The sequence below is a fragment of the Podarcis vaucheri genome, assembly GCF_965113315.1.
Source record: "Podarcis vaucheri genome assembly, chromosome: 2".
NCBI lineage: Eukaryota > Metazoa > Chordata > Lepidosauria > Squamata > Lacertidae > Podarcis > Podarcis vaucheri.
In genome coordinates, this window is record NC_138760.1 from 14,333,248 (window position 1) to 14,473,807 (window position 140,560).

General features: G+C 45.9%; 6 protein-coding genes and 1 long non-coding RNA gene across 14 annotated transcripts in view; 4 read left to right on the top strand and 3 right to left on the bottom strand.

Annotated features, from left to right (window-relative positions):
• The first annotated feature begins 11,149 nt into the window (after positions 1 to 11,149).
• PFKM (phosphofructokinase, muscle) lies at positions 11,150 to 58,709 on the top strand. Its single transcript, XM_082212453.1, has 22 exons — positions 11,150 to 11,369; positions 21,906 to 21,979; positions 23,928 to 24,005; positions 29,664 to 29,853; positions 34,480 to 34,645; positions 36,903 to 36,947; positions 37,462 to 37,570; positions 39,430 to 39,525; positions 40,404 to 40,496; positions 41,888 to 42,013; positions 43,121 to 43,185; positions 43,445 to 43,508; positions 44,688 to 44,834; positions 44,957 to 45,027; positions 46,779 to 46,866; positions 47,636 to 47,788; positions 48,860 to 49,024; positions 50,207 to 50,268; positions 52,037 to 52,148; positions 53,703 to 53,802; positions 57,001 to 57,106; positions 57,977 to 58,709. The coding sequence occupies exons 1-22, from the start codon at positions 11,279 to 11,281 to the stop codon at positions 58,122 to 58,124; spliced, it is 2,349 nt and encodes a 782-aa protein (XP_082068579.1). The 5' UTR covers positions 11,150 to 11,278; the 3' UTR covers positions 58,125 to 58,709.
• LOC309526579 (uncharacterized protein) lies at positions 36,404 to 82,890 on the top strand. Of its 3 annotated transcripts, XM_082212852.1 has the most exons (3): positions 36,404 to 36,578; positions 79,584 to 79,936; positions 81,486 to 82,890. In XM_082212852.1, exons 2-3 carry the CDS (start codon positions 79,894 to 79,896, stop codon positions 82,169 to 82,171), a joined length of 729 nt encoding a protein of 242 aa, XP_082068978.1. In that variant the 5' UTR covers positions 36,404 to 36,578; positions 79,584 to 79,893; the 3' UTR covers positions 82,172 to 82,890. The 3 variants fall into 3 exon arrangements, with proteins under 3 accessions (XP_082068978.1, XP_082068979.1, XP_082068977.1); XM_082212853.1 differs by lacking the exons at positions 36,404 to 36,578; positions 79,584 to 79,936 and adding an exon at positions 77,590 to 77,784; XM_082212851.1 differs by lacking the exons at positions 36,404 to 36,578; positions 79,584 to 79,936 and adding an exon at positions 78,312 to 79,390.
• ASB8 (ankyrin repeat and SOCS box containing 8) lies at positions 59,251 to 77,438 on the bottom strand. Of its 5 annotated transcripts, XM_082212845.1 has the most exons (5): positions 77,363 to 77,438; positions 74,006 to 74,091; positions 71,806 to 71,968; positions 64,601 to 64,705; positions 59,251 to 62,204 (listed from the first exon to the last, which is right to left on the bottom strand). In XM_082212845.1, exons 3-5 carry the CDS (start codon positions 71,920 to 71,922, stop codon positions 61,575 to 61,577), a joined length of 852 nt encoding a protein of 283 aa, XP_082068971.1. In that variant the 5' UTR covers positions 71,923 to 71,968; positions 74,006 to 74,091; positions 77,363 to 77,438; the 3' UTR covers positions 59,251 to 61,574. The 5 variants fall into 5 exon arrangements, with proteins under 5 accessions (XP_082068971.1, XP_082068970.1, XP_082068973.1 ...); XM_082212844.1 differs by lacking the exon at positions 74,006 to 74,091 and having other exon boundaries at positions 77,363 to 77,385; XM_082212847.1 differs by lacking the exons at positions 74,006 to 74,091; positions 77,363 to 77,438 and adding an exon at positions 77,237 to 77,258.
• A 6,573-nt stretch (positions 82,891 to 89,463) lies between the features above and the next one.
• On the top strand, positions 89,464 to 93,328 carry LOC309526557 (uncharacterized protein). Its single transcript, XM_082212803.1, has 3 exons — positions 89,464 to 89,513; positions 90,797 to 90,912; positions 91,906 to 93,328. The coding sequence occupies exons 1-3, from the start codon at positions 89,479 to 89,481 to the stop codon at positions 92,715 to 92,717; spliced, it is 963 nt and encodes a 320-aa protein (XP_082068929.1). The 5' UTR covers positions 89,464 to 89,478; the 3' UTR covers positions 92,718 to 93,328.
• A 1,881-nt stretch (positions 93,329 to 95,209) lies between these two features.
• Positions 95,210 to 102,018, bottom strand: PFDN5 (prefoldin subunit 5). Its single transcript, XM_082212929.1, has 6 exons — positions 101,864 to 102,018; positions 99,341 to 99,443; positions 98,913 to 98,944; positions 97,485 to 97,559; positions 95,764 to 95,869; positions 95,210 to 95,654 (listed from the first exon to the last, which is right to left on the bottom strand). The coding sequence occupies exons 1-6, from the start codon at positions 101,933 to 101,935 to the stop codon at positions 95,575 to 95,577; spliced, it is 468 nt and encodes a 155-aa protein (XP_082069055.1). The 5' UTR covers positions 101,936 to 102,018; the 3' UTR covers positions 95,210 to 95,574.
• Positions 102,019 to 105,106: 3,088 nt separating this feature from the next.
• Positions 105,107 to 140,560, bottom strand: part of ESPL1 (extra spindle pole bodies like 1, separase) — a 40,072-nt gene continuing 4,618 nt past the window's right edge. For both annotated transcript variants that reach the window (XM_082212329.1, XM_082212328.1), the window contains exons 4-31: positions 139,974 to 140,078; positions 138,606 to 138,726; positions 136,561 to 136,697; positions 135,123 to 135,310; positions 132,053 to 132,295; positions 130,021 to 130,165; positions 129,064 to 129,226; positions 128,280 to 128,422; positions 126,876 to 127,010; positions 125,132 to 125,251; positions 124,221 to 124,392; positions 122,648 to 122,776; positions 120,376 to 120,532; positions 119,788 to 119,897; positions 117,540 to 118,672; positions 116,438 to 116,825; positions 115,075 to 115,245; positions 113,451 to 113,664; positions 112,192 to 112,379; positions 111,180 to 111,307; positions 110,979 to 111,101; positions 110,106 to 110,261; positions 108,892 to 109,065; positions 108,358 to 108,462; positions 107,414 to 107,529; positions 107,000 to 107,083; positions 106,518 to 106,676; positions 105,107 to 105,665 (exon numbers count right to left, since the gene is read on the bottom strand). In XM_082212329.1, coding sequence (XP_082068455.1) covers positions 105,464 to 105,665; positions 106,518 to 106,676; positions 107,000 to 107,083; positions 107,414 to 107,529; positions 108,358 to 108,462; positions 108,892 to 109,065; positions 110,106 to 110,261; positions 110,979 to 111,101; positions 111,180 to 111,307; positions 112,192 to 112,379; positions 113,451 to 113,664; positions 115,075 to 115,245; positions 116,438 to 116,825; positions 117,540 to 118,672; positions 119,788 to 119,897; positions 120,376 to 120,532; positions 122,648 to 122,776; positions 124,221 to 124,392; positions 125,132 to 125,251; positions 126,876 to 127,010; positions 128,280 to 128,422; positions 129,064 to 129,226; positions 130,021 to 130,165; positions 132,053 to 132,295; positions 135,123 to 135,310; positions 136,561 to 136,697; positions 138,606 to 138,726; positions 139,974 to 140,078 — 5,409 coding nt within the window. In that variant the 3' untranslated portion in view covers positions 105,107 to 105,463. The remainder of the gene's footprint in view (positions 105,666 to 106,517; positions 106,677 to 106,999; positions 107,084 to 107,413; positions 107,530 to 108,357; positions 108,463 to 108,891; positions 109,066 to 110,105; positions 110,262 to 110,978; positions 111,102 to 111,179; positions 111,308 to 112,191; positions 112,380 to 113,450; positions 113,665 to 115,074; positions 115,246 to 116,437; positions 116,826 to 117,539; positions 118,673 to 119,787; positions 119,898 to 120,375; positions 120,533 to 122,647; positions 122,777 to 124,220; positions 124,393 to 125,131; positions 125,252 to 126,875; positions 127,011 to 128,279; positions 128,423 to 129,063; positions 129,227 to 130,020; positions 130,166 to 132,052; positions 132,296 to 135,122; positions 135,311 to 136,560; positions 136,698 to 138,605; positions 138,727 to 139,973; positions 140,079 to 140,560) is intronic.
• Positions 132,124 to 134,930, top strand: LOC309526670. Its single transcript, XR_014216817.1, has 2 exons — positions 132,124 to 132,213; positions 134,712 to 134,930. It is a non-coding gene; the product is annotated as an uncharacterized lncRNA (long non-coding RNA).

Consider the following 140,560-nt stretch of genomic DNA (forward strand, 5'->3'; position numbering starts at 1 on the left):
GTAGAATAGATTTTTGCAAGCAAGACATGAAGGAAAGCAGCATAACGGTACCCTGTTGCATCTTTTACTCAGGCTCGCAGACTTTGAGCATGGAGGCTGCAGATTGCCGTAGTACAGTGGTGCCCCGCAAGACGAAAAACTCGCTAGACGAAAGGGTTTTTCGGTTTTGCGTTGCTTCGCAAATTTCCCTATGGGCTTGCTTTGCAAGACGAAAATGTCTTGCGCTTTTTTCTTAAAGCCGCTTGAAGAGGCGCAGTTGCGACGGACCGTGCTTCGCAAGACGAAAAACATCGCAAGACGAAAAGACTTGCGGAACGAATTATTTTCGTCTTGCGAGGCACCACTGTAGCTAGTGCTCGTTTGGAACATAGGGTTATTGGTACATCACATTCAGTGTTGTGTACCATAAGGGTATGGAACCTCTCTATGTTGCCCTCTCGATGTTGTCGGACTCCAAATCCCATCAGCCCCAGCCACCATGGCCTTTGGTTGGGGATGGCGGGTACAGCAAAATTGGCAGATTGGCAGGGCCAGCGGTTCTCCTTGCAACAGCCTTTCAGAATTCTAGGCAAGCCTTTTCTCCATCGTTGCATTTTGCTTGCAAAGCATGCGTTCTACCACAGAATTATGGCCGCTTCCCCAAGGAATATCTTCCCCACTGAAAGTCCCGCCCTTTGGAAATTGTCTGGTTCTTTTTTTGAAAGTCATCAAAGTTTGCAATCCTGCTCAAGGTACCTAGGAGTAAGCTCCATTATTCAACACGCTTTTCAGGGTCTAAGATTGATCTGCATACCTGTGGCCATGGGCAGAAAGTAATGATACAGTGTGTTAATTTTTTTACAATGCTGAGTGAGCCATTGAAAACAGGATGTGAATTTGTCAGAGCATTTATGATGGCGTGTGTGTGTTCAGAAGGAGGAAAGTGGTTGAAGAAGGGGAGAAAAATTCTCAGTGGAGCTTTCCTTGTATATGGTTTGAGGAGAATGAGGTTGCTGTCCCAGAATTTCACAATTTTTCATATAATGCACTGCCAGCAAGGAAGATATTCTCCATGATACACATGCATTCAACCTTCTCCTTGACATGTCATCTTCATCCTATAGTTAGTTGGGTATTGTCCTTTTGGAGATTCTTCACGGGGGGGGGGGGGGCAGGGTTTTCTATCATCAAGGCCAAGTTATATCTATACTGCAGGTTAATTTTATTTCTCCTTGGTGCAAGTTTTGGCTCACAGTGCTTACAGATCTTGAACTCATATTTTTCCCCCCTTATATAAATTGATTATATGTTGGGGAGTCTGTTAATTCTATTATGTGCAGCCACAGCAACATGTAAAATACATTCCTGATGTAAAATAAGTAATCTTGAAAGGGTGAATCCGAACCTTACAGTTGCATGACAACATGACTGGGACATTTTCAATGAAAGGTCATGACTTTAATATCCACCAATAAGGGTGAGGAACGGCAGAGGCAGCTGTCTAGAGGCCTAACACAGCATCTATAAATATCACACAGGAAAGCACACATGTTCTGTTATGTGGGCTCCCCTGGACCTCTCTGTAGTAGGGTCCAGTCTTCTCATTTCAGTGTCACTTACCTTTGCAGCTGTTATCTTCTTCTTTACCTTCTACTCATTCTCTGAAGAAAAAGAAGAGCAACCAGGTTAGTGTAGATTCGTGTTCTGGATTTTTATTTTTAATTTGCCTCATAAAACATCTTAGGACTTTAGAACACCACAAATAGAATCTTACCGCTCAGTGGGAGAGCCAAGGCTGGTTCAAATCTCTGTTTACCCAAGAAGAATACTAGGTGGCCTGGTGCCTATATCTACTTCACACTTCAGGAAGAGCTTGATAGAAGTTTATATGTGTGTATCCTTGGCTAGTGCATGAGGAAATCTGAAAAATAAAAGGTTGCGGCCACTAGTAGGATTATGAGCTTTCCAGAGTGCGATAAAAAGCGTCACAGTCTGCCCATTAGTTGATGCTTGAAATTGTAGCTTGCTTTGTAAAACTCTGCAGGAGAACACTGTCCTGGCAAGTTTTATGAATGTAAAATGAGAAAGTAAGGTATTGTAGTAGTGCAAGCAATTATCTCTTTGTTTCCTTTGCGATTCCCCTACTCTGCTTGGTTTTTTAAAATTCACAGATGGATCTCTCTTGCTTTGTCTTAGCAAATGCCTTGGTAGCAGTATGAGCTAATTCAAGCAGGGATAGAACGCCAGGCTTTTGGGTAGAACCAATCCTTCTAAAACACACACACACACACACACAGAGTAAAGAGAGACAATTTCTTCACTTAGCAAAAAAAAAAAAAAGAAGAAGGAAAAAATCAAAGCTTGCATATGGTTTCCTCTTATTCTTTGGACCAAGATTGTAAACTCATTCTTCCTAGAATAGTTCCAACAACAACTGCCTCCCAAGGTGAAACCACAATCCTTCCCCAGTCCTCACTGGAGAATGCAAAGCAGTTAGATCTGATTTTAAGTGAAACTTTAATGTTGAAGTGGGCTGTGCAAGAGTTGTTCAAGGGAGAATACGCCCCATAGTTCTCATTCAGAGGTTGACATCTCCAGGGCTTCTGAGTTAGCTCTTTAAGCCATGGTTCAGTAGCAACTGACCCATTCTCTGTTTCTAGGGTGGGGAGACTTTGTCATCCCAAAGACCACTCCTTTCCTCCTGGGAAACTTTTAGGGGTCCACATGCCAGCAAAGGCAAAAACAGGAAGCACAACGAGTGTAAAATTCACCTTTGTTTCACCAGTTTCGACACACCATCCTCCAACCAGGCCAGCAAGAAGCATCAGAATTCAAGGAAAACTTTGCAGCCAGATGAAAAGGTTCAAGGAGGGTGCAAAGTATGGCTAGGCTAGGCCTCTGCAGAGTCCCAAGGGCTACATTTCCCCACTCCTGCGCTACTTTTACTCCAGTGTCATATGGCCTTCATCCTACCCATTGCTATTGATGAGGTTCCATGGACTGGATCACACCACTGTTCCATCTAGCCCATCGTTGTAACAGTGGTTCTGATTGGCACTTCCAGGGTACCTCCCAACGTCCGAATTTGGAATTCTTAATACATTTTAAAATAAAAATTCACTGATCAACAGCTCCGTAAAGGTAAAGGGACCCCTGACCATTAGGTCCAGTCATGACCGACTCTGGGGTTGCGGTGCTCATCTCGCTTTACTGGCCAAGGGAGCCGGCGTACAGCTTCTGGGTCATGTGGCCAGCATGACTAAGCCACTTCTGGCGAACCAGAACAGCGCACAGAAACGCCATTTACCTTCCCGCCGGAGTGGTACCTATTTATCTATATGCACTTTGATGTGCTTTCAAACTGCTAGGTTGGCAGGAGCAGGGACCGAGCAATGGGAGCTCACCCCATCATGGGGATTCGAACCACCGACCTTCTGATCGGCAAGTCCTAGGCTCTGTGGTTTAACCCACAGCGCCAACAGCTCCTTACCAAGCTAGAAAAAGACTTAACCACCGGGGTAGAAGACCTGTCGCCTTCCTGACTGTTGAACTCTCAACTCCCATCAACCCCGACCAACATGGTCAATGGTCAGGGCTGATGGGAGTTGTGGTCCAGCAACACCTGAAGGGCCAAAGGTTCCCCACCCCTGTGCTCTCCACAGATGACCCAAGATCCCAAGAAACCAGCCATTCTACATAAATGCATGCCCTTTGGTTTAAGGATTGGGAGGTATGAACAGGTGAGTTGTGATCGGCAGGTGGTGCCTGCTATGGAAGAGCGGTTTTTCCATGCTTGTCACTTTAAACCAGAGTTTCCCAAACTTGGATCTCCCCTTGTTTTTGGACTACAACTCCCATCATGTCCCACTAGCAGGACCCAGTGGTCAGGGATGATGGGAATTGTGGTCCGAAAACAGGTGGAGACCCAAGTTTGGAAAACGCTGCACTAAGTGAAAGTTCAAAGTCGCTGTACGTTTGGTTTGGGCATGCTTTGCCATACACTAAGCAAGAGGATCTCCTTGCTCTTGACTAACCACACTTCACCAGTTTGCCATAGCGATGGGTTCATGAGAATAAGTGTTACTGAACAGAAATGGAAGATCGCACAGGGTATTACAGCTAGCGGACTCTGTATCGTGGTTGCACTCTGTCTCTTGCCAACTTCACATCAATTGAGTCAGCCTCCAGAGCTTTAGAAGGATGATCTACAAAGCCACCGACTTATGCCAGGCTCTCTCGTAATCCCAGGAAGGAATTGATAAGATGATACTGAATTAAGAAAATGCTAGAGGAGGACGCTAGCAGCTATGGCAAGATGAACCCTATTTCCTGTTTGGAGAAGCCTTTAAAAGTCCAGAAAACAGTAACAGTTTGCCTGTCTGCAAATGGCTATTTACATTAATAATAATGTGTGGTATATTAAAGTTTGGAGTGAGAGGGAAGGAACAAACTGTCCAGTTTATGAAAGTTCCTTTGCTTGGTCGATTACAGGGGAATCTTACTTGCCACAGGCGGCCTTGTGAATGTCGATTTACAAACCTGCTTCAAAAGTTCCGTCAACAAGGACAACCCCTCGATTACAGCCGAAACATCTTTCCTTGCAGTCGCTTTGTATTTAACTGTAATAGAACCCTGTATAAATAATGTGGACTTCTTTTTAAAGTGCTGGTTTCTTTACAAGATTTATATTACACCCCTCTCACTCATGCTTTCAGGGACAGTCCCATCTCTTCTGTCTTGCATCCTGTAGTGTCCATCAATACTTCGAACAGATTTTGCTAGTACAAGAGGACTTCCCCTTCCTCTCCTCCAGCTCACCCCCCCCCATATTCTCCAAAGAGTTGGGGAGACCCCCTGGAACAGATTTCAGGGGCTGCAAGAAGGAAGGGAGGAAGGATAATTCCAATTTGTGCAATATTTGATATCCTCTGAGTTTAAGAAGATGCCATACAACCCATCTTTTCATTGAAAAATCCATCTGTTGAGATCAGTATTTTGCAAATGTTTAATACCAGAGGGGCACCGTTTTTCTCCCCATCCACCTGCATTTAAAATTGGAGTCACACTTTATTCTTACGCTGAAGTAGGTATACAGTGGTACCTCGGGTTAAGTACTTAATTCCTTCCGGAGGTCTGTTCTTAACCTGAAACTTCTTAATCTAAAGCATCACTTTAGCTAATGGGGCCTCCTGCTGCTGCCACGCCGCCGGAGCCCAATTTCTGTTCTCATCCTGAAGCCAAGTTCTTAACCCGAGGTACTATTTCTGGGTTAGTGGAGTCTGTAACCTGAAGTGCATGTAACCTGAAGCGTAACCCGAGGTACCACTGCACCTTGGTAGTCGAACGGCTTGGCTCCCAAACAAATTGGCTCCTGAACGTCGCAAACCCAGAATGAATTAGTGTTCTGGCTTGCGAATGTTTTTCAGAAGCCGAATGTCCGACTCGGCTCCTGCGCCTTCCCATTGAGTGCAGGAAGCTCCGGAAGCCATACCTTGGTTTTTGAACCATTTCGGGAGTCGAACAGACTCCTGGAACAGATTAAATTCGAGAACCAAGGTTCCACTGTGTCCATTTTAGTGTAAGAATAATAATAAAAAAGGCCCCAGAGCAATAGGAAATTGTCTTCATTGCAAGTGCATTCAGCTAATATCACTTAGTACCTCACACTCGGTAAGGCTCAGGGTTTGGAATGAGCTTCTCTGGGCAATGCTGCTGCTTAGGTTTCCTTTGCACTTGAGAAATCCCAGTGCAAATTTACTTCTTCCCTTAAGGTGATGGTATTCTCCATACATTGACAGAGTGAAAGGCTGATCAATGTGCCAAGGGGCTTCTCTGTTTTGACTGAGAATGTTTTGAGTGCAGTTCAAACCCTCTTGTGCTGCACTAGTGCACCTTGCGACACAATTTCAGAAACACAAGCCTAGATGTTCATCCTTTGGTTCAGTGAAGCTGCTAGCCCTGCAGCAGGAAATCCCAAAGCTCAATTTGCACTGCATCCAGAAGGTGGCAGCAATGTTCCTTCTTCATTTTAATTTGGACCAGAGGGGTTTCAACTGAATGGGCAACATTGCCCTCTTGTATTTATAATTTGGTCTCTCCAAATATATACCTAGATTGTAAGAATTTACTAGACCATAGTGCAAGGTGGCAGCATTAAGGGTTAGAAGCAGGTTGCCAGCAAAGACAAAATTAAATCTTGGAATACTACCGATTGGAGCAGTAGAAGAAAGGCAGAGGTCATTGAGGACTTAGCCATATGCAGAGTAATTCAGGTTAAATTCCAAATGCAAACCAATAAGTTTCTTCTAGGTAACAGTGTAAGTGTGAAAACAGCCAACCGTCATAATTTTGAAACTTGGGAACCTTAATTTCACCATAATGATAAGATATGAGAATAGTGGCACAAGTTAAGTGCAAATGTTCTTTCATCTCACAATTCAGTTGTGCTTGATTTGTTAGAAGCAAATCACCAGAATTACAATTTATTGCATGTCCTTCAACCTAAGGTCCCAGGGCAGGTTACAACAGTTCTGAACATCAGCAAATGGTTTACTGGAGAGAATCTCCCCGAACCCTTTCCAGTCGTACCTTGGTTGACGAACGGCTTAGTTTCCGAATGTTTCGGCTCCTGAACAATCAAAAACTGGAAGTGTGTGTTCTGGTTTTTGAAAGGTTTTCAGAAGCCAAACGTCTGGCGCGGCTCCCGATTGGCTGCAGGATCTTCCTGCAGCCAGTTGGAAGCTGTACTTTGGTTTCCAAACATTTTGGAAGTCAAACGGACTTCCGGAACGGATTCCGTTCGACTTCCAAGGTACGACTGTATTAGTTTGCTCTATTTGCAAAGAGCAGCAGAGAAGGGAGCGTTGGTGTTGCCTTTTACAAAATAAGAAGAGGCAGGTGAGTTGCTATTGGAGGGTTAGTGTAGGGGTAGGGGCAGAGAACTCTGCAAAATGAAGAAAAATCCCCATATTAATGCCAGTTTCTTTTTAGCCTCAGCTCTTGTAACAGACGTTGCCTTTGTCATTTATGCTGCAACAACCATGCGAGCTAGAAATTTTGAGCCATTCAATTTAGGAGCTTACCAGATGCACTAGAGATGCACATAATTCTGCCTTATGGTAAGTTAGTGTCCTACATAATAAAAATGTAGAGTGCAAGTGAGCCGGCTCTTGCTCGGTGTCTTTACACTGAGGATAGATTTGTCTTTCTAAGTGAGATGTTTTCATCCAGGTCAATGACTCCCAAGCTGTGTTGCAGAGCATACTAGCTAACATGGTGTGCTCAGACTGAGCATAGCCTGTGGAAGCCTTTGGCCCAGTCTCTTGTCAAACAACAAGTCTTCAGCCTAGTGGTTGCGACCTGGAAAGTAAGGCGTGTTGGTTTCCTAGCAATGTCACTGTGAACCTTCCATGCCAGGTGCCTGTAGAGTTAAGTGGGAAAGGTACCAACTGCAATCATCATCAACCTTTATTACAGTCCAGAGACCCAACAAATCGTTACAAAGCAATACACAATTCATACAGCCTACCTCCGGGTTAAACAAGCATTTCGTTCAGAATATAGGGATCATTGGTTCTTGCAACCACCGATAAAAACTTGGCCACTGCTAATGTTCTAGCGTTTGTCTGGTCCTCCAATAGGAACCTGACATAGTGAGCCTCTGATTTTCCCGGGAAAGGTACCAGCAAGGGTAATATCAATTCAGCCCTGGCTTGCTCATATTTTGCACAGTGCAACAAAATATGTTTTATGGAATCGATGTCTTGAGCACACGAGCAAAGTCTGTCCTGGTAGGGAACTCTTCTCAACCTGCCATCCAGCACTGCAGAAGGAAAGACGTTTAGTCTGGCTTTGGTGAAAAGCCTTCGATAATTTGGTACTGTCAGGTTTTTAATGTAAGATGTTAACTTAAAGACCAACTGCAATCATGGAGTAGTCATCTTAAGACACGGCATCTTTATTTGGGATGTGCTAGGTAATAAAACTCAAATAGGACTGAGGCACGCAGTTGCTACATGCTGCCTGCATTCCCCTTTTTCTGTTAAAGTAAATACATTTAAGCAATGCATCCTGGGAGATACAGATAGTCTCTATCCCTGCCACACTGTGAGCGTGGGGAGGAATTGTACCAGCAAAGTACAAAATCCCAGTTCCACTACAAGGTAAGCTCTGCTGCTAGGAGGCTTTGCTTAACTTTTGTTGTTTTTTTAAGATGTGCAGTGGCAAACTTGCAGAGCCACTGAAAGCTCAACTGTAGCATCCATCTGCAGGCATTTATTTGTATCCCACCTTTCCATACAGCTTCCACCCCCGAATATGCAGAAGAAGATGTTTTCCAAAAAGTTAAAATACCTGCAAAATATGCCCATCTGTATATTGCTATACAATATCTGAGCTCCCTGTTCTTGGGGTAAAGGGACCCCTGACCATTAGGTCCAGTCGTGGCCGACTCGGGTTGCGGCGCTCATCTTGCTTTATTGGCAGAGGGAGCCAGCGTACAGCTTCCGGGTCATGTGGCCAGCGTTATTAACCTGCTTCTGGCAAACCAGAGCAGCACACGGAAATGCCGTTTACCTTCCCGCCCGAGCGGTACCTATTTATCTACTTGCACTTTGACGTGCTTTCGAACTGCTAGCTTGGCAGGAGCAGGGACCGAGCAACGGGAGCTCACCCCGTCACGGGGATTCGAACCGCCAACCTTCTGATCGGCAAGTCCTAGGCTCTGTGGTTTAACCCACAACACCATCTGCGTACCGTGTTCTTGGGGTAGTTATATTTAAAAGGTGGAGTGCATGTTGTCAGGTTGCATGTGTACATATTTCTACATAAACACATGGAAGATTTTGATTTGGGTTGGTTTCTTAATTATTATTATTTTCTAAACTTAAAAATCAAGATGAAACAAAGCCACTACTTCGGGTCCGACCCTATCATTAGGCAGAGTGAAGCAATCACTTCAGGTGGCTGCTGTGAAGGCCAGGAGCAGAGAGAGTTTAGGCAAAGAGCTGGGCGGATGGACATGTCAGTCCCACACAGATTGCCCATCAACAAGCCATCAATTTGTGGTGGCTAGGGGACACTGCCAGTGCTGGTGTAAGATTCAACTCCTTCTTACATGGAATGAAGGAGGGTCCCATCTTGTCCCTCACCTCAAACTGCAAAATGTCTGAAATTACAATTCTATAAATCACAAATTAACAGTGCTGGTTTTTAAGTATTTCCAACCGAATCATTTAACTTAGCTCTTGAAATATTCATGTAAATAAATAGCTTTGTAATGAGTTGGCTCCTTTGCAATCTGTGGATTCATTCCTGCAAAGTTCATTATCTGATGCCCAGATCCAAAGAGCTTGCAAATTCTACAAAGAATTTAAGTGCAGGGAACAAGAAGGAATAATTCCTCATCGTATGATTTCATAATAACCTGCTTATTGATCCCAAAGTAATGGAGGGCATCTATTTTTGAACATGACAGAAATCCTTTTTCAGTGCCAGTGCTCTGTAAACGAGTTTAACCTAGATGCACATTCATTTCCCTCCATGGTTTATCTGTATTTGTAAAGTTGTCGCTGTTCAACTTTGGCTTTCCTTAGCCTGTTTGGAGAAGACATAGGATGATATTCAACCAAATTTCACTTGGATCCATTGAAGTGAATGGGTCCCTCAGTCATGTTCATTCATTTGAGTGAGTGTACTCATGAGTAAAACTTAATTGAATACCACCCATAATTTCAAACCAACACCCCCCAGAACAATTTTTATTTAATCTTTTGGTGAAACTTGATTGTAAAGTTGTTGCACATGGATTTCCAAAGCACTTCATTCTGCTGATTATTGAGCAGTAACAGACCCTCCTAGTGTCCCTATTTTCCAGGGACAGTCCCGAATTTACAGAAGCCATCCTGGTTCCTGATTTGATCTCTGAATGCCCCGCTTTTCCTTAAAGGTAAAGGTAAAGGGACCCCTGACTATTAGGTCCAGTCGTGACCGACTCTGGGGTTGCGGCACTCATCTCGCTTTACAGGCCGAGGGAGCCGGCGTACAGCTTCCAGGTCATGTGGCCAGCATGACTAAGCCGCTTCTGGCGAACCAGAGCAACGCACGGAAACGCCGTTTACCTTCCCGCTGGAGCGGTACCTATTTATCTACTTGCACTTTGATGTGCTTTCGAACTGCTAGCTTGGCAGGAGCAGGGATCGAGCAACAGGAGCTCACCCCATTGCGGGGATTCGAACTGCTGACCTTCTGATCGGCAAGTCCTAGGCTCTGTGGTTTAACCCACAGTGCCACCCATTTTTCCTTAAAGGTAAAGGTAAAGGTACCCCTGCCCGAACGGGCCAGTCTTGACAGACTCTGGGGTTTGTGCGCCCATCTCACTCTATTGGCCGGGGGCCAGCGCTGTCCGGAGACACTTCTGGGTCACGTGGCCAGCGTGACAAAGCTGCATCTGGCGAGCCAGCGCAGCACACGGAACGCCGTTTACCTTCCCGCTGGTAAGCGGTACCTATTTATCTACTTGCACCCGGGGGTGCTTTCGAACTGCTAGGTTGGCAGGCGCTGGGACCGAGCAGCGGGAGCGCACCCCGCCGCGGGGATTCGAACCGCCGACCTTTCGATCGGCAAGCCCTAGGCGCTGAGGCTTTTACCCACAGCGCCACCCGCGTCCCCCATTTTTCCTTAGGATGTCCCTATTTTCATCAGAGAAATACTGGAGAGTATGATGTTACAGTGCAATCCTATTCAGGCCTACATAAATCCAATTGAGTTCAATGGGGCTTATTCCCAGGTAAGTGTTTTGAGGATTGCCATCTGGAGGTTGTAGTCAACTCACTCTTATTCATAGCAGACCCATTAAAATCAATGGTCTTAAGTTAGTCCTGGCCATTAATGTCAGTGGGTCTGCTCCAAGTCAAAGTTAAGTATACAACTCGGAGCCTCTTTTTGAAATCTTACCTTAATTCTCTCCAGACTTTGAAGCCACCCAAAGCCCTCGACACAGTAGTTGGTACCTGCAGCCTGACATTTCCGCTGTCCATTGGTACTCGTGACAGCTGGCCATGTGCCCTTTAGGATTAGGTGTGGCTGACGCTGCATTGGAGATCATTTACAGGCTGACATTTCCACTTGTCATTTATTGGAGAGTGGGCGGGGTGTCAACTTTGAAAGGCAACGGCAGAGGGCTACAAGGAGCACTCCGGACCCGGCTGTGGCCCCTGTGGCAGGACAAGGAGGCACCAAAGACCAAGGGCATTTCCCCCATCTTTAAGAAACTCTTCTTGTTGACTTTCCAGCCCGGAGAATGTCGCACACAATGGTAAAACATGAGCACGCCGACACGATGGGGATTGGCAAGGCCATCGCCGTGCTGACATCTGGAGGAGATGCCCAGGGTAAGTGGACTGGTTTCTGGTGTGTGTGTGTGTGTGTTGTAGTGTTGGGGGTTTCCCTTTGTGGTCTGAGAAGCTAATGGCAAAAAAAGCCAATAGGCAGAAGTCACCAGGAAAGGGCTTTCATGTCTGGGCACTTTTTAGCACCCAGATTTTCCCTACCCTAAACTTTGTAAGATAACTCAAGTGGAACTGGTCTCGGTTGCAAATTGTAAGAGGTAAATGTCTTTCCTCCATCCTGACCTGCTTTGTGCGTTTCCAGAAGCATCTAACTGGCCATTGTTGGAAGCCAAATGCTGGGCTGGATGGACTTTTCATCCAGTAAAGAGCAAATTTTTCCATTCTTTTCTATTCTGTCTCCCCTTCTTTGACTTTCTCCTCCCACACTGCCTCCAGCCTTTCTCCTCAGTAGTTCTCTGCCTTCTTGCTGAATACTTTTTTTCTTTGATATTATTTGTATTGCCTTTTTTTTAAGAGCCTTGAAAGCAATTTGTGGCTCATCAACTGCCGTTTGCCCACCTACGACCCCCATCTTGCAAGCATTTCCTTCGCAAAATGAGCACTCACATAATCTACCCTCAGGTGTCTTGAACCATCATTTCTTTGCTGTTTCTCCTATACTCTTACAAAGTCTGCAGTTCTGCATCTCTTCCTGATCTGGGTTTGCCTACATCTATCTCTGTTGATTGATTGGGGACGGGGGCACTGTGGTGTGAACAAATGCAATGCAATGCTTAAAAAAAAATAACCTCCAAAATATTTTAGTTCGTTTTCAATACAGCAAAATACAGGTGCTTTTTTCAAACATGTTGACTTGTCAAGTTCTTCAGCAGACGATTCCTTATTTTCTTTTTCCTGACCTTGAGACACACACAGAGAGAGAGAGAGAGAGCTCTGTTTTGTTTTTCTGCACTCATATATCTTCTCTTGGTGTCCAAATCCCGTCTTAGTTTCAAGATGGATTTTTTTTTTTTTTTTTTTTGAAATGCATACAAGCTGTTGACGGCATTACGAGTGAACATATCACTTGGCAGAGTATTATAAATAGAAAAAAGGCCATTCCTGCCTCCAGGGACTTGCAATTTCATTTAATATTGTATTTTTAAATTGTTGTACCCTTATGGTGAAGGGTGGGTAAGAAATGGAAATACTACTGCTACTAATATATAAGGGTATATTTTTATTTATTTATGTATTTATGTATTTATGTATTTATTTCTCTATGCCACCCTATACAGTCATACCTCATGTTACTTCTGCTTCATGTTACGTTCTTTCAGGTTGAGACCCGGAAGTACCGGAAAGGGTTACTTCCGGGTTTTGCTGCTCGCGCATGCGCAGAAGCGCAAATTGACATCACGTGCATGCGCAGAAGCGGCGAATCGCAACCCGCGCGTGCCCAGACGCGCTGCTGCCAGTTGCGCTCTTTTCATGTTGCGAACGGGCCTATGGAACGGATCCCGTTCACAACCAGAGGTACCACTGTACCTGAAGGTCTCAGGGCAGTTCACATAAAATATCTAATACATAAAATCAAAACAAAACCAACAACCCAATAAAAAACAACCCCAAAGAGCTAGCATTTTTAAAAAGGGTATAGGATGTAGATCAAGTCAGGCAAAGGCCTGGTTGAAAAGGAACATTTTTGCCTGGTGCCTAAAGGTGTACAGTGGTACCTCGGGTTAAGTACTTAATTCGTTCCGGAGGTCTGTACTTTACTTGAACCTGTTCTTAACCTGAAGCACCACTTTAGCTAATGGGGCCTCCTGCTGCCGCCACGCCGTCGGAGCATGATTTCTGTTCTCATCCTGAAGCAAAGTTCTTAACCTGAAGCACTATTTCGGGGTTAGCTGAGTCTGTAACCTGAAGCGTATGTAATCTGAAGCGTATGTAACCCAAGGTACCACTGTATAGTGAAGGCACCAGGCGAACTTCCCTGGGGAGAGGATTCCACAGACGGGGAGCCACTGCAGAGAAGGCCCCGTTCTCGTGTTGCCACCCTCTGGACCTCTCGAGGAGGAAGCACACAAAGAAGGGCCATGGAAGATAATCTAAGAGTCAGGGTAGGTTTATATGGAAAGAGGTGGTCCTTGAGGTATTGTGATCCTGAGCCATTTAAGGCTTTATAGGTCAAAACCAGCACTTTGAATTGGGCCCGGAAACTAATCGGTAGCCAGTGTAGTTGGACCAGGATTGGTGTAATATTTTCAAACCGTCTTGCTTCGGTGAGCTGCCTGGCCGCTGAATTCTGCGCCAGCTGCAGTTTCCGAACTGTCTTCTATATATATCTGGGTATAAGGCGATATATAAATTCAAATAATAACAACAACAACAACATGAGAATGGGGGAGCTAACAGGGGAGAAAAGGAAAATAAATGAAAGGCTTACAAGGAAGAAATACTTTGGGTGGGGTTCACCTGAGGAACCCTGTCAGTGGACAGGTACACAAGGATTTTGGGGGCCCTTATATGCTCCCTGAAACTGACTCTCCTGACCCCAACCTCAGAACAGTGCATGGAGGGTTGTTGTTCCATCTGGCAAGCTAGAATACTGGCACGGGCAAAAGATTTGTTGGAGCACCATGTTGAATTCCACCCGCTGTTACTAAATCACTCAGTGGGTCCCAGGTTAGGACTTACCGTATTTTTTGCTCTATAAGACTCACTTTTTCCCTCCTAAAAAGTAAGGGGAAATGTGTGTGCATCTTATGGAGTGAATGCAGGCTGCGTACCTATCCCAGAAGCCAGAACGGCGCAGCGATCCCTCTTTTTGTTCTGGCTTCTGAGATTCAGAATATTTTTTTCTTGTTTTCCTCCTCCAAAAATTAGGTGCGTCTTGTGGTCTGGTGCGTCTTATAGAGAGAAAAATACGGTGCTTTGTGATGTGGTGTTGCCATTCTGTTGTGACTTTGTGGTGGTGGTGGAAGAGCTACTACTAATATGCAAGAGGCGGCAGGGTGTGTGTGTTCACAATCGATTAACTGCTGCTGTTGATCTGATGTGATACCTTGAGAGGCTTTTTGCAAAATGCGTTGTCACAATAACATGGCCTGGCAACATGACTTCACAAGGGCTATACTACATCACAAACCCACTGCCCATGCACGCAGCAGTTAAGTATGTATGGTTGTGGATAGGAGCGCAATATGGAGAAGAAACTTAATCCTTGGCTGGTTTCCTGGAAATCCCAACTATGGACGTATGTACCTGTAGTACAACTTTACTGGTATGTCCCATGGAGGACCTTAAGGTCCACAAATGACAGCATTCTGGAGGTTCCAAGTCACAAGGTGGTTAGGTTGGTCTCAACTAGGGTCAGGGCCTTTTCAGTACTGGCCCCAACTTGGTGGAACGCTCTGTCACAAGAGACTAGGGCCCTGCAGGACTTGACATCTTTCTGTAGGGCCTGCAAGACAGAGCTGTTCCGTCTGGCCTTTGGTTTGGACTCAGTCTGACCCTTATGTTTCCCTCCCCTTATTGTTTTGACTTTTAAAATGAGGCTGCATTTTAAATTGCATTTTAACCTGTATTTTAAATTGTTTTTGTTTGTTTTTTCTTATTATGTTTTTACTGAAATTTTATTGATGTTAGTCGCCCTGAGCCCGGCTCTGGCCGGGGAATAAATAAATTTTATTATTATTATTATTATTATTATTATTATTATTATTATTATTAGATATTCTACACAGTTGTGTTGTTTTAGGAAGGGCTGTTGCAGTCTAGACAGATGTTGAACAATAACTGCTGATGTGACCCAGAGGTACAGCTTAACATCTAACAGATCAAAGCATGGGCACATCTAGCTTCAAATGATAGGTGACAAAATTACTAGTTTGGTGCTGGTATCTGAGACAGATGCTCACATTTGAAGAAGAAGAAGAAGAGTTTGGATTTGATATCCCGCCTTTCACTCCCCTTCAGGAGTCTCAAAGCGGCTAACATTCTCCTTTCCCTTCCTCCCCCACAACAAACACTCTGTGAGGTGAGTGGGGCTGAGAGACTTCAAAGAAGTGTGACTGGCCCAAGGTCACCCAGCAGCTGCATGTGGAGGAGCGGAGACGCGAACCCGGTTCCCCAGATTACGTGACTACCGCTCTTAACCACTACACCACACTGGATAGGCCATACTTGGTTAATGGACACAAAAAAGGCTTTGAGAAGTCGTAGTCTCATGGTGGTAAGAAATGGTGGCCAATGTGATGCCTTCCAGATGTTGATGGACTACAACTCCCATCATCACTGACCATTGGTAGGGGCTGATGTGAGTCAACAGCATGTGAAGAGGCACCCTATATGCTGCTCTTCCCTTAAGGCATATGTGGAAGCAGAACCCAACAAGGCTGCATGAACTATGTGAAAGAGGTGATGGTTTTAAGGAAGGTCAAAGGGATGTATTTCATGGAAGGATGTTTCTTGCTCATTCCTGCATCTATCCCCAGGTTGCACAGCTGATGTGGTAGCATTATGCAGCCTTTCTATCTTCTTGGACTCATTTCTCATAACCCATCAGCCCCAGTCAGCATGACCAATGATCAGGGAAGATGGGAGTTGGAGTCCATCAACATCTGGAGGGCCATAGATTATATACCTGGAGGGCAGCACTAGAGCCAGAAATGGATGGGTCCATTTCCACTCGCCATTTCCAGATAGGGGGAACCTATTGCTGCATGAAATTAGGTCAATGGTTGCCTGCAAGTTATCCACTACTACACAGTGCAGGGCCCTTCCTGGACCACCGCCTTGCCGACGTAGGGATCCAGGGCACAGTTCTTCAATGGCTGTGCTCGTTCTCTCTGGTCAAGGACAGAGGGTGGCACTTGGGGGGGAGCTGTCGTCGCGCCACTCCTTGGTGTGTGGATTGCCGCAGGGTGCGATACTCTCCCCAATGCTTTTCAACATCTTTATGCACCCCCTCGCCCAGAGTTTTGGGTTGGGCTGCCATCAGTATGCTGATGACACCCAACTCTATCTGTTGATGGATGGCCATCCTGACTCGGCCCCAGACACACTGATCAGATGCTTGGAAGCTGTGGATTGATGGTTATGTGGGAGCCGGTTGAAGTTAAATCCTTTGAAGACAGAGGTCCTTTGGCTGGGTTGGGACGATATGGGATTGGGGAGGCAACTCCCATCTCTTGCGGGGGTGCAATTAGTGCCAGCACCGTCTGCTAAGAGTTTGTGTGTAATCTTCGACACCTCCCTTTCCATGGAGGTGCAGATTGCAGCTATAACAAAGGCGACATTTTTTCATCTCCGCCAAGCTAAGCAGTTGGCTCCTTACCTTTCTTGCCCTGATCTAGCCACTGTGATCCACGCAACGGTCACCTCCAGACTGGATTATTGTAACTCGCTCTACGTGGGGCTGCCCTTGAGACTGACCCAGAAGCTCCAGCGGGTGCAGAACTCTTTACGAGGTCCTCGCTGCGGGATCACATTCACCCAGTGCTATACCAGCTGCACTGGCTCCCGGTGGAGTACAGGATCAGGTTTAAGGTGCTGGTTTTAACCTTTAAAGCCCTATACAGCCTAGGACCCTCGTACCTATGGACCGCCTCTCCTGGTATGTCCCACAGAGGACCTTACGGTCTTCAAACAAAAACATCTTGGAGGTTCCAGGCCACAGAGAGGTTAGGCTGGCCTCAACCAGAGCCAGGGCTTTTTCAGCTGTGGCTCCGATCTGGTGGAACGCTCTGCCACAAGAGACTAGGGCCCTGCGGGACTTGACATCTTTCCGCAGGGCCTGCAAGACAGAGCAGTTCCACCAGGCCTTTGGCCAAGGCACAGCCTGACCCCCTCCTTTGGCAATCCTCACAGAACTCTAGCCCAATGGTTGTCATTAATATGATTTGAACTGATTTTATAATGAAATGGTTTTAGAATGTTGTATCATTTTACTGTTGTTAGCTGCTCTGAGCCCAGCTTTGGCTGGGGAGGGTGGGATATAAATAAAATATTATTCTTATTCTTATTAGTCCTTCAGATGATGGGGAGCCTAGGGGATTTCTGACTCAAGAAATGCTTGGTGTGTTGTCTCCTAGGGTGAATTTGGATTAAAAGAATTGGCAGGATTGGCAAGGTGGATGCAATGGCATAATAGAAATGAAAAACCTAACAGACTAATACGAGAATGTTACATTAAGACCAATCTTAAAAATCTACTATGGATAAGTAAAAAAAGGAGAAGAGGACATTTTGCTGAGGGGCATCCTATGCTATAAACATACGTTTAGAAATCTTGGACCAATATAAGCAGTGTTTATTATCCAAGGCCTCCCTATTGGCTTCTCTATTGGAAGGCGAATGGTTCACTTTTTGAAAAGGCCATTTGGACATTTTCAGATATAGAAAGAAAGTAAGATGGAAACCTATTAAGACTGGAAGTGTGTGCAGACCACTGAACAAGTAGTAGCTAACTTTAAGATAGAACCACCTTGATATCAGCATTTGGAAATAGGTCTTTTCGATAGAATAATGAGAAGTCAAGAGATTTGGAGAGACAGGACTGAGTTTGAAACAGCACTAGAGACTAACAAGACAGGGCATTTCTCAAAGGTATATAAAACAGTTATCTAAAACACAGGAAAATAGCACATAACTACAGGATGAAATGAAATAAAGATAGGAGCAAAGCAATTCCATGGGATGCATGGCGATTTCTGTTTCAAAAGGGTCAAAAAGCACTTCACTGATGAAATATTGTTCAGCTGTGCTGGCAAACGGGCAATTATACCACAGCAACAATAACCTATGTTGCAAGAGAATTGAGTGTAACAGATACAGGGCAAAATCATTTGTTGCCCTTAAGGATTTAACCCATATGGAGTAAGAGGAAATGGTTTTAGATCAATATTGATATACGTTTATTATAGATAAATGTTTATAGGTATGTGTGTTTTTGAATGTGACCAAGTAGGTAATGAGGTATATGTACTTGCGTATAATAATAATGATCATAATATGAAGAAAGGTTTAAAAGCGTTGGGGGTTTGGCATCCACCTCAGCCTTCTTGTAGCCCAAGTTTTCCTCAGCTGCATCCATGATCACAGCTTGTCTGTGAAGCTGTCACAAGATTTAGAGAGGATTTTTTTTTGGGGGGGGGGTATGCACTGGTATTGAATTACAGTCCCTCTCCTGGTGTGGTATATTTTGGAGCCAGCAAGCACAGTGGCCTGGCAGAGGGGGTACCTCAGGAACTTGTTTTAAATGTCAGCGGGTCAAAAATAAAATGTGCAAATCATCTGAGGGTAGGATCATGGGAGACTTGTGAGTCTGGGTCAACAATACTGACCTGAGGCAGTAAGAAACAACACGTACGCCAAGGAGGATGAGAGACAGCAGAGTGGGTTTAAGGGTCAGATGATGCTGTAATAAGGGCTCCACATCACACACTTACCACATTTATTTATAAACAAACAAACAAATGCATTTCTAGACCGTCCACTTGCAAAAATCAGGGCAGCGTACAACAGCATGAAAACATATTAAAGCAACACGAAGCAATCATTAAAATGACTGTCTACTCAAGGGAGATTTTAAGCAACGGCATAGACCTCTATGTGGACAGCACAGATAAATGAGGAAACGCAATTGTACATCAGTGGAGCTTCACAGTTGTAGGCTGGTTATAAATTGAATGTCACAGCAACATCAAGGCCAGGCAAATAAGGCAGAGCTCTATAGAATAGAGGCACCCCCATCTAGGGATGTTTTGTTGTTGTTGTTTAGTCGCTTAGTCGTGTCTGACTCTTCGTGATCCCATGGACCAGAACACGCCAGGCACTCCTGTCTTCCACTGCCTCCCGCAGTTTAGTCAAACTCATCCTGGTAGCTTCGAGAACACTGTCCAACCATCTCGTCCTCTGTCGTCCCCTTCTTCTTGTGCCCTCCATCTTTTCCAACAGCAGGGTCTTTTCCAGGGATTCTTCTCTTCTCATGAGGTGGCCAAAGTATTGGAGCCTCAGCTTCAGGATCTGTCCTTCCAGTGAGCACTCAGGGCTGATTTCCTTCAGAATGGAGAGGTTTGATCTTCTTGCAGTCTATGGGACTCTTAAGAGTCTCCTCCAGCACCATAATTCAAAAGCATCAATTCTTCGGCGATCAGCCTTCTTTATGGTCCAGCTCTCACTTCCATACATCACTACTGGGAAAACCATAGCTTTAACTATACGGATGTTAGAAGGTGTCAATTTCTGTTCCAATCTGAGTTCATTGCAAGTAGCACTGTTTCCGTCCCTCTTCGGTTTGGTTTTCAACAAAGACCACATTATTCTCACTGTCTGCTATAGTGGAATTTTACATGCTTAATTGCACACTTAGTTACATGATCATTACATTATTCCAAAACATTACTTTTAATGTAAAGGAAAAAAACTATTCAATTCGGGGGGAAGTAATCAATTACTTGTTTTTTGTTTACAAACGACAACAGTGATTACTGATTATATTTGCGGGATTGAATTCCATTTCAGACATGGGACAAATACCGTATTTTTCGCCCTATAGGACGCGCTTTTTCCCCTCCAAAAATGAAGGGGAAATGTGTGTGCGTCCTATGGAGCGAATGCAGGCTTTCGCTGAAGCCTAGAGAGCCCCACCACCAGCCCCACAAGCTCGGGGGACAGCGGGGAGGCGGAACGCCGCCATCCCGCTGCCCCCCCGACCTGGTTTGGAGGCTGGCGGCGGGGAGAAGCCTGCTCCTCCCCGTCGCCAGCCCCACAAACTCGGAGGATAGCGGGAGAGGCATGGCGCGCCTTTCCCGCTGTCCCCCGACTTGGTTTGAAGGCTGGCGGCGGGAGAAGCCTGCTTCTCCCCGCTGCCAGCCCCACAAGCTCGGGGACAACTTCCCACCCCAGCCCCGCGCCTGGGGGGGGAATAATTTTTTTTCTTTATTTCCCCCCCAAAAAACCTAGGTGCGTCCTATGAGCCGAAAAATACGGTAAATGAACATTGTCAATTTCCGCTCCCAATTCTGGTAAAATTCTCCAACGTCCTCACTCCCATCTTCCCTCATCCACATGGTGCTTCTGCCCTGCAAATGGCAGTTTCCAAAATTTATTTTATTTATTTAATGAAAATGTTTTTAATCTGCCCTTCATTGAAGTACAGAACTCAGAATAAGTACACTACAACCAACCAAGTCATAAATTTATTTATTTATTTATTTATTTATTTATTTATTTATTTATTCATTCATTCATACATACAAACATACATACATACATACATACATACCCTGCCTATCTGGCTGAGTTTCCCCAGCCACTCTGGGTGGCTCCCGATCGAATATTAGAAACACAATACAGCATTAAACATTTAAAACTTCCCTAAAAAGCTTATTCCCTAAAAACAAGCAGCAATGTACTCTAAAATATACCAAACAAATAAACAGCTGAAAACAACAGAGCAGCTTAGAACAATCGTTAACAAAACTTACAATGTCTGGGCACATAAATAAGTATTAATCTGGTGGCAAACCTAGGTGCTTGTCATACTTGTGAGGAGATTAGAGCTGTGAGTCTTTTCTGTTTCCTTTATATTCTGAATTAAGCCCCCCAGTGGGTCTTGTTAATCTTCCCATGGCTTCTCCTGTGATTCAGTAAGAACTAGATATGGTTGGAACTGAATCTGCCTCAGGAGATGGTAAGCGCTTCATTGCTGGAGGCATTTATACAGCCATCAGTCAGATAGGTGGTGTAGTTGCATCCTCCGTGGTACGTGGTAGATCTTGCACTGATCTCAGACAGATGACTTCCAGATTCCCTTCAATCTCTCTGATTGTAAAGTAGAACAAGACAGAGCCCACTAGAATCTCCTTGGGTTTCATCTCAGATAAGTATGTAATTTATTCTAAAAAATGTCCAGAAACACACTTCTTCAGATACCGTATCTGCATACGGAATGCATGCACACAAAAGCTTGTACCCAGAACAAACTTAGTTGGTCTCTAAGGTGCTACTGGACAATTCTTTATTTATTTCGACTGCGTCAGACCAACACGGCTACTTACCTGAATATGTAATGTATTGTTGTTTATAAAGTACCTTAGCAAAGTGTAAAGGTAAAGGTAAAAGGACCCCTGACCATTAGGTCCAGTCGTGACCGACTCTGGGGTTGTGGCGCTCATCTCACTTGAGGGAGCTGGCGTACAGCTTCCGGGTCATGTGGCCAGCATGACTAAGCCGCTTCTGGCGAACCAGAGCAGCGCACGGAAACGCCGTTTACCTTCCCGCCAGAGTGGTACCTATTTATCTACTTGCACTTCGTGCTTTCGAACTGCTAGGTTGGCAGGAGCAGGGACCAAGCAACGGGAGCTCACCCCGTGGTGGGGATTTGAACCGCCGACCTTCTGATCGGCAAGTCCTAGGCTCTGTGGTTTAACCCACAGCGCCAGCTACGTAGGGCCCTCAAAAATGGTGTTGAACTACAACTCCCATCAGCCCCTGCCAGGCATGACAAGAGCTGTGGTCCACATTATCTACCTCTGCAATGCTGTCATCCAGTTTGCATTGTGACCTCTCTTCTCCCTTCTCTCTGAACAGGCATGAATGCTGCTGTCCGGGCAGTGGTCAGAGTGGGAATATACACCGGGGCCAAAGTGTACTTTGTTCATGAGGTAGGTCGATTTGCTGCCTTTCTTTACTTGAGTAGGAATTGTATCTAAGACCTGCCTTATTCATGGAGCAGAATGAGGTGTGAAACCCTGAGATAGCATATCCAGCATGAAAATAAGTAAAGCTAAAGGGACCCCTCACCATTAGGTCCAGTCGTGACCTACTCTGGGGTTGCGGCACTCATCTCGCTTTAGTGGCCGAGGGAGCCGGCGTACAGCTTCCGGGTCATGTGGCCACCATGACTAAGCCGCTTCTGGCGAACCAGAGCAGCGCACGGAAATGCCGTTTATCTTCACGCCGGAGTGGTACCTATTGATCTACTTGCACTTTGAGGTGATTTTGAACTGCTAGGTTGGTAGGAGCAGGGACCAAGCAACGGGAGCTCACCAGTTGCGGGGATTCGAACCGCCGACCTTCTGATCGGCAAGTCCTAGGTTCTGTGGTTTAACCCACAGCACCACCCGTGTCCCATTCTAATGCATAGAATGTCTCTGTTTTCTAGAGTGGGCTGCACCACTTGAAGCCTCAGGGGGCTGCAGTTTAACCATTTTTGAACTCGCACTCGTGTAAAATTCCTGCAAGCTAAACGCACGCACGCACACCAGAGAGGAACTTTCAAGCTCCATCTCTTCCCACCTGTACTAGGTTTCCACTTACTCACAGTGAGCTTTTTCTGCTGGAGAGTATTCACAAATATAATGCTCCCTCTTCAGACCCAAATGGTATCGTCCATTCTTCCATCTCATTTCCACCTCATTCTACTGCAAATGGGTTTATTATTTGTTAACTCTGCTGCTGATTGCTGCTGCTAGATCAAACAGGACTATTAGAGTCACCATAGGTTGCATAGCAGTGGTAATACCAGATCAGCTACCCTGGTGCCCCACAGACCCTATGCAAGGAGCGTCTCCACTCCCATCATTCTACCCAGACACTGAGGTCCAGCGCTACCCGCGTCCCTGCATATCTGGGTAGGCTTGCCTAAACCAGAAAGTTTTTAGCAAGTGCCAAAAAGAATGAATGGGACCATAGTGTGGGTGCTGCCACACTAAGTGATCAATTGCTTACAAATGAAGAATGAGTATTATGTGGGATATCAAATCCAAACTCTTCTTCTTCTTCTTCCTTCTGGCGGTTCCCTCACTGCAAGAAGCCAAGTTACAGGGAACCAGGCAGAGGGCCTTCTCGGTAGTGGCACCTGCCCTGTGGAACGCCCTCCCACCAGATGTCAAAGAGAACAACAACTACCAGGCTTTTAGAAGACATCTGAAGGCAGCCTTGTTTAGGGAAGCTTTTTATGTTTGATGCATTACCGTATTTTAAAATTTTATTGGAAGCCGCCCAGAGTGGCTGGGGAAGCCCAGCCAGATGGGCGGGGTATAAATAATAAATTTATTATTATTATTATTATTATTATTATTATTATTATTATTATTATTATTATTATTTGTTTGTTGAGGTGCTTCCTGTTCAGTGTTGCTACAGTGGCTAAAGGAGCTGGAAATATCCTGAGGTCAAACAATGCACCAGCCTGGCAATGTACTTGAACTGCATCTTGTCCTTAACGTTCCTTCTTCAGTATACAGTGGTACCTCGGGTTAAGTACTTAATTCGTTCCGGAGGTCCGTTCTTAACCTGAAACTGTTCTTAACCTGAAGCACCACTTTAGCTAATAGGGCCTCCTGCTGCTGCCGCGCCGCCAGAGCACGATGTCTGTTCTCATCCTGAAGCAAAGTTCTTAACCTGAGGTAATATTTCTGGGTTATCGGAGTCTGTAGCCTGAAGCTTATGTAACCTGAAGCGTATGTAACCCGAGGTGCCACTGTAGTTTGCTGTAGCAGCAGCTCACAGCTATGGTGTCTCTATCTTCTTGAGTTAACCAGCTCTAGAGGAGATGGAGGCTCAAAAAGGCTTCTCTTTTTAAATAATCTCTTCTGACCTTTGTTTCAGGGCTACCAAGGGCTTGTGGACGGTGGTGACAATATTAAGGAAGCAACATGGGAAAGTGTATCCATGATGCTGCAACTGGTAAGCCCTTAGATTTTGTCCCTCAGGGTGTGAGAGGCTTCAGAGCTGTCCTCCTTACCCTAGTCAAAATAAAAAAATTCCTTCCAGTAGCACCTTAAAGACCAACTAAGTTAGTTCTTGGTATGAGCTTTCGTGTGCATGCACACTTCTTCAGATAGGTATCTTCTCAGATAGGTATCTGAAGAAGTGTGCATGCACATGAAAGCTCATACCAAGAACTAACTTAGTTGGTCTTTAAGGTGCTACTGGAAGGAATTTTTTTATTTTGACTATGGCAGACCAACACGGCTACCTATCTGTAACTCCTTACCCTAGGTGTCACTAGTGTGAAGATTTCAGGATTTTATGATACTACAGAACCACCTGGTGCCCCCCTGATGCTTTCAACCATTTATTTATTTCACAAAATGTATATACTGCTTTGTTTAAAAAAGCAAAGACGGAAATCCTCCAAGTGGATTTTAGAAAAAGAATAAAACAATGAATTATCAGTAGAAAAAGAACAATTAAAAACAGTTACTTAAAACATCCCCACCCCCAAAAAAAATAAAATCAGTGTTAAGCTAAAGACTAGATTAAAACACATGTCAACATTCTACATATCTGCGTAAAAGGTAAAGGACCCCTGACCATTAGGTCCAGTCATGGCCGACTCTGGGGTTGCGGCGCTCATCTCGCTTTATTGGCCGAGGGAGCCGGCGTACAGCTTCCGGGTCATGTGGCCAGCATGACTAAGCCGCTTCTGGCGAACCAGAGGAGTGCATGGAAACGCCGTTTACCTTCCCGCTGGAGCGGTACCTATTTATCTACTTGCACTTTGACGTGCTTTCGAACTGCTAGGTCGGCAGGAGCAGGAACTGAGCAATGGGAGCTCACCCCGTCATGGGGATTCAAACCGCCGACCTTCTGATCGGCAAGTCCTAGGCTCTGGGTAGACTTGCCTAAACCAGAAAGTTTTTAGCAAGTGCCAAAAAGAATGAATGGGACCAGAGTGTGGGTGCTGCCACACTAAGTGATCAATTGCTTACAAATGAAGAATGAGTATTATGTGGTAACGATAACTCCCTTCATCTCTGACTATTGACTATGCTGGCTGAAGTTGGTGGGAAATGTAGTTCAAACCACCTGGAGGGCACTAGGTTGGGGAAATGTTATGTACTGAGTTGAATAGGATCCAGAATGCAGCAGTCTGATTGGTTCTAGAACAATAGGATTCAGAATGCAGCAGTCTGATTGGTCCTAGAACAATAGGATCCAGAATGCAGCAGTCTGATTGGTCCTAGAACAATAGGATCCAGAATGCAGCAGTCTGATTGGTCCACAGGAGCCACCCAATCCAGCTCCAGGTGGAAGTGAATCCGCGACCTGATTGGCCTACAGGTGAATCCTGGAATTAGCCAATCACGTGTGGCCCATTGTGTAAATGATGTATATAAAGCAGACATTCTGGGGGAACTTCCATTCCTCCTCACCACTATGAGCTAAATAAAAAGCATGAAATCCACTCTCGACTCCGAGTATATTTCAGGAAAGCTGCTATAGAATTAAGGCATGGTTTGCATTTCATTGGGTTGGATCCTGACGTTCTCAGCCAAGTTCTGCTTGCATTGGTGAAAGTGGGCAGGGTGGTGGGTTGTTGTTTTGTTATTCCTTCTTTGCCTCTGCAGTCCCCTGTGCCTCCATCAAATCTGCCCCAGGGGTGTTTATTTGACAGGGGCATAAGGTTTACTTTATTTTATTTATGGACACTATACGTGACATAATCCCTAGTGGGATTTTAATTTTAACCTTGTAAAAATATCTTAAACCTCTGGAAATATTGAAGTGTTATTTTTTATATATATAAAAAGGTTATTCTTTTCCCCTTTGAGAAGTTCCTTTGCTCCTTCTCCAGTTTGAGGAAAGTCACTGGCTGGTTGAGTGAGGGGCTCCTGTCACGAGGAAAATTATTGTAACATCTTGACCTTTTCTCCTGTTGGGGTCACTGGCAAAGTCGTCCATCTTAAGTGTAATGATATCGCCATAGCTGGGGTCACAATGAATGCCTGAGACCCAAAATAACTCGAAACCCGAGCTGACCTTTGCTTGCAGCCATACTTGCATGAGTCGGGGCTTTTTTGAATTTCATAAACAAGAATTGCAGAGGATTCTGGTCTGGCCACAACTCTCTCTAGGCATCCAGACTGTAGAGATAGAGGATGACATGTAGCAAACATGTATTATCTCTCCCAGTGTATCTCTTTTTTGTAGAAAAAGGAAGTGTCAGAACCCACCATGAATAACTCCCTTGTTCTCTTATAATGGCAATGGCGCCCACCTGAGAGGTGCCAGAACTGAGTTCTGGTTGAAAAAATGCCCTGATCTCTCCTCACAAACCCTTTACACATAATTGGGTGAAATTCTCAACCACTGCTTTACAAAGCGCTTCAAACTGTTGCAACTAATGGGTTTTGGTGGTTGTTAAGATGCCTTGATCTTTGTAGTGAGGAGGATTAATTTAGTGGGCAGAGAGAGCAGGGAGGCGTAGCATTTTGGAGCCCTGTCTCTCCTGAGAATGAACCTGAGAATTAGAGGTCATAGCTTTTCGGGGCATCGCCTCTTTTTGGAGTACCTTGGGAACTGTAGTTGGGTGGAGTGGGACTTGGGATCTGTTTACCTCAATAAATAATCTCCAGGGCAAGCCCAGCCATGAAGCAAAGTGAAGCAGCCACCTCAAATGACAGATGGGGTGTCAGGGAGAGAGAAATGGAGCCAGGCCTATGTCTCCTAAGCTATCCTGTTTCCCCGATAGTATTAGATGCTATGCTGTTGTTAACCAGTTACCCTCTCTCAACCTAACCTACCTCACAACAAGTTGTGAGGATAAAATGGGAAAAGGGGGAGTGTTAAGTTGTGGGTGAACATATCAGATGACACAGTGATTCTTCAAACAGCTCTTGTTTATTCAGAGGCCAGAACAGAACTGACTGAAGGGCTCAGTCAGCCTGCTTATATAGAGCTCCAGTACAACGTTACTGTAGCAACTTTCTAAAACTAACCAATCACAGAACGTCACTTTCGATCCTTCATTTGCATAAAAACTATCCAATCACTGAACGTCACTTTCGATCCTTCATTTGCATAACTATCTACAGTAGCCAGTATGGTGTAGTGGTTAAGAGCGGTAGTCTCGTTATCTGGGGAACCGGGTTCGCGTCTCCGCTCCTCCACATGCAGCTGCTGGGTGACCTTGGGCCAGTCACACTTCTTTGAAGTCTCTCAGCCCCACTCACCTCACAGAGTGTTTGTTGTGGGGGAGGAAGGGAAAGGAGAATGTTAGCCGCTTTGAGACTCCTTAAAGGGAGTGAAAGGCGGGATATCAAATCCAAACTCTTCTTCTTCTTCTTCTTCTTCTTCTTCTTCTTCTTCTTCTTCTATCCCCCTGCTGGCCCAGGGTGAGTACTTCAGTACATGACAGGGAGAATGACGTTTGCTGCCTTGACATCCTTGGCAGGAGAGAGAGGATGAACTTTTGCTTGCTCTTCTGGAAAGATGTCCAGCAGTGCTCCATGTGGATCAACTTATTTTTAATACATATTTTTATATATTAAAGTTGTACACGATTCTGCAAAATACAATGTTATCAAATAGGATCTGATGGCAATATGCATAGTCCATGTAGAATTGTAGAGAGTTGGAAGGGACCCAAGGGTCATCTAGTCCAACCCCTTGCAATGCAGGAATCTCAGCTAAAGCATCCATGACAGATGGCGATCCAGCCTCTGCTTAAAAACCTCCAAGGAAGGAGAGTCAACAGCCTCCCAAAGGAGTTTCCACTGTCAAACAGCTCTCACTGTTGGAAAGTACTGTATTTTTCGCTCCATAAGACACACCTTTTTCTTCCTAAAAAGTAAGGGGAAATGTCTGTGGAGCAAATGTGTGGTCCCTGGAGCCGAATTGCCCAGGGGCAAAAAGCAGATCATGCTCTTTTTTTTTGAAAGAGGGAAGTGGGTGTTGAAACAAAGCTGCTGATCGTTTGCCAATCGGGGGGGAGAGATAAGGGACACTAGAGATAAAGGAGGCTGCCCGGGAGGTAAAGACAGCAAACTTGCAAAGGGGGGGAACAGGAAGACTAAAGCAATAAGGAGAGAAATTAGAAGAAAAGGAGGAGCAAAAAACTTCTCCAGCTAAGGAAAAGGCACTAAGGCAAAAAAGAGGGAAGTCAGTGTTGAAAGGAAACAGCTGATCGGTGGGATTGGAAGAGAAATAAGGGACGCTAGCGGAGGCTGCCTGGGAGGGAGAAGGTAAAAGCCCATGGATCCTCAGAATTTTTACATTGGGTCACCCCAAATTCACCATCAGATCACATAGCATGTCCATGGCTACAGCCTGCACCAAAAAAACCACGCACCCACTGTTGCCTAGGGCTGCAATGGTGCAAAAATGTGGTTACAAAGCATGGATCCACATGGATCGTCAGGATTTTTGCATTGGGTCACCCCAAATTCACCATCAGATCACATGGCCACAGCATGAACCACAAAAATCATACATCCACGGTTTCATTCAGAATATTTTTGTTTCATGTTTTCCTCCTCTAAAAACTAGGTGCGTCTTATGGCCAGGTGTGTCTTATGGAGCAAAAAAATATGGTACTTCCTGATGTTTAGTCGAAAACTCCTTTCTTGAAATTTGGAGCCATTGGTTTGAGTCCTACCCTCCAGACCAGGAGAAAACAAATTTGTTCTCTCTTCCAGGTTGACAGCCCTTGAGATATTTGAAAATGGCTAGCATATCAATAATAGTTCACTGTTGAACAAATACAGACATAAAATAAAACCAAAATAAATAAACCACAGGTATGTGAATGCGTGGAAGGTAGTGACTAAAACTATTTATACCCGTTGTTCCCAACGTGGGGCACACGCCCCACAGGGGCGCAATTTGATTTTGACGGGGGCAATTTGGGAATGAGTTAGACCAAGTTAATGGCTTTTTAGGCTTCTTCCACGTGAATAGGAGTTCACTTTTTTAATAATAAGAATTATATGTCATAGGATTTTAGAGATGCTTAGGTGGGGCATGGCCAAAAAAAAGATTGGGAACCACTGATTTATACCATAGACACAATGGTTAAACAAGGCAAGGTTGCAAAATATGGACCTTTTTCTACCAATAGAAAGTAATTAAAGTATTCAAAAGTATTTGTTCATGGGCCGAGGGGGATCCCCCCCTCATCTGAAGCAGCTTTCTTGTCATGGTACCTGTTATGTACTGAAGTTTTCACCCTGGGCCAGCAGGGAGATGCTGTAGATAGTTTTCACTCAGGTCTACATATGCAAATGAGGGATTGAAAGTGACGTTCAGTGATTGGATAGTTACAGAAAGTGGTTACTGTTGTGTTGTAGTGGAGCTCTATATAAGCAGGCTGGCTGAACCCTTCAGTTCACTTCTGTTCTGGCCTATGAATAAACAAGACCTGTTTGAAGAATTGCTGTGTCGTCTGATATGTTCACCCACAACTTAACAGTACCTATGACCTAAAGTATTTTCCCCTCCCTTGATCTTTTCTTCTTGCAGATTTGCTTGAGGGACTCCTCCTCTTGATCATAGCAGCACCTAAGTTAGGTGGCTATAATGTTGTCTTCCAGCTCTCACCTGGTTTGTCCCCTCACCTAGGGTGGCACCGTCATCGGGAGTGCCAGGTGCATGGACTTCCGTGCCCGCGAAGGACGCCTGAAAGCTGCTCGCAACCTGGTGAAGAGAGGAATCACAAACCTGTGCGTGATCGGGGGAGACGGCAGCTTGACTGGAGCGGATACCTTCCGAGCGGAGTGGACCAGTTTGCTGCAGGAGCTGGTTAAGACAGGTATTGCCAAGGAGGCCACTAAAAAACTGAATGCTACAGTGAGGGGGGGAAGTATTTTATCCCCTGCTAAATTTGCCCGTTTGCCCTCTGACAAAGAAATGACCAGTACATAATTTTAATGGTAGGTTTATTATAGATGTGAGAGACAGAATACAGTGGTGCCTCACAAGACAAAATCAATTCGTTCCGCGAGTTTTTTCGTCTAGCGAATTTTTCGTCTTGCGAAGCATGGTGTCGGGAAAGTTTTGGGAAAGCTTCAAAAATCACCAAAGTCTTCAAAAACCTCAAAAAAGGCTACCACGCCGCGTTCTATGAAGTCAAGTCGCAACTGTATTAACGGTGTTAAGAAAAAGGAAACAAACTTGCAAGACGTTTTCATCTTGCGAAGCAAGCCCATAGGGAAATTCGTCTTGCGAAGCAGCTCAAAAACCGCAAAGCCCTTTCGTCTAGCGAGTTTTTCGTCTTGCAAGGCATTCGTCTTGCGGGGCAGCACTGTAACAAGAGGAACACCCCCCCCCCGAAACCCAGAAGACAAAAGTCAGAGATTGATGTGCATTGTAATGAGTGAAATAAGTACCGTATTTTTCGCTCTATAGGACGTACCGGACCATAGGAGGGGGAGAACAGGGGGGGGATTCTCCCCCTCTCTGCTCAGCACCCGTTCAGCGAAGCGGGAGGAGAAACGGAGCCCCTTCCATTTCTCCTCCCGCTTCGCTGAAGGGGCGCTGCGCAGAGAGGGAAAACTGTGCAGCGCCTCTCCAGCGAAGCGAAGCCTGGAGAGCAAGAGGGATTGGTGTACACCGACCGCTCTCCAGGCTTCAGTCGGCTATCCGCAAGCCTTCGGAGCGCAGTGGGAACTCCTGCTGCGCTCAGAAGGCTTGCGGATAGGTGCCTGAAGCCCCCAGAGCGCAGCCTTTGAAGCCTCTGCAGATCAGCGGGGTGAAGGCACCCAGCTGCCTTGCAGAGACTTTGCGCAGCTAACCCCAAGCTAGAACAGTGAGACGGAGCACTGCACAGCTTAGCCGCTTAGCCGCGCAGTCTGCATTCGCTCTATAGGACGCACACACATTTCCCCTTAATTTTTGGAGGGGAAACAGTGCGTCCTATAGAGCAAAAAATACGGTATTTGATCCCCTGTCAACCAGCCAGATGTCAGGCTACCTGGTATCTTCACTGTATGTAACAAGCTGAGATTAGAAGCACCTGCTGTAAGGGAGAGGTCTTACCTGTAATCCCAGCTCATTACATTACCTGTACAAAAGGCACCTGTCAACAGAAGCAATCAATCCACCAATGTTTTTGCCAAAAATCTCAGAAACCTCATCAGGAGGGCTTTAAACTGACTAATGTAGGGGAGGGAGACAGTGCTCCTGAAGGTAGGAGTCTATCAATTGATGATGATGATCATCCAAATGCCATAGACCAAATGGAGCAAACAGTACGCAGACCTAGTGGTGGGAGGAAAAAATCCTTAAATAAGAGACATGGGGGAATGATTAATGGACTTCAATGTCTGTACACTAATGCGCAAAGCATGGGAAATAAACAAGATGAGCTTGAGCTCTTGGTACAGCAAACTAAATATGATATAATAGGCATCACTGAAACCTGGTGGGATAAGTCCCACAATTGGAATGTAATAATGGAGGGATACAATCTATTTCAGAGAAACAGACCAGACAAGAAAGGAGGAGGAGTGGCGTTATGTGTCAGGGATGTGTACACCTGTGAAGAGATCCAAGATTTAGAACCTCAAAGCCAAAGTGAGAGCATTTGGGTCAAAATTAAGGGAGAGAAGAAGTGGGGTAGAAGTGGAAGGATCATTAGGCGCGAGTGATCATCCTCTTCTGAAGTTTACTATACAGCGGAAAGGAGCAGCCAAGCATACTAGGACTCAATTTCTTGACTTTAAGAAAGCCGACTTCATAAAACTTAGGGAAGTGCTGGGTGAGATCCATGGACAGTAATGCTAAAAGGAAAGGGAGTTCATGATGGCTGGGAGTTTGTTAAGAGGGAGATAGTAAAAGCACAACTTCAGGCAATACCAATGAGACGGAAACATGGAAGGTGCCTAAAGAAGCCAGGGTGGCTATCTAAAGCAGTGTTTCCCAACCTTTTTTGGGCAAAGGCACACTTGTTTCATGAAAAAAATCTCGAGGCACACCACCATTACAGCCCCGTGACGTCAGCGCGCAGCGTCACGCCGGGAGGGACATGAATTGCTAGCAAATTACATAATCACCTCCTTGAGGGCTGGCTCATCTTCTCCGAAGGCAGAACCCCATTAATTAACAGCACAGACTCACACCATAGCCAAGACGAGGGGGGAAAACCTCAGTCATGCACAGTCATGCACATGTGGGGGCTAAATGAGGACGAAGACCGGGCAGAGAGCAGGGTTCAAATCACCCCACCTGGCCAGGACAATCCCTGGGTGCTCCCTTGGGCCACTCGCCTGACCCACCTCGCAGGGCTGTTGTTGCGAGGATAACACGGGGAGAACCACGCGCGCCCCCGGGAGCTCCTTGGAGGAGAAAGCGGGCGATGAATGCAATGCACGAAATATATGAGAGGCGACCAGGTTTTGCAGGTGAGGGGCCCCCGCCAGCCTCCGCTTCCAACACCCGGCGCAACGACGCCGAAGTTTCCCCCCGGGCTCGGCTCAGGGAGCAGCGCTGCTCCCCCCCGGCTCCCCTTCGCCCTCCCGGCTCTCTCTGCCACCCACTGAGGACCCCCCTCACCTGCCAAGTCCGGAGCGCCGGTGGAAGTTGCATGCATGCATGCAGGGCGCCGCGTTGCCATTGCACTGCACTGCACTCCATGCAACGCCATGCAATGCATTGCCTTGCACGCCCGCCAAGGGGTCTCCCCACGGTCCGATGCGTCCCCTCCGGCGCGGATGCAGCATTGCAAAAATAAAAAACCCCTGACGCAGCCCTACCTGGGGGGCAGCCTCCGCCTCCACCGCTCCGCCTCAGCGGGGATCCCCAGGCTCCATCCTGCCACCCGATCTCCGCGGGGGCACAGGCAGGTTGCGCGGGGTCTGCGCGGAAGAGCCCCTGCCCGCCCGGCCGCCGCCGCTGCGCTCATTCCATGGCCGGGAGAAGAGCGCTTCAAACAAAACGCCTGGCCCGCCAGGCCACGCTGGGAAACGTAGTTTGCGCACCCCGCGTGGGCGCAGAGCCCAAGGGCGAGGGGACTACGGATCCCGGCAGCCCCCGCGCCGGGGACAGAGGGGGAGAGGCCGGGTGCAGGGATGGAGGGACGGGTGGGCGAGCGAGTGAGTGAGTGGCAGCCGCCAAGCCTTGGCCGAGAGCCAGGAAGGGCCTCCCCGGAGGAGGAGGAGGAGGAGGGAGGCGCAGAGAGGGAGGGAGGGAGGGAACCCCAGGGGTCATCTAGTGACGGCGCCCCAATCGAAAATTTGACTTTAAAAAAAAAATCTTTCGAATTTTTTAATTTTTCCCGCGGCACACCAGGCAACATCTCGCGGCACACTAGTGTGCCGCGGAACAGTGGTTGGGAAACACTGATCTAAAGAACTTTTAACTGAGTTAAGATTAAAAAAGGATGTGTACAAAAAATGGAAAAGGGGGGAAACCACCAAAGAGGAATTCAAATAAATAGCCAGCACATGTAGACACAAAGTCAGAAAAGCTAAAGCACAGAATGAACTCAGGCTTGCTAGAGAGGTTAAAAGCAACAAAAAAGGCTTTTATGGGTATGTCCGTAGCAAAAGGAAGAACAAAGAAACAGTAGGGTCACTCAGAGGAGAAGATGGTGAAATGCAAACAGGGGACACAGAAAGGGCTGAACTCCTCAATGGCTTCTTTGCCTCAGTCTTCTCATATAGAGGAGGGAGAAAGGTTGTTTTCTGCTGCTCCAGAGAAGCGGACACGGAACAATGGATCCAAACTACAAGAAAGAAGATTCCACCTAAACATTAGGAAGAACTTCCTGACAGTAAGAGCTGTTTGACAGTGGAATTTGCTGCCAAGGTGTGTGGTGGAGTCTCCTACTTTGGAGGTCTTTAAGCAGAGGCTTGACAACCATATGTCAGGAGTGCTCTGATGGTGTTTCCTGCTTGGCAGGGGGTTGGACTCGATGGCCCTTGTGGTCTCTTCCAACTCTATGATTCTATGATTCTATGACCAAGACCAAAGAGCTGTCCGAGGATGTCATTAAAATTATGGGCTGGTCATTTCTTCGTCAGAGGGCAAATGGGCAAATTTAGCAGGGGATCAAAAAAATTTCCCCCTCACGGTAAGCAGTGGCGTAGCGTGGGTTGTCAGCACCCGGGGCAAGGCAAGTAATTTGTGCCCCCTAACCCGTGGATTTGCGCCCCCTAACCCTAACCCCCCAGATGTTGTGCCCGGTGCGGCCGGCCCCCCCTGCACCCCCCACGCTACGCCACTGACGGTAAGTCCCTGTGCTGGTGAGAGTTGGACTCCAACAATATTTGGAGAACCTCATCTTAGCCCCCCTTGCTCTTACCTGCAGGATAAAAGGAGAATATGCAGAACGTTTGCTTTCTTATTGCTAGATTTAGGCTAAGAGTGAACTTTCAGGGATGGTGTAATTATATCATATGCTGGTATTCCACTGGTTCTTTGCCTAATACCTCCCCAGGTGGCATCACGGCAGAAGAAGCCAGCAAGTCTAGTTACCTAAACATTGTTGGCATGGTTGGTTCTATTGATAACGACTTTTGTGGCACTGACATGACCATTGGCACGGACTCCGCTCTCCACAGGATAATGGAAATAGTGGATGCTATCACCACCACTGCTCAGAGGTGAGACTTGTAGGCATTGTGCCTTTGATTTATACAGTTCCTGAATGGCACCATGAGAATCTCTTTCTGCAGCTTGAAGAAAGAGAAGAAAACAAAGTCCTAGCCCTTAAGACTAGGCTTGAAAGTGTATATAGACGGCAGTTGCAGAGCAATCGCAGAAGCTCTTTGCTCTTCCTCATGCAGGAGCATATAAAATGGGAAAGAATATATTTGCAAATACAGGCAAAATTTGACTCAGTTTGCCTACTCTCTGTTGTACAATTTTTTAAAATATATATATATATATCTTAAATAGATAAGGGTAGGTTTTGTGTGTGTGAGAGAGAGAGAGAGAGAACAAGAAAATACAGTGGTACCTCTGGATACGAACAGGATCCGTTCCGGAGCCCCGTTCACATCCTGAAGTGAATGCAACCCGCGTCTGCGCGGGTCGCAATTCGCCGCTTCTACGCGTGCGCATGACATCATTTTGACCTTCTGTGCATGCATGAGCAGCGAAACCCGGAAGTAACATGTTCCGTTACTTCCGGGTCGCGCAACCTGAAAGCGCTCAACCTGAAGCAACTTCAGCCCGAGGTATGACTGATAAGGATCTTCAAGGTAAAACTTGTGCACAGTGGTGTAGCATGGGGGTGGAGATCTGTGGCCCCAGGCATATTTTTGCAACCAAGGCAACTTTCCCTTGTTTGGCCACAGCTGCACTTCAGGGTCACACCTGACCCTGGACGCAGCAGGCTCTCTCTGTACCCCACCCAGTGCTGGATTTACGTATAAACTAAACAAGCTATAGCTTAGGGCCCTGAGTGGGCCCCCCAAATTTTTTAAAGGGAAATCAACCTGGATGTACATTTCCAAAATGTAAGATAAAAAACAAATAAAATAAAACCTACATACAGCAACAGTGTCTTGTATTGTGTAGGCTCCTATTTGTTATGTACAAATTGCTTTAGATACCTACAGTGGTACCTTGGGTTAAGTACCTAATTTGTTCCAGAGGTCCGTTCTTAACCTGAAACTGTACTTAACCTGAAGCACCACTTTAGCTAATGGGGCCTCCTGCTGCTGCCATGCTGCCGGAGCCCAATTTCTGTTCTTATCCTGAAGCAAAGTTCTTAACCTGAAGCACTATTTCTGGGTTAGCGGAGTGTGTAACCTGAAGTGTACGTAACCTGAAGCGTATGTAACCCAAGGTACCACTGTATTAGGTCCATAAATTACCATATAGCCTATATTCAACATAAAAAAACAGCGGCAATTTGCTGTTGACAAAGGACAGCTGGACATATAAAGGGACCCATTAGGTTTAGGGCCTCATCAAACCTAAATCTGGCCCTTGGGGCGTGTCCCTTGAGCCCAACCTGAGTGGCGGTAGCATACGCTCCACCACTGCTTGTACATGTTTTAATGAGGTACCGTATTTTTCGTTCTATAGGACGCACCGGGCCATAGGACCATAAGAGGGGGAGAACGGGGGGGGGGGAATCTTCCCCTCTCTGCTCAGTGCCCCTTCAGCGAAGTGGCAAGAGAAACAGAGCTCCTTCCATTTCTCCTCCCGCTTGGCTGAAGGGGCGCTGCACAGCTCTCCCTCTCTGCTGAAGCCAGGAGAGTCTTGCTCTCCCGGCTTCAGCAAAAGGAACCCGAAGCCTTCGGAGCACAGCGCGAATTCCCGCTGCGCTCCAAAGGCTTTCGGCGGCTATCCCTGAAGCCTGGAGGGCGAGAGGGGTCGGTGCGCACCAATCCCTCTCACTCTCCAGGCTTCAGCGAAAGCAGCGCAAAGCCTCCGGAGCACAGAGGGAGCGCTCCCTCTGAGCTTCGGAGGCTTTGCGTTGCTATCGCTGAAGCCAAGGAGCCTGCATTCGCTCCATAGGACGCACACACATTTCCCCTTAATTTTTGGAGGGGAAAAAGTGCGTCCTATAGAGCGAAAAATACGGTATTTTGAGGACCTTCTTGGTAACGGTTGAAGTGACCTGGGACTCTCTTTTTTCTGAGAAGAGCCTGTGCAATCCCTTGTCTTTCTAATTATGTGAGAATCTGTGTGGATAGTAGTTTTTTAAAAAAAGAAAACAAAAACAAAAAGGATAACATTCGCAGTTAGAAAGCTAGTGCCAAGATGTGGAATGATGAGCAAACGACACAAGCTGGAGCTATCCCTAATTTTTCCCTACATACAAAACTCAAATCTTTTCTCGAATGTTTAAAACATTTCTTTAAAAAAGTATACACACAGTGCTTTATTATTTGTTTTGCCTTGCAGTCACCAGAGGACATTTGTGCTGGAGGTCATGGGTCGTCACTGCGGGTAGGAATTTCTATCCTTATTTCTCTCAAATGTCACGTTTTAAAATGCATTTTGATCATTTTTTTTTAAAAAGGCGGTGCAAAAATCAATGAAGTGAATGATCTGAAGCAGACATAGGAAACCTTCGGCCCTCCAGATGTTTTGGCCTACAACTCCCATGATCCCTAGCTAAGAGGACCAGTGGTCAGGGATGATGAGAATTGTAGTCCAAAACATCTGGAGGGCCGAAGGTTGCCGATGCCTGATCTGAAGGATGATTACATTCTGATCCACACACTAGCCCACGAAGTGTGGATCCAGTTGGTACTGGAATTCAGTAAGATCAAATTTATCCAGTCTGAGTGCAGTCTGAGTTTCCCCAGAGAGAGGATGATATGAATCAGTCTCCAATCAGACCTAAGTAACCTTTAGGAAAGCTCCTTTCCTGCTTGGATTTTTCAAGCACTATTGCTAGCTTAAAATCTTGCACCAAATCAATAATGGCTCATTGTTTGGCTTTTATCTCTTTCTTTAGTTACCTAGCCCTTGTAACAGCCTTGGCAAGTGGTGCAGACTGGGTTTTCATTCCAGAATCTCCACCAGAGGATGACTGGGAGGATCACTTGTGCAGGAGGCTAACTGAGGTAATAATAATAATCTTTATTGCGGTCCAGTGACCCATAAGGTAAAGGTAAAGGGACCCCTGACAATTAGGTCCTCATCTCATTTTATTGGCCGAGGGAGCCGGTGTACAGCTTCCGGGTCATGTGGCCAGCATGACTAAGCCGCTTCTGGCGAACCAGAGCAGCACACGGAAACGCCGTTTACCTTCCCGCCGGAGCGGTACCTATTTATTTACTTGCACTTTGACGTGCTTTCGAACTGCTAGGTTGGCAGGAGCAGGGACCGAGCAACGGGAGCTCACCCCATCGCGGGGATTCAAACCACCGACCTTCTGATCGACAAGTCCTAGGCTCTGTGGTTTAACCCACAGTGCCACCCACATCCCCCAATGACCCATAACATGGATTATAAATAAAATACAGATTCATACAGACAACCCCCCAGGGAAGGAAGACTGAAGCATTATTTGTTTAGTCATGGGTATGTTGATCTTTGATTCGTATGACTACTAAAAGAAACTTTGCCACGGCCAGTGTGATATCATTGGACTTGTTGTCCAGAAGATATTTGATATAGTAGGCTTCAGACTGACCCGGCCGATTTGCCAATAGTGCTTTAATCAATAGTTCCCTTGCTTGGTCATATTGTCCGCAATGCAGTAAAATATGCCTCATGCAGTCGACGTTCTGAGAGCATACACAGATCCTGTTTTGATAAGGGATATCTCTCAGTGCCGTTTAACACTTCTGATGGGAATACATTTAATTTGGCTTTGGTGAAAACTCTGATATGTTGGTACAGACAAATTTCTAAGATATGCAGGTGTCTGAAACTCGAACCCATAGTGAATTCCTACTGCTAATGGGCCACAGCTAACATGATACTGAGATCGGAGATCACTATGTGAATATGTCCCAGAGCCTTTGCCTCAGAGATTCAAGGGCGATATCATACCCAGATGGTACAGGAGAGAAGGGGGCATACCAGTCGAAGTGGCTTTTCTAACCATAATTTTCATCCATGAGCTGGTAAACTCCTTGTTGTTTAGCTATGGAGGTAACCACTTCCCTAGGCCAAAGACTGAGATTTTGAGCCAGTATCTCAGGGCTGTAATATGCTGTAATATGGTGATGCTGTGATACTGGCTGGAGAATGTTTAAAAAAGCAAATCAGTTGAAGTACAGTGGTGCCCCGCAAGACAAATGCCTCGCAAGACGGAAAACTCGCTAGACGAAAGAGTTTTCCGTTTTGGAGGTGCTTCGCAAAATGAATCTCCTATGGGCTTGCTTCGTAAGACGACAATGTCTTGCGAGTTCCTGCGGTTTTTTCCCCTCCCCCCCTTTTTTCTAAGCCGCTAAGCCACTTATCAGCTGATCCGATAAGCTGATAAGCCGCTAAAAGCCACTAATAGCGCTAATAGCGCTAATCCGTCAATGGGCTTGCTTCGCAAGACGAAAAAACCGCTAGACGAAGAGAATCACAGAACGGATTCTTTTCGTCTTGCGAGGCACCACTGTATTTGGAGTCAGTGAAAGAAATCTGCACCAAAACAATGGGACATCCTCACAGGTCCTAAGCCACCTCAAAGGCCTGGTGAGCTGGAGAAGCTAGACAAACCTAGGGTAGCCTGAGTTTCACAGTCAGGCCCTCTCTAGGCTGCACAAAACTGTCTCCAGCCTTGATTAAGGATATGGCAGCAGCAATTGAGCAGAGAACAGTACCATGATTGATGGTACTGAAAGCTGTAGAGAGGTCTAGGGGAATCACCAAGGTTGGGTTCCCGGCAGCCTTTCTTGGCTGTCCAAGACAGTTCCTGTCTCCAAACCAGGTCTGGAACATGGTTTAAAGTGGATCTCTCTCCTTCTTTTCTTCTCCACAGACAAGAACCCGAGGCTCAAGGCTGAACATCATTATTGTGGCTGAAGGAGCTATTGACAAGCACGGCAAGCCGATCACCTCAGAAGACATTAAAAGTGTGGGTGATGCAATCCTGTTTCTGCTCGGAGCGTCTGTGTCAATGTCCTTTGCCCTAACATTGAGATTGAGCTGAAATACTCGCTGTGAGGCAGAATGACTGTCTCGCCAGAGTGGTGCATGCTCTAGTTATCTCCCGCTTGGACTACCGCAATGCACTCTACATGGGGCTACCTTTGAAGGTGACCTGGAAACTGCAATTAATCCAGAATGCGGCAGCTAGACTGGTGACTGGGAGCGGCCGGCAGGACCACATAACACTAGTCTTGAGAGATCTGCATTGGCTCCCAGTACGTTTCCGAGCACAATTCAAAGTGTTGGTGCTGACCTTTAAAGCCCTAAACGGCCTTGGTCCAGTATACCTGAAGGAGCGTCTCCACCCCCATCATCCACTGAGATCCAGCACCAAGGGCCTTCTGGCGGTTCCCTCATTGCGCGAACTGAGGTTACAGGGAACCAGACAGAGGGCCTTCTCGGTAGTGGCACCCACCCTGTGGAACGCCCTCTCAGCAGATGTCAAGGCAATAAACAACTATTTTACTTATCAGAAACAACTGAAGGTGGCCCCGTTTAGGGAAGTTTTTAATATTTAATGCTGTACTGTTTTTAACATTTGATTGGGAGCGGCCCAGAGTGGCTGGGGAGACTCAGCCAGATGGGTGGGGTATCAATAATAAATTATTATTATTATTATTATTATTATTATTATTATTATTATTATTATTATTATTATTATCCTGCACAGTTAAAAAGGGCGGGTTTGTACAACCAAAGGACTCAAAGAGTAACAAAAGCCTGGTTCGCCCTCTGTTGTCCAGTGAACATTCTTAACTTTGAAGGGATAATGTCATTTTTTTTGCACCTCTCTTCTCTCTGCAGCTGGTTGTGAAACGCCTGGGCTATGACACAAGAGTCACCATCCTTGGACATGTGCAGCGCGGTGGGACCCCCTCTGCCTTTGATCGCATCCTGGTAAAAAGCAATGCAGTTTTGTTTCTGATGCATCATATAGATGACACGCCTGTAAACAATACAGTGGTACCTCAGCTTACAGACGCTTCAGGTTACAGACTCTGCTAACCCAGAAATAGTACCTCGGGTTAAGAACTTTGCTTCAGGATGAGAACAGAAATTGCGCTCTGGCGTCACGGCAGCAGCAAAAGGCTCCATTAGCTAAAGTGGTGCTTCAGGTTAAGATCAGTTTCAGGTTAAGAACGGACCTCCGGAATGAATTAAGTTCTTAACCTGAGGTACTTCTGTACAGTGTTATCTCGGTTTACATACACTTCAGGTTACAGACTCCGCTAACCCAGAAGTATTACCTCAGGTTAAGAACTTTGCTTCAGGATGAGAACAGAAATCGCATGACGGCAGCGTGGCGGCAACAGGAGGCCCCATTAGCTAAAGTGGTACCTCAGGTTAAGAACAGTTTCAGGTTAAGAACGGACCTCCGGAACGAATTAAGTTCGTAACCAGAGGTGCCACTGTATTGCATATTGGAGTGAGAGGCAGGAGGAGACATTTCTAAAGGTGTAGTCCAGGTGTGGGGAACCTTTGGCCCTCCAGATGTTGCCAAACTACAGTTCCCATAATCCCTGGCCGTTGGCCCTGCTTGCTGGGGCTGATGGGAGTTGTAGTTCAGCAACGCCTGGCGGTCCCAAGGTTCCCCACACACTTGATGCAGCCCCGCTGCCTCTAGGTTGTTAACTTCTCTGGAATTAATTGCCTGCTGGTGGGGAATGTTACACTTCTGTAGAAGGGCAAAGGGTCTCGTGACAGACTAGTTGAGGTATGAGCTTTCTTGGACTAGAGCCCATTGTGTCACGTTGTAAACTGTGTAGACAAAGGGCCACAAAATGCAGTCTCTCGCATTTTTCGGCAAAGTTTGGCATGATAAGAGCACTCGGTGACCATTCACGCAGCAGGAGGTAATTAGTTGGCCTTTGGTGAAGATTTGACGTTTTCATCCCCAAAAAAGTTTTTGATCTGAGTTTCTACTGAAATGAGGCTGCATTTTAATATTGTATTTTAATCTTGTTTTTAAGTTGTAATTTAATCAATTGTTTCATACATGGTGTTAGCTGTCCTGAGCCCGGTCTTGGCTGGGAAGGGCGGGGTATAAATAAAAGTATTTTATTATTATTATTATTATTATTATTATTATTATTATTATTATTATTATTACAAATTACTTATCACTCCCTCTAATAATGAACTCAGGTGGCAAGTGTTGGAGCCAGATTGGAGCCAAAATTAGGCTGCTGTAAAACAAGAGGGAAGTATTGACATGCTCAGGTGTTTGCAGAAATACAAAAAGCCCCAAACCATTTTAAAAAATCATTTTTCTGTTCTCCATCTTGCAGGGAAGCAGGATGGGAGTGGAAGCTGTCATGGCGCTACTGGAGGGAACTCCTGATACTCCAGCATGTGTTGTCAGCCTCTCTGGTAACCAGGCTGTCCGTCTTCCTCTCATGGAGTGCGTCCAAGTAGTAAGTATTGTTTGCTGGCATGTGGATTTATGGGGGTGGGACAAGAAAATGCACCTCTTTATCCCAGCCTTCGACAGTTAAGGTATTTTGTTTTGCTGGACCCCCACCACATTTGCTGAATGTACAGTGGTGCCTCGCAAGACGAAAAGAATCCGTTCTGTGATTCTCTTCGTCTAGCGGTTTTTTCGTCTTGCGAAGCAAGCCCATTGATGGATTAGTGGATTAGCGCTATTAGCACTATTAGCGGCTTTTAGCAGCTTTTAGCGGCTTATCGGCTTATCGGATCAGCTGTTGAGTGGCTTAGCGGCTTAGGAAAAGGGGGGGAGAAAAAAAACCCACAGGAACTCGCAAGACATTTTCGTCTTGCAAAGCAAGCCCATAGGAGATTCGTTTTGTGAAGCACCTCCAAAACGGAAAACTCTTTCGTCTAGCGAGTTTTCCGTCTTGCGAGGCATTCGTCTTGCGGGGCACCACTGTATGTTGTTCTGTTTCTTTTGAAATAGTTGTTTTCATAAGGGTATATTATATTGTTGTTACCGCTCCTGGGGCCTTATGGGCAGGTAAGAAATCAAAGACTTATAATTTGGCATAAAATTTGGACTGCTTGACTGCATTATCATTTGGAATGTATTTAACGTGGATTTAAAGGTAAAGGTAAAGGTAAAGGGACATCTGACCATTAGGTCCAGTCGTGACCGACTCTGGGGTTGCGGCGCTCATCTCGCTTTATTGGCCAAGGGAGCCGGCATACAGCTTCCGGGTCATGTGGCCAGCATGAATAAGCCGCTTCTGGTGAACCAGAGCAGCGCACGGAAACGTCATTTACCTTCCTGCTGGAGCAGTACCTATTTATCTACTTGCACTTGACGTGATTTCAAACTGCTAGGTTGGCAGGAGCAGGGACCGAGCAACGGGAGCTCACCCCGTCGCGGGGATTCGAACCGCCAACCTGCTAAGGATCGGCAAGTCTTAGGCTCTGTAGTTTAACCCACAGTGCCACCCGCATCCCCAACGTGGATTTAATTGGATTGTTAAAATGGAAAATTTAATAAATATGATTATAAAAAATAAAAAATTCTATTTGTCACTATTGTCTTCCTTCAACAGACTAAAGATGTCACAACAGCGATGAATGAGGGACGGTTTGATGAAGCTCTTAAACTTAGGGGAAGGTAAGTTGGAGCTACAATGTGAACAAGGCCTTCCGGGGCCTCTGTGCAATTTATTTTTTACTCTTAGGAAGGGGAAGTGGCCGTAGCTCAGTGACAGAGCATCTGGTTGGCATGCAGAAGGTCCTGGATTCAGTCCTTCGCATCTCCAGAAAGGGCTGGGAAGGATTTCCTGCCAATCCCAGTCAGTGTAGACAGTCTTGAACTAGCCTAGGTTGGAAGACTGCTTCCTTTGCTCCTAATAATTTGATTCACCCTGCAGGAGTTTCCAAAACAACTGGAATGTTTACAAGATTTTGGCCCATATTCGCCCACCCTCTGCAAAGGTAAGGGGGGCGGGGAAGGGGCATACAGTGGGAGAGAAGGCATAGCTCAGTGGTATGCTTTGTGTGTGTAAGTCCCATGTTTGATCCCTGGCATCTCTAAATAAAAGGATTCATGTAGCAGGCGATGGGAGAGACCCTTCTCTGTCTGAGACCGTGAAGACCTGACCTTCTACGAGGCCGCTTCCTTTGTTTTGGTATAGGCAGGTCTGCATATCCTGTTGAGAACTGCTTAGACAGGCTGTTGTTGTTATGTACTGAAGTTCTCACCCTGGGCCAGCAGGGGGATACTGTAGATAGTTATGCAAATAAGGGGTCGAAAGTGACGTTCAGTGATTGGATAGTTTTAGAAAATTGTTACAGTTGCGTTGTACTGGAGCTCTATATAAGCAGGCTGGCTGAACCCTTCAGTTCAGTTCTGTTCTGGCCTGTGAATAAACAAGAGCTGTTTGAAGAATCGCTGTGTTGTCTGATATGTTCACCCACAACCTAACAGTTGTAACATGAGCTATCTTTCTTTTTAACCAGTTTGTATTTGTTTATTGGTATTTTTCTGCTGATTTTATTCTCATGTTCCTGAAAGTCCTACATTGGCTCCCAGTACGTTTACGATCACAATTCAAAGTGTTGGTGCTGACCTTTAAACCCCTAAACGGCCTCGGCCTAGTATGCCTGAAGCGTCTCCACCCCCATCATTCAGCCTGGATACTGAGGTCCAGCTCTGGGGGCCTTCTGGTGGTTCCCTCCCTGCGAGAAGTGAGGTTACAGGGAACCAGGCAAAGGGCCTTCTCAGTGGTGGCACCCGCCCTGTGGAACGCCCTCCTATCAGATGACTTTTAGAGGACCTCTGAAGGCAGCTCTGTTTAGGGAAGTTTTTAATGTTTGCTTCTGTTATTCTGTTGGAAGCCGCCCAGATTGGCTGGGGAAACCCAGTCAGATGGGTGGGGTATAAATGATAAATTATTATATTACTATTATTATTGGAGTACACACACACACAAATGTAATTAGAATTTTAATAAATAAATAAACCATCCTTCTAATGGAAGCAAAGCTGCTCTAGGAATGCATTTCTGTCTGTGTGACCGGCTCCTTCAGTGGAACCCAGAATCCCCCAACAGGTTGTGCTTTGAAGTACATTCAAAGCCCTTTCTGATCCCCAATCCTTTTCTTTCTCTGCAGAGCGGCTACAACCTGGCAGTGATGAACGTAGGTGCACCAGCAGCTGGCATGAATGCAGCCGTGAGGTCTACCGTTAGAATTGGATTGATCCACGGCCATAGGATGCTAGCTGTGCACGACGGGTTTGAAGGCCTAGCCGAAGGAAAGGTATTTGTTTTGTTTAACTGAGGGATTAATACTCCCTTCTAAGAGAGTTCCACAATTGCCAGTGGCTCAGGAAAGAGCTGCTTTGAGCTAAAGAAACCCTTTATTCCGTCCTTCCTCTCCAGATTGAAGAAATTGGATGGGGAGGAGTCGGCGGCTGGACTGGGAGAGGTGGTTCGAGTCTTGGAACCAAAAGGTATTATGATGGGAGAGGTGCATAGCTGTCAACCGTCCCTTATTTTCAAATCTGTAAGTTGACAGCTATGGAAAGGTGACCATGGACGGATGTACTCTGTGTTTAAAAGAAAAAAGAAAAAAGAAAATGATTAAAGAAAAATTTAAAACATAAACACAGCTGGCAAACATAGCTGAGGAAAACTTTTTCCTGTTATAATTAATTGAAAAAACACATGTCCCTTTTATAGCTTTAAGCAGAGGTGGCTAACTTGTGGCCCTCCTGATATTCCTGGATTCCAACTCAGTATGGTCACTGGTTAAGGATGATGGGAGTTGTAGTCCAGCAAAAAAACCAAAAACAAATGTGGACAGGTTAATCACCCCTGCCTAATTTTTTTTATTTTTGGAGAGTGGAAGAGCCACTGGAGACAATTCTCCATATTTCTACAGGAGACACTGTACTCCTGGTTGGAAGAAGACAAGCTCAAAGCATTGATTTGTGTAAGAATGTACCCTCAGAGGCCGCTGCATTTGTATATGGGTAGTGTAACTGGATGCTCCAGTGATGCTGGATGCAGAGGCAAAACAGAATTACCTCACACAGTGGAGGCTGATTGGGAAGAGCAGTGACTCATGCAGAGATGCATCAGGCAGCCTCCCCTGAAGCTGGGAAGCTGTTCTGTGACTACATTAGGAATATTTGAAAGCTCATATCATATCCTTTGCTGAAGCACAGCAGAATTGCCCATCCTCCTGCAGAGGCTAATTGTCTGGAAAAGGAGAGTTACTGGGGATAATGGAACTTTCTATGAGTGAAATCAAAAGGTACCATCGCCTGCCTCCCAAGACTTACTGAATCAGAGTGATTCCTGAATTCTCGGTGTTTTTCTAGCTTGGCATGGCCGGTGCTCCTGTCAAAGCCCTTGTCTTGCCATGGAAAGGTGAGATAAGTTTGGCTGTTGACAAGATCCCTCTGTAGGGGGTCTGAAAGGCTTCTTGATTCTTTGAGGGGCTCCTGGCATTGCAGCTGACCAGATGATGGCTGGGGCAGAGGTGGCACAGACGACAGAACAAGAGTTCGCCATCGTGTCTACCATGTGGTAGTGACGATGGTGGTGAAGAAAGCTTCTTTCTCTGCTTCCGTTGCATCCTCAGCGAACCACTCAGCAAAGCATTTTCCAAGTGGGGAGTGGACTGGCTAAATCTAACCCAGTCTGAAAGCTGCAGCTGAGGCAGAACGCCACTTGCCAGGTTGTGATGTGAAGCAGCAAGATGGGATTATATCGTTTTGATCCTTAAAACTCTGCGCTGACTGCCTGTTAGCCACTGGGCCCAACCAAAGGCACTGGCACTTTTGTCCAAAGCCATATAAAACTTAGGGCCCAAGGAATGTAAGGCGTGCCTATGCTTTAAGATGGGCTGGGGTAGTCTTGTCAATGGTAGTGATGGTGGGGACAAGAAGCAGGGCCTTCACAGTGGCAACCCTCATCTGTGGAACTCCCTGCATTTGCTTTTCCCTCACATCAACAACATTCAGGCACAAATTTTAAAAAATTGCATTTATTCAGCCAGGCCTTTGGAATCTTAACAGAACTGGGACCCGTTAGTCAAAGTTGTATTAGCCACTGTATTACGTTTTAGTTGTTGGCGTGGATGTCATTATTTTAATTACTGCTTTATAATACCTGCATTTTTTGCTTGATGTTAACCATCAGAATGAATAAGAGATTAAACAAAAACAGAGTGCTGATTCTTCTTCTTCAATGACAGGACTCTGCCTAAGAAGTACTTTGAGCAAATCAGCAACAACATCGCCAGTTTTAACATCCATGGGCTGATCATAATTGGGGGCTTTGAGGTAGGTCTCTTAGGCTCTTTAGAGCACAAGATCTATAACAGAAGTAAAGCACTGTTGATAGGATTAACAGACTGGTGGATGAGTATGTCAGTTTTCACATTCCACAGAACATTCCTATAGGCACAACATGACAGCCATTGACAGTGGACTGGAAGAGGCACTCTCTGTCCAACAACCAAATCCTAAGATAGAATAGGGTGGGCTCCGATGATAGTCAGGTTATGGCTGGGATGGAGAACTGCCCAGATCCTGCTGGACTCCCAACTCCCATTAGCCACAGGTAGCATGGTCATTGGCCAGGGATGATGGGAGATACAGTCCCACCAGTGGCGGAGGAACCCTCTCCGGCACCCAGGGCAGGATGAACCGCCCAGTGGCGCACGCGCGACGTCTGTACGGACTGTACACGCACAGCATCCCATACGGACTGTGCACACTGTCCATACGGGCATCTGTACAGGCTGCACATGCACGGCAACCCATACAGACTGCACATGCGCAGCAGCCCGTATGGTCGCTGTGTGAGAGCGGCAGCCTATATGGTCGCCGTGCAAGAGGGATGCCCATACTGACTGCCCACACCCTCAGCCGCTCTACAGCTCGGGAGAGGCAGGGACCATCTTGTCAACCCCCCCCCCCCCGAGTGGCAACCCGGGACAGCCCGCCCCCTCCGCCCCCCACTTTGTGCACCCTTGAGTCCAACAACATCTGGAGGGCCACAGTTTCCTCATCTTAATAATGGAGGCTTTCTTCTTTCCCCTTTCCGTAGGCTTTCACCGGCAGCCTGGAGTTGATTGAAGGCCGAGCCAAGTTTGAAGAGCTCTGTATCCCGCTCTGTGTTATTCCTGCCACCGTCTCCAACAACGTTCCTGGCTCTGACTTCAGCATCGGTGCAGACACAGCCCTCAACACCATCACATCAGTAAGGCATTCATTGGCATCCAAGCTCAATGAATTTCAATACATGCAGGGCCAAGTGGGGTGTGGCAGCTGCCTAACATAGTGTTTTGTGGTGCAACAGCATGGGTAGCTGCCTTATAACTGAGTCAGACTATGGGTCCATCTAGTTTACTAGTGTCGAAACTGGCTGGCAGTGGTTCTCCAGGAGTAGAAATACACTGTGCAAATTTGGAGGATTTTCATAGGCTGCTGAGATCAGCTTTTTGTGATGCAAAATTTGGTTGTTATTCCTTAGGCATCTCTGATTAAAAGACATGCCTGCCTGATAAAACCCTGGATAGGTGCTGCCAGCCAGAATAGACAGTTCAATGGTCAAATTTCGTATTCGGCAGTGTCATGTCTTCAGAAGCAATAGGGAGGACCGTAGCTCATTGGCAGTGTGTGTGCTTGGCTTGCCAAAGATTCTAGGTTGGTCCCTGCCACATTCAGCTCAGAGGATATTGGGTGATGGGGAAGACCCCTTCTTTGCCACGAAATCTTGGGAGGGCAGCTATCAGTCGAGAGAAGGCAGCATGTCTGACTCAGTCCAAGACAGTTGTTGTACATTTATATGTCTATATATTTTAGGGATGCGGGTGGCGCTGTGGTCTAAACCACAGAGCCTAGGGCTTGCCGATCGGAAGGTTGGTGGTTCAAATTCCTGCGACGGGGTGAGCTCCCGTTGTTCGGTCCCAGCTCCTGCCCATCTAGCAGTTCAAATTTACATCAAAGTGCAAGTAGATAAATAGGTACCGCTTCAGCGGGAAGGTAAACAGCGTTTCCGTGTACTGCTCTGGTTTGCCAGAAGCGGCTTAGTCATCCTGGCCACATGACCCGGAATCTGTCTGCGGACAAACACCAGCTCCCTTGGCCTATAGAGTGAGATGAGCGCATAACCCCAGAGTCATTGGCGACTGGACCTAACGGTCAGGGGTCCCTTTACCTTTTACCTTCTTTTAACTTGCAAACGTAAGAGTTGCCAAAAAGTTATACAGAGAACCTGCCCCATTCTGTCTTTCTGAGCAGGATGCCATTTGTTTGTTTAATTCCCTAGACTTGTGACCGTATCAAACAGTCTGCGGCTGGCACCAAGAGGAGGGTGTTCATCATTGAGACCATGGGAGGATATTGCGGCTACCTGGCTACCATGGCGGGACTGGCTGCTGGAGCAGATGCAGCCTATATTTATGAGGATCCTTTCACCATCCATGACTTGGAAGTGAGAACCGTTTGCAAAGGCCAGAGGCAGTTGTTTCCTTTTTGAAAGCTCCTGGGAGAGCAGCATAGTCTAGATTGAGTTCCTCTCTCCACTCTTAGCAGCCTCTGCTGTAAATACCTGAATAGTCATTCCAAAACTGTGCGCTGGGGCAACACCAGTATGATGTGAGAGGACTGCTTGTGTGCCATGAAAATAAATTAGAGGAGCGTTCCTGCAAGAGCATTCCTGACTTCACTGGAAGCAGGTAATTCTGTCTAGTCTCTGCTTTGGATGTGACTGGTGTTCAGTCACTCCCAAGAGAAGAGCACAGCAGAATTGCCTCTTACAATCACTTCCCATTCAGACTCTCATTTACAGAATTGCCTGCCTACAGAAAAGGCTGCCTGTTGTATCTCTGCATGAGTCACTTCTTTAGGCTTGCTCCGAAGGCAATGACTCATGCATAAACATAGGGGCTAATCTTCTTTAAGAATGGGCAATTCCTACTCTTGCATACTCTACAAGCCAATGTTTTCAGAGGCAAGAATGAAAATACCGTATTTTTTGCTCTATAAGATGCACCAGACCACAAGACGCACCTAATTTTTGGAGGAGGAAAACAAGAAAAAAATATTCTGAATCGCAGAAGCCAGAACAGCAAAAGGGATCACTGCACAGCAAAAGCAGCAATCCCTCTTGCTGTTCGGGCTTCTGTGATAGCTGCGCAGCCTGCATTCGCTCCATAAGACGCACACACATTTCCCCTTACTTTTTAGGAGGGGAAAAATGAGTCTTATAGAGCAAAAAATACGGTAAGTACCTATAGTTCTCATTCAGGAGGAAAGTGAGCCTCAAGCATCTCACAGTGTAACACTTTGCAACTGTATGTGCAGATGACAAACGTGTGAAGTCACTAATGTGAATAGTTTGGGGGCTGCAGTTTGACTTTATTAAGTGGGTTAATCTTACTCCTTTCATATTCACAATCCAAAACATGACGTCACAGGCTTTAGTGCAAAGTTTGCATGTCCCACCTTCACGCAGGAAAGTCTTTCCAGGAATACTCCTTTATAGAAAATAAGTCTTGATTGTATGATGATGGGGACTGCAACTTGGCAGCAAAAGCTACGATAGCTGGGAGATGTGCTCACGTGTAGTTTCAGAGACGGAAAGTGAAACCATGATTCTCTCTTTGGTAAACAGATGAATGTGGAGCATCTGACTGAGAAAATGAAGACCACAGTGAAGAGAGGTCTCATATTGAGGTATCTTACTAGGCTTAGCCATCAAACAGCTGGGGATTGGATGTTCAGAAGTGGTTTCTATTAGGTAAAAAGAGTGAAGATGGGCAATACCATTGTAGGAGTGGTGGAAGCAGTCTTCTTCTTCTTTTAAGCTTTAACTATGTATGCTTATAACTTTCTATTCTGAGCTGGCTTCTAAATCATCATTGGTTCTGCAGCTTTTCAGCATGGTGCATTTTGAAAGGGGAACATTTAGATAAGGAAGCAATTTTTGTTCCAGAGTTTCCAGTATGTTTTCCAGGCACTCATTTCAAAAAAGAAGACGACTGATTTGGGGGAGGAAATGCATTTCTTGCTCCAAGCCAGCTTTAACAGCACAATCTGAATGTGCCAATATGTAATTTAATCCCATATGTCATACCTGTACCCCACCCATCATCTATGCAATCTGTGGTTGAGTAAATAGGGCTCATTTTGTTTTATCCTCACAACTTAACCTTTGAAGTACATTATGCTGAGAGAAATTTGCCCAAGAGTGGTGTGGAACTTAATGGCAAAGTAAAGGAATTTGCACCTGGGTCTCCCATCACTGCCAGGACCACACTGACTTTCACTTATACAGTGGTACCTCGGGTTAAGTACTTAATTCATTCCGGAGGTCCGTTCTTAAACTGAAGCACCACTTCAGCTAACGGGGCCTCCCGCTCCTGCTGCGCCGCCGGAGCACAATTTCTGTTCTCATCCTGATGCAAAGTTCTTAACCTGAAGCACTATTTCTGGGTTAGCAGAGTCTGTAACCTGAAGCGTATGTAACCTGAAGCATATGTAACCTGAGGTACCACTGTACTAGAAGAGAAAGCAGGCTATGGTTAGAATAAAATTATGGTGGGCAGAGGCAGTTTATTATGGAGCAATAATGCATTTCCAGTATAAACAGGCTGCTGAACAAGGGACACATTTAGTCAGTTAAGCTGTAGGGCCCACTAGCCAATCAGACAAATGGATGTGAATCCTGGGTCTACATTCATACAAAATACAGAAAATTACACACACACACACAGCGTCCCTCCACCCACCCAGCCAAGCAAGAGGCATTATCACAGTACAATGACACATTCCAGCCAGGCAAAAGTACAGTGGTGCCCCGCAAGACGAACGCCTCGGAAGACGAAAAACTCGCTAGACGAAGGAGTTTTTCGTTTTCTTAGCCGCTTCGCAAGACGCATTTCCCTATGGGCTTGCTTCGCAAAACGAAGCTTGCCCCGCAAGCTCCGGGGATAGCGGGGAAGCTCAGCGCGCCTTCCCCTCTCTCCCCGGACCCCTTTTGAACCAAGGGGCGGCAACGGGGAGAAGCGATTCTCCCCACTGCCCCTTCCCTTGCTTTAAAACAGGTTCGGGGACAGAGGGGCAGGCAACGGGGAGAAGCAATCTTCTCCCCGCCGCCCCTTGCTTTAAACTGGTCCGGGGACAGAGGGGAATGTGCGCGGCGCTTCCACTCTGTCCCCGGACGGTCTCCATAGGAACGCATTGATTGATTTTCAATGCGTTCCTATGGGAAACCGTGCTTTGCAAGACGAAAAACTCGCAAGAAGAAAAAACTTGCGGAACGAATTAATTTCGTCTTGCGAGGCACCACTGTAGTTGAGAAAAGCTCAACTCACCTGAGGCTTTCCCCCCTCTCTTAGCACTGTGTTCTACCATTCCATCTCTTTTCTTTTAAAGCTAGTTCTTAATCAGTGTAGACCTGTCTTCCTGCCTCATCCATGCTGGGTGTGTTCTCTCTTTCTAGGAATGAAAAGTGCAATGAGCACTATAACACCGAGTTCATATACAACTTGTATTCTGAGGAAGGGAAAGGCGTCTTTGACACCAGGAAGAACGTCTTGGGACACATGCAGCAGGTATGTCTGGAGCCTGGCTATACTGCTACAGCTGCTCAAGCAAATAATACTGCTTTTGGTTCCACAAATGCAGAGAAGTTGAACTCAGGCTGAAGACAGAAATAGCCCCAAAGGACTGGTCCCATCTAGAGGCCTCCACACTGTCTTATGTTTTGTTCCAAAGGGAAAACACACAGACACAACACACACACATAGCCACAGAATTCTGTCTCCCAAGCGCTCTTACAAGGCCTCTCTACCAGCATCAGAGGTGGAGAAATGCTTTTTTTTTTTTACTCTTCATAGAAAGATGGCCATCTGTCATGGATGCTTTAGCTGCATTGCAGGGGGTTGGACTAGATGACCCTTGGGTCCCTTCCAACTCTATGATTCTATAATAAAAGGGAGAGTTTCCAAGACCTCTCTCCAGCACTGGGGCAGTGGGAAATGGCTGTCTCTTACCCTTTACATGTGAAGAGCAGACAGAGGGATTTATGTCCTGATCACAGAATGGACAGAGATTTTACCACCCAGTTTCAAGTGCTGAGCACCAGGCTGCTGAGATTGGAAGATAAAGCTGGAGCGGTTGGTGGGTCACTTCCTCTGCCAGACTATGCAAGGCCCATAGCCACTCCTGCTGCAATCAATCTTCCATTTGGAGGCTTTTAAACCACAGAGCCTAGGACTTGCTGATCAGAAGGTTGATGGTTCGAATCCCCGCAACGGGGTGAGCTCTCGTTGCTCGGTCCCTGCTCCTGCCATCCTAGCAGTTTGAAAGGACGTCAAAGTGCAAGTAGATAGGGAAAGATCTGCCAAAAAAGCTGAAAAACATCTTCATGTATGCGACAACGGCCGCGAGAGTTTTAATAGCACAAGGATGGAAGACTGAAGAAACCCCAACTAAAGAATCATGGCAAGAAAAATTGATGGACTATGCAGAACTGGCAAAACTGACATACAAGCTACGGGACAAGGATAACTAACTTTAAAGATGAATGGGAACCCTTTACAAAGTATTTGAAGACGCAACAAAGCGAACTGGACTCCTTGGCTGGCTTTCAATAAACATTCACAAACTTTTTTTGATAATAATCAGCTAAATAGTTTGAGGATCTATACAACTTTGTAACATGCAGAAAACAGCATTTTTAGAGAAATCAAAGACTGGAACTGAGGAAAATTGGGGGGTGGGTGGGTTCTGTGGGGGGAGGGAGGAAAAATGGGGGGGATAAGGATGATATGTTTCTGGATAATATGTTTTGTTTTAATTTTGAATAAAAAGTTATTTTTTAAAAAAGTGCAAGTAGATAAATAGGTACCGCTCTGGCGGGAAGGTAAACAGCGTTTCCGTGCGCTGCTCTGGTTCGCCGGAAGCGGCTTAGTCATGCTGGCCACATGACCCAGAAGCTGTATGCCAGCTCCCTCGGCCAATAAAGCGAGATGAGCGCCGCAACCCCAGAGTCGGCCACGACTGGACCTAATGGTCAGGGGTCCCTTTACCTTTACCTTTTAAGCAATTCCTGCAACTATGATTCTCAATGACAATCAAGCTGACTTTCCCTTTACGCATTACAGGGCGGCTCACCAACTCCGTTTGACAGAAACTTTGGAACGAAAATGGGTGCTAAAGCGGTGGCGTGGATGTCTGGCAAGATTAAAGAGTGTTCCAGGCATGGTATGTGGATGCTTCTGACTGGGTAGCCTGTTACACCAGGGGGTTAGCTATGGCTGCTGAAGAATGAGGGATAGGAAAGAAAGAGAACAGAATCAAGATGTTTCTCCCTGTTGCATCATGCCATTAATGAATTTGGAAAGAGGCATCGCCCTCTAAAACTGCATAGGCTACTTGTGCTATCAAAACCAGCTCAGTGTTGTCCACGGGTCACTGATAGGTTGTGCTCTCTAGGGTTTTAGATGGATCTTTCCAATGGGGATCAACCAGATTAAATCTGGGATATTTTTCATGTGAACCAGGTGCACAACCACTGATCTACAGCCCTGCTTACAACTCCCTTGCTCCTGACTATGAGGGAGCCTTTGTGGTACCTCGGGTTAAGAACTTAATTTGTTCTGGAGGTCCGCTCTTAACCTGAAACTGTTCTTAACCTGAAGCACCACTTTAGCTAATGGGGCCTCCCGCTGCTGCCGCTGTGCGATTCCTGTTCTCATCCTGAAGCAAAGTTCTTAACATTTCTGGGTTAGCGGAGTCTGTAACCTGAAGCATCTGTAACCTGAGGTACCACTGTACTTTATAGAGTTGTGTAGAGGTTGCCCCAGGCTGTTCAGCCCTTTTAATAGCTCTCTTTTTCCCCCCTTAGAAAAACCACGCAACACTTGCTTTTAAAGTTTAAAAATAACATGGCTTTGACTTGCTGTACTTGCTCTTGTCAGATTGAATGTACCAGAGAGGTAGTTGATACTTACGTTACTGAAACAGATTTACATGAATTCGTATCTGAGACTGACTAATATTTACAGACTGGCTCTGAGGCAGGCAGCACCATAACACAACACGCTGCTCTCACAGCTAAAGCTCCACATACAGTGATAACTGAACAAACTGGGGGGAAACTGCCTCAGTATATATATTTATGACATCAGAAGATTCTATGCTACAGCATTAACCCTTTTTGGATGCAGCATTCCCACGCCTTTGGCGCTGCCTGTTTTGGGGAATTATCGTATTTTTCGCTCTATAAGACGCACCTAGTTTTAGAGGAGAACAAGAAGGAAAAAAATTCCATAGGAAATCATAGACTTATTATGCATCCCTTACCTAACTAAAGATTTCCATGGAACGCACTGTGGTCACCCATCAGGACCTGTTAATTTTACCAGTTAACGCTTTCTTCACATACACAAAAGTCCTTCCTGATAATTAACCAATTAATTCATATTTTCTAATTAATATTAAAATAGGAGCAACTGGGGGGGAAATGGTGCCTTCTAGGACTGTAAGAATTTATGTCCCAGGCCACAGATAGGTTAGGCTGGCCTCAACCAGAGCCAGGGCTTTTTCGGCTGTGGCTCCGATCTGGTGGAACACTCTGTCACAAGAGACCAGGGCCCTGCGGGACTTGACATCTTTCCACAGGGCCTGCAAGACAGAGCTGTTCCACCAGGCCTTTGGCCAGGACACAGCCTGACTCACTCCCTCGGCAATCTTCGCGGAGCTCTGGCCCAGTGGTTGCCATTGGTTTGATTTGAATTAATTTTATAATGAATGATTTTAGAGTGTTGTGTTGTGTTGTGTTGTGTTGTACTGTTTTATTGTTGTTAGCCGCCCTGAGCCCGGCTTCAGCTGGGGAGGGCGGGATATAAATAAATTTTATTTATTTATTACTATTATTACCTAGTATTCATTGTATATGGAGTATATAGTATTGTATATAATATTCATTGTATATTCATTGGATATACATTCAGAATGTATATGGAGACAATTCTGGGCCAAGTTCATTTTCTTTATTAACCCTTTAGATTCCCTTCAACAACAGAGGTTCTCAGGGTGGTTTATGAATGCTATTTAAAGCGCAATAAGTGGGTGATAGCCAATGTTCATCATACTCAGAGAAGACCTACTGCAATGAATGAACTTAAATAACTTAGGCCTATTGAGTTCAGTTGATCTATTCTGAGCATGGTTTCAGCTAGCTATCACCCACTGTGGCATTGATAAAAATACAAACAAAATAAAACAGTAAACAATCATCAGTATTTTTTTAAAAAACTTAAACACAATAAATTCAGCAGTGATAACTAATACAACATCACCCAGAACACTCTGGCTATACTGCATATCTGCTCACAAACATGGATTTTGACATAGTATGTTAAGATCTCTCCTGACATGATACTTTATTATGTTCTTTAAAATTTGATAAATTCACATTTCTTCTTAATCTTCTCATCTCACACAGTTGAACCATTCCCAAATAGTAGCAATCCTACATGCATCCTAATACTTGGGGAAATCTGGCAAATTCACTCTTTTCCCAGGGCTACATAATGCATTAAAAGCAAATTGTGGGGGAGGGGTGTGTCTGCCCCCCCCCCAGTATAAAACCAGTACAGATTTTGCCATCATTTTAATTTTATTGTCAATTGCTCACCACCCTAAGAAATTATGTTCAAGAGTAGCCAAGGATTATTATGATTAACGGAAGGTTATGCATTTTAACTGTAGACAAATAGTTGAATTTAACTTGTAACTTACTTTTTGCCACCAATCTCTTTCACATGAACAGGCATAAATTACACCCAGATATTAAATTCCAGAAGATTTCCTTGAGAGTATTATCACTGCTTTGCTGAACTATTTCTTAATGTTTAGTCTGCATTTCAGAATAAAATCTTTCCAGGGTATCTAAGAATATTAAGCAAGAAAAACGCAAGTCCTCATTTTTCCAGATACAGTGGTGCCCCGCAAGACGAATGCCTCGCAAGACGGAAAACTCGCTAGACGAAAGAGTTTTCCGTTTTGGAGGTGCTTCGCAAAACGAATTTCCTATGGGCTTGCTTCGCAAGACGACAATGCCTTGCGAGTTCCTGCGGGGTTTTTTTCCTCCCCCACCCCCTTTTTCTAAGCCGCTAAGCCGCTTATCAGCTGATCCGATCAGCAGATAAGCCGCTAATAGCGCTAATCCGCTAATCCGTCAATGGGCTTGCTTCGCAAGAGGAAAAAACCGCTAGACGAAGAGAATGACAGAACGGATTCTTTTCGTCTTGGGAGGCACCACTGTATTAATGTTTAGTCTGCATTTCAGAATAAAATCTTTCCAGGGTATCTAAGAATATTAAACAATAAAAACGCAAGTCCTCGTTTTTCCAGATAATGAATTTGATGAGCATTTCCCACGGTTTCTTTTTTCAGGTCGTATCTTTGCCAACAGCCCTGACTCAGCTTGCCTCCTGGGCATGCGCAGACGGGCCCTTGTATTCCAGCCCCTCTCCGAACTCAAAGAGCAGACTGATTTTGAGTAAGTGTCTCCTCTGTGTTGTAAACTCTGGTCAGTAAGTGAGCCAGAATCTGCACCTGCAGTCACGGTAATCTGCAATCCACAATATACCTGTTAGAAGTCCAAGAACCTCACTAAAAATAATAATGCAGAAGTGGTTGCTAAAGACTCCCCGAGGCTGAGCCATTTTGCAAAATGAACGATTGTGTCAGAATAAAAAAATTCCTTCCAGTAGCACCTTAAAGACCAACTAAGTTAGTTCTTGGTATGAGCTTTCGTGTGCATGCACACTTCTTCAGATACACTGAAACAGAAGTTGCCAGATCCTTCTATATAGTGAGAAGGTGGGGAGGGGTATTACTCAGAAGGGTGGTGGGAATGGGAGATTGGCAGATGGCTGAGATGAGCCTGTTGACGACTCTTAACGACTGTAATAGGTCTTACAGGAAAAGGCAAGGGGTGAGAAGGTGAGAAATGGCTTAGTCATGTATAATGAGATAAGAATCCAATGTCTTTGTTCAGACCAGGTCTCTCCATGGTTTTAAGTTTGGTAATGAGTTGCAATTCAGCAGCTTCTCTTTCCAGTCTATTTCTGAAATTCCTTTGTAGTAAAACAGCTACTTTGAGATCTTGTATAGAATGTCCTGGGAGATTGAAGTGTTCTCCTACTGTTGGTCTTTAAGGTGCTACTGGAAGGAATTTTTTTATTTTGACTATGGCAGACCAACACGGCTACCTATCTGTGATTGTGTCAGAGCTATGGAATCAATTGTGCTTCAAGGCTTTCCATAGGCTGGACTATGATGGGCCTTTGAAGTGCTCCAACGAGGCTCTTCTGATTGTTCTTAGGTGTGTCCTGAAACGCTCATGATCTCTCCCTCTTTCCAACAGGCACCGCATCCCCAGAACACAGTGGTGGCTGAAGCTTCGTCCCATCTTGAAGATTCTTGCCAAGTACAAGATTGAGTTGGATACCTCTGAGACAGCTCAAATAGAACACATCACTCGCAAGAGAGTATCCGGAGAAGGCGCCCTGTGAACAGCTAGCAGCTCTCCCTGTTAGTTGTGACACTTAAGGAGACCTCTAAAGCAAAGTATTTATTTTTTTCAGTCCCCTTCCCCAGTTTAGCATGCAGCTGTCTCATCTAGTGTTTTGTGTAATGACTGGGACTGCATGCCAGCCATAAATGGAGGAGGCAACACCAAATGTCATCTAGTGCCATGTCATCTAGTGCCATATCTGCAGTATGTGAATGAATGAGTTGAAGGGAAATGTATGTTATTATATTCTACTCTTCCTTTTAGAAAGCTCAAGACCACTGACATGGGGCTCCTGGTGGTCTTCTATTCAGGCACCAGGTCTACTTTTTCTTCTGCTTTTACTGGTGCTTATAAGGTTAGGTGGCCCTCTGTCTGAGGGTGGAGTGGGGATTTCAAACAGGAATGGTCATTTCAGCTTAAGTTCATCATGTTGAAATCTGGACTGGACTGAATATATTATTTTGCTATCAGGCCCTCTCCTCTGAACAGTGGCAGCTACCCAGAACCCAGAGCTGGGGTAAATTATAGCTTTCTGATTCAAGCTCTTCCAAATGCTGAAAATAAAATGGGAACTGTTTCACTAAAGGTTGCTGTTTGGATCTGCCATTTCAACACCATCTTTTTTTCCTTCTTCAGTAACATGCACAATGCAGGGGGAGTTGGACTGCAGGTATGGGAGAGTTTAAAAAACCAAGCAGCCAACTGGCACCCAGCATTCAAAACTTGCCAGGCACATTTTGCACCTGGCTATCACCTGGCAGGGACGCGGGTGGCGCTGTGGGTTAAACCACAGAGCCTAGGACTTGCTGATCAGAAGGTCGGCAATTCGAATCCCCGTGATGGGGTGAGCTCCCGTTGCTCGGTCGCTGCTCCTGCCAACCTAGCAGTTCGAAAGCACGTCAAAGTGCAAGTAGATAAATGGGTACCGCTCTGGTGGGAAGGTAAGCAGCGTTTCCGTGCGCTGCTCTGGTTCCCCAGAAGCGGCTTAGTCATGCTGGCCACATGACCCGGAAGCTGTCTGCGGACAAACGCCAGCTCCCTTGGGCAGTAAAGCGAGATGAGCGCCGCAACCCCAGAGACCAGCAGCACGACACTCTCACAATGAAAACACACCGCAAAATAAATTGCTTCTACACCACCATTTTTAATTAGCAAACTTTTAATACTCCACACAAGTTATTTGCTCACCTAACGAACCTTCTTTCTCCATAGCAACCAAACACTTGGGCAAAGGGAATTTTGAGCTCATGACATGATTTGTTCCTCCCAATATGTGGCTTCTCACTGTCCAGCATGTACTCAGGTAGGCGTAACTCAATGGGAGAGAGGTGTTCCCAGAGTGGATGGCAACTGCATTGCCACTGTTATAAGGAAGACATGGTTTCGGTTGTTCTTAAAAGTATGGAGCAATGTATCTGGATTGCCTGTGAATGGAAAGAACTACATCTCCATATAAGGTTATGGCTCTCCTTATATAAAACAGCCTTTTAACCACCCGACTCATGGCTTAGGACACTGTTCATTTTACCAAGTGATTAGAGCAATCCCACACTGCCTTGAAAATCTGCGGTGCCCAGTTGGATACATTCACTGCTCAGAATTAGTTCACACTCCCTACCCAACCAACAGCAATATCCTGAGGGATGTAAGGGAATCCTAGAAGCATCTCCTATCCTCAGAAAAAAAATCATTTCATTTTTAAGCCTTGGCTGAAAGTAGAAGGAGCTGGGCCTTCAGGCAACAGTATCACTGGGCTATCCATCCTTCCCTGTGATCTAAGGAAATTAGGTTATCCTAGAGTGCAAATTGAAATATAGCTATAATTTTACAATCAGGGAAAACCCTGTGTGTCAGCTATCGGAGTTTAAGAACTGGACTGAGCAAACAAAACCTGGTCCAAAACCTTGGGAGATTTGCGACAGCACGTGGGCTCAGATGTTGCTTCTGTCCTCTAACCAATTTGCTGTAGATAAATGCAGGATTCATAGCTGCAGGTAGTAATAAACTTTTACTGTTGCTTGGACACTAAAGGGACTTGTGTTGGATGGAAACACCTTGAAACCTTTAGAGGGTTTTTTGAACGCAGCAGTGTTTTAAGTACTAAAATACCCCCTACCCCGTGAACACTCTGTTGCTACTTAAGGAGAACACAGTAAAGCACAGCTGAAATTGAGTAATGTGACAGCAAACCAAAAATTAATTGAATAGCTATAAACCTATCACCCTCCAGATGTTGCTGAACTACAATTCTCATCAGCCTCAGCAAGCATGGCCAGGGATGATGGGAACTGTAGTTCAATGAGGCTCAACACAAGGCGCTGAGACCCACTTTCAAACTGCAAAGAGACTGAAAAATATACTTACTAAGCTCTAAAGCCATAAATAAGATACACGAGCACACTATGTAGACGGCAACCAACTTCCTTATCATTCAGGGTACAAATCTCATACATGTACTTCTTGTACCTATCTTGCTACTTGACTTTTTAAAGAAAAAACTCACTGTGATTTAGTCTGACTGGCCTGCTTTCTGGGGCTCAGCTGAACCCTTCCCCGATGAAGGGTGGATCTGAACATGATTGAAAGGAAGATTATCATCTCAGAGTGTCGGTTTGAACCTGCACACTGCTTTTGCTTTACATTATCACTTTACATTCGGACAGCAAATAAAGGACTGCTGAAGAACTTGTTGCCCTGAGGCGTTTGCTTTCTACTTGCAGGGGTTTGGTTCCTCAACCTGACTCCCAGCCAAGGACCCTTCACAAATCATATTCTCCACCTACAGTCTGAAGTGAGACAGTCCACTACCACCTTGGGATTTGTGGTGGAATTTCATTCTGCTGCACATGAAGATCTGGCCAAAGTATCAAAACATGATCCACTACTTTGGAGAGAATTCTCCCTCTCCTGCCAATCTGATGAGTGGATAGGAGAGACACAAAGGGGGCAGTGTAACAGAGAAGGGCTGCCTTTGTTCCAATCCATCAAGCCACTTTATTTTGCAGCAGAAAATGAAATGGCAAGACAGGTATGCTGACTCAAGAGTGTAAAGCAGGAAGGTCACCAATAATTCGGCTTTTGTGCCTTCCCCACCACCACCTCCTCCTCCTCCAGCCTGATACGTAGCTCCACCTTCCCTTTGTGCAAAAGATTCCCAGGAGAAATCAGATCTAGAAATTCAGGGAAGAACTGCTGCAGGAGGCGAAGAGCAGGGTTCTTTCTCAAGCACCTTCCAGCCTCTCTCAGTGAAGAAAAGAAGGGGGGAAATGAGAAACTAAGGGAAACCACCAGCCAATATCAGAACCAGTATCCCCCGTGCGGTTACACACAGATCTTCAAAAAAACTACTTCATATCACTGCTACAGTCAGTTGAAAGCACCAGGAAAGGAGCTGCACAGTAAGTCAACCAAAGTGAGCTCTTAACAGAGCCTTGCGAGGCTTTAGCTGTCATTTAAGCAACACATACTCTTTCAGAGATTCTGGCAGAGGCAGCTCCTTCACTGCATCTGGCAGGAACTGGACCCCCAGGCTGCGGCGCACAGCATAGCGCGACAGCGTCTTTAAGGTGCCCGGGGCGGAGCACAGGGTGGTGAGCTTTTCGCAGAGTTGCTGATCCCGCGTGACTTCGCGGGGCATCGTGCCGTTCTTCCGCAACTCAAAGTGTCCTACAGCTCTGTGGAGGAGATCGAAGCAGGAGTCTTCCCTCTCGGTGCCGAGTCCTCTGACCAGCAGGGCAACCAGCCTCGAAATCGGGGTCTGCCCCTTCATATTGACCACCCGGACCTCTGCCCCGTATTCCAGAAGGATGCTCACACTTTCCAGGTTTCCCTTCATCGCTGCCCAGCTCAGGGGGGTGTCGTTGTTGTAATCCAGAGCATTGACAAAGGCGCCGCTTTCTAAGAGTGTTCGGACGCATTCAGAATTGTTCTTGAAGGCGGCCCAATGCAGTGGCGTGTCCTTGTTGCCATCCAGCGCATTGGGATTTGCCCCGTATTCTAATAGGATCTCTACGCAGGTCTCGTCCTTTTCCGCTGCATAGTGAAGTGCTGTTCGGTTGTAGCCATCAAGGGCATTGACCTGAAAAAGCAGAGACAGGATTCTTCAGGTGTTTGGAATTTATTATCAGCAAGAGTAAAATGAACCAAAACTAGGCTAAGATAGATGGGTAGTGGAATAATTCCACTGCAATCCCCATCAGCCAAAAACACTTGTCCCATGATCCTCACTCTAATACCGGACCCATTCAATGAGTTTCCCCTGAAGCAGATCTTAAAAGAAAACTCTCAAGTACAGTGGTACCTCGGGTTACATACGCTTCAGGTTACATACACTTCAGGTTACAGACTCCACTAACCCAGAAATAGTACCTTGGGTTAAGAACTTTGCTTCAGGATGAGAACAGAAATTGTGCAGCAGCGGCGCGGTGGCAGCAGGAGGCCCCATTTGCTAAAGTGGTGATTCAGGTTAAGAACAGTTTCAGGTTAAGAACAGACCTCCAGAACAAATTAAGTTCTTAACCCGAGGTACCACTGTATCATGCTGCTGCTCTGGCCGTTACTTTTTAGAAACAGCAAATGAAAAGGGAGCGGCCATCTCCCATCTTGCTCTGTGTGTGAGATTCCAGGGGCCAATATTTATTTAAATAATTCTGTCACTGTAGTTTCTAAGCAGTGCACAACAGGGATTCAGGAAGGATGCTATTTAACTAACCACTGTCAAAGAAAGAATGCTGGAGGCGATGAAGGCTTGTTGTAATCCAGCACAGGCAAGTTTACTATGTTCTCCAGGCCCTGAGCTCTGTAAGAGGATGGCAACTTTCACTAATTCCTTGAGAACTTAACTTGGATCCAGACTTTCTTCTGAAGGCAGAGGAAGTTGACTTTTGATAATTCCCCTTGTGCCCTTCAAATGTCTGCTCTGAAATGATGTAACACCAGAGCGAACAGTAAGGGGACAGGGGGTTGCTGCAAGGGGAAATGGAAGAAAATCTATTCTCTTCACTTTACCACCAGCATCCCTAAACTGGGATTTTTGTGTGGGGGTTTTTTTTACATTCAATTGGTGTATAAATTTTATAAATTCAATAAATAAAAGCCTTCTGTGAAGGAGCCCTTCTATTCATAGAAAGCTGTTTGGATCCAAACATAAAAGCCACTGAGATTTGATAATCTTATTTTTATAATCGCATTTTAGGAATTCTAAAACCCAGGATGATAATGTTGGTGATGACACAATTGGTCTCGTGGCCTTGTCATTTTCCTACCTGTAAAAACTTTTGTCAAAATCAAAGGCAATGCTGAAATACACACACAAGAGAATGTGACTATTACTGGGAGGCAGCAACCCCCCCCCCCAAAAAAAAAAACCCCAGACTGCCCATAATTCAACAGATGATCAAACTGGCACAGGATATGATAGCCATGTTCAAATATATAAAAGGATGTCACATAGAGGAGGGAGAAAGGTTGTTTTCTGCTGCTCCTGAGAAGCGGACACGGAGCAATGCATCCAAACTACAAGAAAGAAGATTCCACCTAAACATTAGGAAGAACTTCCTGACAGTAAGAGCTGTTTGACAGTGGAATTTGCTGCCAAGGAGTGTGGTGGAGTCTCCTACTTTGGAGGTCTTTAAGCAGAGGCTTGACAACCATATGTCAGGAGTGCTCTGATGGTGTTTCCTGCTTGGCAGGGGGTTGGACTCGATGGCCCTTGTGGTCTCTTCCAACTCTATGATTCTATGATTCTATTCTATGATTCTAGGACTAAACTGTTCAGGGGAGTTTTTAATATGTGACATTTTAATGTATTCTTAATCTTTGTTGGAAGCCGCCCTGAGTGGCTGGGGAACAAATAATAAATTATTATTATTATAAACTGGGCCATGTCAATCAATCAGGCAAATAATTTTTGAGCTCCAGCCACCTATTCAAAATAATGGTCAGGATCCCAACAACTGTGCAGGCCATTCACAATGCCCAAGATTATGATTCCCAAAATGGCACATTTCTTTACAACTCAACCTCAGCCCCCAGAAGGCAAACCGCTTTGAAAACACATAAAACCCTGTTTTCCCCCCCTCCAAGCTCTTGCACCTAAAGGAATATGTCTCAGTCTAGTTGTGCGGTATGTAATACTGTGATCAGGATATATATATATATATATATATATTTGCTTTCGTAGATTTTCACGGGTACAGGAATGCAGGTTTTGGTGTCTTCGGGTGTCTTCCCGTGTAAGAGTCGGGGTGTCTGTGCGACGTTTCGACGAGGTCTCACTCGTCATCTTCAGGCTGGTGCTTTCGGCTTCTTGTTACTGTTGTTGTGTGTGTGTGTGTGTGTGTGTGTGTGTGTGGTCTATCACAAGGATAACATACAAGAACCCCTTTGAACATTCAGAAGTGCTCTACAAACCCCCTCGCATCTGTCATATGTGAGTAGGTTTGTTGGATCTGTTCTTAAATAGGCTCTTCTTACCTCCGCTCCTTTTTCCAAGAGCAGCTCAATGCAGTCGGCGTCAGCAACCATGCAAGCACAGTGCAATGGCTTCAGGGTACCGTGCATACAGTTAACATCTGCTCCCTGGAAGAACACAAATCGAGAAAGCACAGTAAGAGAGGTTCTGCCAGCTTATTTATTTCTGATCTCAGTGGATCATGAATAACTTTTGCAATACAGTGGTACCTCGGGTTACATACGCTTCTGGTTACAAATGCTTCAGGTTACAGACTCCGCTAACCCAGAAATAGTACCTCGGGTTAAGAACTTTGCTTCAGGATGAGAACAGAAATCGTGCTCTGGCGGCGCGGTGGCAGCAGGAGGCCCCATTAGCTAAAGTGGTGCTTCAGGTTAAGAACAGTTTCAGGTTAAGAATGAACCTCTGGAACGAATTAAGTACTTAACCCAAGGTACCACTGTATACATTTGCCATCTAATAGCAAGCGATACCACATTGGGGTACTTCATATTTAAGGTGTGTCTCTGTGATTTAAGCCAAAAATCTAAACCCCAAATCCATATCAGTCTCTTCATATTTATTACTCTCACAGCTATTTATTTATTGCCGTAGCATTCCAAAGGTGGCTAAAAAATGGGAGAGAACTTGCCTCCCACAAGGCCTCCTCCATTTGCTTGAGGAAGCTAGGAAAGTAAAGAACGGCATCCTCTTTCCTCTTTAGACTCTACTATGGAGAACACAGCCAATGAGACTAGGAGCTCAGGCTCAGACTGTGGCCTTTTTCCATACACCCAGCATCTTGGAGTCTCCTCAGGTCACAAGGAACTGTATGGGTTGCTCATATTTAACGACATGGAATTTATTGCTAGCAACACAGGTTGTACTCAGGGGAACTGAGTGACTATTGAACCTGAAGGGTTTTTCTTCTTTGTACTTCAGATGTACCGTATTTTTCGCTCTATAAGATGCACTGTTTCCCTCCTAAAAAGTAAGGGAACGTGTGTGCGTCTTATGGGGCGAATGCAGGCTGTGCGGCTAAGCCAGAAGCCAGAACAGGGAGAGGGAGCGCTGCGCAGTGCTCCCTCTCACTGTTTTGCTTCTGGCTTAGCTGCAGGAAGCCTCCGCAGGGCAGTGGGGAGCCTTCATCCCGCTGCCCTCCGGAGGCTTCATGGACTATCCCAGAAGCCAGAACCGCAAGAGGGAGCGCTGCACTCCCTCTAGCTATTCTGGCTTTGTGATAGCCCCGCAAAGCCTCCACAGGGCACGGGGATGAAGGCTCCCCGCTGGCCTGCAGAGGCTTCCCATGGCTCTTGTGGGGGGTGGGGGGGAAGGGACAGAGCGGCTTTTGGCCCCCACCTCCCGCAAAAGCCAGCAAGAGCCGCAGGCTCTTTAAAGAGCCGTGCCTAGCGTGTGTGCGGCTCTTGGGGGATTTTGCGGGAGGTGGGGGAAGGGACAGAGGGCAGCTGCCCGGGAGAGGCTTCAGCGGCTATCCCAGAAGCCAGAACAGCAAGAGGCTATCCCAGAAGCCAGATCCCTCTTGCTGTTCTGGCTTCTGGGATCCAGAATATTTTTTTTCTTGTTTCCTCCCCCCAAAACTAGGTGCGTCTTATCGTCTGGTGCGTTCTATAGAGTGAAAAATACAGTATATTGAGAAGCCATAGTCAAGTGATCAGCTGACCCCAGCCTTCAGCCAAAGCTTGCTTTCCCCCTTCTCTCCCGGAGAGAATTATAATATACAGGAGACAACTGTTTTGCACGGGGGTTCTGTTCCTGGCCCCCACATTGCATAAGCCTACCCTGTCCCAATTCTGTCCTATTCTGGGTCCAAAAGGACCCGCACGTTGGTGGTCACATGTCAATTGAACTTGCCTAAAATGGTCACCACCTGTATTTTCAAACACCTGCTTTAAAAAGCTAATCTCTTAACTCTGGTGTCTCCAAACAGGCCTCCCTCTTCTTTCCCCTTCCCTTGTGTTTCTGTCTTACCAATAAGATTCAGGCCCCAGCCTCCAGCTATTTTTATTTATGTACAACACTCTGTTACCGTATGCTTTCTGGAAAGATTACTATCTTATATTTTATTTAACAGCAGGGAGAGGAAGAACAAGGATAGCAAATGAACATCAAGAACCGTATCATCTTCCATGGGCTCTTCGGCCAACAGGCAGACTTATAGTACATTTAATGGGCTCTGGCAGACTAAGTACCTGGGAATTAATATAGCAAAGCAGTTGGCAGCATCAATCAAACCTAATGTGGAGCTCTGTGACTACAAGTGCTGAGAAATCAGAAACTGAAGTAGTCTTAGCACTGCCCTTTGGAGCTAAAGACTGACTACATATTCTTTTGAATATCAGAAATGTCACATTTAAACTGGCCTGAGGAACACTATTCAATACTATTTAACACTGAGACTAAAATTAACATCTACCCTCCCTTCTCCTTTATAGAGCTAAAATCCACATGGATCACCTCTTGACTCCCCCAGATTTGTGGGCAACAAGGAACAGCTATCTGGCCAGTAAAATTGTTTCAATGCTCTTCCAAACTTGCCTCTACTCACAGTACAGCTGTCTGCTGTACATACACTCTAAAAATATTCAGTAGTTTAGATTTACACTTAAGAGGCATCAAGGGCAGGTTAGCAAGCAGGCACAGCCGACATAACCTCACCCATCAGAAAGGAGGATTCCTATCCCTACGGTTGTAGTCCAAAATACAGCAGTGGCCACAATATACAGATGATCTAAGATCTGGGCTATCTTGGCTGTATGACATAATGCATACTTCGCAGAGCGCAACTTCAGTTCAAGTGTCTATTACATGCTCAACCACTGGTATCTGTGTGGTCAGTTACAGCACAGCACATTTGTTCTGGCCCGCTTCAGAAAAGCAGGGGGAAATAGAAGTTAAAAGGAAGTAAGGAGATCTTTCTCCTCTAATGGAGCAAAAACAGCCCATGCCTGCCATTCCCAGACAGTGCTGTTCTGCTCTAGGTTCACTAGGAACAGGAAGCAGGTTATTGCCACCCTATCTTAGTGGATCACCCCCTTCATGGATCACTGCCTTGCCGTGGCGAAGGGGCTTGAAGAACTCAGGGAAGCTATGAACTACGCCGAGCAGGGCACACAAGATGAACAGGTCATAGTGGAGAGTTTTGACCAAACGTGATCCACCTGGAGTAGGAATCGGCAAGCCACTCCAGTATCCCTGCCAAGAAAACTCCATGGACAAAGACAACAGGCATATAAAAGTTATGACACTGGAAGATGAGCCCCTCAGGTCGGAAGGTGTCCAACATGCTACTGGGGAAGAGCGGAGGACAAGTACAAGTAGATCCAGAGCTGATGAAGCGGCTGGGCCAAAGCCGAAAGGACGCTCAGTTGTGGATATGCATGGAAGCGAAAGGAAAGTCCAATGCTGTAAAGAAAAATATTGCATAGGAACCTGGAATGTAAGAACCATGAACCTGGGTAAGCTGGATGTGGTCAAAAATGAGATGGCAAGAATAAATATTGACATCCTGGGCATCAGTGAGCTAAAATGGACGGGAATGGGCGAATTCAGTTCGGATGACTACCATATCTACTACTGTGGGCAAGAAACCCGTAAGAGAAATGGAGTGGCCCTCATAGTCAACAAAAGAGTGGCGAAAGCTGTACTGGGATGCAGTCTCAAAAATGATAGAATGATCTCGATACGAATCCAAGGCAGACCTTTTAACATCACAGTAATCCAAGTTTATGCACCAACTACTGGTGCTGAAGAAACTGAAATTGACCAGTTCTATGAAGACTTACAAAACCTTATCGAAGTGACACCAAAGAAGGATGTTCTGCTCATTATAGGGGATTGGAATGCTAAAGTAGGGAATCAAGAGATAAAAGGAACAACTGGCAAGTTTGGCCTTGGAGATCAAAACGAAGCAGGGCAAAGGCTAATAGAGTTCTGTCAAGAGAACAAGCTGGTCATCACAAACACGCTTTTCCAACAACACAAGAGACGACTCTACACATGGACATCCCCAGATGGGCAACATCGAAATCAGATTGATTATATTCTCTGCAGCCAAAGATGGAGAAGCTCTATACAGTCAGCAAAAACAAGACCTGGAGCTGACTGTGGCTCAGATCATCAGCTCCTTATAGCAAAATTCAAGCTTAAACTGAAGAAAGTAGGAAAAACCACTGGACAGGTAAGATACAATCTAAACCAAATCCCTTATGAATACACAGTGGAAGTGAGGAACAGGTTTAAGGATTTAGATTTGTTGGACAGAGTGCCTGAAGAACTATGGATGGAGGCTCGCAACATTATACAGGAGGCAGCAACTAAAACCATCCCAATGAAAAAGAAATGCAAGAAAGCAAAGTGGCTGTCCAACGAGGCCTTACAAATAGCGGAGGAGAGAAGGCAAGCAAAATGCGAGGGAGATAGTGAAAGATACAGGAAATTGAATGCAGATTTCCAAAGAACAGCAAGGAGAGACAAGAAGGCCTTCTTAAACGAGCAATGCAAAGAAATAGAGGAAAGCAACAGAATGGGAAGAACCAGAGATCTGTTCAAGAAAATCGGAAATATGAAAGGAACATTTCGTACAAAGATTACCATAATAAAGGACAAAAGTGGTAAAGATCTAACTGAAGCAGAAGACATCAAGAAGAGGTGGCAAGAATACACAGAGGAATTATACCAGAAAGATATGGATGTCTCATACACCCCAGGTAGTGTGGTTGCTGACCTTGAGCCAGACATCCTGGAGAGTGAAGTCAAATGGGCCTTAGAAAGCACTGCAAATAACAAGGCCAGTGGAAGTGATGGTATTCCAGCTGAACTGTTTAAAATTTTAAAAGATGATGCTGTTAAGGTGCTACACTCAATATGCCAGCAAGTTTGGAAAACTCAGCAGTGGCCAGAGGATTGGAGAAGATCAGTCTACATCCCAATCCCAAAGAAACGCAGTGCCAAAGAATGCTCCAACTACCGCACAATTGCACTCATTTCACACGCTAGCAAGGTTATGCTTAAAATTCTACAAGGCAGGCTTAAGCAGTATGTGGACTGAGAACTCCCAGAAGTGCAAGCTGGATTTAGAAGAGGCAGAGGAACCAGAGACCAAATTGCAAACATGCGCTGGATTATGGAGAAAGCCAGAGAGTTCCAGAAAGACATCTACTTCTGCTTCATTGACTATGCAAAAGCCTTTGACTGTGTTGACCACAGCAAACTATGGCAAGTTCTTAAAGAAATGGGAGTGCCTGATCACCTCATCTGTCTCCTGCGAAATCTCTATGTGGGACAAGAAGCTACAGTTAGAACTGGATATGGAACAACTGATTGGTTCCAAATTGGGAAAGGAGTACGGCAAGGCTGTATATTGTCTCCCTGCTTATTTAACTTATATGCAGAATTCATCATGCGAAAGGCTGGGCTGGATGAATCCCAAGCCGGAATTAAGATTGCCGGAAGAAATATCAACAACCTCAGATATGCAGATGACACAACCTTGATGGCAGAAAGTGAAGAGGAATTAAAGAACCTTTTAATGAGGGTGAAAGAGGAGAGCGCAAAATATGGTCTGAAGCTCAACATCAAAAAAACGAAGATCATGGCCACTGGGCCCATCACCTCCTGGCAAATAGATGGGGAAGAAATGGAGGCAGTGAGAGATTTTACTTTCTTGGGCTCCATGATCAGTGCAGATGGTGACAGCAGTCACGAAATTAAAAGACGCCTGCTCCTTGGGAGAAAGGCGATGGCAAACCTAGACAACATCTTAAAAAGCAGAGACATCACCTTGCCAACAAAGGTCCGTATAGTAAAAGCCATGGTTTTCCCAGTAGTGATGTATGGAAGTGAGAGCTGGACCATAAAGAAGGCTGATCGCCGAAGAATTGATGCTTTTGAATTATGGTGCTGGAGGAGACTCTTGAGAGTCCCATGGACTGCAAGAAGATCAAACCTCTCCATTCTGAAGGAAATCAGCCCTGAGTGCTCACTGGAAGGACAGATCGTGAAGCTGAGGCTCCAATACTTTGGCCACCTCATGAGAAGAGAGGACTCCCTGGAAAAGACCCTGATGTTGGGAAAGATGGAGGGCACAAGGAGAAGGGGACGACAGAGAATGAGATGGTTGGATGGTGTTCTTGAATCTACTAGCATGAGTTTGATCAAACTGCGGGAGGCAGTGGAGGACAGAAGTGCCTGGCGTGCTCTGGTCCATGGGGTCACGAAGAGTCGGACACGACTAAACGACTAAACAACAACAACATCTTAGTGTATTTTGGGTCTTTGTGGAAGCCGCCCAGAGTGGCTGGGGCAGGGGTCTGCAACCTTTAAGACAAAAAGAGCCACTTGGACCCGTTTCCGAAGAAAAAAAACCTGGGAGCCGCAAAACTCGTCATTATAAAAATAACTTTTTTGTCACTTTTTTATTATTTTTTTGTTTGACCCCTCCTCATAGAAATAAACGTTAAATTAACAAGTTACCTTTTTTTCTGTGTGTGTTCTTCACTCCCCTTCAAAACAGTGACCAGCGTGCATGCCCCCTTTCAATGCAGTGACCAGCGTACATGCCCCTTACAATGTAGCGGGCGGGTGGGCGGGTGGGAAGGTGACGTCGGGACGGTGTGTGACTAACGCACGCACTGACCCCATGCGACGTCACAGCCAGTACAGCGCCTGCCACAGTGGGGAGTGTCGGGGCGCACAATGCGCCTCCTCCCCTCGCTAGTATCCGCCCCGGAGACGTGGCAAAGGTATAAAAGAGCCACATGCGGCTCCAGAGCCGCGGTTGCAGACCCCTGGGATGGGGAAACCCAGCCTGATGGGCGGGGCACAAATTATTATTATTATTATTATTATTATTATTATTATGGCCCCAAGTGCATTCCTTTACTTTTATAAAAGTTTAAAATGAATGGTTACCGTCCCATCCCATAGGGGAAACAAATTGTTACACTAATGGAGCCGTGTCTCTCTCTCCCTCACCCCGAAGGCAGTTTGCAGAAAGATGCACCATATGTTACCGTGGATGCACAGGATTGGTCCCCACCTCTTAAACTCATTAACCCCGGTTTAAAAGTGAAACAAACAGCAGCCCAAAGGAAATCCTGCCTAGGACTGTAGCTGAGCCATATAGCTGAACCAAGACATACAGAGGTTTTTTGGAGATTCCAAAACACAACTTCCAGAGATAACACGTCTCTGTAGCCTTCCAACATACCCTCCTGATAAGGTCTTCGACATTGTCATGCGGGAAAGATCGGATGGCTGCAATAGTCCGGATCAAGCGCTCCGACAAAGAATATTTACTCTGAATGCTCTGCATAATATACCACATACTGGAACTCAAGTTTCCTTGGGTTAATTCACATGCTCAATGTTGCCTGTGGTGGAGACAAATGAGAAATGAAGAAGAAAGCTTTAAAAAGGAAGAAAGCACACAGAAGTTCAAGGGAACAACACCTATTAATAATAAAAATTGTGAATAAGAAAAGACTTGGCATCTTGTTACATTTCGCCCAGCACAAGATTACTGCAGCATCAAGTGATGGTTGGCATGCCTAGGGTGGGTGGCGCAGAGGCAAGAAGTGGATGGGGCAACAAGTGTGACTTAGCTATGTAAAACCAAGAGGTTTCCATACACTCAGGTGCACATAACCCACAACTTACCCAGGCATGCAAGAGGCATAATCACATCAAGGACATATTGCAGTTGGGCAAAAGCACCCAAGTGGGGTACAAAGTAGGGCTGGCAAAAGGTGTGGACTGGGAAGAGGCCCAAGCACCAGACAGTCAGGTATTCAGGCTCTGAGTCTCCACTCATGGTCTATTTTGACCAATAGCCGCGCTATGTGGTCTCCTGGATAGGTTTTTTGTTCTGCCTACGATCATGCGTAGAATTTGGGATCACCTGCATATGACGCATGTGCTCTAGTACTTTGCTAATGCCCCTTCCTAATCCAATGCCCTATGCATTTTGAGCTATAATTTTTGAAAAAATAGCAGGGCAGAGCTAAGAAATACCTCTGCTTTAGGCTTAGAGAGCCCCAGCCAGTCAAAGGGGGTAATTCTGGGTTAGAAAGGCCAATTATTTGACTGAAGCATATTAATACTTTGGCTAGAACAAACTGAGGCACATGCTGCAACAGTTCTTAAGACGGCCAGTCAGGCTCCATACAGCTTTAACAGATTAACACTGGGTCACTGTGTGTAGTGGATTTGCTTGGTATTGGTCTTCCTATCACTTCCTAAAGAACAGGTCATCCAGCACCTGTACAACTTTACTCCCAACTTCACTACAAACAGAAGGCTGAAAATCATTCTGTGGTAAGTTGCTGTGACAATGGGAAGAGAACAGGTGGGTATTTTTTACTATAAAACAGAGGTTACAGTGAACCAATATGATTTGTATGGCAAACTGCAAAATGGGTGAATCTGAAACCTAAGTGAGTAGGAGGTTCTGCACTGTAAAATTCAATATTGATAACCTGCAGTATTTAGGACCTAAAGGTCAACAGAGGCATTGTACTGTTTTTTTTTAAAGCAACAGGACCCTGACCACAGGGATAATAATCTAGAGATAAACAGAAGCAGAAGCAGTGGAGGAGTTTTTGTGTTTGTTTTTTTAATGGCCTCTTCTGAATTGTTCAGTGCACAGCTAATTAAAACAATCAGGACCTGAGGCATGCTTTGTAAGGGAACCTGTTGGCCAAGTACACTGGTACAGTACTTTGGTTGTCAAACTTAATCCGTTCCGGGAGTCTGTTTGACTCCCGGAACCGTTTGAAAACCAAGGTGCAGCTTCTAATTGGCTGCGGGAGCTTCCCGCACTCAATCAGAAGCCGGGTCAGACATTTGGCTTCCAAAGAACGTTCAAAAACCGGAACACTTACTTCTTGGTTTTCGGCATTCAGGAGCCAAAATGTATAAGTACCACAAGGCATTTGAGAAACAACTGAGTGACAACAAGAGAGTGAGTGTGAAAAAGATAAAAAGATGGGGATTAACTAAGGGTATTGAACTGGAAGAATACAAGGGGAAACTAGCATCTAAAAGTGGGAAGGGGGGCTGGTGGTAAGCTTATTCTTGATGGATGTTCTCTGTTATTTTTGGCAGATTACTGTAACTGTTTTTCTCATGCAGGATGACTTTGGGGCAGTCACTTCACAAGAGAAATCTGTGAACCCATTCTAGGCTATAAGCATGCCAAATACTCAATATCTTGCCAAAAGAGTTCATATGCAATGCAACAATACTGAAAAAATAGCAGACATTCAAGGCACACTGTGGCAGCAGGCAACAGAACTTTTATATGAAGGATCCGGTTGCATTATTTGCATGTTTGGAAGAACAAAAAGTGAAACCAAACTGCATGATGCAATCATATCTATTGTGCAAGTGTTACATCCTAGACTAGTTACCTTTTAAAATACATTGTGCTTCCTTTTTCATCATTCTTGTTTTCATTTTAGAAGGGTTTCAAATTTTAAAGAAAAAATACAAGGCCCTGCAAATTTTGCAACCAGAATAAAAGTATTCAATTCAGCAAGTCAACTTGATTTCAATAATCTGCTCCAGTTTTGCAAGCTGTCAGTGTACAAGTAGCACCCAAGGCTATTAAGTTATAGTATATGTGATGCAAGCATCATCTCACTAATTTGTTTTTATAAACAAGATGAAAAACTGCGTGGCACCAGGCACACTTTATTATTATTAGTTGCTTTTAAAAAAAGAAAAAAGAAACTCAAAGCAACTTACAAAAATGAACATTAAAAACAAGGACTGAACAACCTAAAATAAACTATCTGTATGTATCTCTATATACACAGGTCCCACCCCACTAAAATGTAAGCTGAAAATTAAGATCCAAATGCATAACAATGTTTTTGCTCAGCATGTGAGAACAAAGAGAGCACAAGGCTTGCCTCCCTGGAGAGAACGTTCCATAAAGGGGAGCCACCACTAAAAAGGCCCTTTCTCTTGTTGCCACCCTCCACACCTCCCTTGGAGGGGGCATATGGAGAAGGGCCTTAGATGAAGAACGCAGAGGGAAGAATGGTTCATGTGAGGAGAGGCAGTCCGTGAAGTACTAAAGTCCAGAGCAGCACCAGGCTTCCTAGGTCACAACCAGCATTTTGAACTGAGCCCAGAAACTACTTGTGCCGGTGAGCAACCTGGCCACTGAATTCTGCACAGCTGCAGTTTCTGAGCCATCTTTAAAGGCATATAATACATTGCAGTAATCTAAACTAGAAACAGATGCTGCAGTCTCAGTGACACATAAAATACCGTCAGAAGCATTCCTTCTTTTTTACTCAACTCAGGTGGCCAAGAGGACTACAGAGGGTTGTATATAAGATGAAAGTAAACTAAGCAGACAAACGCACTCCCCATCTCGGGGAGAAAAGGGGAGCAAGAGAAACACGCAACTGTGGAACATTGCTGTGACTGATACTGCCTTCCAATTAGGAATGAGATGGAACAGATAAATAATAAACCACTAATTCCCAAAAGGTGTGCTGCAAGGGAATAGCTGTCAAGCCACGAGAAACAAACAAGAAGCATTCAGCAGCCAGTTATGCCAGCTCCCAGACAGCTGTACTGCCTGCCTATAACTCTTGAATGTATTCTGGGCGAAAGCACTTTAGTCACAATGCATGATGCATCCCTTCCCTGTCACACATTACATGCATGCCATATATCACTGCTCATACCGAGATGCACTTCTACTAAAAGAGGAAACATGTATGCTTCACTGTTGACCTGATGCAAGGGATGCATTAGACACCATTTGACATATTACTACATAAAACGTCTTCCAACAGCCTTAGTGTAAGCGGACTGAGGTGCCAGTTAGCTCTGTTGGTTAATTAGAAAACAATTCAGAAATAGCAGTAGGATTAACTAACACCTTTCAGTTAAGACCAACTGAAAGATCACAAAGTGATGAGCAAGAATTCAGATTCCCAGAACTCTTCAGCAGCAAACTTAACATGCCACCTGAAGAATAGCTTTAAGGACCAGTGTGTCTCTGTGGCAAGTCTTTTTCATCCTATTACAGATGCTAAATAGGTTACAAACGCCAGAATGTTTGTGTTCTCATCAAACACTTCTTTGTGACTACCACTGTGCTTTGCACATATGCAAGTTTTTAACATAATTGTCAGTTTGCATTCTTGCATTTTGCTCCCCCCCCCCCGCTTCACTGCTTACACCCAAGTGCCTACGCCAGCTAACCTGGGCTAGCACTTCACGCACCTGATGACACGGGCTCTAGACCACACAAACAAAGCATGTCATCATAAATGTTTAAGAGGCAACAAGACTCTCTTGTGGTTTTGAATTAAGAGGCACTGCCTCTGTGTTACCTTTTGCATTTCAATGCAAGTGGCATAATCGCCACATACCCTCGTCTCACACGCAGGCTCCCTATGTAACTTGACATATAAGGATATAAATTTTCATGGGCGTAGCCGAGATTTATGTTGGGGGGTGGGGACAGGATTTGGAATGAACTCTCACAACAACAGTTAATTTACATTACTTTCTTTAGACTCCAAGTGCTCAGAAAAACCTGTCCAAAATTTTTCTACAATTTCTAAATTAAGTATTTTTTTTAATTTGGGGGGGGGGGGAGAGATGCCCTCCCTGCCTATGCCCATGTACATTTTGAATACCTCTCTCTCTCTCTATTGCCACCTAGATCTCTGTATGCACAACACAGAAGCTTGGCGGGATTTCTGTTGTTGTATTGTTGCTGTGAGGAGTAATTAAAGAACCTTTTAATGAGGGTGAATGAGGAGAGAGCAAAATATGGTCTGAAGCTCAACATAAAAAAAAACAAGATCATGGCCACTGGGCCCATCACCTCCTGGCAAATAGAAGGGGAAGAAATGGAGGCAGTGAGAGATTTTACTTTCTTGGGCTCAATGATCACTGCAGATGGTGACAGCATTCACAAAATTAAAAGACGCCTGCTTCTTGGGAGAAAAGTAATGACAAACCTAGACAGCATCTTAAAAAGCAGAGACATCACTTTGCCAACAAAGGTCCGTATTGTAAAAGCTATGGTTTTCCCAGTAGTGATGAATGGAAGTGAAAGCTGGACCATAAAGAAGGCTGATCGCCGAAGAATTGATGCTTTTGAATTATGGTGTTGGAGGAGACTCTTGAGAGTCCCATGGACTGCAAGAAGATCAAACCTATCCATTCTGAAGGAAATCAGCCCTGAGTGCTCACTGGAAGGACAGATCCTGAAGCTGAGGCTCCAATACTTTGGCCACCTCATGAGAAGAGAAGACTCCCTGGAAAAGACCCTGATGTTGGGAAAGATGGAGGGCACAAGGAGAAGGGGACGACAGAGGACGAGATGGTTGGACAGTGTTCTTGAAGCTACCTGCATGAGTTTGACCAAATTGCGGGAGGCAGTGGAGGACAGGAGTGCCTGGCATGCTCTGGTCCAGGGGGTCATGAAGAGCCGGACACGACTAAACAGCAACAATTGTTGCTGTTGTTGTGGCAGACATTTTTGGGCATGGAAACGAGCGATTGGGAAAGAGGCGAGCTGGAGCCCACAGAGGCCGCCCAGAGGTGGTGGCGCTGGGGTTGTCGCACCGCCCATGCGGGGGTCCCAGGGGTCGCCTCTCGCTCACCACCAGCCCCACCAGCGCCCCTCCCCGGCGGTGCCGCCTCCGCCGCCCGCGGAGGCCAGACGGAGCGGACCCCGCACCGCAGGGCGAGGCCTGCCCGGCCCCTGCCACCGCCGCCGCCTCACTCACCGGCCCGGCGTCGACCCCGGCCCGCGCGCCCTCTAGCAGCGCCCCCGGAACCTCAAGCGCCGCTGACCCAAGTGACCCGGAAGCGGTAAAAAAGAAGAAACAACGCCCTCAGGCAGGCGCGGGGCGAAGACGCTCTTTCCGCTCCGTCTCAGCGGGCCCCGCCCTCCTCACCAGTTTCCTCCAATCATTGCCAAGGATCTCAGGGTAAAGCCCGCCCCACTCCTCCCTCTAACTGCCAATCCTCTCGCGGCTCTCCGAACAAGGCATACAGTATTTCCTCGGCGAAGGGAGTTCCAGGGATACACCACTTAGCAGCTTCTGTCAAATGCTGGGCTCTTTCTTCCCCCCACGGCGGCGTTTTCTGGGCCTGGCTAAATTTTAGGCCCGGGAGGGGAGGAGGAAGAGGCAAAGCAGCGCTTCAGGCCAGTACGTTTCCGAGCACCATTCAAAGTGTTGGTGCTGACCTTTAAAGCCCGGAGCGGCCTCAGTCCTGTATACCTGAAGCAGCGTGTCCACCCCCATCGTTCAGCCTGGACACTGAGATCCAGCGCTGAGGGCCTTCTGGTGGTTCCCTCATTGCGAGAAGTGAGGTTACAGGGACCCAGAGAGAGGGCCTTCTCGGTAGTGGCACCCGCCCTGTGGAACGCCCTCCCACCAGATGTCAAAGAGAAAAATAACTACCAAACTTTTAGAAGACATCTGAAGGCAGCCTTGTTTAGGGAAGCTTTTAATGTTCAATAGATTATTGTATTTTAGTGTTCTGTTGGAAGCCGCCCAGAGTGGCTGGGGAAACCCAGCCAGATGGGCGGGGTATAAATAATAAATTATTATTATTATTCACATCCCGTGCACAATTTTGTTCAGCTCTGCGTTACAAAGAAGTCTGCAAACGTGACGTGAAGGCTGGCAACATCTGGGCATGCCTTCTTTTTATTCTAATTCATTCTCTTTGGTTTTATTGACCTCCCCTCCTCTTTTCCATGGTGTTTTTATTTTCTTCCCCTTGCTGCACCCTTGTCTTATCTCTCTCATAACCACGACACAATAATCTCTAAGCCTGTCTGTTGCTCATAGTTCAAATCCTGCTCGGAAATTCATCACACTCATGGGCATAGCGGGGGAGGGGGGAGGGCAGCATCGAAACTACTCAACTAACTGAGGTTCTGTCCACCCCCAACAAAAGCCTGTCCCCCTTTTGGGGTGGTATTTTTACCCGTAACTTCTCAAAAAAAAACAACCTATTTACGCCCATGATCATACCATAATGTTTCTTTAAATATTCCAAAAGGAGCTTCCATTCTTCCACAAAACAATCATTAGGCTCTCTTATTTTTGCTGTTAGCTTTGCCATCCCTTCATGGTCCATCCCTTTACTTATCCATTCTTCTTTGGTGGGAACTTCTTCCTTCCAGCTTTGTGCATAAAGAATCCTAGCTGCTGTCATTACATACAGCTTAATCGTCTTTTTTGGGAATTCTGTTCCCACCGTCTGGGAATTCCATGCCTGGAGGTTTCGCTTAAAATAGCATCATAATTATCATCGTTAATAGGGTTCATTGCAGTCTGCAGGTGGTAAAGTTAGACTTGGAAGAATATATCTTCATGCTTGGGTGGATAACTTAAGGGGAGGCATCGTGCAATTAAAACAAGGGCATCGCTGAGGATGCCACTGGCTGAATCCGACCTCTGCTGTCTCTGAACAAAAGACAGCCCTTCCCCTCATCCCAGACACGCTTCTCCAGCCTGAGAGGAGCAAAGCCAGCCAGCCAGACGCTCAAAGGGGAAGGCAAGGATGAAAGCAGCAGCGAATGCAACCACATCTGTCACCTCCTAGGATCGGAGGTGGAGGCTGGGGCTGGATGGAGAAAGGACTTTCCTTCCCCTAGAATCCACCTTAAATGTTGGTGGAGCCGAGCACAATCTGGCTCTGGGTTTCCCAGTCTCCACCCTGTGGTACCTGCAGCGAATTCTCATCTCTCGGTACATGCAGCAGCCAAAACCAAAAAATCTTCCGCGCCCAAAGCAGCGGTGAGTAGATGCAAGATGGGGAAGCGTGGAGGACGATTTGCTTTAGCAGCAGCAACTAGGTCCGGACTCTGCCTGCTGGAAGGAAACTCTGTTTTTTATCAAATGTGCTTTATTGGACAGATGGACTCTTGCCAGTGACAGGATTCTGGGGAAAGTGCTGTACTTACAATCATTGTAATAAAATGCATTCCAGTTAATACGTATGAAAAACAAAAAAAATCTGAAGCTGTTGCAGCAGCCCACCCCCCAAATCTCATCATTTCACTATGCTCTGAATCAAGCCACACTCCTGAAGTGTCAGTACTGGGGGTTGATGTTTTTCCTTTCCCATTGTGGGCGTGGGTGTTTAATTTCATTGCTGTACAGTACAATGAAGTGCAAAGCACTGAATTCCCTATCTCTCTGCAAGGTAGCTTCATTCTTACCATTTTGCTGATGCCAAGGGTGGGGGCTGACCTCTGCTGCTCTGGTGGGTTTGACATGCACCCAGACTGTATCTCAACATGCCCTTGTCCAGAGGGTATTTGGAAGGGGGCAAGCCAGCAGGTTAGTTTTTATTGCAAAAAGAATCAAGGCTAAATTTGAAAATATTTTGAAATCGAGTTTTCATTTGTGTTTTTCTGCTTGTTGTGCAATCCCTTATTTTTTTTATACACCCTTATCTCACATCAGAGGGACGTGGGTGGTGCTGTGGGTTAAACCACAGAGCCTAGGACTTGTCGATCAGAAGGTTGGCGGTTTGAATCCCCGTGACGGGGTGAGCTCCCGTTGCTCAGTCCTTGCTCCTGCCAACCTAGCAGTTCGAAAGCACGTCAAAGTGCAAGTAGATAAATGGGAAGGTAAACGGCGTTTCCGTGCGCTGCTCTGGTTCGCCAGAAGCGGCTTAGTCATGCTGGCCACGTGACCCGGAAGCTGTCTGCGGACAAACGCCGGCTCCCTTGGGCAGTAAAGCGAGATGAGCGCCGCAACCCCAGAGCCGTCCGCGACTGGACCTAATAGTCAGGGGTCCCTTTACCTTTACCTTTACCTCACATCACATCACTATATCATAATCTGTGACAACCAGAAGAATCAGTCTTTGTTCCCTGGATAGACCTTTGTCCTGTTCTAACAGGAGGAACCCAACAGACAAATGGTGTGGCTGAAAAGCCAGACCTGGGGTTGGACTCACTCATAACTCTAGATGGAATATTATTAATAACACAAATCCTCCTGTTGGACTCCAGCACACAACTTTAGCACACAACAAATGTTTTCAGAGAGCTGCTGGTGGCAAGGAGTGTGCCAATTCAGTCTCACTTGACCACTCTGCATTTGGGACAGTTCCCTGTTCCTGTGTGCGTACACTATTGCCAGTTGCATCAACAGTGTCAAATATTAATCCTGTGGTGTACCACCTCTTGAATATTATATAATACTTAAACACCACGGCATGTCAAGTGCTGTACTGCAATTAGAATCAAGGTGCCCCAGTAGGGTATCTCTCAGAATTAGAAAATGATGCCTTTCACATTCAAAAGCTTCCAGTAAAAGGTAAAGGTAAAGGGGCCCCTGACCATTAGGTCCAGTCATGGCCAACTCTGGGGTTGCGGCGCTCATCTCGCTTTATTGGCTGAGGGAGCCGACGTACAGCTTCCGGGTCATGTGGCCAGCATGACTAAGCCACTTCTGGCGAACCAGAGCAGCGCACGGAAACGCCATTTACCTTCCCACTGGAGCGGTACCTATTTATCTACTTGCACTTTGACGTGCTTTCAAACTGCTAGGTTGGCAGGAGCTGAGACCAGGCAATGGAAGCTCACCCCGTTGCGGGGATTCGAACCGCCGACCTTCTGATCATCAAGTCCTAGGCTCTGTGGTTTAACCCACAGCGCCACCCATAAAGCTTCCAGAGATAACACTAAATACATTACTTCTGGTAAATGAGCCACCATACACAACATTAGAGGGCTATGAAAATTTGTTTTAGACTTATCTACCCATGTACTATCAGAAACCAAAGGGGAGCATTGGTTGTCAGGTATGAATTATTTTCCCCCTCAGCTCTCCTACCCCACTTAGATATATTCTGCTGATAGCTGAATTCTCTTTCCAGGATACAAAATAATGGAGAGCAGAAGGAAGGAAGGCAGCCTTACCCAGAAAGACCCCATAAGAACAGATCTTCAGGGGGCAGAGGAACACTCCCAGGGGAGAAATTTGGACAGCGGCAGTCAGGAAAGAGACTGCGAGAGCCAAGGCAAGCCGGGGAGGCAGCAGAGGAAAAACACAGCCCTTAGTAGGACGTTTGGTGTATCGTCCCAGTGCAAGGAAGGCATTGAAAGGCTGAAGGACCTCCTGGCCCTGCAAAGACCCCTCACGAGGCCCACCGTCTGCAATGAGTGTGGCAAGGGCTTCAGCCGCAGTTCGGACCTCGTCAGGCACCAGATCACCCACACAGGGGAGAAGCCCTACACCTGCGCTGTCTGCGGCAAAGGCTTCAGCCAGAACTCCAACCTGCTGACCCACCAGAGGATACACACAGGAGAGAAGCCCTACCAATGCAGGGACTGCAGCAAGCGCTTCAGCGAGAGCTCTGCCCTTATCCAGCATCAGAGGACCCACACGGGAGAGAAGCCTTACGCGTGCGTGGAGTGCGGGAAGAGATTCAGCGTGAGCTCGAACTTAATCCGTCACCGGCGCACCCATACGGACGAGAGGCCTTATATCTGCGAGGAGTGCAGGGAGGGTTTCCGGCACAAGTCGCAGCTCAGGGGGCACCAGAAACTGCACGTAGCTTAGCGTTTGGCGTGGGGGTGAGCTACAAAACCAAACCGCATACTGTGTAAAAGAGCAGGCCAAGATGTAAAACTGAAACAGGTTTTTGTAGGGAATGTTCTCGTGCACATTTTCTGAACTCAGATCTGCCTGCAAAAAGAAAGCTAAAGTTGATCCTTCCAATTGAATTTTCCCACCCATTGCTCTCCTGTACAGGTTGTGGGCTGCAATCCTATACACACCAAACTCAATGGGACTCAGGTCCAAGAAGGCATGCAAGGAATTGCACTGTTGACGGGTTTAAGAACAACTTGGGTGTCAGAAACACTTTACTATGACCACCTTGAAATTCATCAGCAAAGCTGAAAAGTTAGGCTTTAATTATACTTCCAAGTCAGGTTCTGACACCATACTTTGAAAAATCACTCACATTCCAAGTTTTGGCTCTAGTTTGGTTGTATAAGGGATCAAAAGCACGTGAGGCTTCTATATTTTGGGACTCAATGGCCCGGTTCTCATGCTGCGCTAGGACAAGCCAAATGCATACAGGATCCAGAAGAGATGGTAGCCAATTTACTCCTTTTAAAAAAAATATAATTTTCATTTTACAACAAACAAAAGCAAAACCTATTAAAAAGCAACTTACTGCATGTGTCATATTTCGACTCCCCTCCTCTTTCTGTGGTTCCTTACATTTATAATACTTTTACTGCATTTCCGAATTAAACCTATTTATTATTTATCCCATACTGTGTATTCTTTTTTTAAAGAATAATTTTTATTAACCGGCCAATCACATCAAATCAAACCAAATTACACAAATTCCAAATTACACAGCCGAATTTTAATTTTTTTGTAGGGGGTACCCATATTTCAAGTTCCGAAGGGGATCCAATCAACTTCTTGCTTCTTGCTGCTGTTTTAATGTCCACAAATCTGACCATATGATGTTCACGGTACTATCCAGTCCTTTCTTATTGTTTTCCACATCTCTTGTTGTTATTTTCATATATTTTTCCTTTCTCTTTTTGACCTCTGATAGTCTCCACAAGCTGGTTAAAACAGTTTGTAGACCTGCGTGTATATATTTTTTTTTATCCAGTAGCCCTACCCAGACGTTTTCCATATAACATCACTTCCATAAATCAAAACAGTCTTAGCGTCATTAATCTTCACAAATCTGCCTCCTTTCTCAAACTTCTGAGGAGATTCACCAGGAATGCAGTCTGAAAACACATCCGTTCCTCCTCCCGGCTATAAATCCTTTGGCAATATGGCAACTCTGAATTAATTGCTGCGCCATTCCAAAAGCTCTTATTCCTTCTTGATCTCCATAAAGCATACTTTTGGTTAAAGTTTATTTCCACACAGACCTTAATCATCCTGCTTGGGTCAGTTAAACCAACGGTTCTAATGAGGGGTTCTTGGTTAATCACATAGAAGAAAAGTAAAAAAGGTTCCCCCCCCATTCAGTCCCATTGCCGACATACCCAGCCTTTGATGTATCTTCATCGTAAAATATTCCTATTGCTCCAACCCGTCGTCTTCTTTCGCATAGGTCCCTTCAATTAGCAGTCTTAACTCCCCTTCTTCACTTGAAATATGTGCATTTGCTTCTTTTGTAATTAATTATTCCAAATTGCTGCAGCTAGTGCGCTATCAGAGACAGCATCCAGGAGAGCCGAAGTCCACACAGGGGCATTCTGCCTAGTGCCCTCACCCCCTTCTTTTGAATTTGGGGGTGATTTGTGGGCACAGAAGGCAAGGGCAGTGTTCCCCATTCCCTTGGGGCAACAAGGGAGGCTGCCTACTCCCATAACAGCCTCTTAATTACCCTGTGTGGTCCGGAGAGATGGTATTGTCGGCCATCTTCCAATGTGCCCCTAGTGGGCCCCCCATATTGTATATTCAATATGTTTTATATCACTACACGTTTTTACATTAATCCTACTAATGTCTTAATATGTTTACAATAGTCTTGTAAATATTCAATAAACAGTTTCCATTCTTTATTAAAAACTTTGTCCTCTTGATTCCTTATTCTTCTGTTAAACTTAGCCATTTCTGCATAATCCAGTAGTTTCTGTCGCCATTCGTCTTTAGTCGGGACATTTTCTTCTTTCCATCTTTGGGAAAATAGCATTCAAGCAGCTGTGGTTGCAAATATATATATATATATATATTTGTACTGCTTTAGGTAACTTTGCTCTACTTCTGGTTGCTCAGCTGTTGTGTTGAGCTGTGCTGTGGCTTGGCTTAGTGCATGGGTAGGCAAACTAAGGCCTGGGGGCCAGATCTGGCCCAATTGCCTTCTAAATACGGCCCGTGGACAGTCCGGGAATCAGCGTGTTTTTACATGAGTAGAATGTATCCTTTTATTTAAAATGCATCTCTGGGTTATTTGTGGGGCATAAGAATTTGTTCATTTCCCCCAAAAAAATATAATCCGGCCCCCCACAAGGTCTGACGGACAGTGGACCGGCCCCCTGCTGAAAAAGTTTGCTGACCCCTGGCTTAGTGTGTCATCCAAACTCCTGCGTGTGGAGGGAGCACCCTGTTGCATCAGATCAATAAAGATCAGGCTTACTAGCTGCTTTGCTTCTCAATATTCTCTGGTTGGCCTCTGTTGTTTTCTCCTACCAATAGGGAGCCCATGTAAGGACTCTATACGGGCTCTTGGATACCCCATAAGGGCAGATTTTGTTTACAACACCACAAAATGGCACACATGCCCCACCTCCCCACCAGGAAATAAGAGGAACAAAGATGGAATCATAGAACTGTAGAGTTGGAAGGAACGCCAAGGGTCATCTAGTCCAACCTCTTGCAATGATGCCGGAATCTCAGCTGAACAAATATCCACATCAAGATCTTGCCACGTGGGTGGGCCGGCCCTGGTCCTACTCTGAGGGTCTCCTGCAGGCACCTTCTGGGTGCATCGCCAAAGAAAAGGGTGTTGTTGTTGTTTAGTCGTTTAGTCGTGTCCGATTCTTCGTGACCCCATGGACCAGAGAACGCCAGGCACTCCTTTTTTATTTTATTTTTTATTAAAAAAAATTATTGGTTTTACAAATTTTTTAAGACAATACAAACATATATAAAGACATACAAACATGTATAGTTTCATAACCTTTTTCCCCTAAAACCTTGTTTCTCAGACTCCCCCATACCTCCCCTTTCTGCATCCCGATGTCCAAAATTTTTAGCAATTTCCAATTGTTTCTCTCAAACCTCTATCCTCTTAGTCTTTCCTTCAGTCCAATCTTATAACACTGTAACCCTTTCTTTCTTTAAACCTCGACATTCTAACATTCATCAAGTTTATAATAGTCCTTAAGATAGATTTTAAACTTCTTCCCTTCTTCTTCCGCCGCCTCCTTTCCCTGGTCACGGATTCTGCCAGTCATCTCAGCCAATGTCATGTAGTCCATCACTTTCATCTGCCATTCTTCCAGGGTGGGTAGATTTTGTGTCTTCCAATACTTTGCGATAAGTATTCTTGCTGCTGTAGTAGCGTACATAAAGAAAGTTCTATCTTTCTTTGACACCAATTGGCCGACAATGCCCAGGAGAAAGGCCTCTGGTTTCTTAGGGAAAGTACATTTAAGTACCTTTTTCATTTCATTATATATCATTTCCCAGAAAGCCTTAATCTTCGGGCATGTCCACCAAAGGTGATAGAAAGTACCTTCAGTTTCTTTACATTTCCAACACTTATTATCAGGCAAATGGTAAATTTTTGCTAGCTTGACTGGGGTCATGTACCACCTGTAAATCATTTTCATAATATTTTCCTTTAAGGCATTACATGCCGTAAATTTAATACCGGTGTTCCACAACCATTCCCAGTCAGCAAACATAATGTTATGACCAATATCCTGTGCCCACTTAATCATAGCCGATTTAACTGTTTCATCTTGTGTATTCCATTTCAGCAGCAAATTATACATTCTTGACAAATTCTGAGAATGCCAGGCACTCCTGTCCTCCACTGCCTCCCGCAGTTTGGTCAAACTCATGCTGGTAGCTTCGAGAACACTGTCCAACCATCTTGTCCTCTGTCATCCCCTTCTCCTTGTGCCCTCAATCTTTCCCAACATCAGGGTCTTTTCCAGGGAGTCTTCTCTTCTCATGAGGTGGCCAAAGTATTGGAGCCTCAGCTTCAGGATCTGTCCTTCCAGTGAGCACTCAGGGCTGATTTCCTTCAGAATGGAGAGGTTTGATCTTTTTGCAGTCCATGGGACTCTCAAGAGTCTCCTAATTCAAAAGCATCCATTCTTCGGCGATCAGCATTCTTTATGGTCCAGCTCTCACTTCCATACATCACTACTGGGAAAACCATAGCTTTTACTATACGGACCTTTGTTGGCAAGGTGATGTCTCTGCTTTTTAAGATGTTGTCTAGGTTTGCCATCACCTTTCTCCCAAGGAGCAGGCGTCTTTTAATTTCGTGGCTGCTGTCACCATCTGCAGTGATCATGGAGCCCAAGAAAGTAAAATCTCTCACTGCCTCCATTTCTTCCTCTTCTATTTGCCAGGAGGTGATGGGACCAGTGGCCATGATCTTTGTTTTTTTGATGTTGAGCTTCAGACCATATTAATTCCTCCTCACTTTCTGCCATCAAGGTTGTGTCATCTGCATATCTGAGGCTGTTGATATTTCTTCCGGCGATCTTAATTCCGGCTTGGGATTCATCCAGCCCAGCCTATCGCATGATGAACTCTGCGTATAAGTTAACAGCTCTCAGACAGCTGCTGACCTCCCCGTCCCTAAGGGAGAAGAAACTCGCCCCCCTACTTTTCCGACGGCATCTTTCACCCCTCAGGGTGCATCTATATAGACGCCCCACTTTCCTTTTCAAAAAAGCATGCTGATTTCCTCGGACAACACCGCCCCCTCCCCATCTCTTAACCATAGAGCTAGCAATAGCTCCCTCTTCCTAGCGATCACCAGGAAATACAGCAGCCGAGAGGAGGTAGAATAGGGGATTAAATCTAACTGGGACCTTCCTGTTCCCAGCAGCCCCCTGAGCTGAGCTGAGAGTTGAGCTGGAGTGCAATCGCTGCCGTGGCTCAGCCTCCTTTCTCTTGCCTCAGGTGGGGGTGGTGTCTGGAAAAATAAAAAATAAATCAGAACGGCTTACCTTGCTTCCTTCATCTTCCCAGGGCAAGTGAGTTTGAACCGAGGGATCTGCGGGGGGGGGGGGAGATACCGGGAGGGGGGGGGAGATATTGCATTTGCAAGATTTGCAAGCGGAATTGGCAAGATTTGCAAGGGGAGCATCGCCAGGCACGACCTCTCTCCCTCTGCAAACCGCATCCCGAATGGGCAGCGCTGCGCCCTTTTTTTTCACTTTGCAAAAGACTTTGCATGCTTATTATTGATCAGATTTCTTCCCTTCTTGCCACCCTTGGTGAGAGTTTCCTTGTTCTTCCCGTTGCTCTCTCTCTCGTTCTCACGTCGGTGCAATCTCGAAATGGTTCCCTCTCTCCGGGGATGTGGCATCGCGGCTCAGATCTGCAGGATTTCGGGGTCCGGCTGGCCGCCGATTGTCCCCCCCCCTCCCCCGTTCCTCCACCACCTGCTTGCTCGCCTCTGCCCCCAATGACATTGCTCGATCCCAAGATGGCCACCTCGGGCGAGACAGAAAGCTGTCATTTTCAAAGTTGCGGTTTCGGGGGTGCAGCGAGGCATCGCTGCGGGGCATCAAGTTAGAGGTTTCCGGGGCTGAGTAAGGCGGCCGTGGGGATGAGTCTTTATCTTCCTGAGCGGTGCAAAATGGGGAGTGGGGGTTTGGGGTACGGGAAGGTGCTGTTGGCTGGTTTTTAACTTTAGAAGACACTATTTAAAGCTCTCTCTAAGTATTGCGGCTAACAGATTCATTGTGGCATGAGCGCAACAGCCACGTGATTGCTCTTTGTATTTGTTTGTGTGTGTGTGCAAGGAGCTTACATGGCCCTTCCTCTGTAATATGTTGTTATAAGGATGGTGCTGTGGGTTAAACCACAGAGCCTAGGAATTCCAGATCAGAAGGTCGGTGGTTCGAATCCCCGCGACCGGGTGAGCTCCCGTTGCTTGGTCCCTGCTCCTGCCAACCTAGCAGTTTGAAAGCACGTCAAAGTGCAAGTAGATAAATAGGTACCGCTCCAGCGGGAAGGTAAACGGCGTTTCCATGCGCTGCTCTGGTTCGTCAGAAGTGGCTTAGTCATGCTGGCCACATGACCCGGAAGCTGTACGCTGGCTCCCTTGGCCAATAAAGCGAGATGAGCGCCGCAACCCCAGAGTCGGTCACGACTGGACCTAATGGTCAGGGGTCCCTTTACCCTTTACCTTTTATAAGGATGGTTTGGCATTAGTGGCCTGATTTTCATTTTTATTGTTACTAAGTCCGCATGTGCAACAAGCTTATTATTATTTCATTTTCATTGACACTAGGTCCCCATGTGCAACAAGCTACAAGCTTCTTCTTCTTCTTCTTCTTAACATCATCATTCTTTTGCCCTCATCTCCACCCCACCCCACCCCGATGTTCTTCTGGTTGACTGGGTTCATATTGTGGGAGGCTCACAGTTGGCAACGTTTTTTAGAAAAGGAATATGCTCACCGGTAGCTTGATTACATGGCTGCAATCCCATGCAGTTTCTTGGCAGTGAATCCTGCCAAACGCAATTGGTCTTAATCCATTGATTCAGCGGTTAAAGTTGCCTATGGATAGAGCAATAACTCTGAAGTACATTTTGTTGGGAGGTTGCATGCATACCGGGGCAGGAACATAACTCCGCGGGAGAGCATATGTTCTTGCGTGCAGAAGGTTCCTGCTTCAATCTGGGACAATTAAAAGAGAAGTGGGCGAGGGGGGAGAAGCAGGTTTTGGGGAGAGACCTCCTCTCCCTGGCATCTGCAGGTAGGGTTGGGAGAAAAGTCTGCCTAAAACTCTGTAGAGCCGCTGCCAACCAGTGTAGGCAGCATTGGGCTAGATGGGCCGATGAATGATGGGTGCAATTTATCTGGTATTTTATTTGAATGGTTCCTTTTGGCTCCTCCCTTCTTAAATAATAAAAGTGGAACAGCAATTAAGGTTTAAGTTATATACTGGTCTTCCCCCGTACCTTTTCAGGAAATGCTGGGCTGGTAGCACTGAACCCTGTTTCAGGGCCCTGCACTACAATTCCCATCTTCCCTGACTGTTGGCTATACTGGCTGGGGCTGATGGGAGTTGGAATCCCACATCCGTGGAGGGACACAGGTTCTGCGTCCTTGGTCTACACCACGGCGGTAGTTTCAGAACAAAGTAGCTGATTCCCCATCACGTGAGATAGGAGGCGTTCTCATGTTCCCAGTGAAAGGATGTGATTCAAATCACTGGTAACTGGAGTGCCTTTGCTCTGTACGCTGTGGTCAAGGCACAGTTTGATTTGGGAATGCCCCTGGAACATATTTTCAAGGTTGGGGCTCAAACCCTGAAACGTGTTGAGGCACTACAAAAAGAGTGTTGCTTAACGCGTGCAGAGTGCATTTTGGTCACCGCTGAGCAGGGTGGGCTTTACAGGGCAGGGCTTTTAGATCAGAGCGTGCAATTTTGTGAAGCCTTGGCACTTTTCAGTGTAGAGGTTGAGTCCTCCCAAGTGGAGGTCATAGATTAGCAGAGCTAGATAGGCCTCGCTCTACCAGCATGGCTCCCACCAAAAGACAAGAGAGAGCATGGCTTGTTAGTCAGAGGAGAGGCTGAGCGATCTCAAGGGGATTCCCTGGTCCTGAATGGGGCAACTGTGCCCCTGAAGGACCAGGTGCGCAGCCTGGGAGTCATTTTGGACTCACAGCTGTCCATGGAGGCACAGGTTAAATCTGTGTCCAGGGCGAGTGTCTACCAGCTCCATCTGATACACAGGCTGAGACCCTATCTGCCTGCGGACTGTCTCGCCAGAGTGGTGCATGCTCTGGTTATCTCCCGCTTGGACTACTGCAATGCACTCTACGTGGGGCTACCTTTGAAGGTGACTCGGAAACTACAACTAATCCAGAATGCGGCAGCTAGACTGGTGACTGGGGGCAGCCGCCGAGACCATATAACACCGGTCTTGAAAGACCTGCATTGGCTCCCAGTACGTTTCCGAGCACAATTCAAAGTGTTGGTGCTGACCTTTAAAGCCCTAAACGGCCTCGGTCCAGTATACCTGAAGGAGCGTCTCCACCCCCATCATTCTGCCCGGACGCTGAGGTCCAGCGCCAAGGGCCTTCTGGCGGTTCCCTCATTGCGAGAAGCAAAGCTACAGGGAACCAGGCAGAGGGCCTTCTCGGTAGTGGCGCCCGCCCTGTGGAACGCCCTTCCAGCAGATGTCAAAGCGATAAACAACTACCTGACATTCAGGAGACATCTTAAGGCAGCCCTGTTCAGGGAAGTTTTTAACGTTTGATATTTTATTGTATTTTTGTTTTCTGTGGAAGCCGCCCAGAGTGGCTGGGGAGGCCCAGCCAGATGGGCAGGGTATAAATAAATTATTATTATTATTATTATTATTATTATTATTATTAAGCAGTAGACAATTATGTTCCCTTTCACCCAGTACTGCTTGTTTGTGAACATCTGTTACCAACTCCAGAAATGCTTGATTCTTCCTCTGATTTCAACTCTCTCATTCCCCCCATAGCAGTAACATTCTGGCTTGGAGGGGGAAAAAGCTCTTTCAGATGGACTGTGAAGACCCAGGTCATGTGGAGATCCACAGCTCAGATGATGGCGGGATTGTACGGAGAGTCTACGTAGGTGAGATGCTTGGCCCAGTTGCACATCCTTGTGTAGATCCTATTATTATTACAACATTTTTATTACGCCCTGGTCTAAACCACTGAGCCTAGGGCTTGCCGATCGGAAGGTCGGCGGTTCGAATCCCTGTGACGGGGTGAGCTCCCGTTGCTCGGTCCCTGCTCCTGCTAACCTAGCAGTTTGAAAGCACGTCAAAGTGCAAGTAGATAAATAGGTACCACTCCAGCGGGAAGGTAAACTTGAAGTTGAACTTGAAATGTAGAATAGGGTCATGGGCAAACACACTAGCTATCATTTTGGTGTTTCGCATGCAGACAGGACAACCACTGGCAAGTTTAAACCAAACCAGCTTTTCTTGGCCACTTAGGGGAAATCGTAGGAATGGTGCAATAAAACTATGTCAAATGGGAGAAATTATACAAACTATCATAATAAATGTGGGTTGCACCATTAGCTTTTTCATAACACTTGCATGGCCTCGGTCCTGTATACCTGAAGGAGTGTCTCCACCCCATCATTCAGCCCGGACACTGAGATCCAGCGCTGAGGGCCTTCTGGTGGTTACCTCACTGCGAGAAGTGAGGTTACAGGGAACCAGGTAGAGGGCCTTCTCAGTAGTGGCACCTGCCCTGTGGAATGCCCTTCCATCAGATGTGAAGGAAATAAATAACTATCTGACTTTTAGAAGACAGCCCTATTTAGGGAAGTTTTTAATGTCTGGTGCTGTATTGTTTTTAATATTCAGGTGGAAGCCGCCCAGAGTGGCTGGGGAAACCCAGCCAGATGGGCGGGGTATAAATATTATTATTATTATTAGTATTAGTATTAGTATTATGGAGCAGGTGTGTGGCTGTTTTTAAACTCAGCCCTGGTGGGTTCCCATTTTTGAAAGCCTCAAACTTAAAGACCCGTTCTTCTGACTTCTGGGGATCAGCCTGTGGGTCTTGGTGCATTGCTCCTGTGGCTGATCTATGTGGCTCTTTTTCCCTACAGCTGACAAAGGTGAAGATGATCTGGAGCACGAGACCATCCAATCCAGCATTCAGCATGGACAGTCCAACTGGAAGGCAAATTCCCAGCAGGAAGGACCAGCAGTGGACCGGCAGGGGAGCCCGCTAGCCCCTGACAGCTATGGCGAGGGCGAGGGCGCGGTTGCCGCTGCAGTGGTCTCGCGCTCCACCAAGCAGCGGCCCTTCATCTGCAACGAGTGCGGCAAGAGCTTCAGCCACTGGTCGAAGCTGCTGCGGCACCAGCGCACGCACACCGGCGAGCGGCCCAGCACCTGCACCGACTGCGGCAAGAGCTTCTCGCAGAACTCGCACCTGGTGCAGCACCGGCGCACGCACACCGGCGAAAAGCCCTACGTCTGCCGGGACTGCGGCAAGAGCTTCAGCTGGAGCTCCAATCTCATCCAGCACCAGCGCATACACACGGGAGAGCGCCCTTACACGTGCGGGGACTGTGGGCGCAGCTTCACCCAAAGCAAGAACCTGGCCAAGCACCGGAGGACGCACACAGGTGCCCGGCCATTCCGATGTCCGGAGTGTGGGCGGGGCTTTGCGCACACGGCCGGCCTGGTTAAACACCAGCGCCTGCGCCACGACACGGACTCTCCCATCGGGCATCCTTGCCCGGAATGCGGGCAGCGCTTCCGGGCACCTTCCGAAGTGGAGCGCCACCGCGTGGCTCACCACGGCGTCGCCCCCTCGGAGCCCTTCATTTGTGTGGAGTGCGGAGAGTGTTTCACCAAGAGAACCACGCTCATCCGCCACAAGAGAGTGCACAAGCCCATCTTTGTGCGTTGAGGTTTTTCGTTCCCCCCTGCGGGAGAGGAATTCCAAACGTCGATGCCCAGGCTTGCGGCCTGAAGACTACAGGTTGGGGTCCGAGGTGACTCTGGACTGCAACCTGGGTGTCGCTTGACCAGGTCAAAGGCCCTGATGGGGCCAATGTGCAAAATCCACTGGGTGGTGACGAGGAGGAGGAGGAGGGAAGAAGAGAAGACAGCGCTCAAAGCTTGGACTTCAGGCCCTTGTCGGGAGACTGGTTGCATCCCAGATCTCAAACTGCCTGTGGGGCAGAATGAAAGCGGAGCACAACTAACTCACCTGCTGAGAATCTACAGGCCCTAGACCCTCCTCCTGTACATACAATGTGTGTTGGGGGGGCATTCTTTAGTTAGAAGCCATAATAGAAAACCTTCAAGGGGAGGGAGGGGGAAGAGATCCAGTCAGCAAGTCTCCCTGAGACTTGGATGGAAGAAAGAATTCAGACGAGGAAGCATCTTGCAGCAGAACTGAGTTGCCTCAGGGAAGGAGCATGGACCATTGGGGCAGGGGAGATTGGACAGCGGTTGAGGAGGGGACAGGGAGATTGAACAAAACCTTGTGAAATAAAAGTTTTGTGTATCTCCTGATCTCAAAGTGCCAAACTCATTCTTTCTTTCAGAAGTTTGCGATTGAACAAGGGCAGTTCGAGAGACAAAGGTAGGCAATGTGGCGGAATGGGAAGATGGACCAAATTCTGAACAGGAGATGAATGACACTGATAAAAAGGCCACTCACTGGGAGATTGTGGTGGCTGATGGGCTGTACAGAAGAAGAAGAAGAAAAGGAGACACTATGGACTAGAAGACTTTTAAGCCCAAGAAGAGAACATAGCAAGTCTTTTTTTGCAGTGCAGGGTACAAACTGGGCATCTGGGGCAGAACATAGTTCATTTTAAAGCTGTTCCTTGTGTTTATGGCTATGGATGCTAGTTATGCAAAAGACAGTTTTCATAGATAGGTCTTGATCTTCCCAGCCTCATGTTCCTCTCCTGATAAATACTTTTTGCATACCCACATTTCTCTACCTATCACTATATTACTACAAGCATACTTTATCAACTACAGTCAAGCAAAAACTGCAGAGGATAGGCCTCTACAATATTAGTAACAGAATTATCTGGCCTATAAGTGAGTTCTTCAGATGCCGAGGGTTCCTGCAGGGGAGGAAAGTTGTTGTTTCCCCCCTATTAAATGAAACATCTTTGCTTTCTGGTTTCCTGAGAAAACTTACAAATAGTCCTTCATCACACAGGGAGACAAGTGAGTGAGAGGGATACAGATTCAGACTGCTGACACAACTACGAAATGTATATGGAGGAGATAGTAATAAGCGTGCTTTAGGATTGCAGGCTGAAAGTGTTAGGGCTTATTGAATTCTATGGCTGCATTTGGATATAGCTCAACCATGGTTTAACGCAGAGACAGGGAAGCTGAGGCATTCCAGATGGTGTTGGACTCCCAGTTATCATCATCACTGACCGCTGGCCATTCTGGCGTAAGATGATGGGAGTTGAAAGTCCCAACTGGAGGCCCATGGGTTTAGCATTAACGGAATGAACTTCAGGAAGCCGGGTTGTTCCTCGCCCTCTGGCTGAAGCAAGTAAGCTTCATAAACTTGGAGAGAAATTCAACATAGTGCTATGGCAATCATTCAGACAGTGCAAGCATTTCAGCTTTCCAGATGGAACAATCCCCCTCCCATGCTGTTCTGGGAGCTCTCCACCAAGCCAATTTGGGGAAGAGAGAGGGGGCAAAGGCACTGGTGCTTGTGGGACTTGCTACTTGAGTGTGCCCCTAAGGGTCTTAAGTTTGCTTCTTTCAACTAATCATTGTTACAATTAACTAGTTTGTCTGGGCTAAGATGACACAGATGGTTATACCTATTCTAAAACAGAAACAAAAAGCTTCTGGACTCCTCCTTGATGCTGCAGCAGAGGATAAGGGGAAAAGTATGTGAGTCCAAAGCTTGCAGTGCAAACCAGCCCTATTGGATTTACTTTGGAATAAATATGCTCATGACCACACTAAGAGGGCCTTCTCGGTAGTGGCGCCCGCCCTGGGGAACGCCCTCCCTTCAGATGTGAAGGAAATAAGCAGCTATCTTATCTTTAAAAGACATCTGAAGGCAGCCCTGTTTAGGGAAGTTTTTACTATTTAATGCTGTATTGGTTTTAACACTTGATTGGGAGCTGCCCAGAGCGGCTGGGGAAACTCAGTCAGATGGGCGGGGTATAAATAATAAATTATTATTATTATTATTATTATTATTATTATTATACCTAGTGAATGTACAATCCAATACTCAGCCCTAGAACATAGACATATTCTCCCTCAATATCATTTCATACATATATCTAATTAATGTTATTTGCCCAAGATCTAAAGAGGTTAACAGCTGCTCACTTCTATTTCCCAGTTCCTTGCCTTTGCCTCTCGTTTTTGAAGATCACACTAGCGGGTCCACACACATTGCATTTTCTCTCATCCTACCAGTTTATTTTGTACAATTCCATTTACAAGTGACAAAAAACTTCCCACTGGGCTTTAAAAATGAAAGGCCATCTCATGTCACAATCAGCAATACATAACAACCACCCCAAGAATAAAATTGGCGAAAGCCCGCCGCCTTAAAAGGATGGGATCCTCAAAATGGTCATTGTTCCCATAAAAGATTCTGTTATATCACAATCCCGTATTTATTAAAGCAACTAACGCCCCACCCCCTCCTCACCCTCAGCTGCACAGTTGAATGGAGAGCTGCATCCTGGGGCAGCAAAATCGGGTTTACATCACAAAATGGTGAACTGCGAAGGCATGTGTGTGACCAGTGTTTGCTAGGCCTTTGTTGCGGCTGCCTGTGAGGTCCCCGCTGCTGTTAGCTGCTGAATCTTATGGCTCATCATCTCTATTACAGCTGCAAAAGAAGAAGCAAAGAAGAGTAAAGACCTTCACCCCAACCACAGCTGCTCAGATCAAAATGGAGCCTCACCAATTCCAGGGCTTTGCCTGCCCTCAGGCCTCACCTTGCTTCATTGCGTGCTTCTCTTGGAGTGCCGGCTGGATTTTCTCCATCTGCTTCGTCAGGAAATCAATCTTCCTCTTGAAGAAATCTCTGGCGTCGTCCACTGACTGCAACATCAAATGCACTTGGTGGATAACGTCAAAATAGCTTCCTAGACAAAGCATGCTGAGCCAGACCCTTCAACTGCTAAGGAGGCATATTCAAAACAATTTTGAATTCTCCAACCTTTTGCCCTTCCAAATGCTGTGGACTACAACTCCCACCAGCCCCAGTCAGCAAAGGATGATGGGAGCTGTAGTCCAACAACATACGGGAGACCTGGCTTAAACCCTTAACCAGTCTGGCGTGCTCTGAATCTTTTATACTCGCACCTGCCATAGAGTCTATCTCTTTGGCTATACGAAACCCCTGCTAAGAAATTTTACTAGTCTTGCTGGAACTGTTTGGCCTTCTCTTTCAAATTTGTCAGACATAATGCCCAAAGAGGAACATTTGTTCCTTTTCAGGTTAGGCCTATTCCAGTAACAAGTCTATTCAAGAGCCATTTCATATTTGATGCCGGATGGTGTGGTCACTATCAAAAAACATGGATCTATCTTAAAATGTTGAAAGGGCCCATGGCATCAGCTCCCCAGCAACACACAGTGAATCCATACTATTGGACCAATCCACACTGGAATCCATTTACCAATCTTCTAGAGACAGCCAAAAACAACAATGGGCAAAATTGAGCATCTGCTGGGCTGCATCTGTTGAGGAGCCCATTGTTGGTCCCCAACTCCATTTTTCTTACTAATTCTTCTTACTATTCTCAATATTTCTTACTAATTCACACGGAGGGAATGTGCTCTTCCAGGCACACTAGCAGCATAAATCTTTGATGCACACTAGCAGCACAAATCTATAGGCACAGATATTACATACAAAATGAAAGCTTCCTCCTTAACAAAATTAAATTTTAATGAACTGAATAGAGCCAAAGTTTTATGAGTCATTGGAGGTAAGACAGTGTGTTTCTGTATGAACTTAACAATGCTTAGTTTATTTTTTTAGTTGTTATTTTGTTAATATTGTTATATAGGTTATAAATGCCTTACTGATTTGTTAATCATATAATATGACTTATGCTGTTACTGTGATTCTTAGCTTATTTTCTAGTTGCTGGTTTGTTAATATTGTAATTGTTTTGTTAATTATATTATATGATTTATGCTGTAATTGTGAGGTTCTATTATGTTATTTTTATTTATTGTTTGTAAGCCACTTTCGGGGTTCATTTGAATGGAAAAGCAGCAGAGAAATGCAATCCATCAAATCAAAACAATCATATTTGTCAAGAAATCCCTTTCCCCGATCTCTGATTTAAATCCCCTGTTTATGAAGCCAGCTATGGTTATACAGTGGTATGGGGATGCAATTTGTACATTCTCAGTGACATTGCCTCCCCGGCCCAAAGACACATGATGGGAAATGTGACAAAGAGGGCAGGCTGATAAGCCTCCAGGGCCCCTCAAAAACAAATCCATATTGAGAGCCCCAGAAACAGTCCATTCAGGCAGAATACCAAAATCTGCCTTGAGAACAGTTCAACTCAACCCAACAGTTCAAGGCAGAAAGTACTGGAGCATTAGACCATAGCAGGCCCCAACATTTCACATGAACTCAAACCATGCAGCTGCTTTAATAAGAATTCCACGTGAATATTAAGAACGGAAGTCTTACCTTTTCTACATAGTAACCTGTTCCTACATCTATCAAAACATTGGTAACATCAGAAAGCTTCCCAGGAACGTACATCTGTGAGAGAGGTTAAGGAAACGCAGAAGGAACAGGGAGGAACCATGTGACATGCAGGTAACCCACAACCTATGTGTGGCTCTTCCATGTGGACCACACGGATGCCCAAGTTACCATGTGCTAGACTGATGTCTTACCAATGGATGGGATGACAGCCAATACAGTGGTGCCCCGCAAGACGAATGCCTCGCAAGACAAAAAACTCGCTAGACGAAAGGTTTTTTCATTCGCGATTTGCCTCGCAAGACGAATTCCCCTATGCGCTTGCTTCGCAAGACGAAAACATCTTGCGACTTTGTTAAACCGTTTAAACCGTGCTTCGCAAGAAGAAAAATTCGTTAGACGGCAAAAATTGCGTAACGAATTAATTTCGTCTTGCGGGGCACCACTGTACATAGAAGCTCAATCCAGACAAGACTGGATATTTTACCTTGATTGGTCAACAGCAGCCCAGTGAGCTGTTTTAGCCTGAAGATGCAAATGATCTTTAAGCCTGAGGTTGCAGCACCACATGATACAATGAGGTTTAAGTAAGCCGGCTGCAGTTGGATATTTTACATGTGTCGTAATGGAGACTTGAGTGTCAGTGATACGGTGAGGTCACAGTCGTAAGCTGACATCACTGACACTCAAGTCTCCATTATGACATATGTAAAATATCCAACATTATTAAAGGCATGAGTTGTCAAAACAATTGGGGATACAGTTCCCAAGGGGTGCCTTCTCCAACTGCAGCCGGCTTACTTAAACCTTTTAACTTTGGTTTAAACAAATGCGTAGTGCTTATTCTAAAACCAATCATTTGTCCAAAAACAGTTGGGGAAGTAGGACAAAAATCAAGAACCACGGGGAATAGGAGTACGCAAGTGCTGAAGATAAAAAAAATCCAGGTGGCCAGTGCAAGATGTTCCTGCTCAACCCAGCTGCTGAAAAACTCCCAAAGCCTTTTACTCTGAACCATGAAACAGGCTCCAGAGAGAACTATGCAACGTTTCCACTCTTCTGATAAGGTATCTCCACAAATGTGGTTGCAGATGAGAGGATGGAAGGATTCTATGAGAGATGTTGCTCCCTGAAAAGTTTTATGCCAGGGCTCGGGAGCCTGTGGCTCTCCAGATACTGTTGGACTCCAACTCCTTTTAGGCCAATCCAACAAGGCCAATGCTTAGGATGATGGGAGTTGTAGTTCAGCGACATCTGCAAACCACAGGTTCCACGTGCCTGTTCTAGACACTTTGTTGCAGATTAATCCAACGGTCAAATTATAGGAAAAGAATGGCTGCTTAAGGGAGAAAAGTTTTGCGCTGTAGGCTGTGCTGCTGCCATACCACCAACTCCTTGAGGAAAGGATACAGAGCTGGAAAGTGGGACCAGTAGTTCTTTACCTGATGAGACAAAAATATAGGACTCTTACATTACAGAGCATCTCCACAATAATGATTTGTCAAAGTCAGAATCCTATTGTGCCACGTAATTTATTGGTTGCTTTTGTAGAACATAAAAAAACACACATCTGAGTTGAAGGAACTACCATTGAGCTCCTTCATATTATCTTTCATACCATTTTCTAAGAAACCACAGTAAGGTATGTTTCACTCATATTCCAAGGAGTGGAACAAGGAAGATATTTGACCTAAAGTTAACACAATCATTATACATCACTACTAACTTTTAGTATTTGTGTCAATGTTCTGCATTTTCATTGTTGTAACTCACTTTGAATTCCTCTTTTTAGGGGGCGGGGAAGCAGGATATAAATTTTAAAATATAAAGTCACTTGCCTTCATTGGTTTTATTCAAAACTGTCAGACAGTCCTTGGCTTCCACATATTTTGTCTGCACCACCTTAAGTTGTGCAATGGATGAAGAAAGGAACTCCACTTCCTATAGAAGGCATACAAAAATCAAGGCTCAGCATCAAATAACTTTGTTGCCACCAGGGGCCACTATTCTACTATAAGTACTACAAGCATTACTCTAGTAATGGTGGGATATTGCTTCAATGAAACACCAACTGCTCCCATCAAAAAGCCCTGAAAGCGTTGGAGGACACTCACAAAGTTCTGCAATCACTTGGAGGAGGGGAAAGACTACAAAGTGAGGGGAGTGATTCATCCCTCACTTCCCAATCTCTTAACAGGAGGATAACATCAAAATGTTGAAAGGATTACTGAAGTGCAGAAGACAATGAAGACTGAGGCTAACTGATCTTCCCATTGCATCACAAACCAGGTCAAGGAAGTGACAAAAAAAGAAAACATGCATGTACTACGCAAATATTTGCAAAGGATTGAATCTCCATAGGAAAGAGGTAGGTAGGTTACTAAAAAATCTAAAGTTCATGGAGATCCAATCTTACTCAAAGCCCTCCGCTTCAAAAGCAGTATGGTACTCCTGAGAGTAAGGTAAAGGTAAAGGGACCCCTGACCATTAGGTCCAGTCATGGCCGACTCTGGGGTTGCGGTGCTCTTCTCGCTTTATTGGCCGAGGGAGCCAGCGTACAGCTTCCGGGTCATGTGACCAGCATGACTAAGCCGCTTCTGGCGAACCAGAGCAGCGCATGGAAGCGCAGTTTACCTTCCCACCAGAGCGGTACCTATTTATCTACTTGCACTTTGACGTGCTTTCGAACTGCTAGGTTGGCAGGAGCAGGGACCAAACAATGGGAGCTCACCCCGTCGCGGGGATTCAAACCACCGACCTTCCTAGGCTCTGTGGTTTAACCCACAGCGCCACCCACATCCCCTCCTGAGAGTAGGGATACCCAGATCCCCTGGGACTCGGATCCTGAGCTTCACAGGATGATGAGGCAGGAAGCTCAGAGGTGTCCACTAAACGCTGCTCAAGTGAAGAATTTAGCTTTATCTTCCCACCCCCAACCCTTGATTCTGGCCCTTCTCCCTTCCACTGGAGACCCTGCAAAAAGGAGGTCGAGTTGCATCCTGATCCACACTGACTGGGGAGCATGCCCCCACTGATTCCTGTGGAACGTACTTTCAAGTATCATAGAATTGTAGAGTTGAAACAAACTCAAAAGGGTCATCTAGTCCAACCCCCTGCAACGCAGGAATCTCAAATAAAGCATCTATGACAGATCAAAAACTTCCAAGGAAGGAGAGCCCACAACCTCCCAAGGGAGTCCCTTCCACTATCGAACGATGTCAGAAATTACTTCCTGATGTTTAGCAGGAGTCTCCTTTCTCATAACTTGAATCCGTTGCTTCAGGTTGTGGCTTCTGGAGCAAGCTCGCTCCATCCTCCATGTGACAGCCCTTGACATATTTGAAGGTGGCAATCCTAACTCCTCTTGGTCTCTTCTTTCCAGGTTAAACATACCCACCCATCCCTCAACCATTCTTCATTTTGCAAGACCCTCGATCGTCTAGATTTGCCCTCCTTTGCTTCTAAGCATCTTTCTTAAACTGTTGTGCCCGGAATCGGACACAGTTCTTCCAGGCGTGGTCTGACCCAAGGCAAAATAAGAGCAATCCAATGACTTCCCTTGATCCCCAGGCCACTATATTTCCGCGGAGGCGGCCAAGGATAGCATTGGCCTTTTTTGATGAGGTGGTGCGATTATTCTTGTTTGAATTGTGACCCAAACTTTAATGGCAAATTAACAGCACCCATGCATTTTTTAAAACCATTATGTACAGTGGTACCTCAGGTTAAGTATTTAATTCGTTCCGGAGGTCTGTTATTAACCTGAAACTGTTCTTAAGCTGAAGCACCACTTTAGCTAATGGGGCCTCCAGCTGCCGCTGCGCTGCCGAAGCATGATTTCTGTTCTCATCCTGAAGCAAAGTTCTTAACCCGAGGTACTATTTCTGGGTTAGCGGAGTCTGTAACCTGAAGCGTATGTAACCCGAGGTACCACTGTATTTTGTTTTCTACAGGACACACTGCTTTCAAAACACTGGCATAAAGGGAACCTGTAAGACCCACTTGAATTTTCCCTTGCCATGGGGCATTTCAAAAATGCCTTAAATCGAGTGTGGGGAACCTGGCGGTTGGGACTCCAACTCCCATCACCCCCGACCATTGGCCATGCTCCGTGGGGCTGATGGGAGTCGCAGTCCAGCAGAGCCTTGGAAGGTGGGGGGGGGGTTGTGGGGCGGGGAGAGGGAAGCCCAGGTTCCCCATCTCTGCCCTAAATCTCCGATTCATTTCCTACCCCTTGGCTGCCTTAGGCGCGGCCGCCCAGCCTCCCTCTCCCGCCTCAGGCTAGTTTGAGCGGGAAGCGGCCGGCCGTTCATTCCCCACCCGACCCTCTCGCCCCCACCCGCTAAGGCTCGTTCCCTCACCTGGTCCAGCTGGTTCTTCAGCACCTCCAGTTGCGGCAGCGAAAGCTCCGTGATGTTCACCTGCTGCGCCATCTTGGGAGGCGAGGGGGGAAAGGCGCCTCTCCAGCCGGCGGAGTCTATGATCAGTCCGCCTATTGGGACTCGGCACCTACCGGAAGCTCCGCCCGCCTCCCTAGCAACGGCCAAAGAGGAAAGAGCCAGCCGGCAATGCCACTCTCCGCCCTCACTTCCGGTTGCATGCCGGCGTCCTTCTCCTGAGGGGCGAGAGTGGCGAGGAGGCTACATAGAGAATTTATGTAAGGATGTCTGTTTAGGGAAGCTTTTAATGTTTGGTGTATTTTAATATTCTTTTGGAAGCCGCCCAGAGTGGCTGGGGAAACCCAGCCAGATGGGCGGGGTATAAATAATAAATTATTATTATTATTATTATTATTATTATTATTATTATTATTATTATGTTGTCGAACGGAGCGCTGGCTGCTCCAGGCCCGGCCCGGTGATTCGTGATTCGGCTCAGTGTTGTTTTGCTCCGTGGGACGAACCTGTTTCTTAATTTTTGTTAAAATCAGTCGAAGGGGAGACTGGGGCGGGAGCTTGTGACTTTGCAGATAAAAGGGAGATGAGTTGACACTCTAAAAAAGACTGACATAACAGGCAGATCGTGGCCACTGGGCCCATCACCTCCTGGCAAATAGAAGGGGAAGAAATGAAGGCAGTGAGAGATTTTACTTTCTTGGGCTCCATGATCACTGCAGATGGTGACAGCGGCCACGAAATTAAAAGACGCCTGCTTCTTGGGAGGAAAGCAATGACAAATCTAGACAGCATCTTAAAAAGCAGAGACATCATCTTGCCAACAAAGATCCGTATAGTTAAAGCTATGGTTTTCCCAGTAGTGATGTATGGAAGTGAGAGCTGGACCATAAAGAAGGCTGATCGCCGAAGAATGGATGCTTTTGAATTATGGTGCTGGAGGAGACTCTTAAGAGTCCCATGGACTGCAAGAAGATCAAACCCATCCATTCTGAAGGAAATCAGCCCTGAGTGCTCACTGGAAGGACAGATCCTGGAGCTGAGGCTCCAATACTTTGGCCACCTCATGAGAAGACTCGACTCCCTGGAAAAGACCCTGATGTTGGGAAAGATGGAGGGCACAAGGAGAAGGGGACGACAGAGGACGAGATGGTGGGACAGTGTTCTCGAAGCTACCAGCATGAGTTTGACCAAACTGCGGGAGGCAGTGGAGGACAGGAGTGTCTGGCGTGCTCTGGTCCATGGGGTCACGAAGAGCCGGACACGACTAAACAACAACAGGCAGAAATCCCACAGCACTGTTTCTTCATGATGGGGTGGTGCCACTATTCTTGTTTGTGATCCAAACTTTAATGGCAAACTAACAGCACCCATGCCTTTTTTTAAACCATTGTGTATTTTGTTTTCTACAGGACACTGCTTTCAAAACACTGTCATAAATGGAACCTGTAAGACACACTTGTTTTTCCTTGCCATGGGGCATTTCAAAAATGCCTTTTTAAAAAAGTCATCTTAAGCTCATTTCTTTTGGGAAGGAGCAGGCATGCATGTTTCAAAGCATTGTCACCAAAGGGAGTTTCTAGGCCTGCCTGCTTCTGATTTTTACACCAGTGCCTGTATATTTTCTCTTAACTCGTGGAGAAAATCCACTATTTATGACCCAGAATCTGAATAATCAAATCAGGAGGCCCTTGGGCAACTTGTTGCTAGATGAGGTGGAGTTTTCTTCCATCATCTTAACTGTAAAAGGTAGTTTTTGCTGTGTTCAATGAAGCCTATTTGTAAGAACATAGTTGTAGGGTGCCAAATCTCAATTTATCTATGCCAACCCTCCAGGAACTGCCAAAGGAAAAAAATTAAAGCCAAGCAATACAAATATGAACAGGGGCATGGAAATAAAAGGACTTTTCATGTACTGAGATCCTAGAGAGGTTTAATACTTTAGTATGTCCATTTCTGTTTTTCGAATGGAAATGGGGGGGAGGCCTTTGGTGTTGACTGAAGCTCAGCTTTGAGATGCTTTGTAATATAACTGCTTGTAATATAACCTGCCATTTATAGGTTAAGGTAAGCAGTACAATCCATAATACAACAGCCTTTCCCAAGCTGGTGTCCTCCAGATGTTTTTGGATTACAACTCCCTTCAACCCCAGCCAATGTGACCAGTGATCATAGAGAATTGGATGCCCTCATATGGAGGGTTATCAGGGTTTTAACACACACACTTTGCATGCCTCTGACATTCAAGCTTGGTTCTGGTGCTGAGCTCCAGAACTATTCTTCACTCTGTAACTATCAACCCTCATCAAGGTAAGTAGCATTTAAATTCATATCAAAATCGAACACAAGACATTTGATTACTAGAACACTGTGATACATGAGAGAAAAGGATCACCTTCATTATTCTTCCAGACATCCAACATTCTTTCAAAACATCCCACACATGTTGTGGCTATAGTAAAAATATCACACATCTCTCTCTGGGATGCAAGTTGCATTCCTAATGGTGGTACTGGGGGGCAATTTATGTTTTCTGGTACTTGTCTGTATGTAGGTAACTACTAAATCATTTGTAACAGGTTACATAGCACAAAATTATTGAATATCCTAGTGCAAAACCTGGGGACTATCAAGGGCGCTCAATTTTACATTTGTAAAGCAAAATCTGGAAGTGCCTAACTATCTGCTGAGAAAAATACATTTATTCTAGAGCTTTTGAAATGAAGCAGCTTGGTCTGGGGCACACCTACAATAAATCTAGGTAGTGTCTATACAGCTCTTTGCTCCTAATTCTGTAGACAAAACCGTGCCTAAGGTTAGTATTCTTTAAAAGGTTCGGCACCAAGATAACCCAGATTATGACTTAATGTGGGAACCTGTGCGTATTATGCAACATTCTTCATTTGTTGTTGTTGCTATTTTTGTTTTAAACTGTTCAGTGTAATTCTCCTGTTCTGTTCATCATGGTGAGGGGTAAGGAGATGATGATGTGGGGGTATTATAAACCCACAAGAGAAGATAGACAGGCATGCAGTAGCTGCTTGGGTCAAACCAGAACAGAATATTAAACCAGCATGGTCAAGTGCTAGAATGGTAAATCCATGTTCGATTTTAGAAAGACTTCCAGGAATCATCAGCCAGCACTAGATTTTTGGCACCTGTTCCAAGCTTAACCAGTTTTTCTCCCCCCTTCGCCAAACCCACACACACTTTATTTGTTATAACTTTTATTCAGGCTTTGAAACATTAAAATACAAATCAGTTTTAAAATAACTTAATTAATCACTGGAAATGCAAACTGTACACTGTGCAAACGCTACATATTGCAAAGAGCAGCAGCTTAACTAGGAGCATCCTGTGTAAAGGCAGTGCAGACTTTCCACTGAAGGTCAGGCAAGGTAGTTGGTGACCAACCCAGCTTGCGTAAGGCCAGATATTTTATCCTTCTCCCCAGCAGCAGTTTCCATTTAAGGCAGTTCAGCGTTTACAACAACAAAAAATAGTAATTTGAGTCCTTTCAAATCCCTCCCCCACCAGAAACCAGGTATCATGCTTTTGCCCTGTTTTCTACTGCAGAGACACTGGTAAGCCATAGGCTATCGGGGCAGCACCAATCATATATTTGAGTCTGGGGGCATGGCGGGATTGTATGACATATTGGAGGAATGGAGCTCCTGATCCTGCCTTGAGCCAGTTCTTCAGAAGTGCTTCCATGTAGCGATCGATGTCTCGGTCAGTCACATCCCAGAGGTTACCCAACACTAGGGGACTAGGGGTTGAGGGAGAAGGAGAGAGAGATTACATGTACAGGTCATTTAAAAAAAATCTTTAGTAAAAGGCGAAAGATCTATACGATCTGAAGAGAGACCAGGAATTATCCTTGGGACTGAATGTAGGTATGTTTGTATATATTTAAGGATTGTATGAAATGTATGTTTGTATGCTTATATATTCACAATATGTGTGTATTAATGCTGAATTATTTTAACAATAAAAACTATCTAACTCCTGTTTATATAATAGGTGTCCAAACAAAGCATGAAACTTTTCGCTTCCCCAGAAAGCACTGGATAATGACTAAGAGAAATTATGTCATGTGCTTCATTGCCCCAGGCAAAATTTCTTTCAGGGTCAAAGCTAGCAGTCAGCAACCCATTTTCTTTTTTGTCTGTTCCTTTCTCTCTCCCTAACAGGCTGAGAAAAAACCCTTTTCTTCTGGGGATGGAGAGCACAAGGTTCTGGGGAAGATCTAAAAGGCGTGGTAGGCCACCACAGGCTTACAGACTGGGGGTCCCCACCTGTGGTCTAGGGCCAGAGCTAGGGAACCTGTGGCCATTCAAATATTGCTCAGCTACAGCTTCCATCAGCCCTAGTCAGAATGGCTTGTTGTCAGGAATGTTGACAGCTGCAGTCCAGTAACATCAGGAGGACCTCAGGTTCCTTCTCTACCACTGGTCTAGGACCAGAAGCATGGAACCATTTGGGCTCCATGGGCCAGATCCTTATCAAGATCTGCCTCCTGGGCAGAATTTGACAGGTGGGTGGAGTCCCCTCAAGAGGCAAGGATTGCTGACTCATTTGTTAAAGGGAGGCAGGGCCAGCAAAGGATGTGGTAACTTACCAGCCTGCCATGAGGAACCGGAGGACAGCACCAGTTCCCTCCAGGTTGCCCTGCACTGCTAGGACAGCACTGCTGCAGCCGAAAAGAAGAGCCACGGCCCTGCAGTCCACTCTCAGGATGGTGTCCACAAAACGGGCACCAGCACCATGCCCAGCGTAGCTACAGGAAGGAAAGAACCACAATAAAGTAAAACGAAACACAAGCCCACTTGGACCAGAAGCATAACTTGATTACCCTTGGGGTCCCTTCCAACTCTGTGATTATTTGATCTCGCACAAGAAGAGCAAAGAGCAAAACAGAGGAGAATACTGCCCAGGCACCATGTCAATACAGACACAAAATGCGTTGGTCCTACCTCAATAGTTATGAGTTAAATTTGTCAATTGCCCCCAAGCAGCATGCTTTCCTGTCCCCCAATTAAATCAAGGCACCAGCCTTCTCCATCACAGGCTTAGGCAGCACTACATGATGTATGTACTCACATATAGAGATCGCGTTCTTCAAGAGCCGACGGCACTTGGTCTGCACTGGGACTCTCTCCTACCACTCCTGTCCATCCAGGCTCACTACCAAGCAATTGCGGGAGGTGGGGGGTGGGGGTGGAAAGAAACAGACAGTTAGTAAGAAGTTAGTAAGAAAGGCACTTTGTCTAGCACCAGGGGTAGGGCAGCAGATTGGATTACAGTTCTCACAATACCTAGCCATTATGCTGTGTTGAGCTGATGGGAGTTGGAGCCACCAACAAAATCTGAATAGCTACAGATTCCCATCCTTGGTCAAGCAGACTTTGTAGATTCCAGAGGAACCCAAATCAGCCTGCTGGTAACCTGTGCGGGGAAATCCGGCTTCCAAAAGACCTCTGTGTGACTTGTGCACGCATGCAGATAATTAATTACCTCTGAAACCAGTCTTTGAACATTTTCTCCGTCCCAGGAAGGTTTGTGTGTGGATTCAAGACATAAAAGGTGTTGCTGCTGTTGACACCGCGGTTTAGGATAGTCTCTTTCTGATACTGTTAAAAGCAGATCAGAAAAACAGCTTTATTAGATGGGATAAAGGCAGAGGTTTTGGTACAGGGAAGAGATTTCAGCCCGCAAAAGTTTTTGCTAGATGTAGCCTTGGTACAATGAGTGTGTCATCTCCAGGGCCAGAAAAAGGGGGGGGGGCATTGAGAAGAAGAGTGAAAGTGTAAGAAGTGGCTTCTAGCGGGCAATGCCAGGCTGATTGCTCCTTCCCATGACTAGCAACAACTTGAAGTCACCCCGTTAAATCTGCAAGCTGACTTAACCCAAAACACAGAACTAAGCTTCCAAAAGGTGCTGAAATGAAATCTATTAGGAAAAAACACAAGCACGCAGCCTTGCTTGAATCTAGTCAGCTCAATGTCTCATTCAGAATCTGGGGAAAGGGGGCAAGGGATCTTGGATCGAAGCTCAGTTCATCCACCAGCACACGTCTCTCCTCACTTCCTCTAAAGCTTGCAACCTATGAAAATTAAAACCACACACAGTGCCCCAGAGACTGCTAGGATCCCTTTATAGGGCACTTGGGCAAATTGAGCCAAGCTTCATTACACAGAGGAAGCAAAAGCAGCCTAATGTCACCTCTTACCTCATTTCACAGGTCTTTTAAATAAAGGTCTTTCCTAGCCGTTACTAAATATCCTTTTCGCCATTCACCAAGAAGGCAGACATGGAGCCTCGTGCACGCAAAAGCTGCGCTACTTAACAAGACTAACGTTGCCATAGCTATTCAATCCATCTTTAAAAAGGCATAGGATAAAGACTATGTCTGGATCATGCCTTTGTACCTTCTAGCAGGGCAGGGGAGTTCTTCATACCTTTTTTGTAAGAGAATAGCTGAGCAGGAACCGCAGAGATGGTAACCGGGTCACGGAATGGTTTTTCAAGCATGGCATGTTTTCCCAGGGAAGCTTTTGCAGGTGCTGGGGTGGAAAACGATCAGAAATTAAGCCTTGCTCTCCCCTCCGTACAAGAGGGGACTGCTGGGCTCCTTCAATGGAGTAACTTCAGTCTGTGTGACGGAGGTTGGGGGACATAATTCAAGCCCATTAAGGGAAGCCAAGGATGTCTTATCACCTTCCAACACCTGGCAGGCTGCTTCTGACCTGGTCCGCCAGGAAAAGGAAAGCAATGACCTGAACCCTCAAATGTTGCTGTTGAACGAGCATTTGGGGAATGATGTTGGGTAGCACAGAAGGTGCGACCGCACCCAACAGACTCCAATTCCCATATAATAAGAGGTGTTGTGTTTCTGATTCTCCCAGGAAAGGTACCCAACGAGAAGGGACTGTGCAAGGTTGAAGGCTATCTGCTCACCTGTCGTAATTAATGGGGAAATGGCCTTCACTTACTTTATCCAGCACAAGGACCAAGTGGCCACTCGATGCCTGACCAGTACGGGATCCCAGTTTGTCCACTGCCTCCTGCAGACAGTTCTGGGCTCTCTCGGGCTGAGCTGGGTTGAGCCCCTGTGCCAAGCACTGTACATGTTGTGGGGCCAAAAGATGCGAGCCATTCAGCATGGCCTGGTGGAGGAGAGCAAAAGTTAAAATGCAAGGCCATTTTGGACACCCACAACCCCAGTGAAGTGCTGCTATCTGTCACCACAACCATTTGTGCAATTCTTAACTCATTTGCTTGCTTACAAGCACTTTTAAATCACTTAATATTTTAAAAGACAGATTACAAATAAGAGTGTTTTAAATCTCCAAAAGCAGTATGCTGAAATATACATGTAAGCTGTAAAACAGCATCGTAATTTACTGTTAGTTTAAATGGTAGGGGAAAGATATAGTGGCTAATGTGCCACATGAGTAAAGATTAAATGCACCTGATATTTTTTTGTTGAGTTTACAGGGAGGGGTACATGGCATAAGCCAGCCAGATGGGTGGGGTTAAATCAATAAGATAAAAAATACATACATACTGTACATGCTGAGAGAGAGAGATTGGTTACAGAAGAATTCTCCCTTAATATTATAATAAGAGGTCACCATGCAAAGCTATTGGAAGTAATTTAATGGCCATCAGCACAAATATTTCTGCTTTGCAGATACAACAGTTCTTCTCTTCCCAGCTATGCACTGTTCTGGGGGTTATTCTGACACCCCAGAGCCAATTTTGTGGGGGAGGAGAGAAAACCCAGTTGTACAAGCAAGTACTTGCATGGGGCTTCCGCTCTCATGACTTGTTGGGCAAATCACACCTGATGTTTGCAACAGAACCAGAAGGACCCATTTTAAAAAATGAACCAACAAAAAACCAAAGCATTTCACACAATGTGTAACTTACAAAATTCACTGCAGCAGTAAGAGAGACGACAGCCACTAGCTTTGAAAACAATCATGGGGATTAGAAATACTCATAGGAGCATGAATATATCAACAGCAAAGCAGAACCTCCATGGGCCGCAACAGTGTACCTCTGCACACCAGAAGCTGGGGGCAAAGCCATCACCTCCATGCTTTGCTTCTGGGAAGCATCTGGCTTGCAAGCTGGACCTTTGGGTGCAATCGAGCTCACCAGTTGCTATTTCTGACTGCTAAAAGACTCCTGGGCTCCTCACCTTGAGCAGTGCCAAATCTACTTCTTCACAGCCGCACTCCCTGAGACGTGCCTGAAGGTGGGAGGCTTCTTCTGCTAAGGTTTGGTCCTCAAAGGCTGGCAGCAGGGCACCCTTCCAGCAGCTCAGGACATGAGTCTCCAGCGACTCGGTCAAATCCTGTGGAGTGAAGAAACTGTGAGCCCTGCAGAACCTGTCACTCAGTTGCAAGCCAATGGAGGACAAGGAGAATTGGCTCCCAGTACGTTTCTGAGCACAATTCAAAGTGTTGGTGCTGACCTTTAAAGCCCTAAATGGCCTCGGGCCAGTATACCTGAAGGAGCGTCTCCAGTCCCATCGTTCAGCCCGGACACCGAGGTCCAGTTCCGAGGGCCTTCTGGCGGTTCTCTCACTGCAATAAGTGAGGTTACAGGGAACCAGGCAGAGGGCCTTCTTGGTGGTGGCGCCCTCCCATCAGATGTCAAGGAAATAAACAACTATCTGGCTTTTAGAAGACATCTGAAGGCAGCCCTATTTAGGGTAGTTTTTAATGTTTGATCTTTTATCGTGTTTTTAATATTCTGTTGGGAGCCGCCCAGAGTGGCTGGGGAAACAATGAGAGCAATGAGGTTTGGGAACAGAAGGTGCTTCCCCATCCCAGTTGTGCCTTGTGCTCCCCACTTTTAGTTGGTTAGTGGTGGCAGCAGTGGTGGGACCCCCACCCCTGGTCACCCAGGCCCATTCTTTTGCCTACAGTCACAGGTGCCAGGCGTGTAAGTAAGCACAACCCCTCTTATCCTTTGCTAGACTTTAGCCACTTCTTCTCTGCTGCTGGAAGTCAAAGGGCTCAGCCTTCTGGCAGATTTGGGGCAATGCCAAAGACCACGGAGACCTCACCTTCATCCTCTTGTCCAGGGCAACCCTGCCATTCCACCAGTCCTTCCTGTCCGTGAGGTTGGAGATCTCTTTCTGTTTCTGTAGGATGGCATCAAGTTCACCAAGGGCTGCACTTACAGGTACCTGAAAAACAAAGGGGCATGATGAAAAAAGCTGGCCCCTCCAACCAGGAAGCTGCCAATGCAAATTTTACTTCCTTACTTTGGCGTGCATGGTCTGTATCTGGATGGTCACTGGGGGGGCATCTTTCTCCAGCCGTGTCAGCAAGAGGACGTCCCCAATAGTTCCTGGCTGGATGCTCACCAGGGTTAATATACACACAGTTACCCCTGTGGTGGAGACAGCAATGCCCCCCAATTTTAAAGAAAAGAGCTGCACATAGGGTGGATAAAGCAACACTTATTTGCTGGAGCGTAACAGGAGGCATAAATGTGCCATCAAGTCCCAAACTGCAAGCACAGAAGCTCCTGTGTTTCTTAAGACACAGCACATCCTCATCCTACACAACACCCTTTAAAACTAAACACATTTCTAGTCCTTGTTTTGAGAAATAAGTATAAATGAGGGAGTCTCTGTTGGCAGTTCAGGATCCACAGATGGCCAAAGAAAGAATTCTGGACAACTCTACACTTCCTGCTCCATTCCTAAATAAGTGAAAATAGTTCCCGTCACCCAAATCCCACTCATTACCTAATGCAACATGCCCAGCATGAACTACAGAAATCCAGGCTAAATTTAAGTACAGCACTACAGCTCTTTTAATTAAATCATCAATGTTCCAAATCCTATCTTGAGTGCACAATTTTTTGTTTTTAATTCTAGACCAGGGGTAGGCAACCTGAGGCCCAGGGGCCGGATGCGGCCCAATTGCCTTCTCAATCAGGCCCGTGGACATGAGTAGAATGTGTGCTTTTATTTAAAACGCATCTCTGGGTTATTTGTGGGGCATAGGAATTGGTTCATTTCCCCCCCCCCTCAAAATATGGTCCAGCCCACCACACGGTCTGAGGGATGGTGGACTGGCCCACGGCTGTAAAAGGTTGCTGACCCCTGTTCTAGACCATGGTATTGCAAAAACTGCCAGCTCGTTAAAGATTTATGCTGCAGCGATAAGACTCACAACCTTTTCTGCTATAGGAACACAGATGCCACCACCCTTTTGAATGGGGAGCAAGTACCGCCTGTTCTCCCCCACTGAAGTCATGTCATATACCAGAAGGGATTTGTTGCAGCTGTTCTCTGAAGTTCTCCGTCTCCAACTTTGTTGGGCTGGGGCAGCTGAATTCAAAGAGGTTCTGTAACTCAGAGAGGTGCTGGAACGGAGAATCAGTTTTTCCTTCTTGCAGGCTAAGTGCTTCCAACTGCTTTAAGGTGCTGGCCACAGATACCTTTTTCATTTTGCTAAGAGTCAAACAAGAGGCCAGGGGTCATTAAGACATCAGCTTTCAAAGGATGTGCAAGAGAAAGCAGGAGGCAAGCAAGAAGTACAGTGGTGCCTGGCAAGAGGAAATTAATTCGTTCCATGAGTTTTGCCGTCTTGCGATTTTTTTCGTCTTGCGAAGCACAGTGTCGGAAAAGTTTTGGAAAAGCTTCAAAAATCACCAAGGTCTTTAAAAACCTCAAAAAAGGCTACCACACCGTGTTCTATGAGTTGCTCCTCGAAGTCAAGTCGCAACTGTATTAACGGTGTTAAGAAAAAGGAAACAAACTTGCAAGACGTTTCCGTCTTGCGAAGCAAGCCCATAGGGAAAATCGTCTTGCGAAGCAGCTCAAAAAACAAAAAACCCTTTTGTCTATCGAGTTTTTTGTCTTGCGAGGCATTCGTCTTGTGAGGTACCACTGTAATTTCATTTCAGATGCTAATAGAGACTTCACACACACCAACATTCTGGCAGCAGCATAAACAAAAGCCCGTGTTAAGATTCACGGTGACATCCAAGCAGATTTTGCTTTCTACCAGCATGGATTTTAAATACGTTTGAAAAACTTATAATGGTTGGAAAAGGCATTTGGAAAAGGGACATTCTGGGGAAATGCGTTCAGATTCACTCCCTTGTATCGATCTGATACACTGGTACAGACCCCAATCTTTAAGACAATTTTACATACTCCAGGGAGCTTTGAGTACCCACCCAGCAAAAAGGCCTCACACTGCATCTCTGCATGATTCTTTGCTCTGACTTTGCCTGTTTCAGATGAGCTCCTCAGGGAGAGACAAATCTGCTGCATCAGAGCTGACTTATCTTTCATTCATTGTAAAAACAACACCTGGAAGAGGCTGTCTGCTAAGTATCTGCACAGGTTCCTGCTTACCTCCCTGCAGTCATGAGGCTTGCTCAGGTCCACTGAGAGTGGATAATTTTTTACTCTCTCACACACTTCCAAGTAAACCTACACAAGGCTATGTTTTCCACACTTACATACAGTATACACCACTTCCCCTCCCCCCCCCCCCCAAATATGAGCTCTTACTGGAGCTTCTTGTAAATGACGGTCAGTATCTGATGACGAAAAGTTACAGAGACCGACTCAGAAACCAGGTAGGCAGTAGCAATGGGGTCTCGGCTCCCAGTGCACAGTGCCATGAGCCGGCAGAGATGGCTGTAGAGGGCACCCGGAGGGTAATGTCCAATTGCATAGAAGGCAGCTTGCAGGGAGTCATAGACAGAGTCCATGGACAAGGAGTCTACAACAGAGAGAAAAACCTGAATTAAATGAAAAACTGGACATTTATGTTTATTCTGTGAACTGAACAGCATGATTCCAGAATAACAAATTTTAAGAACCGTTGCAAATTTATAAAATTTATTTAATTTTGTTAAATTTGTATTCCACTCTTCCCCATGGCTCAGTATCATTAATATCAGTAGCAAGGAATCTTAATTAGATCTGTCAGATCCCTGGATTTGGCCTGTGCTAGGCCACTTTGAGCAAACCACATTTGCCTGATGCCCTATGGCATTAGGCACAGAGATCTGATATCTGTGATCTAAACGCTAAGGTTGGCGAGTAGGGGGTTCTCTTATCTCCGATCTTTGTGCTCTTTTCTCACAGCACAAAGATTAGAGATAAGCCTCTGCTGCTGTCTTTAGAGGTTCACTTCCAATCTTATTGCTCAGATGACATCAGGTGATTGACAAGTGGGTGGTCCCACCACACCTGTCAAAAATGGTCCACCGGGGGCAGGCCAGTTTTGGATCCACTCTCTGGCCTGTTCCAGTTTCCCACAGCTGGTGTATATGGTTCTTCACTCTCCACATTTTATCCTCACAGACTAAAACATTGATGCCCAAGGTCACGCCATGAGCTTTACGGCCAAGTGGGAATTCCAACCCTGGTCCTGGGTCTTGTAACCAGGAGACCACAGTGGCTCTCAATAAACCTATTCCCTAGTAAGCATCTATTAAATTATATCTTGAAGGCCAGGTTTTTAGACTTGGGAAAAGTAGGGACAGGGTGTCACCATGAGCTGATTGGGTCATTTGAAGTATGCCCCCTCCCTCAATCTCCACATCTGCAGAAAGGGAATAAATTATATTGACCAGCCCTTGCACAGCTATTTTAAAGATTACTGCAGCAACATATGCAAAATGCTTTAAACCCCCAGCCCTAGGACACTGCTTACAATGTGAACCAAAGATGACAACGAAGCAGCCTACCACCTAGAGTTGTGTGAACTACACAAAACCCCAGTGAGGCCACGGCATTTGTCACTGAGGGATGAATTCAAGAGTCAGAGACTTTGGCTTCTGTTTAGCTGAAAGACCCAAGTTTCTAGTCCACAGCACTGCAAAGGTAGGCTTAAACCTTGGGAACGTCTGAAGCCTGAAAGGCTCAGTAATTTTTTGTGAGAGGGAGAAAACACATTCAGTGCCTTCCTTCCTCAAAGCTAGTAGAGTAAGGAACATCTAAGGTATTTTTGTGTATGTTTTCAGAACCCACCTTATTTTTGTGATTGCAAGTTGCTCTAAGCTGTTTTTAATACTGTGTTTTAATGCTGTAACCTGCCCTGGGACGTTAGGCTGCCTCACAAAGTGGGAATCGTGGCTTAAAAAAGGGAGCTGAGGAGCAAAGCGGAGAGGCTCATGTTTCTTACTGGCAGGTGCATCCAGGGAAGCAGCAAGCGGGTGCAAGTTGAAAGGGTCCTCTGAACCTCTCTTCTCTGTAGCCGGGAAAGCCTCCTGCAAGTCAATGCTGGCATCACGCCGGAGAACCTCTTGGTCTTCTTCTGTGTCATTCAGCCGACGGATAGGCCGCCTCCTGCGTTCTGCAGTGAGAAGTAGGAATGCCAAGGTGTCAATGCCAGCTGCAAAACAGCCTCTATAATCAGGGGTGTGGCTTGGGTGCAATTTCGCATGGCACCCTGTTGGGCACAGAATGAGTCTTCCCAAGCGATCCCCACCAGGAAGCCTTTTAAGGACTCACAAATTTAAAGGTGTTCACTGTGTGTAAGCTTTCGTGGGAGTGAAGTCTGCTTCAGAAACCTGAAATGCACGAGAGCTCATGCCACAGTAAACTGCAGCACATGAATACACATATAACGAAGGCCAGCTACACACCTGAAATGAATTACTAAGAAATCTCAACACTGCATTTAAAAAACAACTTTCGAACCCTTGTCATTAAGAAGGCAGGTTGGAAAGCATGCAGGTTACACCAGTAGATTAAGGTCTTTCAACAGGCTTTTGCTTCACCCCATGATTAGCAGAGGAGATATTCAGAAACTTCATTTTAAAGCAGCAGGTAAGATAACCCCAGCAGATTTTAAATCATAAAATATGGAGCAAAGTAAAGCATGGAAATAAAGGCTTTTAGATCTTAAAATATGCCCTTATGAGTTCCTAAACTTCCCTCTCCCCCTAGTATAAAGACCACATGTTTGGTAAGTTTAAAATTATTTACTGAGAAACTCTCTGAAGTTCAGATCCATGTGTTTTTCCATACTGCAGTCAGAAAATGTTGCACAGGCAATAAAACTTGGCTTAGTTACAGTGGTGAAAGTTCCTAAATTTTGGTATAAGAGCTCAAGAAAGGCTTGTAAGAGCCATGCGGTCTGAGCTGCAGCTAACAGCTCTGACCTCCTCACACGTTGCGCTTCTCAGATAGACTGGTAGGGGGCAGTCCCTCCCACGACAAGCTAAGCCTGGAAGGACAGTTTACTCTATTGTCTTAACCCCTTCATGCATTAGACTTAAGCAATGTCAGCTGTATGAGGCTAGTTACCCCACAGGATGTTCTGCTTCAAAGCTTGATTAGAGGCAGAAAGAGAGATGACAAAGAGAAATCAGACTTGCTCCAACACCTATGGAATATTCTTATTTTACTCTGGCTTGTTCTTTCCCTTTAAAGCCTCCTGCTTCCCCTTACCCTCCTAAGAAGCCTGTCAGCTAGCTCATTCCTAGGTCTGTCGCCTTCCACCTTCCTCTACTGTTTGCTTTTTCCAAGCAGTCAGACCTCACCTTCAACTACTGGCGCTTCTTCATCGGAACCCCGTAGGACTTTAAAGCTGGCCTCAGGTCCTTCCTCAATGGTCCTCAGAACCTCCTTTTCTTCATCATCCTTAGAACTGGGAGTTTCCTCCTCACAAGGAGCTTCTTTGGTTTCCTCCTGCTGCTTTCCTCGTCGAGAAACTCCCCTGCCCCGTGGCCTCCTGGGCAGGGGCGTTGCCATTTGAGAGCAGCCGCCTGAAGAGTTAGCGCTACAGCTCATCTGGGATGCCTTCCTGCTAGAGGCCACCCTTCTTCCTGTCTTGGGGGTGGCAGGCACTGGCTCTTTGGCAGCAGCCAACTGGGACGCCTGCGTGGCTTCCGGAGGATCTTCCATATCACTGTCATCATAGAAAGAGACCTAGGGGGGAGACAAGTTTGTTTTGCTTTCTCTTCACCTCCCCTTCCCCCAAAACTCTTACAGCAACAGAAGTCACTACCACAATATTTGGTGATAGCTGCTAGATTATATGGGGGGGGTTGGGGGGGGGAGGTTGGACAAGTTTATGCCTTGATGGTGATATTATCATCTCCAGGTGCAGAGGCAGCATGCCACTGAATACTAGTCACTTGGGAACAAGCAACAATGGGAGACAGTCACTGCTCAAAACTATTATGACATTGTCCTGCTTGTAGGCTTTTCATAGGCATCTGATTGGACAATGCAGAAAGCAAGATGCTGGGCTGTATGGGTCCTGACCCCATTATCTCTGCCTGTGATGGTGGTGGCAAGACTGGTGGGAGTTGAAGCCAAACAGCATCCAGAGGACCAAAGGTTTCTTATCCCTGCTTTAGAAGGACAACACAAGAATCCTGCTGGATCAGACCAGCGGCTGATCTAGTCAAGCATCCCATTTTCACAGCAGACAACAGATGCACCCCCCCCCCAAAGCCTGCAAACCAATTCCATAGATAAGCCGTGTAAATATTTAAGGTATATTTTTAATAAACCACAGCAGTCACAATTAACGTTTCCATATTAAGACCATGGCCCAGATTAAGCAAGGCAACTTTTAGGTTCGTTTCATGCTAGGGTTGCTGACGTTTAATAGATTATTATTATTTTAATTGTTACCTTAATTCGAGATTTCGTTCTCTTCGACACTTTAGGGGCCTTTGGAAGTTTGGTGTTTAGCTTTGGAGAAGATTCCTCAAAAACCGCAAATGGAGCCTTCAGGCGCGGCTTGGCTGCTGAACGCTGGGTCGTCCTGGGAGCTGGGAGGGATTTCTGGGCTGGGGTACGGTGCTCGACAGGTGGTCTAAGGACAACCGGAGCAGCCTCTGAATCAGACTCAGCCAGGGCAAATGGATTACTAGGTCTGGTCACAGGCAGAGGTTTAGTTCCTTGGATTCGCTTAGACTTTGTTTTATGATCAGCTCTTGGCTGCTTCGGCGTTTTGCTTTTCAGGGGCAGCGTGCAAAGTGTATTGACCTCCTTTTCTGCCTTTTGCTTGCCTTCTGGGTTCCCGTGCAGAGACAATGGGGACTTCCAAGACCAAGCACTAGAAAATAGGTTTTCTGCACTGTCATATTGAGTAGAGGCTAGGATAGACATGATACCCACACCCTTGGCAAGCAGCAGCCTGGCCCTTTGGTATTGGAAGCCAAGCAGCCGAGTCTCCTTAGAAGACAGCAAGCTCAAGCCAGTCTCCAGAATGCCCCAAAGTTTCTTCTCTGGTCTGCCAGTGTTCACACTTTGCCAAGCCAGAGTCACGTAGATATGGGCCACCAGATTATCAAGAATCTGAACTGGGAACTGATGAGGCGTGACCCCCTTCTTGCCTTGAGAAACACAGGCCACCATGCTGGAGAGACGCAGAGCCACAGTGGCACACCGTTTCAGACTGGTCTCAAGGAGATGCAAGCCTTCCGCCCTGTTCCCAGATGCCAGCTCCTCCTCTGCAGAGGTGACCAGCCAGCCGAGACAGACGGCAGAGAGGACCACGTCAGAGCACAGCAAGCAGTGGCAGGCCTCTGGGTGATTCAGGAAGCCAGCATGCTTCTTCTGTTTGGACTTCAGCACTGGCGAGGTGGTTAGGGTCTTCTTCTGCAGAGAGACTGTGTCAACAAACTCGAGGGAGACCTCTTTCAAGAAAGGCTGCTCTTCCTCAGAGGGCTCTACACATGGACCTTGAAGCGTCTTGTTTTTAGACCTGCCTTTCCTGGGCTTGATTTTCACACCTTCTTTTTCTTCTTTGGTTTCAAAAACTGGAGGTAGAAAAGACGAGCTAATTGAGTATTTCCCCCTGGCACCAGCGGAAAACACTTCGCAAATCAATTTGAAAGCTTAAACACAAAATTGATCTAAACCTGCGTTTCCCAAACTTGGGTCTTTCAACTGTTTTTGGACTACAGTTCCCGCTGGTCCTGCTAGCTAGGAATGATGGAAGTTGTAGAACCAAAACAGCTGGAGACCCAAGTTTGGGAAACACTGATCTGAACCCTCCACAAAGGGAAAGTCATCTTCGGACTGAGGGGTGTAAAAGGTTCTTTATCCCCAGGCAGGACACACGAAACCAAGTTGCTCAGATTCCTAGCTCCCAATATTGAAAGGATGAAGCGTAGCACCTTTTCAGAGGAAGCCCACAGCGGATAGCTGTCAACGTTTCCCTTTTTAAAAGGGAAATTCCCTTATTCCGAATAGGATTCCTCGCAAGAAAAGGGAAAAGTTGACAGCTATGGCACAGCGGGTCTCAATATCAGTGTGTTTGAAGAGCCTACACCCTCAAGCTGGGGCTGCTGATATGCTGCCCATGGGTGCCCTCAAAGCATCCTGCCTCTCCCAATTTTTAAAAATAGGGTTTTTAAAATCTATTTAGAGGGTCTAGTTTCTTGCCACCTAGGCCTCTTTCTTTGGCTCTGGGAGCCATCTGGGGCTGACAGGCACTCTTAGCATTGGAAAGGAAGGGGGACAGGCAGGTGGGGCTGGTGCTTTGCTTTACGTTGTACCCAGCCCAACTGCCCATTTTTCTCTATTTGTATTCCTTTTTTGTAAAGGGAGGATTTGCTGTTGCTTGCTAAGTGTTTGTGGAATTGCCCACTTTGTGGGCACATGATTTTGTGGGGACGCATTGCCCGTGTAGGTGGGTTTGGCTTTTGGAGAGGGGAAGAGTTTATCAGTCTGAAAAGCCTGGAACCATGCCCTCAAGCCCAGATCCACCCTTCCAGAGGGAGACTTGATTATCCCCTAGAGTTAAGCCACAGGGCAAAACAATTCCCCTTCTGCAGACGGCAGTTTGCCTCCCCATTCTTCTTGCAGCAAGAGGTTCCAAAGTTCTACCATCCCTGCTTAGGCTGCTTTAGGTGGGGTGGAGAAGCCTCACCTGTGCCCGACTCAAGAAGAAACAAGACCTGCTCCAGATCCAAGCGACACAGCTCCAGGTCACTGCGCTGTAGTTCCAGTCCACTCTTCAAGACCAGGAAGCGAGCACACCTGATAAGAGCAGGCCAAGGAGACATTAGAGGGTTCCCAATACTCAACAACTGAAACCTTTGACCTGCAAATGGCATCAGCCACACGCTGCACCCTATCTCAACATGCTGCTCCGTACCAAAATTTCACAAAAGGCTCTCCTCCACCCTATGCCCATCACAGCTCTGCACTGATAAGCTCAACAGATTAAGGAGGGCTTGCCTCTGGGCTTCCTGGGTCCACATTTGAGAGAAGGGACTAGGCCAACACAAGTTCGAGTCTAGGTCTCTAATTCCCACACCTATGAGATTATCTGTGCAATGTTATTTTCATTATATATCAGGGGTGGAGAACTGCTGACCCCCCACTTTCAGGTGCTGGACTCCTGCTTCCACCAGACTCAGCCAACATGGCCAATGGTCAGGGGTGATAGGGATTTTAGTTCAGTGACATCTAAAGAGCCACGGGCTCCCCCTCCTTGCCCATTTACATTCCTTACCATCGAATAGATTGAAGCCTCATGGAGATTTTCAGTATTTCCAGGCAGAAAGCTTTTGCTTCATTGACAATCTCGATCTTGCTCAGGAGGGAGACAAAGCTCTCGGAGCAAACAAACATGTCAGCCAGCACCTGCCACTTCTGCACCAAGTTATCACCTGATGGTCAAATTTGTTTCGGGTGGGGAAAGAAACAATTAAGTTGCCTATGTGTAGGGCATCTTAATTTTACATCCAGGTGCACCATGTTTAAGATTTTCAAAAGAGACAGTATGCTGAAGTGTGGAACACAGTAACTCCACATACATTAAGATCGGGCAGGCGACATCTGCATTCTTTGGGACCACCTATTCACTGGGTACTTGTCCGGGAACTAGGGGGCAGGAGGCTTCCCACCCCCCAACTGAGCAGTTTAAGGAAGCCCCTGCACCCGTCCAGCTCACGCAAGCCAGTGTGTTATGGGGGCTTGCTCAGTAGGACTGGGGAGGAAAAAGGATCCAATATACATTCCAGACATTGTGATATATCAGCATATTGTGGTATTAAGCTGCTGATGTATCACAATGTTGAAAACCAGATACCGCCCAGCCCTAGTGTCTGCCTCATTTGATAATTCTTTACCAAGGTAAACCATACTGTGCACCTCACCTACATTATACAAGCATTCCCTAACTAGCACAATTTATCCTGCAAGCCATGGAGAAAGCCAATGAGCTATTCAGGGCACCTTGCCTCGCAACCACTGAAAGCCTCTTTCTGGGATTTAATTGGGCATTTTGCCCACAGGTTTCTCAAACCTACCTATGCATCCAGAAGAATTGGAAACTTTTTTTTAAAAAAATGCAGCTGAGTATCCAGATGTTGAACTCTGCACCCAACATCAAATATTGCAGCTGCGTTTATTCTGGTTGCAAAGTTGCAGGTTTACTTCTCTGCATTTATTTTTTTTAAAAACCCTATTACTCAGATGAGGTGAGCTGTTGAAGTTTCATTGCTTGAGCTTGGCAGAGTAAATGAAATAAGAGAACAAAGTAAAATAAGGAGTAGCAACTGGTGGGCCATTTGCTTGTAACAATCCATAGATTTTATGTGGTTAGGAAGCTGTTCCAGTACCGAAGGTCAACCAAGTTCCAAGATTGTGTGCTGAAACATATTTGGTTTATTTTCAGAGGGAGGAATTCAGCATAGCTCTAGGGCTATTGTTCTGTCAGCGCAAATTTTCAGCTTGCCAGATGGAACAATTCCCCTTCTCCCCTCCCCTTGCACTGTTCTAGGGGCATCTCCTGCCTCCCAAAGGCCAGTTTGGGGGAATGCTGGGGGGGGGGTGACAGCAGGGAAGCCCCACTGCACCAACAGAAGCCCTTATGTAGGCTTCCACTAGTGGGACCAGTTAGCTGCTGAATACCACCCAGAATGTACAGTGGTTCCTCGCAAGACGAATGCCTCGCAAGACGAAAAACGCGCAAGATGAAAGAGTTTTCCGTTTTTTGAGTTGTTCCGCAAGACGAATTTCCCTATGGGCTTGCTTCGCAAGACGAAACGTCTTGTGAGTTTGTTTCCTTTTTCTTAAAGCCGCTAAGCCGTTAATAGCCGCTAAGCCGCTAATAGCCGTGCTTCGCAAAACGAAAAAACCGCAAGACGAAGAGACTCGCGGAACGGATTAATTTCGTCTTGCGAGGCACCACTGTATATCTCTGCCATCTTTTATGGAACAACTTCAGCATCTTCAACTAGAACAAGTTATAATTTTTAAATCACTAAAACCAGCATATGGACAGTCTAAATTTAGGTAAGCTACTCCAACTCATTTTTCCATGACACCTTTTGCACAACTGTCTAGCCCAGCTGCTCCCAAATGCACCAGACTACTTGAAAACTACTTGAAAATAGGCCACTTAATAATTTTTTTGTCTGTTGTCACAACCGTAATGTGCTGTGCTAGGTGCTGCATGATTACTTAATCGTATTTTTATTGATTTCCTACGTTGTATCCCAATTTGCATTCCATAAAATTCTAAAAAGCTTGTAAAGCACAATCCATAGTGATGGTGCTATATCAGTACTAAAAAACAGCAGCTGCTCCCTTTCGAGGGTAGATATGTCATATCGGTTTTATCCAATAGATCCTTGGGCTGAAAAGGAACTAGTAAACAGCAGCAATATTCCAACAGTGGACCACTTCGCCCCAGTTTAGGGAAAGTTTCATGCATACAGGACTTTGAAAAGTAGCAAAATTCTTTGCACACTTTCAGAGGATAGCAATAAACATTTTACCGTGATCTACAAACTGATGCTCTGAAACATCTTTAGCAGGCATGTCGCTGATAATCAGTGAGAAACTCAAGAGGATGCTGCGGTAGAGTTTGTGAGCATCACCCAGAGCCGTTTCAGGGGTCCTCCATCCTGCATGAGAGGAGAGAACACACACTGTATGTTACTACTGTGTTCAACAAGCTCTGTAGTTTCAAGGAAACCTTTCCACAAGCAACCCATATGAAAGGACCTCTGTGCGCTGCCAATATTTGGGAGATGTGTTCAAGGGAACAATACGCAATGCCCACATAAGGGATAAGCATGTCTATTAGGCCTATAATTATTGGGATGTAGCTTACAGAACACCCAGTGGTTTCCTAGGGCCGTACATTTTAAGGGGCAACCTGCTTTCAGAGATGAGAAACTCTTGATCAGCTCCCAAGAAATGCAAATGCTCCCTGGAACACAGTTCGCAATTAAGAGGGAAGCAGATTTTTACTTCCAAGACTATTTACAGGACTAGTGCATGGTGGGAACCTCTTCTACACACAAGGAAGAAACTTCCATGATATATGACACTGTTGGCATGGCTTAAAAACAGGGCTGGGCAACCTGGTGCTCTCCAAACATTATTGAACTCCCCACTCCTATCAGCCTCAGCCAGCATAATCAATGACCATGGATGATGGGAACTGGAATCCAAGAATAACGGGGGGGGGGGGCACAGGTTTGCCATCTCTGGCTTAAACCCTCAATCTTTGCTTGTTGGGTAGAATTTACAACAACCCAAGAACTGCAGGTTGCCAACCAACACTGCTGTTCTGCCCAGAATTTAAAATTGGCCCTTTCCACTTGGGAATGACATGCTGTTCACCGGCTGGGTGAAACCTAACTCTAGTATGCTCTTCCCGTACATCTGGAACGGAACATCATCTCTCTGCACTTGAATGTTTGGATACCCTCTCCAGCTCACAAAGTTCTCAAAATCTTCCATTCATTTACAATTCACTTATTGACAAGTGAATTGCAAGTATCAGACGAGTACAGATTGATGAGATTTCACCCCTCCCCATTCCAAGAATCTGCTGATGTTCTCTGCTGATTCTCCAGAGAGGAGGGGGCGGTTTCTGCTCTCTACTTATTCCGCTCCAGCCTCACATCAAAGAGAGAGAGAGACTGAGTGTTAGAGAGAGATCGTGTGTATAGATAAGGTTGCTGCTAAGAGCAGCTGCAGACATTCAGTGCAGTTCAGCATTTTTCGTTTAGACTTCATTTAGCTCTGTATATAGTTGTGTACTATAGTTGTAGATAAAATAAAGAAGATATTCTACAGAGCTGCTCTCCGAGTCGTTTATGCTCTGCTGTGCGACGACTGTCTTCTTGTGGAAGTGAATCCGGTGCTCACAACTCTAAGCTGTGAGTCCACAGCACTTTCACCTGTTCCTGTGCAGAAGGTGGTCTCTGGAAGTGCTACCCAGCTCGCCTAGCACAGTCAGGGCTGAAGTGGATGAGTCCAGTTCGTGGCACTGGCTCAAGGGCAATGCTGACACAGATTAGTATCAAGGAGGAGACGTATGGATGCTTCTGCACTCACCTTGAACCCAGAGTTTTTGCCTCAGTGCCAGTGGGAGGGCAGAAGCTGGCAGACCAAGGTAAGCAGCTGTCAACTGGAGAGCACTGGCTCGGAGCAGGTACCAGACCTTGGAGGACCTTTGCAAAGCAGGGTTCTGTAAGATTTCTACTAGAAGGATGACACCTTCTTCAATCTGTCCACAAAGAGAGGGGAGGAAATGATCAGTTGCAAAGAAGACTGTCTTCCACTGTGCACCAACCAGCATTCGATTTATGCTGCAAAAGCTTACGAATGCAGATGATTCTTGACCCCAGCGAAATTTTTCTGAAAGTTTGGAAGTGCCTGCAATTTGACACCCAAGTGTGCATTTCATAGCTGAACCTAGAATATCCCAACCTGATCCAGCATTCTCCTATCCATACTGCAGAGAATAGGATAAAAACCAACCCACCTGCGGCTAGCAATGATCTACGTTTATAATTAGCCCAGTAGTGGTGGGGCTCCTCAGTTCATTCCTGCAGAATCCCCGCAGAATCAAAGCTCCAGCCCACAAGTACAAAAAAAGTTATCAAGCCTGGATGGATCTTGAACAAATCGGGGTGCAGCCTAATTGTGACAAATGGTTCAGCCGCTTCCAGAATAATTAATTAGTGCAGTCTACTTATGGGCAGAAAGAATCACATATTGGCAGAGGGGAAATCTTGGTTTTGAATGATTCAGCAAAGTATTAGCCATAGGATAATGCAGCAGGCTCCCTTTTAGGGTCCTACGGACCCAAAAGCATCATTCCCATGTGGCTTTCTACTCTCTCCTTCCTGGCACATGTACACACAAACACTTTTTTACTGAAGATAGTTCTTTTAGTAACCTGGCTTGCTTGCCAGTCTCAGTGCTGTGCAGTGGATGTAAAAGAGCAACCCCCACGAGGATACCTTGTGGTTTGCTAAGCACAGCTTGCTACGGAGCACAGCTAGTGTTTGATTGGTCAGCAGGCACGAGTCATTCTTTCTGTCCACATTTTGCAGGCATGATTCAGCCTCCTTTAAAGTGGTCTGCAAGAGAATAAAACAGGACAAAAGAACATTAGCACAGCAGTTGTCCGCTAGAGTTGAAATAACAAGAGTTCAGCCAGCATTTGTCCTGCTTATCAGCAGCTGACCTTAATAGCAGGAAGTAATGAGAAAGCCATCAAGAAATCAGGTCTATGGGGCCTCCAACAGGAATAAATTTGTCTCCAGATTGTCAGCTTCAAGGCTCATACAGTGGTTGTTGTTGTTTAGTCGTCTTAGTCGTGTTCGACTCTCTGCGACTCCATGAACCAGAGCATGCCTTGGAAACTCACTTTCTTCTCAAAGCTTCTCCTTTTTTATGTCCATGGAGTTTTCTTGGCAAAATACTGGAGTGGATTGCCAGTTCCTTCTCCAGGTGGATCACATTTAGTCTAAACTCCCAGCTATGACCTGTCCGTCTTGGGTGGCCCTGCATGGCATAGCTCATAGCGTCTTGGCGTTATTCAAGCCCCTTCACCACAACAAGGCAGTGATCCATGAAGGGGCATACTGTGGTGCAGTTGCTTAATTGTCTCATTTGCCCTCACTGAGGTTTATTTTGGCTATTTGCTTTCAGGCCCAAGTCAGACTGCTAATTTTGAACCAAGGCCTCGGGCAGTTATCATTCTCTACTCAGCCACTGGGAGACAAGATTGAACTGAGCCCCAACAGCAGAAGTCAGAATAGTTCCTACCACCACAGTTGTCAGATGTCCTCCTGAGGGAGGTCTGCCCATCTCTCCCACTGTTGGCTTTCCATCATGTATTAAAAGCATGGTTCTTTGGCAGTGCATTGGGAAGAAGGACCCCACAGTTCAATTTGCTATTCAGACATCTCCAATTCTGAGGCCCCCAGCAGCATTTTCCTTTCTTTGTTAATGCTTTGAGTTAAAGTGAATTGTAAGTACATCTGGTGATCCTTTTTAGGAGGTGGAAAGGCATAGCATGGCTACATCAAAGCTGTACAGTGGTACCTTGGTAGCTGAAAGGCTTGGCTCTCGAACAAATCGGCTCTCGAATGCCACAAACCCAGAAGTGAGTGTTCCGGTTTGGGAACGATTTTCAGAAGCCAAACATCCAGCGCGGCTTCTGATTAAGTGCAGGAAGCTCCTGCAGCCAACCGGCAGCTGCGTCTTGGTTTTCGAACTGTTTTGGGAGCCGAACGGACTCCCGGAATGGATTAAATTCAAGAACCAAGGTACTACTGTATTGAGGAAGCCTATTCAATCCTCACATTTCTCAGATTGGCAGCCAGTAGGGCCCCGGGCCATAAAAAGCTCCATTCTCAGTGGTAGAGCAACATTAAAGCCCCAACTTCAACACCCAACATCACTAGTTAAAGAGTTTCAGGTGGGAGGGCTGGGAGAAAGACCTCCAACAGCTGCTGCCAACTGTGCTGGGGTAAATGAAACAGAAAGTCTCCCAGCAATAAGGTGGCCATTTTTTAAAAGGGTATTTGTAACAGTGATACGTATGTAGGGCACAAAACCTAGCAAGCTTCCTTAGGCAGAATCAGATCCAAGTCCAGTACTGTCCACATTGACTGGCAAAAGTTATCCAGGATTTCAGAGAGGGATCTTTCCAGGAGATGCCAGGGACTTTTGCAGTTCAATACTCTTCATGCTCACCTCAGCGTAACTGGGACATTCCAGATGGAGAAGTAGCTTGGAAATTTGGCACAAGGCATTGGTCTTCCCCACAGAGTCTTCAAGCGCTCCGGAGAGAGCTGTGATGAGGAAATAACTCTCTATGGCCTGTAATGGCTGCATAATAAAAAAGGAAATAAGTCTATTTAAATATGTGCAGGGTGGTGGGGACCTAATCCAGTGCAGTCGGGGATGGTCAGTTTTGCTATTCAAGGGAACTCTGCTCACAAGGACTCGAGCTCTGTAATAAAAGTTGCCATGACCTAACAGGAAAGCCTTCCTGGGTGTAGAGGAGATCTGCTCAGATGGCATTCAGATACAAAATCTGATTCTAATCAATCCACTCTTCCTTCCCAGTCAAGGGGCAGAGTAGCATTGCTCCATGACCTTTTCCAGAATGTGGAAAGCAGTCAAGGTCATAGAATAATACATCTGGAGACTTGTTATAACTTCTTTCCTTTAGAAAATGAAATTGAGCAAAAGGCTGCACCTTTAACACTTTCATTAAATGTTTATAGGTCCATATACAGCCAGACATTGCTGCCAGCTCTGGTCCACTCACCGTGGCAGAACCGCCCTCTTCAGTTCGAGGGAAACATTATTATTTTATTTATTATATACAGTGGTACCTCGGGTTACAGACGCTTCAGGCTACAGACTTTGCTAACCCAGAAATAGTACCTCGGGTTAAGATCTTTGCTTCAGGATGAGAACAGAAATCGTGCTCCGGTGGCAAGGCGGCAGCAGGAGGCTCCATTAGCTAAAGTGGTGCTTCAGGTTAAGAACAGTTTCAGGTTAAGTACGGACCACCAGAACAAATTAAGTTCTTAACCCGAGGTACCACTGTACACCACTCTTTTCCTCCTTGGAGCTCAAGGTGACATACATGGCTCTCCCCTCCCAATTTTATCCTTATAGCATCCCTGTGAGGTACGTTAGGCTGAGAGACGGTGACTGGTCCATGGTCACCCACTGACACGACAGGCCACTGGTGTGATCCAGCAGGACTCTTCTTAGGTTCACCAAGAAGCACTAAATATTGCAGGCTCGTTGTAAGAGCTTGTGAGCCACTCTTAGTTTCTCGTGCTGTCTCTGCTCCCAGTTCTCGAATCAGAAAGCAAGGCACCTCAGACTGGCAGGGGCGGAGGGGGAGAAGGAAGGGCATAACGGGACTCCTACAGGGGGTGGGAGGTGCTGTTCTCAGGTGCAGCCATCATGCTGCTGCCCCAAGGCTTTTCACAATCAGCCTAAAAGAGAGACAATACAGTGCTTGCATGAGAGCAGGGAAGTGGGGGGAAAGAGGGAGAGGGCCTTTCAGGAAGCTTAGAGAGAACAAAACCCCAGTTATATAGACTTCTTGCCCAAGCAAAGTGCCTGGCTCATTACCTTTCCCATCATTCTGTACAAAGCTGCCATGATGTGTAAGGATGCTGCTGTCTGCTCAACGTTACGTACAGCCGGGACCCTGCCCTGGCAGGAGAGGAGCTGCTTCCACAAGGCAAGGGCATCGTCCAAACACTTTGATTGCACTGAAAAAGAGATTTAGAGTGTTGGGTGGGGTCGAGAGACTGCAGAGCCAATCACCACCTCGTAGGGAGAGTCAAAACACAGTTCTTTGTGCTGTAACTAGAAACTCAAGCGCATCTCATATCAAGGCTTCTCCTCTGCCCACCTGGAGCTGCTACACCGTTGGAGTTAATAAGCAAGGGTCACATTTCACATGTCCCTTTCTGAGCAATGAAAATTTAAGGTTGCTGTTTGATGGGTCAGAAATACCTATGGTGCCTTTTATAATCCAGTTGGAAATCAACAAACTAGCAAGCTTGGTTAGAGAACATCCACACTCTTATTTCCCCCATTTTCTACCTGATTATCAGCTGATAAATTCACTAGCATGATTGGGCAATACCGCTTACAGAATTGCACCCACCTGTCAATCACCTCACATGGCAGCACTTAAGCTAACAGTTCTTAACACCTAATGCTTGAATCAGATCTTCGCACCCAACATCATATGACATCAGGTGACTGGCAGGTGGGCATGGTTTGCCCGAAATGGCGTTGTGGGCCAAATTTAGCAGCTCGGCAGGATGAAAGTTCCCTACACCTGCTTCAAATGTGTGTGTGTCTCGCCCCACCCCACCCCTCCCTGCCCAACCTAGTTCCTTACCAGAATCCACAGACAGGTTAAATGCAATGCCAAGATACAGGAACTTGTCATCCTGGGATTTATTCTCATAGTTAAGATCATTGGTCTCAAAGCCTTCAAGATCTTGTATGCCTTTCTGGCCCCTGGCATGGGCACTCCTGGTCCTCTGCTCTTGCCTGATGCTCTGCATTTGAAAAAGCAACCTGGATAAAACTTGGTATGGAAGTGAGAGGACATACTGTCTGTCCCCAGTGGCATAAAATCTTCATCCCTTGTGGAGCAGCTCGGGGCATAACAAACAAAGCCACTACAGTGGTTTCACTGAGCCCAAACCTCATGATGCATCACAATAATTGACACATCACAATTCTTCACTAAAGGCTACTTCAGTTTACGACAACCTCCATGCCACTGTAAAAATCCTATCCTACTATACATTACAACTGTAGTGCAGGATACCCTGGAGATGCTGAAAAGCTTACAGCAAAAAAGGCAGGGGGTTCCTAAGCCAAAATATGTTCAATCCCCAACATCTCCACTTAACACACATTGGTGTCTTATGGATGTTTTGCTTGCTACACAGTCAAATACACTTTAACTAGGATTGTATGCAGCAACACGACAGCAGAAAGAATGCAAAATCAAATACAATTTTGTTTTCCTTGACCCTCATCTGAGATTTTAAGAAGATGGGGGAGGTGTCTAGACATTTTGATTAAAGAAAGCAAGCAATGGGGAAATGCCTGAAGAGATCTGAGAAGCGAGACGGGTGGGCTTCTTAAGGTTTCTAGTTGTCAGGGATGAGGTTTCAGTGCTTGGAAATAAGGAAAACAGCATATATACTTCTGCAGCAAGGTTAGTAGAAATAATCTGCATGATTTTATACAGATTGTAGCATTTAACTTCTAAAACACAAAATATAAGCAGCACTGAATTTAGTCGGCAGAGCTCTGTGCTGCTTTGCTTACTGCCACATACCTCACGCATTTTGTCCTCAATTGTGCAGATGTAAAGCCAGAGTAAGGCTTGGGCCTTATCGTCCTGGAGCTGCTCCTCATTCTGGGGAGTCTTTGGCACAGAATCCAACAGCCACAGGGCTTCATGAACAGAGTCCAGGGCAGAGCTACAGAGGAGGAGACAGCGTTTAGCCAATGGTGTCTCCCATTCATCAACCATAGAGGCTCTTTTGGACAAATTCAGGGACATCTTAGCACACAAATTATTAAATTTAGATCCCACTCTTCCTCCCAAAGGGGCCCAGGGCAGCAAGCTACAAGGGCTAAACTTTCTTAAAAAGAATTTCAATACAGATGCAGACTGGGAAAGAATTCAACTTAAAAGGCTTGCTGAAGGAGGAAGGGCTTCACAGAGTGCTAAAAAGAAATCAGAGATGGCGCCTGTCTGATATTCAAGGAGAAGGAATTCCAAAGGGTAGGTGGCACAACACTAAAGTTCTGATTTCCACAGTGTATGGAATGGGCCTCATAATAAGATGGTACCTGCCGGAGGCCCTCACCTGCAGAGAGCAGCGATCAGTTGGATATATAAGGGGTGAGACAATATTTCTGGTATTTTGGATCCAAGCTGTAGAAGGTTTCATACACAAGAAACAGCACCTTGAACTTAACTTGGTGACTAATTGACAGCCAGTAGAGTGGAGGAACCTGTGGCTTCCAGATACTGTTAGACTCCAATTCCCATCAGCCCAAGCCAGCCTTTACAATAGTTGGGGATGATGGGGGCTGAAGTCCAGTAACATTGTGGGGAGGGGAATCACAGGTTTCCCCATCCCTGCTCTGACCCATGAGAGTGGTGAGATGTGTGTGTTGAATTGTAGCTATGGGATCAGAGGGCAGAGAACTGCTGCTGAGAAAGGAAATTGAGACGCTGGGGGTTGGACTCTGCACCATTTGTTATGTGACATGCTTGTATTTATGACTTGTATTTATGACTTGTTAACAGTAGAATGAAGAACATGGAGAATTATAAACACAGGGTCTCCTAGGTTGGGCACATTCATGAGAAGCTACTCTTTTTGTTTGCAAAATAAAAGCAAAAATAAGTTAGCAATATTAAAAGGATGGAGGGAAACCTTAGCAAAGGCCAGAGCAGAATGCCCTGATAAGAGTGCTGCAAAAAAAGTAAATTATACCCTTAGAACATAGATGTCTCTCTAGCATAAGGTTTCTTAATTTGCACATCTTGACTTCAAAGTTCTTTCTTGAGTTGTGGCGGAACCCCAACACTTTTCAGCAAAGGGTGGGGATGGAGGATTAGAGATTAGCTGCTCCTGACTTAGAGGAAAGATGAGAAATTGGACAGAGAAAAGGAAAATAAAAGTTTGTAGGAAGCAGGTGGCAGTGCCCAGGCAGGACCAATAGCCACAATACAAGGAACAAGCTCCTCCTTCCATTTCTAAAGTTGAATTTGCCATGCAGATGAATCTTATCAATTGCCACTTCCTTCTCCAAGGGGCACACACCTCAGCTAGGACCCCAAGCACCAATGACAATAGTGTCGGATTCTCATGCCTCAGTCAGAGGAAACTGGCCATTCTCCAGGCAATCGGCTTGAGATCCTTGTTGACCTCCCCGTCTGCGTCTCCCGGCAGGATACAGGCTAGGTCACTATCGGCGATCCCACTCAGCGTGAGAGGGACACACCACTCCTCCCTCCTCCCTGCTTCCCTCAGGGAGGGGAAAGAGACAGACAGAAATCTATTTACATGTCTTTATTTCTGTCATTGCAGCAGTACAGAGAAACACGTCTGCACTCTCCAGACTCCAACAGTAGAGAGAGAATAAACTCCACCCCTATACTTCCAGTACAGGTCAGATGACACTCTGAGCTAATATCTGGTGCTCAGTACAGTGAATAGACTATCCCTTTGTTCCCATGGTACAGTTTCAAACATCAACATCCTGTTTTGCTTTGCAGCCACCTGCAGCTCGCTCTCGCATTGCTGCTTTTTCCTGACAAACAGAAGCTCCAGAGAATACTGGCCACTCACCATTCTGTCTGTTCACTGTAGTCATGGTAACACAGAACCTGTGCCAGTTCCACCAGAACCACAGCCCGCTCGTGAACCCAGCCGCTGCCTTCCGAACATATGTCGAGCAGATCGCAGATCACATTGAAGCGCTCCTGGCCAGTGTCTACCCGCACAGTCTTGTAAGCCTTCAGCTCCTCCAACAATACTTTCATGAGGACCTCTGTATCCAAGCTGTAACCCTCCAGGCCCTCCTTTAGAGTCCTGTGATGAACATGCAGGCAAAACAAGGAGGGAAAATTACAACAGACCCAAAGCAGGGCAACTCCAGATTACACGGTTACAATAACACAGTGTGCCTTTTATTTTCTTTTTGCCAGACATCTCCAGGCTGCCTCAGGCAGCAGATCTGGCTGCCTCAGGCAGCAGAAATGGTGTTGAGGTGTTTATACCCAGAGGTCTGCCCCGCATTTCCTAAGCTAGCCTGTTGCCCTCTGGCTGCCCCGTCACCAGTGTGTTCCCCACCACCACAGAAGTACATTAATTAACCTGTTTATTTCAGCATATTAGCATTACGCAGTAAGCAGTAAGCAACCAAACCAGGGGACGTGGGTGGCACTGTGGGTTAAACCACAGAGCCTAGGACTTGCCGATCAGAAGGTTGGCGGTTCAAATCCCTGCCACGGGGTGAACTCCCGTTGCTCGGTCCCTGCTCCTGCCAACCTAGCAGTTCGAAAGCACGTCAAAGTGCAAGTAGATAAATAGGAACCGCTCCGGCGGGAAGGTAAACAGCGTTTCCGTGCGCTGCTCTGGTTCGCCAGAAGCGGCTTAGTCATGCTGGCCACATGACCCGGAAGCTCCCTCGGCCAATAAAGCAAGATGAGCACCGCAACCCCCAGAGTCAGTCACAACTGGACCTAATGGTCAGGGGTCCCTTTACCTTTTAACCAAAACACACAGAAAATGAATTTTATCCATCCTATGTAAATTGTGTGTTCTCAGCAGGTGTGGAGTTGCTAGAGCCAGTCTGATGGCCTCAGGTCCAAGGTTCCTTGGAGAGCAGCTCAAATGATGCTGCTACAGTGGTATAGGCCCTATGTTGCCTGCCATTAAAACTTTTCAGAGTAGGTGTACTGCTGCCAGAATGAAGCTCTTTGTTATTTTAAAGAAACTTTAATTTTTAAAATAAAGACAAAATAAAAATGTTGAACATATTGATACAAAAGGGGGTGGGAAGAAAAATTAGAATGGTTAAGAGGGGCAGAAAAGGGAAAATAATAGCCTACATTAATTTGTGTGGTGCATCTTTTATCATCACAATCCCCAAGGCGTGGAGAAATCACTTTATCCTAATCTTCTAAAATATATCACTCCTCAAACTTCACTGGAACCTTGAGAGTAAATGTTCTGTCTCTGTTGTATTGATGTACAGTATATCAAAAGTTTAGAGCAAATAGTACAAAACTGAACCAATTTAGATTCCTCCCTAGTCACTTTTATTTGGTGTGTGGCAAACACCAGTGTTTATGCCTATTGCCAGGACAGTCTGGCTCTGTACATGGAATAGGGAGATGAAACATTGTATTTCATGCATCAGAATGTATTGGGTTGGCCCTGGACACAACTGGGATCTCACAGGCAGCAAAGAAACCACATTGGGCATCCTGTTGTTTGTCCCAGCATCATCTAGCATCAGTCTCTAATTGGGGACCTGTTCCCTATGAACTTACCCAATTGATTTTAGCTGGTGGCAAAGCTGTACATAAAAGACCAGCCTCAAGATGCTAGCAAAGTTGGGAAGTTGGTTAACTTGTCTGTATTGAAATGAAAGCCCTATTTACAAGCACCTCCAAATATGTGGTCTGCATGTAATATTAAGTGGGATTGTCACTACATCTGTCACACCACACATAATGCGCGAGAACCCAGTGTTGGGACCCCATATATGGGCCCAACTTTTTGCACCAATTTTGAGTGGCAATTACTGCACAGGTTAGGCCTATACATGTTGGATTCTGCTGCTGCCACCCACATGAAGTTTTGCGTGGAACTCTGCGGCAGTGACGTTCCTTCTGCTACCAATAGGAGTCCTTACATTTGGAGGTTTCCATGAACAGCATGACAGGTTTGGTGGATTCTGTTAAATACCCTGTGGAACAATTTATGGAAACCCCACAAAGGTCAGAAAACAGCAGACTGAGCATTCCCACTTTATCTGATGTCAGTAACAAAGCATTCTTTTGTTTGTCCTCAGCAGAGATTATAGGAATTTCTATTATAGGAAATGATATATTTTAGAGAAATATGATATTCAAGGCAGTAGATAAAAGGATTTGAAACATCACAGAAGGAAGGATGGGAAGTCAAAATGCTACGGGAATACTGTATGGAAGCTGAATTGAAATTTTAAAACTGTATAAAAATCAGTTAAAAATTATGACACCCCCCCCCCAAAAAAAAAAGAAATTGCATGAGCCATTGTTTTTCTGGGTCTATTTTGGACTGCAAGTGCCTTCAAGTACAGCCCTGTCATAGCTGTTTTGGCAAGCACCATGTGCTTAGATGATTATATACATTTAATATACGCAGATTGTATTGGTTAATAGTCTTAACTGTTGCTTAAGGGAGGACCTAAGTGTCAAGGAGTATACCAGCCTCATTTCCTATGTTCTTTCTTTAGTACTAGGATGTGACATGAGGTAAAATTCTCCAGTTCCTTCAGAACCAGCGGTGTCCCTTTTCCCGGCAAAGGAGATATAAGCTGGAACATCTTTATGCATGTGAGGGGTGGCAGGGAAGATCCATGCCACAAAGAGCAGGAATTGTATTCCTCTTTTAGTAGTCTTGTATGCTGTGTTTATCTTCAGAAGCATGAATAAAACAGACATCAGGTTTTAAACTGATGTATGTAAGTCAACTTGAGCACTGTTTCAACAGTGGAAGGACAGGATGCAAATTTCCCAAAAGCTACGCATATCCAGCAAGACAAATACAAAAGTTTCCCCCCGAACTGCCAGTTTCAAGTTCTGACAGGACAAACCTCAATCCCCCATTTTAAGAGTAATGCCCAATCTCTCGGTTCCATTCTTACTTCAGTCTCAGGTCATCTGATTTGCTGGCATCAATTTTGACTTTGACCCAGGCGGAGATTGGCTCTGCCATCTGTTCTGTTATCCTGCTGCCCTGAACAGCCAGCCAGAGTACCACAGCCTCGAGAGCCTCCTCTAACAAGCCCAGTTTCCTGTAATTCTCCACTTGAAGCTTAAAGCAATTGTGTAGCTGTGAAGAGAAAGAAAAACATTCAAGTGGCATGCAGTGGAGACTCGTCTTCCTTCCTGAAGAGAAGGAAGTAAAGCCTTTCTAGTTCAGGTTCTCATTAGCTGGAGCAGTGTTTCCCAAACTTGGGTCTCCAGCTGTTTTTGGACTACAATTCCTATCACCACTGGTCTTGGAGTTGTAGTCCAAAAACAGCTGGAGACCCAAGTTTGGGAAACAATGAGCTACAGCAAGAACTACTCAACTACAGCCTATGCCTTAAAACTATCAAACTATGCCAACTTTGCTTGATAATGTCTTCTAACTGACCAACTCCCCAAGATGTCATGCTAAGACCTTTTCCCGCCCATCCAGTTGCCAAAAAATCCTGGCAACTCATTAAAGGTTACTGCACTTCTATTTGGCTCTTCTGTCAAAAAGCTCCTGGCTTTATTCATCGGTTATACGTGGTGATGAAGCCTCCTGCAGTGATTGGTTGAACTGCCTTGATGTCACAGATTGTCTGCTCTCAAACCTCTGGATGCCATTGCGAGAAAATCCAAGATGTGACTTGGGAGGGTGTGGGAGAGATAGGGAGGAGCAAAAGCCTACAGAAGGTGTAGGCAGAGGTGTAAGACAAAAGTAGGCCCAAGACAGAAGGGTTGGAACATCGCGCGGTCCACAGAAAAGAGCTGAAAAACAGAGGAGGCAAGGAGGAGGGCTGCAATTAAACATACTGGTTTTGAGTCAGCCAGCCAAATCAGTAGTTGCAGGCCTCTGAGTACCATTTTAATCCTAGCACCTATGAACAGGTTGGACAATAGGTTGCCCTCCATATACTGTTGGACTCCCAACTCCCATCAGCCCCAGCCAGCACAGCCTGGAATGATGGGAACTGCACTACACAAAGTTTGGAGGATGCCATCATGTTGGCCACCCCTGAGTTAAGTCAAAGCAACAATCCTACACATTTCATAAGTAAGCTCCTTTGAGCTCAGATGACCTAGCTTTTCAAAGTAATTAAACACAAAGTTAAACTTTAAGAGTGATTTGTCCGAGAACCTCCATCCCTCAATCCTGGGGATCTGAACCCAGGGCCAAGCTCATTATTATTCCCATCACACTATGCTAAATTGAACTCAAACAAAATGAGAGTCTATCCAGAGCTCAGGGAAATCAGCAACCTGCAGATGCACGTTCTGTAGATCACGGAATTTCACCCGTGTGTCTCCTCCATGCCAGCTTCGCACACTACAAGCAACACTTTTTGTTACCTTTTCTGTAGGCAAATCTGAACAAGTGACAATCTCCTCCTTTGCCAAGCGTCTGCAGAAAAGCTCCACGAAAGAGTTAGACTCCGCATACATCTTATGACAGTAGAAGTTATATGCCAGCCGTGATATACAGTATGCTGTTAGAAGAAGAAAACCGATCTTAAAAGCCACCTTCAATGGGTATTAAAACCTACTTATGTCAGAAATCTACAAAACCTATTACTGATTCATCTCCTGAAGGAGAAATCCAATTCACCCAACTGATCCTGTATGGTCCAGGATACTTCCACTAGGAAGCTCCTTATAACAGTATTGTTTACACTGGCTGGCAGCAGCTGGATTTTCTAGGATTTTCAGATTAGAGTCTCTCCCAGCCCTACCTAGAGATGCCAGGGATTGAGACTGGAATGCTTTACCCCTGAGCTACAGCTCCTCCCCTTAATCCAAAACTTGCCCATTCAAACTGTTATGTACTGAGTTGAATAGGATCCAGAATGCAACAGTCTGATTGGTCCTAGAACAATAGGATTCAGAATGCAGCAGTCTGATTGGTCCTAGAACAATGCAGCAGTATGATTGGTCCGCAGGAGCCACCCAATCCAGCTCCAGGTGGAAGTGAATCCACAACCTGATTGGCCTACAGGAGAATCCTGGAATTAGCCAATCACATGCAGCCCATTGTGTAAATAATGTATATAAAGCAGACATTCCGGGGGAACTTCCATTCCTCCTCACCACTATGAGCTGAATAAAGAGCATGAAATCCACTCTCGATTTGTATTTCACAAACTTTGTTCTGAAAAGGTAATGAGCTTAAAGAAGCCATAGCTGTTTACCATCATGATTTCGGGTTGCTGATAAAATTTTAACTAGCACAATATTTTCAATTAAGCCAAGGGCAGAAGGACCATTATAGACAAAACCCTGCACAAAATCAAGAGGCAGGTGAAGGTCTCTTCTTAAACAAGCTCTTTCTCAGAGTCAGTAGCAATAGCAACAGCAATTTGGTTTTTCCCTTTACACACCTTCAGCGGCTCATTACCCCTCTGTTAATCAGGATTGCGCACAACTCAGATGTTGAGATAATTCTAGCAGAACCTCTTAACACTCACACCTCTGGCGGGGGCTGAGGAGCCCCTTGCTTGTGCCTCAGGAGAAAGAACCAAGAAAAAGGACCCTTGGGATACATGGGGCCCTCAGTTACCAATCCCATCTAGTTATCTCCCGCTTGGACTACTGCAATGCGCTCTACGTGGGGCTACCTTTGAAGGTGACCCGGAAACTACAATTAATCCAGAATGTGCCAGCTAGACTGGTGACTGGGACTGGCCGCCGGGACCACATAACACTGGTCCTGAGAGATATGCATTGGCTCCCAGTACGTTTCCGAGCACAATTCAAAGTGTTGGTGCTGACCTTTAAAGCCCTAAACAGCCTCGGTCCAGTATACCTGAAGGAGCGTCTCCACCCCCATTGCTCAGCCCGGACACTGAGATCCAGCGCTGAGGGCCTTCTGGCGGTTCCCTCATTGTGAGAAGTGAAGTTGCAGGGAACCAGACAGAGGGCCTTCTCGGTAGTGGTGCCCACCCTGTGGAACACCCTCCCTTCAGATGTGAAGGAAATACACAGCTATCCTATCTTTAAAACAGGCAGCCCTGTTAAAACAGGCTGCACTGTTGTTAACATTTGATTGGGAGCCGCCCAAAGTGGCTGGGGAAACTCAGCCAGATGGATGGGGTATAAATAATAAATAATTATTATTATTATTATTATTATTATTATTATTATTATCATCATCATCCACCAGAATTTTAGCAAGTGACCAAGTTCTCCAGCAAGTTCAGCTTGCCACAGGCAATCTACCCACCCACACACCTATTAAAGAGAGAAAGGTGGACACCTCAGAGACTGAGATGCCAAAAATGAAGAGTGCATTCTTTATTCTTCCTTAATATGGCCCCCAACTGATCTGTACACAGCAGCATCTATCCCACCTTCAGACTCAGACAGCTGGAGAAAGACAGCTGTTCGTCTTGGAAACCAACCTGAGAAATCCAGGTACTCAGCCTGCTCTTTCTTGGGAAGTCCTACTAGCATATCCAACATCCAGGTGACAACCTTCTGAAGATACACCAGTAACTCTGGCAGTGCTGCAGATTCCGGCCCCTGTGTTGAAATCCAATTTTTTTTTAAAGTATAGGGTGATTCTATAGTTACCTGCAGCCATTGACACACCACAGTATTTTGCATATAAATTAATCTTAATTACTTTGTGGCCCAAGACTTCAGCCTTCATTTTGCATGCCTTCCAGCCACAAGTACTTGTGTCTACTTTATTCTTCCTGTGCATCAACTCATTATCTAAGCAATTTGGAACTTACACACATTTGTTTGCATGATTAGGATAAGCTAGCAATTTCCCATCATCTTTCAATGTGCCTGTCAATTATATTTTGATTTGCAGATCTTTACAGAATCAAAAGTTCCTCATTCAAGGCATAAGAGAGCCACATCACATCCTATTGGTTTTTTTAACAAGATATGCTCACTTTGACGTGTGCATTCTTGGTAGGAGACGGGGCTTGTGCCCACACATTACATAGTCAAGTTGAGGTATTATATTTCTGCCCTTCAGAGGTCAGCTTCCACGTTCACAGCTAAAAAGAAATCACACTTTTCTCTTATTTATGAACCATGGGCGTTCTGTTGATGTGAAAGGAACAATGTCAGTATCTTGTCTTTACAGTCGTGCCTCAGAAGTCGAACAGAATCCGTTCCAGAAGTCCATTCGACTTCCAAAGCACGGCTTCTGATTGGCTGGTGGAAGCTCCTGCAGCCAATCGGAAGCCGTGGAAGCCCTGTTGGATGTTTCGCTTCTGAAAGAATGTTCGAAAACCGGAACACTCACTTCTGGTTTTTGATCGTTCGGGAGCTGGAATATTCGACTCCCAAGGTATTCAGGAGCTGAGGTACGACTGTATAGGAATTGGATAGGTGATAAAAGTGAGCTTTTCCTTGTTTGATCAAAGTTCCATTTAGCCCAGAACTGTCTTCTTCAGAGATGGGGAAGGGGAATCTGTGGCTCTCCAGATGTTGTTGGACTACAACTCCCATCAACCTCAGCCAGCATGGTCAATGCTCAGGAATGATGGGCATTCCAGTCTAGCAGTGTTTGGAAGATCACAGGTTCTTCATCCCTGGTCTACTCTGACAAGGAGCAGCAATTCAACAAATCTCCAGGCAAATGTCTTTCACAGTCCTGCTACCAGACATTTGGACAGAAGACCAAAAGCTCCCCAACTAAGGCAGCAAACAACTTAAAGAGACTAAGACTTGTTTATCCTGCCCAAGGAACACAACCTCAGTCTTACTTCCACAAACTGAATGTTTTTGTCCATTCAAGACAGATTTACCTGCAGAGTCTGTAGAGTATCAGATACCAAAGTCGTGTATATCTGGAAGTAGTGGTACAGTTGCTTCTTCAGAGTTTGCTGCTGTCTCATGTTCTCCGGCAGAACCTTATAGAAGACAAAGTCGACAGAAAGTTTTTGGAACAATTCCAGGTCAAACCTGTATAAGATTACTCACAAAACCTTTACTGCGCTGAAAGCCCTCCTAAAAATCCCATTAAAACAAAAACAGTAGCACTCTAGTGTCAGCAGAGGAATTGGCCTATTTTAATTTGAGACAGGAAAAATACAATTTATTAATCTACCTACTACCATTGGCAGAGTTTACAAAGTCTTTTCACACTTCAATGTAAAATGCAATAGATGAGAACTTGGAAAACATATTTCTGAGATGTAACGCTAACATTTGCATTCTAAAAATCTGATTGTGCCCCCTCTTCTCTCTCACACACAACTATATAAAAGGCTGTACTTTGAAAATCAACTTTCTAGATTTCACAATAGCAGAGCAAAGGTATTTATCCTACCTACCCCCCTCCCACCTCCTCTTGCCCACACAGGTTAAACCAGGGGTTGTCAACCTGGTCCCT

Bases quoted from the DNA above. Each gene is read 5' to 3' on its own strand.
- LOC309526579 (XM_082212851.1), top strand. From the start codon at position 79,261: ATGTTGGTGGAGCCGAGCACAATCTGGCTCTGGGTTTCCCAGTCTCCA. The intron at 79,391-81,485 runs GTGAGTAGATGC...TTCTCTTTCCAG, and splicing joins CTTCCGCGCCCAAAGCAGCG to GATACAAAATAATGGAGAGC.
- PFKM (XM_082212453.1), top strand. From the start codon at position 11,279: ATGTCGCACACAATGGTAAAACATGAGCACGCCGACACGATGGGGATT. The intron at 34,646-36,902 runs GTGAGACTTGTA...TTTGCCTTGCAG, and splicing joins ATCACCACCACTGCTCAGAG to TCACCAGAGGACATTTGTGC. The intron at 47,789-48,859 runs GTAAGGCATTCA...TTAATTCCCTAG, and splicing joins CCCTCAACACCATCACATCA to ACTTGTGACCGTATCAAACA.
- LOC309526557 (XM_082212803.1), top strand. From the start codon at position 89,479: ATGTTCCCAGTGAAAGGATGTGATTCAAATCACTG. The intron at 89,514-90,796 runs GTAACTGGAGTG...TTCCCCCCATAG, and splicing joins GGATGTGATTCAAATCACTG to CAGTAACATTCTGGCTTGGA. The intron at 90,913-91,905 runs GTGAGATGCTTG...TTTTCCCTACAG, and splicing joins TGTACGGAGAGTCTACGTAG to CTGACAAAGGTGAAGATGAT.
- PFDN5 (XM_082212929.1), bottom strand. From the start codon at position 101,935: ATGGCGCAGCAGGTGAACATCACGGAGCTTTCGCTGCCGCAACTGGAG. The intron at 98,945-99,340 runs GCAAGTGACTTT...TTGTCTCATCAG, and splicing joins TTTGAATAAAACCAATGAAG to GTAAAGAACTACTGGTCCCA. The intron at 97,560-98,912 runs GTATCCTTTCCT...CCTCTCTCACAG, and splicing joins TGGTCCCACTTTCCAGCTCT to ATGTACGTTCCTGGGAAGCT.
- ASB8 (XM_082212845.1), bottom strand. From the start codon at position 71,922: ATGTGGTATATTATGCAGAGCATTCAGAGTAAATATTCTTTGTCGGAG. The intron at 64,706-71,805 runs GTATGTTGGAAG...GTGTTCTTCCAG, and splicing joins TCGAAGACCTTATCAGGAGG to GGAGCAGATGTTAACTGTAT. The intron at 62,205-64,600 runs GTAAGAAGAGCC...CTGCTTTTTCAG, and splicing joins TCTTGGAAAAAGGAGCGGAG to GTCAATGCCCTTGATGGCTA.